Genomic DNA, 134,999 nt, shown 5'->3' on the forward strand with positions numbered 1-134,999 from the left:
CATGGTGGATGCAAGTTCCCCACCCCTGGGATAGAGCACTGGACCCGGAATCAGGAAGACTCAGCTTCCTGAGTTCAAATCTGGCATCAGACATTTACTTGCTGTGTGACTCTTGGCTAGTCACTTAACCTTGTTTGCCTTAGTTCCTCATCTGTAAAATGAACTGGAGAAGCAAATGGCAAACCATTCTAGTATCTTTGCCAAGAAAACCCCAAATTGGATCACGAAGAGTCAGACACAAGTGAAACGACTGAACAACAGCAACAACAATCTGGAGAAAAGATGATACCATGGAAACGTGGCAACTTATTTGAGGTATTTGAAGGTCTGCCACATGGAAAGGGGATGAACCTTGTTTTGCTTGGTACTAGATGGCTGAATTTGGAACAATGGGCAAAAATTGCAAAGATGCAAATTTAGACAAAACACTGGGAAAAAAACTTGCCAGCAATTAGAGCTCTCTGAAAGTAGAGTCTGATGGCTTGGGAGGTAGTGGATTACAACTCTCCCTTACATCATCACCATCATTGTCATTGTGTAGTTGTTGCTTGCCTTGATCATCAATGTTATTACATTGTTGACATTTACATAGCTCTTTAAGGTTTATAAAGTGCTTCATATTCACTATCTTTTGGTCTCTATAATAACCCTGTGATGTAGGTACTATTTTCCTGTTTTTCCCTATGAGGACGCTTGAGAGAAGTTGTAGCTTGCTTGGGGTCTCACAGCCAATAGGTGTCAGAGGTAAGTATCTTGAGGTCTTCTAGCAAAGTTTGACTAGCCACTTGTGGAATATTTTTTAGAACAAGAGTTCTCTCTCTCTTTTGATTTCATGGACGCCTTTGGCAGCCTGGTGAAGCCTATGGAATCCCTTCTCAGAAATATGTTTTTATATGCTTAACAAAAATTTTAAAAGGTTAATGAAAAAGTAAGGATCAACAGATATATATATATATATTTTTAAGGATCACACACCCAAGATCAAAAACCTCTGTTGTTGAGGTAATTATTGTTCAGGTATGGTTGGAATAGTTGGTCTTTTAGATCTCTTTTAATTCTGAGATGCTATTATGATGTGACAAACTTCCCAGGTAGCATACACAGTGTAACAGAAATGTCACATCTGGCTATTAAAAGAAGATAGAGCTTTGTGAATTACAATGAGGTCACCTAGTAGCAATGAATGAGACAAATTTCCTTAACACAAAGCAATTATTTCTTCTACAGAACAGACTTCATCACCATTGTTAAGAGTCTCCAATCACAGGTACGCTTTCCTCTCTTAGAACTAAAACTTAATTCCTTTAGTTTAGGATATGTTGCTTAAAAAAAGCTTTTGGTTGATTTTTAAAGAAACAGACAGGAATTTCTTATTGGAAAACCTTATTTGGTTTGGTAAGCTACCTCTTCAAATATAGAAATCTTTTAGTTCTCAGCACTGTCTCTCCCTCTTGGGGGAAAAAAAAAGATGATTCAATATGGCTTGAGCCATATGGGAAAGTCATGCCAGTGCTAATTCCACATTTCCTGATTTAGAAAGCAATCAATGATCATTCTGGTTATTGTTTGCATTTCTTAACTAATCAAAGTCTTTTTTTTTTTAGCTGTGACTCTCTTTTGTGCCACTCCAATGTGGTATAAGAAAGAACGCATGTATTGTTTTCTGTGTTCTGAAACACTTCAGCTATGAAAACCAGAAGTGAACAATTTACAAGGCTGGGAACATCTGCTCTCTGTCTAGAATGGAGAAGTGCACTTGTATGACGAATAGGAACACTTCATCATCTATGTATAGCTAGATAATGTTCTCAAAAGAGTTGCCTGAGGAAGGAACTAGTGTAGGGAGAAGTTGATGTTCAGCCAGAGAAAGGCTGTTGTTATATATGTCCACACAGACAGGCATAGAGAATCTTACAGATTTACCAAATTAACACAAACCTGTCCCAAAGCTGCTGTTAAGAAAACAATTTGTTACAGAGTGAGACTACTAATTGGTGAATTCTCCTCTTCAATTAAAGTCTGAACACAAAGTGCATTGGGAATTGACCAAAATCTTTCCAGAAATTATAGAAGCAGCAACCCCTCCTTTTTTTCTCCCAGATCTAATTAGATTTTTCCCTCTTTCCTTTAGCCTCAAAACACCTCTCTTATTTGACTTTTGATCACCTTCATACCCAATAAATATATTTATTCTTATAAGATTCACCTTTTATTTCTTCTTCCTCATCTTCAATATACTGCTCCTGATTTTTAAAGCTAAAGCTATCAGTTCTGCGGGTTGGAAGTGGGGAAATGATAAAATATCATTGAGAAATAAAACAAAGGGAAAGAAAACATTTAATCTGCACCATCAAGTCTGATTTGAGAAGTTGAGGTTGAACTGGTTCTTATCAATTTAGTTTTTAAAATTTTTCCCCAATTAACAAGCATTTTTCTTTCCCTATTGCCTCAGTTCTCCCCACTTAAAAGAAAAAAGAGAGAAAACATTCCTAGTAACAAGTATGCATAATCAATCAAACAAATTCCTGTTCTGTCCATGACCAAAAAGTCATGTATCACTCTATAAACCGAGTTCAGGATTCAGGATTCAGTGTTCTCTGTCAGGAGATGGGTAACATTCTTTTTTAGCTTTCATTTTCTCCTAGTTGTGATGGGTAGCATTCTTGTTCTTATTAATTTAGAATGGAATTCCTTTGGTCTTATACAGCTTGGCAAAGCAAAGAGACAATGCAATATAGATGAAAGCTCTTTGAACCTCAGAGACAAAGGCCTGAGTTTGAGTTCCACCTTTTGCTGTGTAACTTGGGGGCAAATCAAGGCCCAAAAAAGGAGAATATTGATGAGCTCCTAGGCCGGATTACTCTTTCTGAACCTATGTTTCCTCATCTTTAAAATGGGGGGCATTGGTCTTCCATTATGTACTTTACAGGGTAAGATGAAATAAAGTATATAAGAATACTTTGTGTACGCAAGTATCAGGTATTAGTCTTCCAGGGGAACCTACTTTTTTCCATCTTTTCTTCTTAATCTCAACCATTATTTGGTATTGCTGTTTAGTCATTTTCAGTTGTGTCCAACTTTTCATGACCCCATTGAAATTTTCTTGGCAGAGATACTGAAGTGATTTGCCATTTCCTTCTCCACCTCATTTTACAGATGAGGAACTGAGGCAAACAGGTTTAAGTGACTTGTCCAGGGTCAAACATCTAGTAAGTGTCTGTATTTGAACTCATGAAGATGAGTCTTCCTGATTCTGAGCCCAGTGCACCATCCACTGTACCATCTAGCTGCCGTTATTTGGTTACAAGTTTACGTTATTAATTCAGGGACTTCTTGGCAAGGACATCCTTGTGCTGCTGGTCTTCAAACACGATAACCTCCTCCTCTTCTGGGATATCTATGCCCCTCTGGAACCATCTTGGAGCCTTCCCACCAGTCCATTCACCTTGACAGAACAGATGTCCTACTCCAACTTCACCATGTTCATCCCAATACTTGACATTATTAAGCTTCACTTCTTGGCCTTCTCAGTTTACTGTGTATGTTTACTATAGTAGGACTCTGATGCCTCATCATGGGGTAAAGGTGACCCTGGGTTCTCAGGATCAGTGGAGTACAAGCTATAGCAGATTCTGCCAAGTAAGGAGGTTATAAATTTGGGCCCATTGTTGGATCATATGTCAGTTATCTGAGGATCAGTTTGATTATATTCAAAGAAGCTACTCACAAACTAACAAAGTTTACCACAGGGGGATATATTTTTCAGCCACAGAAAATCATGACAGTCTAAGTCATGAAGGGGTGGTAACCTGTATTGATCGAAGAAATGCCCACACTGACTATATTATAGATCCTTGAAGTACTGAACTATTAAATCATATGCTTTTTTTTTATCATATCCTTTTGGGAAGGAAAGAGGTGTTTCCACCTATCGATATCCCACAACTAGGGATTAGCTTTTTCTTAAGTGGAATCTGAATGATCACTTATTGGTATAGTTGTGAAGGAAGGGGTGTCAGGCATAGTTTGGACTAGATGTCTTCTGAGGCCCCAATATCAAAATTCTGTGGATTTGTCATTGATTATGACTTTTGAATATGGCTTGAATTTTCCTGGACTCACAAATTCTGATGAATTCTTACTACACCTATCCCTACCATCTTCACCTCCATCTTCATTGTTTAGTTGTTGTCGCCCTCATCATAATCATCATCACCATCATTGCTGACTTTTATATGGTGCTTTAAGGTTTGCAAAGTTCTTTGCATATGTTATCTAATTTGATCCTTACCACAAACCTGTGAGGTAGGTGTTATTATCCCCTTTTTATGGAAGAAGACACTGAGGCTCAGAGCAGTTGTGACTTGCCCACAGTTACACAACTAGGTTTCTGAGCTATGATTTAAACCCAGTTCTCTTTCAGTATCTTTCCAACATACCATGGGGCCACTCAAATTATTTTATTCATTTTCCACCCATTGATGAAGATTTCATTGCTTTATTCAAAGAACAGATGGTATCTGAAATTATGACTTGGGCAATATTACAGCTGCTCAAGGATTGTATTTCAGTGTTTGTGTGGGTTATGTTCAGAATACAGTTTGTAAAAGCTTAAGATAAATTCTTGGAACTCAGATAATACCTCTGTGACTATTAAAAGAAGCTAGAGCTTTGGGGTTTACAGTGAGGTCTCCTAGCAACAATAAATGAGACAGTTCTCCTGAACACAGAGCACATATTTCTCCATTGGACAGATTGTCACAATAAGAATGTTTTCACTTGTAAAAAAAATGCAGAGTTAAAAATAAAGAAACACATTTTGCAATGAGGTAACCCAGCATCATTTGCTTATTTCCTGTCTTTTAGGAAAATTGATAATAATCAAAACAATTGAGAATGCCTCATCCTGCTGTTAATGTTTCTTGTGTGGTTGTAAAAGAACTTGGTTGAAACTGGGTGGTATTTTTGACTTATGAAAATGGGCACAAGTGTTCCTAAGAGCAAAGGAGTGAAAACAGGTTAGGGAAATTGAAAGTAGGATTATTCATAGTGTAGGTAATTCCAAGTGTGGAAACTTCCTCCGCTGATGTAGAGCAGCAACTCATGTGTAACTTACATAGTTTTAGTTATCTGGAATACTGTCAGATTAAGTGACAGATATTATGTGTCATAGGGCAGCTAAGTGGTGCAGCAGATAGAGTGCTGGGTCTGGAGTCAGGAAGACCTGAGTTCAAATCTAGTCTCAGATACTCACTAGCTGTGTGACCTTGCGCAAGTCACTCAGTTTCCTTTTCTATAAAATGAGCTGGAGAAGGAAATGGTAAACCACTCCAGTATCTTTGTCAAGAAGACCCCAAATGGGGTCACAAAGAGTAGGACATGACTGAAATGACTGAACAAGTATGTGTCAGAATCAGAATTTGAACCCAGATACTCCTGGTTCCAGGGTTCAAGATCATTAAAGAAACACAGCTTTCTTGACTGATGATAATGGAGGCAGTTGGATGTAGAGAAGCTACTGGGGATGAATTACTCCCAAAAGATGACCAAAGGCTGCTTTTTCCTGCTTTGATATTGCAAAAGAGCCATGATTTCCTCAATGTGGGTACTCTTATCATTTACATGATTCAACACCATTCTTTCCTTTCCCATCATGTGCCATTCAAGTCCATGTTGTTGGAGCTAGGTGGTTCAGTGGATAGAGTGCTGGGCCTGGAGTCAGGAAGAACCAAGTTCAAAGGTAGCCTAAGACACTTACTAGCTATGCAGCCTTGAGCAAGTCAAGTATCCTCTCTCTGTCTCAGTTTCCTCAACTGTAAAACAGAGGCATTAATAGCACCTACCTCCCAGGGTTGTTGTGAGGATCAAATGAGATAATAATTATAAAGTGCTTAGCACAGTGCCTCGTGCATAGTGAGGCCTATACAAATGTTTGCTACTGCAACGTACCATTAATCTTCTATAGAGTATCAGTCCTGGAGGCCTATCTCTTGTTTCTGGGGTTTTTTTTTTTGCTTTTTGGTGAGGCAATTGGTTTTAAGTGACTTACCCAGGGTCACATAGCTAGCAAATGTCAAGTGTCTGAGGCCGGATTTGAACTCAGATCCTTCTGATCCTTCTGATTCCAAGACCAGAGCTCTATCCACTGCACCGCCTAGCTCCCTCCTTTCTCTCCTTTCTGTACCTTGAAGATACAAATGTATGACTTGGGTTGTCAATGAGTCAAGTCAACAAGCATTTATTAAGGACCTACTACGTGTCAGGCACTGGGGAATACAAAGAAAGGCAACAAACAAAACAAAACTCTAAAAAAACCCCCTAAAAACCTGTCTCTCCATTGTGTCTTGTTGTTAATGTGACCCTTCATAACCTGACTCCAGTCTACCTTTCTAGGATTATTAGACATCCCCTTCAAGCACTCTATGGTACAGACAAATTGACTTTTTTGCAGTTCATTTTGCATAACACTCCACCTCCTGTGTCTGTGCCTTAGAACTGGTCCCTCTCCACCTGTCTTTCTAGTCCCACTCTGTACCTAAAATGTGCTTTCTCCACACCACCATATCAGAGAATTCCTAGTTTCTTTCTAAGTTCAGCTCTAATTTCATCTCTTACATGATGGTTTTAAAAACTGATTTCATCCTAAGGAGACCTGACCCCAAAGGAATTTTGGTCAGAATTCTCTCTATTTTTCTGGCCCATTGTCCTAATCTCAGAGTAGCTCTGAGGAAATCTCTAAATGAAAGGTTAATATGGCTTATGTCTAAGGCATTTTCAAAAAATGTGTAACAGTATCATTTCTTAAAAAAAAAAAGGATTCAATATACAACACAGTTTTTATTTTTTAATCAGTAAAAATCTGCCTTTTCCCCCCACCTCCCTCCCCTTTCCCCCTTGAGAAATAAAGAAAAGCAAATCCCATTACAAACATGTACAGTCCATCAAAACAAATTTCCATATTGACTATGTCGAAATTTTTTTTTTTTTTGGTCTCCTTCTGCACTCTGAGTGCTTTACTTCTCTATCAGGAGGGGAGTAGCATGTATTATCACTAGTTCTCTAGAATTGTGGTTGGTCATGACACAACTGATCAGAGTTCCTAATTCTTTCAAAGTCTGCCTTTACCAAATTTATAGAAATTGTTATCCTGGTTCTAATCCCTCTATTTTCCACCAATTCATGCAAGTCATCTCAGGTTTCTCTGAAATCTTGCACTTCATCATTTCATATAACAGTGGTATTCCATCACGTTTGTATACCACAACTTATTTATCCATTCCCCAATTTATGGGCACCTCCTCAGATTCCCATTCTTTGCCACCTCAAAAAACAACAAACTATAAACATTTTTGCATATTTTTAGAATTTGTTTTGTTTAGGATTAATTCCTCCCTTAATCGACCTTCCTCCAATTCCCCCTTCCTGACATCTACTTTTTCCCTCTTCCCTGCTGAATGAAATAAATTTCTGTACTCAATTCTCATTCTCTCTCTCTCTTTTCTTCCTTCCTCTAACCAGTTCAGACGAGAGTGAGATTAAACTGTCAGTTGTTTCTTCAACCCCTCATTCTTGTTTGTATGTCTATTTCTGTACACTAATTATGTGAGATAATCTCCCTTTTCTTTTTTTTATTCCCTTTCTCTTTATTCCCTTTCCCCTTTTTTTCTATTCATCTCTTAAGATCATTAAGGAATGACAAAGTGACTTCCAACCCTCTATGATCACTGATGATACTAGGGCTCAGAGGGGTGTATCATCTCTGAACATGAGACTTTAAGCAGTTTATGTTTATTTAGTCAATTGTCATTGTTCATTCTTGTTAACCATTTATGTTTTTCTTCACTCTTGTGTTTGAACTTCAAAATTACTACATAGCTCTCATCTTTTCATCAAGAGTGCTTGGAAGTCCTCTATTTCATTAAAGATTCGTTTTTTTTTCCCTTGTAGCATTATACTCAGTTTTGTAGGGAAAGTTATTTTTGGATGTAAGACCATATCCTTTGCCTTCTGGAATATCATGTTCCAAATTCTCCACCCCTTTATAGTGGTAGCTGCTAAATTGAATTTGATCCTTCTTGACTGTGACTCCTTGGTACTTGAATTCTTTCTTTCTGGTTGCTTATAGTTTTGTCTTAGGCTTTTTTTTCTAAATCTGTGAATTCTGGATTTTGGCTATGATATTCCTGGGAATTTTCATTTTTGGGTTTCTTTCAGGAAGTGACCAATAGATTTTTTTCTATTTCTATTCAGATTTTAAGATATCTGGAAAGTTTTCTTTTATTTCTTGAAATACATCTAAGCTTTTTTTTGGGGTTGTAGTGATGGTGAGGAAGAAAATGCTCATGGCTTTCAGGTAGTCTCTTAACTCTTAATTTTTTTCTCCTCAATTTTTCAATTTTCTCCTCAATTTGTTTTCCAAGTTACCTTTACATTTTCTCCATTTTCCCCAGTATTTTAACTTTGTTTTATCATTTTTATTGTTTCATGGAGTCATTGTCTTCTATTTGTTACATTCTGTCTTTTAAAAATATAGATATTTATTGTTTATTTACTTTAAACATTCTTTTTTTTCATTTTGAGTTCCAAATTTTTCTTTTCCTCTCTCCTCCCCCACTCACTGAGAAGGCAAGCAATATAATATCAATTATACATGTGAAGTCATGCAAAATATTTCCATATTAGCAAAAAAATTCCATATTGCAAAAAAAGCAAGAAAAACAAAAGTGAGAAAACTATATTTGCACTAAGAGTTCATCAGTTCTCTCTCTGGAGATAGATAACATTTTTCCTCATGAGTCCTTTGGTATTGTCTTAGATCATTGTATTGATCACAATAGCTGTCTTTCACAGTTGATCATTAAAATATTGCTGTTACTGTATACAATGATTTCCTAATTTTGCTCACTTTACTTAGCATCAGTCTATATAGGTCTTCTCATGTTTTTCTGAAACCACCCTCTTGTCATTTCTTATAGCACAATAGTATTCCATCACAATCATGTCCCACAACTTGTTCAGCCATTCCCCAATTGATGGGCATCCCCTCAATTTCTAATTCTTTGCCACCACAAAAAGACTTGATATAAGTATTCTTGTGTATAAAGATCCTTTTCCTTTGATTTCTTTAGGGTACAGATCTAGTAGTAGTATTGCTTGGGTCAAAGGGTATGCACAGTTTTTAGTTTTTGGGACATAATTCCAAATTGTTCTCCAGAATGTTTGGACTAGTCCACAACTCCACCAGTGATTCATTAGTGTACTTATTTTCCCTCATCCTTTCCAGCATTTGTCATTTCTTATGGGTGTGAAGTGATACTTCTGAGTTATTTTAATTTGCCTTTCTCTAATCAATAGTGATTTAGAGCATTTTTTTATATTACTATAGATAGCTTTGATTTTTTCTTCTGAAAACTGCCTGTTCATATCCCCTGAGAATTTTTTCAATTGGGGAATTGTTCTTATTTTTTTATAAATTTAACTCAGTTCCCTATATATTTGGGAAAAGAGGCCTTTATCAGAGAAACTTGCTGTAAAATTTTTTTAATATTACTTCATTGTCTGTGGTACCTTTTATCAAAATATAGTTTTTCTGATTATCTCTTTTAATTTGGTCTATTTTTGCTTTGTCTGAGATCATGATTGCTAGCCCTTCCTTTTTTACTTAAGCTGAAGCATAATAGAGTCTGCTCCATCTCCTTTTTTTTTTTTAAACTGTGTATGTCTTTCTATTTCAGGTGTTTTTTGTAAACATCATATTGTTGGATTCCAGTTTCTAAACCATTCTGCTATTCACTTCCATTTTATAGGTGAGCTTATGCTATTCATAGTTATGATTACTAACTGTGTTTTCCCCTCCATCCTAGTCTTCTTTTTGTCTTCTCTCTTTTTGTCCTATTCCTCATCAAAAGTCTATTTTCCTGGAGCAGCTAGGTGGTGCAGTGGGTAGAACACTGGCCCTGGAGTCAGGAGGACCTGAGTTCAAATCCGAACTCAGACACAACACTTACTAGCTGTGTGACTCTGGGCAAAGTCACTTAAACCCCAATTGCCTCACCAGAAAAAAAAGTCTTTTACTTCTGACTATTGCCTCCCTTAACCTGCCCTTCCTTTTATGATCTTTCCTTTCTCTTATTCCCTTCTCCTCCTATTTCCCTGTTGGGTAAGGTAGATTTCTATATCCAACTGAATGTGTGTATGTGTATTCCTTCTTTGAACCAATTCTGGTGAAAATGAGATTCAAGCATTGCCTGCCATTTCTCCCCTCCCATTTTCTTCTCTACTGTAAAAGCTCTTCCTTGAGCACCTCTTTTATGTGAGATAATTTCCCCCATTCTACCTCTACCTTCCCCCTTCTCCCAGTGCATCCCTCCTTTTCATCTCTTAATTTTTTTTGAGATCATCTCAACTTAATTGACTCATACCTGTGCCTTCTATCTATGTAGACTGCTTCTAACTTCCCGAATGATGGTAAAGTTCTTACAGAATTATATGTATCATCTTCCCATTTAGAATGCAAACAGCTTAACCTTATTGAGTCTCTTATGTTTTCTTTTTCATGTTTACCTTTCTCTTGAGCCTTGTGATTAAATGTCAAATTTTCCATTTATTTCTAGTCTTTTCATCAGAAATGCTTGAAAATCCTCTATTTCATTAGGTATCCATTTCCCCCCTGGAAGAATTATGTTCATTTTTTTTCTGGGTAGGCTATTCTTGGTTGTAATCCTGGCTCCTTTGTCTTCCAGAATGTCATATGCCCAGTCCCTAGGCTTCTTTAATGTGAAAGCTGCTTAATCTTGTATGATCCTGACTGTGACTCCATATTTGAATTATTTCTTTCTGGCTACTTACAATTTTTTCTCCTTGATCTGTAAGCTCTGGATTTGGCTATAACATTCCTGGGAGTTTTCATTTTGGGTTCTCTTTCAGGAGGTGATTGGTAGCTTCTTTCTATTTCTATTTTGCCTCCTGGATCTAAGATATTGGGGCAGTTTTCCATTATAATTTCTCAAAGTAGGATGTCTAGGCTCTTTTTTAAAATCATGGATTTCAAATAGTCTAATAATTTTTATAGTCTGTCTCCTTGATCTATTTTCCAGGTCAGTTTTTTTTTTCTGATGACATATTTCACATTTTCTTCAATTTTTTTCATTCTTTTGACTTTGTTTTATTGTTTCTTGATGTCTCATAGAATCATTAACTAATTCATTCACTAATCCAATTTTAATTTTTAAGAAGTTCTTTACTTGGTGAATTTTTGTGCTTCCTTTACCATTAGTCAAATTCTGTTTTTTAAAGTGTAATTTTCTTTAATAGTTTTGTGTCTTTTTAAAGATATTAACTATCTTTTCATAATTTTTTTGAATCACTCATTTTTTCCCCAATTTTCCTCTGCTACTCTTATCTCTTTCTTTAACTCTTCCAGGGATTCTTGCTGGAATTGTGTTCAATTAGCATTTTTCTTTGAGGCATTGGTTCTATGGATTTTCATATTGTTGTCTTTTTCTGAGTTTATATCTTGGTCTTCCCAACCACCATAGTAGATTTTGATGGTCTGTTTTTGTTGTTTGCTCAGTTTTCTGACTTATTTCTTGACTTTGAACTATATGTTAAAATTGGGCTCTGCTCACTTGGGGTGGGAAGGCACTGTTCCAAGATTCAGGCTTTTTTGTGCTGCTGTTTTCAGAGTTAGTTCTGGTGGTCTGCAAGTATTTGGTGCTTCTAAGGTGGTGTGGTGACTGCTTTCCTGATCTGTGTTCTGGTTTTTACCCAGGAACTGTGTGACCAAGTCCCTCTTCTGAAGCCTGAACTGCTAGTGCTTCTCTCTGCCTTATGACCTGCCACAAATACTCCTCTCTGCCCTGGAACTACAACCCAGAACTGTTTATGGGCAATCGAGTTGCCAATCAGTGCCAGTTATGCCCAGTTCCAGCAAAGGGTCCCCTGTAATCTCTTTCCAACCAGTTGTCTGACCCTCTTATCTTCTCTGGGCTGACAGCTCCTGAAGCTGCTGCTGTCACAGCTACCTCCAAGGCTTGCCACCTGTGCTGCAATGTGTGAGCCCTGGGCCAGCCTCCACTCCAGCTGTAGCAGACATCTCTTGCTGACCTGAGTTGTCGTAGGTTGGGAAAATGTCTAAACCTGACCTTTTGTTGGCTCTGCCACTCCAATATTCATTTTGAGTTTTTTTTTTAAGTTGTTTGAAGGGGAACATGGAAGAGTTTGTCTAGGTTGCTGCCTCTAATATGCCTTATTGGTCCATTCTAATATTCAGGGAGTTTGTTTCTTGGGCAAACTTTCTACCTCTTATACCAACCTGTTAATTCCCTTTCCAATTCTTTCTTCCATAGGTCACATTTCTTTTCCAATTTTTTCCCACAAGCACTCTCATTCTCATTTATAAAAACATTTAAAAATATTTTAAAACTTTTGCTTCTTCTCTTCTAGCAATTCTAATTCAATTTGTGCCCAAGCTGTGTTTATCTCTGCGGCGTAGGTTGTAGATGTTTTGAAGTCATTATCTTCCTCTGGGGTGGTGTCTTGAGCATCCCTGCCACCATAATAGCTCATTATGGTGGGATTCTTTTTGTTTGTTTGTTTGTTTTCAATTGCATTATCCATGATTTCTCTTGGAGTCTATCTGCATATGGACATTTTTTTCTCTTTTAAGTCCATCACCATTTCTTTCTGCATTTCTACTGAAATTTATGCTGATCATAATTCAACAAGTTTATCAACTTAAGCCTGAATGACTATGGATTCTCCACAACATTCCCCCATCCCCAGTGAATTCTCATTCTGCCTCTGTAATGCCTAAATAAAAATCAGTTCCTGTTTTACTATTTCATACTAGGCATACACATGCAGAGATGAATATGTGGTGAGTTTCCTCTCACTAGAGATTTTTAAGACAAGGCTAGATGATTTTGTTGAGTATGTTGCATATGTGATTCTACGCAGTTCTTGTTTGGACTAGATGGCAATTCTAAATTCTTCTCCAACTCTGAGATTCTATGATATAGCACAACCAGTGTGAGCTGGGGCAGCTAGGTGGTGCAGTAGATAGAGTGCAAGGATTGGAGTCAAGACAACTCACCTTTCTGAGTTCAAATCTGACCTCAGACACTTACTAGCTATATGACCCCAGACAAGTCACTTAACCCTGTTTGCTTCAGTTTCGTCATCTGTAAAATGATCTGGGGAAGGACATGACATTTCAGTATGTCTGTCAAGAAAACCCCAAATGGGGTCATGAAGAGTTGGACACAATTGAACAACAACAACATTATGAGCCAGTGAAAAGCTATTTGGCTTATATGGTCCCAGCTATTCTTCTACCCTTTTCATTCCCTTACTGGATTGGCACAACTGAGGTTAAGTTTCCTAATTTCCTGTTTCTCATTTGGTAATTTAGAAAGTGCCTTTACTGTACTAGTCCTATAGATAACAGGGCAGTCTCTCATTTGTATCATACTGGCCCTGTGTCAAATAATACCCACATTCGAGCCCTGAAGAATTCCACACCATTTGACTGCACTGTGCACTGCCCAGTGCAAGAATGGGGGTCACACAATGAATTTGCTAACAGTTGTCCTCCACCTCCCCTTGTGAGTAGCAATAAAATTTGTTAAAGCTATTTCTGTGGGCACTGACACTATTCATCTGAATTTCCTAGCACTATGATGATATATGACTTCAAAGAAACCACTTGCCTGAGAGAATACCCTGGGAAGGGAAGCCTCTCAGATAAATAGACACTCAGTTTTTGCCCCCAGCATGACTAATTTTATTCAACTCTTTTAAATTTATGCTTGTCTTCTAGGATTTGTAATAAAATTCTCATGTTATAAGGAAGACCTCCTTTTGCAAAGATGTAGGTGTTTCTCAAAATTAATCATTTACCTTTTGTGATATTCCTCTGGGTCCTAAACAGCATCCTGATTATGATTACCTAGAATAAGGACAGACAAGAAGACTTCTCTCCAGCAGACTTTCTAAGATTTGTCTTATATCCTAGGGTTTCTTCTTTTTAGTTAGCTGCTACATCCAAATCAATTGTGAAAAGTTGTCCTTGTCTTAGGGAAAGCCATGCCATCCCTCCTAAATTCTCGTGACCTATTATACTTCACTTGATGCTTCAATTAAAGATTACTACTGGAGTTTACTGTAACCTCTTGATCAGTTAGCATCTTGCTCACATCCTTCAGACAGAGAATGAGATAATATCTGTAAAGTACTGAGCACAGTGCCTGGAACATAGTGGGTACTGTACAAATACTTATTCCCTTTTCTCCCTCCTAATACAGAATAAAAAAAGAGAGAAAGAAAAAAAACATTTAGCAAAACCAACCAACACATCAGCTGAGTCTGATAGTATATGCAATGTTCATATCCATTTTCTCATCTCTCCTTTGGGGCCAGACTTAGTCATTACGATTACATGACATTCAGTTTCATTTTAAAAAAAGTTCTTTCCATTTACATTGTCATAAAAATGTATATTGTTTTTCTGATCCTGATTGATTCATATAAATATTCTCACTCTTCTTTGAATTTTCATATTCAGTACTCCTTATAGCACAGAATGTCCTCATCTCCTCCCGTTAGCTTCCCTGGCTTCCTTCAAGACTCAGCTATAAAATCATCTTTTATAAGAAACCTTTCCTGATCCCCTTTACTACTAGTTTCTTCCCTCTGTTGATTATCTACAATTGATCCTGTCTATAGCATGTTTATATATAGTTATTGCAAACTGTTTCTTTCGTTCATTAGAATGTCAGCTCCTTGAGGGAAAGGACTGTCTTTTGCCTTTCTTTGTAATCCCGGCACTTAGCACAGTGCCTAACACATAGGTGCTTCATAAATTCTAGTTGACGAACTGAATATATTCCATTACATCTATTATAATATCTTTTAAACTTCATTTCTACCTTTCTGCCCAAAGAATCTTACCACAAAGTGGAGGCATTCCCCCTTACCACATATTTACATCAAACTTCAAGATTACCATAGGACTGTATATATTTTATAACAAGTCCTAAACCCCACACACCTCTTTTTGGAGCCTGATTTCCATTTATCTCTTACAAACAGAATCAGACAGTCTCTGAATTGGGAGGCACCATGGAGGCCACCTAGACCAACCTAAACTTGAAAAGAATTCTCTTCTTATAGCATCATAGATCATAAAATCATAGATGTGGAGCTGGAGGACCTTTAGAGGCTATATAGACTTATTCTGTCATTTTGCAGATACAGAAACAGACATCCAGAGAAATTAAATTATTTGCTCAAGGTCACATAGGTAGTATGTGAGAGAGGCTGGATTAGAATCCAGGTTCTCTGATTCCAAATCCAATACTCTTGATATGCTGCCTCTATTACATTAATCGATCAATGAACAAGCCTGATATTTATATCTATCTATATCTATCTCAGGCACTGTGCTAAGTATCAGGGATACAATGACAAAGCACAGAACAATTCTATTCTCAATGGACTTACATTGTATTGGGGGAGATAACATGTACATATATAAGTATTTACCAAATGAATATATATGTGTGTTATGTATCTATACTTTCTATATTTTATGTATATTTAAAATATTTTTGGTTATACACAATATGTGGATCTATGTATATACACATGTATATGTGTACACATATTCATGTATACACATATGGTATATACACATATATGCATGTATGCATACATACACACATACAGACATGCCAAAAAATACAAGGTAGTTAAGTTTAAAGTAGTTAGGGAGAGAGGGCACTAGTAATTCAGGAAATGAGGAAAGACTTCTTGCAGAAGGTAGTGCTTGAGCTGCATCTTGAAGAAAGTGAGAGATTCTATAATGTGGAGGTGAAGAGGAAGTATATTCCAAGCATGGGGGATGGCCAATGAAAAGACCTACTGACTAGTGCTGTTTCTCAAACATACTGTGCTATCCTGCCTGTGCTATCATGCCTCCATATTTTTTTTAGAACATCTCCTATTCCTAGAACATATTCCCCATACATGTCCACCTTTTGAAATCCTCCTCTTCCTTCAAGGGCCAACTACAATGCCACTACCTCCATGAAGCCTTCCCTGATGTCACCCACTGAGAGTGATTATCTATCTTTTGCTTACAAAACTTGAGTCTTCTTGCCATCAGTCTTTTCCAGAGCCTCTTTCTCCTTCACTGCATAGCAATTCTCCTTTCGTAGGGTTAGTGCACAGTAATCCTAGGTATCAGACATCAATCATTAGAAAGTGACCACATTCTTCTGACACTACTGTTAGAGAGAAAATAACAATACTTATAATTCCCTTTAAGCCACAGAATGTGCTATCAACCTTCATATCATTGCACTCAAACTAGGGTCCTCGTCAAGGCTTATCTTCCTCACCTAATTTCTCTGTCCTCCCCCCCCAACCAATTTAATCCCTGCACTGGCATAAGGACCGACATGAGCCAAGGTCTGGAGGCAATTAAGTGCTGTGTATATATGGGCAATGATCAGAGAGTAGCCTGGGTTGGCTGGAGCAAAGAATATGGGGAGAAGGATATAAAGGAAGCTGAAAAAGTAAGTTAGTAGCAAATGGTGAAGAGCCATTATTGCCAGGTTCAGTGCTTGGCACTGTAAGTGTTTAGCAAATGCTTTTTCACTCGTGCATTTGTTTGTTTACTCATTCATTCATAGGAGATTGAACTTTACTTAGTAGGGAACAGGGCATCAATGAACACACTTAAAGCAAATCTGTGCATTTGATTCAATTCAACTTTTCAAAAAAAGTGTCTTTTGCACACAGCACTGTGTTAAGCGAAAATTTACTTTGTTGCTGTACTCAAGGAATTTACAATCGAAAAGCAGGGATAAGTCATTCACAAATAAATATGATACTATGTAGAAAAGAGATAATTACTAACTATGGATGTAAAGAAGGTGCTTTAAGGAGATCTGAGGAAGGAAAGGTCACTTGCAGTTGTGGGAAGGCTTCACTGAGGTAATAGCATGCTTGCTGGCCTTGGAAGGAAGAAGAGGAATGTGCTTCAGGACAGGAGATGTCTTGCATAAACACAGAGGAAGGATTGTGAAGGATGTTTGGAAAAATGCAACTAGTACAGTTTGTCTGAAATATGCAGTATATAAAATGGTATAGTATAAAATAAAGACAAAAAAGTAGGTCAGAGCCAGACTGTGATTGTGTTTTATTCAATAGAAAGTGGGGAGTAACTGAAGATTTTTGAGAATGGAAATGACATAGAACTCTTCTTTAGGAATATCAATTTGATAAGACTATCATTTGGAAGATGGATTAAAGAGGGGAGAGTCCTGTTAGGAGGCTATTAGATTAGTCCAAGTGTGAGATTCTAAACTAGAGTAGTGACAGTATTCATGGGGGATACAGGGAAAGATGGAAGAGAGAACATAGACACAGAATTGACAGTATTGGGCACCCGTTTGGATGTGGGGAAGAGAGGAGAGGGAAGAAAAAGAGTAGAGGTAAAAATGGAACTTTGGTTTTGGGTTCTTGGGAGTTTAGTAGTGTTTCATTTGGAATATTATTGGGAGAAGGGGCAGATTTCATTGGCAAGTGGAATTTCATTTTTAGCACATCTTGTTTATGCTGTCAGTTGGGACATCCTGAAAGCAGGTGGAAATTTAAGACTGGAGCTAAGGGGAGAGAAGGGAATTGAATGTTTAGTCTGAGGAGACATTTGCAGAAAGATGATTTTTAAAGTCACAGAGATGTGTGCTTTATCATTCCGGGACTGCACATTGGTGGATAGTTTGGAAATCAAAGGGAGAAGAAGAACCAACAAGAGATTGAGAAGGATGACACTCAGCAGTGAGAGAACCAGGATAGAGCAGCATCATGGAAGCCACAGGAGGAAAGAATGTCAAAAGGAGGGATAGCCAAAAGTGTCAAGTGCTACAAAAAGGTCGGTAGGAACAAAAGCTGAGAAAAGGCCATTGAATTTAGTAATTAAGAGGTCATTGATGACCTTGTATACAGTCATTTTAGTAGAGTGCAGGAGACAGACTAGAAAGAGTCATAGGAATGAGTGACGAGAAAGCACTATAGTAAAGAATATAGATTCTTTTTTTTCTAGAAGTTTAACAGCAAAGAGAAGAAGCATACTACAATAGCTTAAGGGTTTCCTGAGTTAAGGGAGGGCTTTTTGTTCATTATTTATTTATTAATAAGGGAGACTTAAACATGTGGGTAAACAGCGGGGAAAGAGTCAGTAAAGAAGAAGAAACTAAAAATGAGAGAGAGATGGAATATTCAAAGAATTAAGATATTGGAAGAGACAGGAGGGGAATGGGATGAAAGACATAAGTGAAGGGGGTTCATTTTCACAAGGAGGAGGAGGTTCATTTCATCTTCTGCAATTGGAGAGGAGGAGCAAGAATGGGCAAGAACACAGAGAAGCTTGGAAGAAGTAGCAGATGAAGGAAATCAAGACCTGTCACCTCAATATTCTTGGTAGAGTACAAGACAACTTATCTTCTGAGATGTGACATAGAGATAGGACTCTGAGAAAAGAAAAGGTCTGGAACAGCAAGTGTGGGGAGTATGGTAGGGAGACAATCAGATATGAATGAAAATGACTTGTGCTGAGGATCCAGTAAAAGGTAAGTAACATGAATAAGCAGCTGACTAGGTCAGCAAAATTTAGTGACTTGCAGGTGGGAGCAGAGAAAAGTGATTCATAGAGATTAATATCATAGGCACAGCAGAGGGACAAGGGCGACAAGGCCCTAAGGGGCAAGAAAGCACTTTATTAAAGTGGCTGATTATAAAGCAGGTCAAGACTAAAGGCAGGAAGTGAAGGTAGAACTGAGGTGAAGGCTTTCTTTTTGAGGGTCATAAATTGGCATTTATTACTTACGTTGAAGAACAGGTTGTGAAGGGGGTGGGGGCACATTCATAACAGAGTCCAAGGTGGAGCCCTAGGGGAGGGGGAAGAAGGGAGGAGACGGGGAGATGAGAGCCTCTGTGTCTGCTCTAAACAGGGTTGATCCCGATCTCTGAGCCTTGGTCCAGGGCACACAATGAAGCACATGATAAGATGAGGTTCCAGGGGCTACGGGAAACATCAAGGGGTGGTCAGAGCAACACGTCCAACCCGAGGTGGGGGCTGGCATTCTCCTTGGATCAGCAACACCGCTTCCTTTTAGGAATTGAAGCATAGTGATAAGTTCCATCCCACTTATTTCAGCTCTTATGAAACATTCTTGTAGTCAAAGTCTTTGTGCTAAAGAATTCTTTCCTCTCCTCTCTAACTTCTTGTACTTTGTTTCTGGTTTCTTTGAATATGCATCCCACTTGTAAGCTGCCTGCTCAAGAGCTGCTACTTGCTCCTCAGTTAAAGTGGTCTGATCCAGATAAGGCTGAAGTGCTGCAGATTTATGGTTTGAGTCCTTTAGGTTTCTACTTATGTTTACTGCAATATCTTTCATTTCTGGATACTTCAAGCTAGTCAGTTTGTTCATATTTTCCAGAAGTTTATAGTCTTCACTGGTGGCTATCAGCTCGCCTGTTAGGTACATGGCCATTTTGGAGAACAGGTCCTGGCACAGCCCTGTGATGTCTGCCTCGGCGGGCTCTGTGGCCTCCTCGGCTATTTCCACCATGGCATCATCTAGGCCAAGGAAGAGAAGAAGAAGAAAGGATGGAGGGAAGGATGGGAATGGGGGAAGGGAAGGAAAGGGGGGAAGGAGAGAGGGAAGGGGAGAAAAAAGGAAGGGTGAAGAGTCAGAGAAAGAGATAAGGGGAGGGGGCCTGAGGTGAAAGACTTGAAGAAGATCCAGGGACTGGAGTATATGAGAAGGCCGCTGGAGTGGGTTCAGCAGGAGTGAGTCAGAGAACAGGCAAGACAAGAGACTGTGTCCAGAGCTGTATTGAGGATGTTAGTAAGGACTGGGATGGAGAGGGAGATTGTGAGCCATGTGCTGAAGTCTTAGGAAGGGGAGTTTGTATCCTATCAAAAATTGGGCTGACAGGTGCAAGTAATTAAATAATAATAATAATAAACATTTACATAATACTTTAAAGTTTGTAAACCACTTTACATATATCATTTGATCCTCACAGCAAGCCTGAGAGATAGGTGCTATTATTATCTCAAATTTACAGACGAGGTTAATAAGTCAGAGAGGTCAAGTGACTTACTCAGAGTTATATAACTGGAAAGTGTCTGAGGCAGGATTTGAACAAGGATTCTTCATCTGGGGTCTACAGACCCCTAAGGAAATAGGTGAATAGATTTCATAGTGTCTGTGAACTTGGATGGGGGAAAAATTACAACTTTATTTTCACTGACCTCTTAACTGAAAATTTCACATTAATTTCCAATGTGCATGTAGATAGCAAATAATATTCTGAGACTGGGTCAATAGACTTCAGCAGACTTCTAATGACACAAAAAAGATAAGAAGTCCTGACCTAGAAGTTGGGCACCATTATCATTGTACTTCCATCTTACATGGTCCTAAGAGTATTAGATGAGCTGGTGTACATAAAATACCTTTTAAATTTTGAAACTACAGTATATGTATAGCGGTCAGTTATTAATACTTTTTTTTTTTTACTTTGCTCTGTTGTATTCATATGACTCAGTGGAATGCCTGGTGTGGAAGGCAAGGCAGAGGTGAGCAAAAGGCTAGCAGTTGGATCAATGAGGAAGCAGATGAGGCCAGCATATATTCAACATTCCCTAAATCCCAGTGCAAGTGTTATATTCATAACAAGGAATGGGAGAGTAGTGCCAGGAGTAGGGAGACAGGAAGGAGAACACACAGCAAACAGATGGTGCCTTGGTTATTTGTAGTGTTGCATGCTGACCACACCTAATCATTCCCATTCCAGATGTAGAATGATAACATTAATACCTATGGTTTCTGTAATGTCTTTCCTGCAGAGAGGAACTTGTATATTTTCAAGTATACTATCTCATTTATCTTCAAATACATAATTAATATTATTACTAAAACAGTTTTGCAGAGGGGGGTAGAGATAAGAGTAACCTTCTATGTAGTATAGAAGGGCACTTGTGATTTTCCATGCTTTACAGGATTGAAATGAAATGAATCACAGAGGTAAAGCAGCTTGCCTTGGGGCATATAGACAGTGGTGGGAAATCTGGCTCATGAGAAAATTCAGTAAAACATAACCTTAAATAGATTTGCACAATGCTAAAATATAACTAAAGGGGTCAATTTCAACACAGTATGTAACTACAAAAATTTAAAAAACAACTTAAGTGCTTATTTCAAACTTTGGAATAATATATACCAATAAAATCTATTCAATTAAAGTGAGACTTTTAAAAAACCTTTTTTTAATAGGTTCTTTTTTGCGTAGCTTTCACTTTCTGATAATTACCATTCCCCACAAAACTCCCTTCTAACAGATAAATACAAAACAAAGCAAAACAAAACAAATGAACACTTTGGCTGCCTCTAGAAAGTGTGTGCCTTATTCTGTACCAGTTCTCTGAAGTTCTCATTGGTCACTGTAATAGAGTTCCCAGGTCTTTCCAGTACTGTTTTCCTGTACACGATTTGGTCATCATGTAAATTGTTCTCCTGGTTCTGTTCATTTGTCTCTGCATAAAAGTCTTAGAGTTTTTCTTCAAATTCTTGCTATTTATCATTTTTATAGGGCAGTAGTATTCCATTACCTTCCCAAACTACAGTTTGTTCAGCATCCATAATCAAAGATTTTCCTTTTTTATAAAACAATCTTATTTTTTATTGACATCTTCTGTTTTTACATCACCTTCATTTCCAAATACACCCACCCTTTCTTCTACAAGTGAACCATCCCTTGTAACAAATATTTTTAAAGTAAAAAGAGTCCAAAAAAATGCAATTTGACAAAACCAAGCAATCCATAAGAGTCAAAAGGGATAATATATTTTAATATACTTTCTGTATGTTAAGAAGGCATACTTATGTGACCAAATTCAGGAACCATAGTGAGGAAGCACCTTTGAGAGTCAGTGGAGAGAGAAAAGAAGTGATTTTGACATTGGACTATACTATAGACCACCTGTGCAGAAAGAAGAACTACATAAGGAGTTTGGGAAACATCACAAGCCTGGCACAGAGACACAGAGATATAGTAGTGATGGGTAACTTCAATTTATTCAGATATCTGCTGGACCTCTAGAGCAGTAATAACGTCTTGACTTGCCCTATTTGTAATTTCATCCTTCAAAAGGTGGAGGAACCAATAAGGAGAAAGTCTATTCTGGACCTGAATCTCAATAGCAGAGAATAATTGGTTGCTGGAGTAGAAATAATAGGAACCTTTGGGAGAAGTGACCACTTACACCTCCAGTTTGTGATAGAGAAGAGGAAATGCAGGTACAGTATGACATATACCTTAGATTTTGGGAAAGCATATTTCTAAGAGTTCAGAGGGAAGAAAAGTAGAATTCTATGGGCTAAAATTCTACAGAGGAAGTCAGCTTAGGAGGGATAGGAGATGCTCAAGAATTAAATTCTCAAGACAGAAAGGGAAGCAATTCCAATTAGCAGGGGAAAATGAGATATGTCTAAAGAGACCAATGTGGATACACAGGCAATTTACCAACAATTTACATTTTTAAATGGAATATACAGGAGATGGAAGCAAGGCCAGGTAACAGAGAATGAATGTGAGTATAGCACAGTCCATAGTAAAAACAATATCAGGAGTGCTAAAGCTCAAAATCATCTGAGGTGGTAAGGGCTAAGGAGAAAAATGATTTTTTAAAGCTTATTTAGAGAAGAAAAAAAAGAAGACCAAAGAAAGGATCGGTGCTTTTGCATGGCATAGATACAGGGGTGTGCTGGAGTGATTACTGATTGTTAAATTTTAATTTACCCCTTAGAAATAAGTAAGCACTTCAAAGCAGGGCTTGAATTATTGTTTTGTTAATTGTGTAGGCTTAAGTGATGGTGAAAATATTGATAATGTAGATAAACCTTAAAAGTATGTTATGAGTATATCCCCCAGTCACCCCCCCATCCAAGCTGGTTGTTAAATATTTACCAGCATACCCCTGCATAGATGGGATGATAGTAACTGATAACAGACAGAAGGAATAGCTACTCAAATCTTATTTTGCCTATATATCCTCTGTCAAGGAAAATGACCTTTGTACTGGAATTATCAGAACAAAAAATGACTTGAGTATCAAATGGTTGATTAGAGAGATTATGGAAAATAGAGTTGCCACAGTTTTGGAGAAGGGTAAAATATTGTCCCTATTTTCAAAAAGGAGAAGAAAACAGAATATGGAAAACTATGGGCCAGTGAGCTTAACTGTGATTCTTTGGAAAGTTTTACAAGAGATCAATAAAAGGAGTTGATGAATATCTAGAAAGGGCAACAGATTACAGATACATTGTGGCTTCATCAAGAAATTATCATTTGAGTCATTTCATTGACTACTATAAATACCTAAATTAACTATAAAAGAAATATGAAGGAAGATGCTATCTGCTTCCAGAGAAAGAACTGATAAATAGAAATATGTATAGAATGATTTTACATATACATATCCATATTTGTGCCATCTCTAGGGTGAGTGGGGGGGAGGGAAAAATTTACATGATAACTTTATTATATATTTAAAAGGAGTAGCAAGTTATACATAATAAATTTGCAGTTTCATGAGCAATCATCTTTTTTTATTCTGTTATATAAATGCTTGTCTTATTCCATAAATTAAAAAATAAATTCAATTTTTAAAAAGTATCATTTTAAACTGACCTTATTTCACTTTTTTTGACAGGATTACTCAATTAATACAATAGAGGAATGTTGTGGATGTAGTTAACCTGGATTTTTTCAAGGCTTCTAATAAATTATATCACAGTATTCTTTTGGAGAAGATGGAGAGATGTGGACTAAATGATAAGACAATTAGATTCATTCAGAACTGTTTGGATGCTTAGACTCAGAGTACTTTTTTTTTTATTTTGAGTTACCAACAATCACTTCCATAAGCTTTTGAGTTTTAAATTTTTCTCCCCTCCCTCCCTTCCTCCCTCCCTTAATGGTGTGCAATCTGATATAGGCTATACATATACATTCCTATTAAACATATTTTCACATTAGTCATGTTGTAAGGAAGAATTAGAACTAATAGGAGGAACCACCAGAAAGAGGAAACAAAACAAAACAGAAGGAAAAAAAAGAGCAAATAGTATGCTTCGATCTGCATTCCAACTCCATAGTTCTTTCTTTGGATGTGGATAGCATTTTCCATCATGAGACTTTTGGAGATATCTTAGATCCTTGCATTGCTGAGAAGGACTAAGTTAGTCATCGCACAGCATGGCTGTTACTGTGTACAACATTCTCCTGGTTCTGCTCACTTCACTCAGCATCAGTGCATACAAGTCTTTCCAGATTTTTCTGAAGTCTGCTTGCTCATCATTTCTTATAGCCCAATAGTATTCCATTGCATTCATGTACCACAACTTGTTCAGCCATTCCTCTGTTGATGGGCATCCCCTCGATTTCCAGTTCTTTGCCACCACAAAAAGAACTGCTATAAATATTTTTGTACATGTGGGTCCTTTTCAAAGAGTACTTGTTTAAGGATTAATGACATCATCAGTCAGTCAGTCAATAAGCATTTATTAAGTTCTTGATATGGTCCAGGTACTGTGCTCAGTGTTGAGAGAGAAAGAAAGGCCAAAAAAAACAAACCAAAAACAAACAAAACCCAAACAAACCAAATCAAACCGAACAAAAACCAGTACCTGCCTTCAAAGAAAGTATTCTAATGGGGAAAGACTATGCTTGTAACTAGCTCATAGGAGGGATGGCCTATTTGTTGAGTATGTTACAGTAGGGAATTCTTTTCTTGTGTGTATTGACCTACAAGGATGCTGAGATATCTTCCACTGCTCAGATTCTGTGGTCTGTATCTCATAGGCTATATAATATTCTATACCCGTAGTCCTTCTTCTCTGCAAAGAAGGGAGGAAGAGAGCACCCACTTCTCTTCCATTTCTTTCCTACTACAAAAATTTCTACTATAAATTAACCGATGGTCCTCTAAAAGAGTGATTCATTTAGTTATTCAAAAATCATTTGTTAAATGCCATCTAGGCACAAATCAAATGAGATAATATTTATTGAAAATGCTTAGTGTCATTCCTGGCACACAGCATTACCTAATAAAAAAGCTTATTCCCTTCTCCTCCTTTTAACCTGCAGGAAATGTGCCCCCCTCCACCCAAAAAAAAGAAAGAAACAAAGAGAAAAAGAAAAAGGAAAAAAAAAGACAAAACTGTCCCTTCTTCCAAGGAGCTCAATTTGGGGGAAACAATTTTTGTCAAACTCTCTTTAGAGTTATGGAGTATGTGTGAGTTTCTCTCATAGACAGAATATACACAAGGTAATGGGGGAGAGGAGGCACAAGTAATTAGAGGGATCAGGGTAGTCATTGAGTAGAAGAAAACACTTGACTTGAGTCTGAAAACACCCAGATGTACACTATAATACACATTTCACAAAATGCAGACCAGTAAGCAACACGTACCTGTGTCTGAGAGTGTTCTCAGTGCCATAAAAGGCACAGTGTATTTATAAACAAAAGAAAATATGTCAAGTGATATTTGGCAGCTGTGAAGCAAAAGGCCTAAAAAGGTATGTAAGATATTCTAATGTTAATGTTATGACACAGTTGTAGACTTTCCATCCCTTCAGCTGTGATATATAATTCAAAAGCACTTTACCAAATATTTAATATCTGCTGTGTGCAGACTCTTGTGCTGGGTGCTATAGTGTGAGTAATACACAGTCCCTGCCCTCATGAAGCTGATAGTCTAATTGGAGATATGGTACATATACAAATAATTTAACTTCTTAATAACATCAGAAAGTTAGTAAGCATTTATTAGCACCTACTATGTGCTGGGGGAAGACATGCAGACAAAAAAAAAATCCAACCCCAAAATAGAGCATGAGAAATATATCAGCTATAAATATGGTGCTCTCCAAGAAAGGGCTTCCAACAGTTAATTGTTAACAGCTTATAAACATTGGAGAGAGAGCAAAGGACGATATATTTATATCCATTGATTTTTCTCTGTTATAATCCATAATGCACAATGTTTTTCTTGCATAGTGAGCAAAGGCCATTTTCTTTTTCTAAATTTAGTATATAAATCTAAGTGCCAACCTTATAATTGACTCGTACCTAGACATATGAGGGAAAAGAAAATAGAAGGAAAAAAAAGAAAAATAAGAATGAGCATTATCAAGGAGGGAAGGAGACAAGCATTTATTAAGCACCTACTATGTGCCAGGCATCATGCTAAGCATTTTACAGATATCTCATTCGAATCTCACAACAACTCGGGGAGGTAGGAGCTATTGATTATCCCCATTTTACTGTTGAGGAAATGAGGTGGACAGAGGTTAAGTGACTTGCCCAGTATTTGGGCAAATTACCTAACTGAATTTGAACTCATCTTCCAGACTCCCAGCTTAGTGCTCTATGCACTGTACCACCTAGCTGCCTCAATGTCAATTATCAATGACAATGTTCAAGACCATTGTTAACATAACACCAGAGGACACTCTGCACTTTGTGTAATGGGTCCTTCAGACTAGGCCTCTACGGATTTAAGGTACTCTGTAAGTCAGTGGTTACTTATGAACCCCATCAATATGTGTACCTTTATTAGTCAGTTATTGGACACAATTAGTTCAAAGCAGAGGCATTTAATGAAATAGTATTGAAATAAAAGTAACAATAAAACTTTTCCCCTAAAAACTTGGAATGCATTATCCTACAAATACATGTGTCATTAGTGGGAAGAGCAGATTCATGTAGAGAGAACATGTAGACATATACATAAGGGATGTGTTAGGAGGGAATATTCATGGGAAAAGTTCATGTGATATGTAGGCAAGGTGACCATGCCCAAAACATACATGTGGAGCAGAAACTTATGCTTCTGATTATGTAGGGCCTCTGACATTTTTAAAACACAACCTCATGCTACTTTTATTGGGCCTATTTGTGTCTGCTGGACCACTGCTGTTCTAGACATATGGTTTCTTGCAGGCAGGGTTATGCTATTTATGTGGCTGAGGAATCTCTTTTTGCTTCCACCTTTTAGATTCAGCAGAGGTCCTTGATTATAGCATTATACTCTCCTCAAAACAAGAGTGAACTCTACCATGATCTTTCAGTTTAAAGTCCTAAGACTTTTTATGTCACTTTTAGAAAATGATATAACCCGAGTCAAGGATCAGCAAAAATTCTTCCTGGGTGTGTATGGTGTCGGGGAGGAAAGTGGGGATGCAAGCTTCTTTGTCCTTTCCCTTATGGTGTATTTCACAATCTTGGCTGGAATTCTCCAAATCTTCAGAAGGAGATTCTTTGTCCCAAGAACCAAGTTCAGAAGAATTTAAACAAGACCACCCCTAGCTAAAAACCTAGTGCCCCTTAGGCTCAGATTTACTTTTTGAACTGAATTTCCTGGACACTGGTCTTACGCCCTTGTAGGAGACCTCACCTCACTCTAACTTAAAGTAGAAATTCCATAAATCTTTTGATTTTGATCTATGATGGCTAAAGAGGCCATCTCCAGTCCATAAAGTGTGGTACTATGCCACAGGTATACAAATGAGGTTATGAGATTAGGCTAGATGACTTATAAGCTTTCTTCCAGCTCCAAATTTATGAAGCAATGAGATTTTGATCTGTTGGTACTTCAACCTAAAGAAGTGACTCTAATGTTTATAAGTTCAGTCACGGGGACAGACTGGTAGGGGAGCATCAGAATAACAGCAAGGCATTTTGGCACCTCTTAATTATTTCTTTTTTTAATTTTTAGGCAATTGGGGTTAAGTGACTTGCCCAGGATCACACAGCTAGTGTCAAGTGTTTGGAATAAGGCCAGATTTGAACTCAGGTCCTGTGCTCTATCCACTGTGCCACCTAGCTGCCTGTTACCTCTTAATTCTTACTGCCTTGGTTACTCTATGTAGGGCTAGCCCTTGGTGCTGGTAGATGCTGCCTGAGCATCTGCTCCCATATGTGATAAATAGTAGTGAGTTTTATTAATAGTGCACTGTGTGTGTGTGTGTGTGTGTGTGTGTGTGTGTGTGTATAGGGTGGAATCACCAAGGGTCTGCAAGGTGGGAGTGTTGGGGGGAAGCGGTACAAAGTGAGGAATGAAACCTTAGGAGTCATAAGTATCTCATCTCAGCACTGAGTATATTGTTGGAGGGGCACAGGGTGGTGATGTCACTTCTATAGTTGGCTTCTCTTGAATTCTCATGGGAAAAGCCAAACACATCTGAGAAAGCATTAAGCCTCTGTCTTTATGCTGTTCTTAAGTGCAGGGGAATAACTCTCTCATCACAGGAATGTGTTTTAGAAGAGTGGTATGTAAAAATGAATCCTTATAGATAAAATCATTTTTTAAATGGGCACTTGAGTCAGACTGAATAATGAGGCAAAAACTAGAACCAAGCCATGCAAATCATCTAAATAGACAGAATCAAGATATTATTTTATAATTTAACTGACAAACAGAAATTTTGTCAAAAACAAGCCAAACCATCTTCATCCCCTTCCAAAAAACAAAAAAGGTCAAACAAAACTGAGTAAGTGTGTTTTGGGAGTAGCTGGATGGCACAGTAGACAGAATGCAGAAACTAGATTAAGGAAGATTAGAGTCCAAATCCAGCCCTAGACATTTACTAGCTATGTGATCCTGGGAAAGTCACTTAATTTGTCTGCCTCAGTTTCCTCATCTATAAAATAGGGATAATGATAGTGCCTTCCTCTCAGGGTTGTTGTGAGGATCAAATGAAATGGCTCATAAAAGTCCTTTGTAAACCTTGAAGTACCATAGAAATGCAGGCTATTATTGTTAGGGTTTCTAAAGCTTGATTTAATCAGACCTCCACTAAAGTCCTCCTCTGATGTCTTATCATGGCCTCATTATGAGTTCCAAAAGGCTATGCCTTTTCCAACCCAGAAAAGCTTTTAGTGGGGGCTTAATGATGGTCTGAGGGTCTCTATTCTGAGGACCAGCCTAGCTAAGTTTGGCCAGGGCTATCACCAGCTTGGCCACAGAGTGATGAAGCTTAAGGACACTATCACTTATGAAGGTCATCTACTTGAGGTGTTGAGGGACCATGATTTACAATTAGTGAAGGGAGTGAGTGCCTACACTCACAAAATCACAGGGCTGGGAATATTTGAAGTATGGGGTGTCCCAAGCTTAAAACTACAAAAAAGTAAGACTTTCGGATCACCCAATAGAAAGTCAGAACAAAACAAGAGCAACAAGACATTCCCTGAACCAAACTGACAGACATTTCATTCCATTCAAATGCACTAGTGTGCATTTAAAGGAATGCTTTAAAGGAACCAGCTACTGAATCCTTTTGTAAAGTCCTATTCTAATTTTTTGTTTAGCAGATTCAGATTTGTCTATAAGATTTTCTTAGAGAAGGACACATCTGCTCTTACAATGGGTTTTCCCAATTGTTCCCAATTGTAACCTTTTCTTCAAAAATATATTTATTAAGGGATCATCCTGCATAGTGAAAAATGTCAACTTTGTGAATTAGGAGTAAGTGGAAACCCCAAAATGGCCAATACTAATGAAAACTCACTTAATTACTATGTTTTATGAACATAGATTTAGAGAGGAAAGGATCATTTAATTCAATCTCCTCATCTGTAAGATGAGGAAACTGAGACCTAGAAAGTCAAATGACTTGTCCAAGATTTCAAAAGTAGTTTGGGGTTTTAACCCTGATTCTTTGATTCCATAGCTAGCATTCATTCTACTCTACCAGGGGTCCTTAACCCTTAAAGGATCTGTAGATAGATTTTAATGATTCTGTGATCTTGGATGGTTTAAAAAAATCTTTATTTTGATTAACCTCTAAATGAAATTTAACATTATCTTCAACTAAGAATGCAGGCAGCAAAAATGATTCTGATAAGGGGTGCATTAATTTCAATATATTGTCAAAGGAGTTCATTAAAGAAAAAAAGTTAAGAACACTTGCGTGAATGTTTCATCTCATTTCCTTGTTCTGGGCCCTTCTAATATTTCCCTAGACCTCTTCAGTGCTTCGGGCTCATGTTTACATTGGGCACTTACTCCAATCTGCCTATAGAGCCAGATCTAGAAACTTTCTGTTTCTCACACTTTGAAATGCCCCCTTCAGACTGCATGAAAAGATACAGCATCAGCTGTGAGAAACAAGAGGCCAGAGAATTAACAGCTCAAGGTGTTGTCTTAGACACTTATGAGCTGACATTTGAGCCCTGATTTTGGCATGGCCAAGTCTTTTAGAGGGAATGGAATTACGAGTTGTGTCAAACTCTATATTTAGGAAGAACAACTGTAAGCAATGACAGGAATTCTCTTTTAACACTTTACTTCCAAACAGAGTTCTACGCCAGCCTGGAGTGGCTCTCAGTGCCGGCTGGGACACAAAGCACTTGAGTTATTTCAGCCACATGAAGAGAACCAGAAAGAGGATCACAGCTTACTGAAGACAGTATCTCCTTCCCAGCCTCCAGGAAGCACTGCACTCACTCACCTGACTGCTTGGATTTTTTTTTTCTTATGCACTAAATAAATAAATAAACCAGGTAAGCTAAAGGAGTTGGCTGTGGAAACTGGGCTTTCTTCTAGGACGAATTCCTTCATAAATGACTCTGAAGTGCTTACTCCTTTCACAGTTTTGTGTGCTGGTTGGCAGGGAACAGGGGCAGCTGATTTGTGAGTTGATTGTACATTGCAATGGCTTTTGATTTTTTTTTTTTTTAGTTTGTTTGGCTACAAGGGATGCTGAGCTGAAAGCTCCTCTCTGACTCAGGGAAACAAACTAACAAAAAAAAAGCCGAAGTATTGGAATGCAATAAGTGTGACCTGAAAATGTGCTGTAAATTTGGGACGTATTAAAGTTGGCAAGCTGCTGCAAACAGATTTGGGTCTCATTCCTAGGAAGCTATGATGCTTAATCAGGAGTGTGGCGGTTTGAGGAAACTTACAGTGTTATTGCTTTTGCCTGACTATAATGCAAAGTAATAGCCATATGTTGTTAAACCTTTTCAATTTCAGAAGTGTTTTCAATGTTTTGCTTCCCCTTCTGAATGCCAGGCTCTGTTTAAGTGGTATAGCTCCTGTCTAAGTCTTCTACACACAAGTCAGTGCTCTATAGTCATCTGTCCATGACCCTGTTGTGGTAATAGTGTGCATCTATATACAGTATGGGTAAGAGGGTAGCATTTACTATCTTTTTTTTTCTGTTGGCACCAAATTATGGAACATGGAGAGGATAAGGGTATCTTTCCTCCCTCCCTCCCTTCCTCCCTCCTTCCCTTAGCGTATTTAAGGCAAATTGAATAAGGAGTCAGTCAGTCCAGACAGCTGCACATCTTTCTACACCCTTCTCAGGAATTATATTTAACTGCCAGACAGAAGATAATTCCCTGTGGGTTTTAAATTTGCCTCTATATTTGACCTTTTCATAAAAATCTCTCCAAACATTGCCTATTTCTTTATGATTCCTTCCAAAGTAATTAGCAACTATTCACCTGGATGGCGTGATTTTACTAGGAAGTAAAGCAGTTTGATTTAAAAGTAGAATGTTAAATGCCTCCCACCTGAAACATAGGGCTTGCACTATTTCCAGTTAAATGACTAAGCGTAAAATCCATGAAAGGTTAATGCTAATGTGTGGAGTAGCCAATAGACAGACTTCATCTTTTCACCTTAGGTTGGGAAGGGTGTCTAGTTTAGTAAGTTGTTTCTGAAAGTCAAAAATCAATAGATAACTTTTTGGTTGTATAGTTTCCAGATTTTAGCAGAATATCAAGAACAAAAGGATATAGTCACATTCTGCTTCAAAGAACAGGATTCCAACTTGAGTTAAAGGGCTTTATAAGACCTTGGGATGTGGTATGAGTAAATCTGTTTGTGGTATAACTTTGGCAAATGGTTGGAAAATGTGGTAGAAAGATGAAGCAGCATTCAGTACAGTAATGGAGGTGAACCATGGGACAGGGAAGCAGCCAAGAAATATTGTCTATTTTTACTCATTGGTCTGCTTTTGCCCTGATTTCTCTGGAAGTAAATGAGGACAGCAGGAACAGCCGCTGAGAGATTTACACAAATGTGTCATTCATATACCGTCTCTTAGGAGCTAGGGTAGGAATCTGACCAACTTCCTGTAGACATTCAATATAGCTCAGGTATGTGTCGCAGAGAGATTTATATGTAGTCTGAACTGTGTAGGAGGCATGACCTCAGCGACATGCATCTATAATGCTCAGAGGTACACAGAAAGACAAGCCAAAACACTAGTGAACACAGAAGATTTAGGAGATGCTTATTATAGACCAAAATAAGGTATTAGTTGAGATAATATAATGAAAAAAATAGTAAAAATAGTTTCATGGTTCTCCATGAACTGGATTTTTTCACTTTTTAAGCAGTTGGTGTAGGGTTAAATGAAATCATAGTGTTTGTTCGAATTGGAAGCAGAATTAAGGATCATCTAGTGCAACTACATCCCCTCATTTTATAGATGAGAAAATTGGGGATCAGAGAATTGAAGTAACTCACCCAAGGTAGAATTGTAACTTAAATCGAGGTCCTCTGATGTCATATCCGGTGGTCTTTCCTTTCTTAAATGCTTATTCTCATCTAGACATATATTCATTGCATAACCATGTGTATGTGTCTGTCTGTCTATCGATCTATCTATTCTCTATCTCTCTGTCTCTCTGTGTCTCTCTCTGTCTCTGTCTCTGTCTCTCTCTCTGTGTCTTTGTCTCCGTGTCTCTGTTTCTGTTTCTCTGTCTCTGAGTCTGTCTGTGTGTCTGTCTGAGGGAGAGCCCTTCTCTCTGGTGCAGATCTGTGAGTTCATCTCTGTGAGGGACTTCTTGTGTGGAAACATCTTCTATTGTTACAGCTTGTCCATAACTGTGTCTGGGTTATGGAGAGGCTAAATGACTTGCCCAGGCTCATACAGCTAGTATGCCAGAGTAAGGACTAGAACTTAGGTATTTTTCACTTCATGTTCAGTCCTTGTAGTCTAAGAAGCAGTCTAATGAAATTTGGATATGGACATCACCAGCCTGAGCTGGGATAGAGTGCCAGGCCTGGAGTCAAGAAGACTCATCTTCCAGAGTACAAATCCAGCCTCAGACATTTACTATCTGTATGACCCTGGGCAAGTCACTTAACACTGTTTGCCTCAGTTTCTTCATCTGTGAAATGAGCTGGAGAAGGAAATGGCAAATCACTCCACTATCTTTGCCAAGAAAACCCCAAATGGGGTCACAAAGAGTCTAACATGACTGAAAGTGATTGAATAACAACAAATCACCAGCTTGGCCACAGGGTAATGAAACCTTTGAATACAGCCACTTGTACAAAGACCATCTATTACATCATGCCTCATAACTTTATTCAAAACTTAAACATTCACTATTAGTAATAGAATAATAATAATAGCTGGGATCTGTATAGTGTTTTAAGGTTTATAATGCACTTTACAAATATTATCTCATTTGATCCTCACAACATCTCTGGAAGGTAGGTGCTATTATTATCTCCATTTTACAGATAAGGAAACTGAAGCAGGCAGAGGTTAAATGACCTATACAGGGTCACACAACTGGTAAGAATCAAAGGTGGGATTTGAACTCCAGTTCTAGTGCTCTAGACATTTTGCCACTTAGCTGCCTCTAATATTTAGTCTATGTTCTAATATTGTTATAAGATTATATATAATACTTTTGAATGTTCTTTTGGAATTTTTTTTATTTGTTTAATTTATAATTTTAACTAGAAAGACAGAGTACCTTTTTCTGAATACATTTAGGATCCATTAGGGGATTGTGGATTTGTAGGACTTTAAATAGCTTTTGAGGATAGAAGTATTAAAACTTCACAGCACTATAGTTTTCCTTTGAGAATTCCATTGTGTGTCCTAGATCCAATGATCAGTACCATTAAAAAACTAGATTCCTACCATCTTCCCCACCAATCCCAGAAATTATTTTATATGTACTTCAAATATATAAACATACATACATACAAATATATGTGTGCATGTGTATATATAAGCTATATATCTACTCTATATATACATCTCTATACATAGCTATCTATCTATAGACATATATACATACAAACATATATTTGTATTTACTTATCTGTGTATGTGTTTCCCTTGTGAACTCCTTAGAGCTAGGGGTAATTTTATTTTTGACTTTGTATCCAAGTATGATGCTTGGCTCAGGTAGGCACTTAATGAGTACTTGTTGATTTAAATTCAAACAAGAAAAGTAAAAATGGTGGCATCCAGTCAAGCTATATGCAATATAGCAAACACACTCTCACGTCTCCTGTTTCATCATTACTTTTAAAATTTGGAAATGGGCTAATAGGAATAAAAAAATGCAAAATATCAATTTGCTACTGCCCAAAGGTGCACAAAGGAAGCTTGTATCCAGACAACATCAAGTTAGCCAATGGGAAAGTGAAAAGGGTCAATGGTTCATCTGTTTTGTCTTCATAACATCAAACACCTGCAGTTTTGAGGGCAAAAATGATTAACAGCATTTCTTCTTTTGATTGCTTGTTTCATGTAGACACATGACAACATAAACATGTTTCCCAGGTCCCTTTCTTATATATTTTACCTCCCACAATGTTCACAGGTGCCAATATCCATGCTATTAAGGTTATTCTGTTACTAACTATGAACAAGACTGAAAAAATCACCTTGTGTTTGCATTTATAATCATTTTGATTGTTATTAAGATAGTGTCAACTTTAATTGTTGTTAGGCAGTGGGACACTCTGAAGATGGACCCACCAGGGCACTGAAATTTTGACCTGTGGAAAATTTTAACACATGAACTCCCTCTGAGGCAGCATAGCAACTACACTTAGTTACCAACTAATAGTTTAGCACCTAGGTAGCAAGTATAATTGCTTTAAATTGGACTACCAGATCACATTATTAATAATATCTATCTATGGCCACTATTATAATTACTTCCCCCTTCCACTCAATTGAATTTGTCTTACTTCTTTAAAATAGATTTTTTAATATCTTTGTTATTACATCACTTAGATTTCCCCCTGTATTGATCCTTCCTACCCCCATCAGCCTTGTAACAAAGATTTTTTTTAAAGAAAAAGAGAAGAAAAAAAATTAAATTAAATTAATCAATACATAAAAACCCCCCAAACTTTATATGCAATGTCCTGCACCTGTGAACTCCCTACCTCCCCTCCTCCCCATCTTTACAAAGGACCAGGGTAAGGTGTTTTCTAGTTCTTATTCTTTATAATATTGCAACATTAATTTATAAAACTTTTGTAGTTCTTTCCATTGTTACAGTCATTGTACCCATTGTTTTTCTGGATCTGCTTGCTTCATTTTGCATCAATTCATGCAAGTCTTTCCATGCATCTCTGTATTCCTCATGTTTATTTTTTTTTTCTTTCAGTAGGGTAATGGTTCATTACATTCACATGCAACAATTTGTTGAGCAATTTCCTAAACAGTGGGCATCTACTCTGTTTCCAATTCTTTTCCATAATAAAAGATGCCACTGTAAATATTTTGGCAAATATGAGACCTTTCATTTTGTTAATGTCCTTGGGTGTGGACATTTTAGTCACTTTATTTGAATAATTCCAAATTGCTTTCTAGAATGATTACACTAAATCATAACTCCACCAGCAATACATCAGTGTACTGTCTTCCTACAACCCCTCCAACATTGACTACTCCCATCTTTTGTCATCTTTGTCATTTGTTTCAATTACTTCTTGCACTATTTTCACCCCATGAACCCCATGGAGCTTGATTTGAGAACCCTTCCACAGAGTCCAAAATTATGAATTAGTTTTGACCAGAATAATCTATTGATTCAAGGAATTCTTTATTTTAAAAAGTCAAATTCTGGGTAAATTTCAAACATTGTTTTGGTGTTGCACAGAAAAAAAAACCCAACCAATTAATAGAATACTTAACTTCTAATTGCTTCTATCAACACTACAAAGAAGAAATGACTAATGAAGGCTAGAAGATTCCAATTCCCTATTCAGGCCAGAAGACAAGAATTTTTCTTTCTATCCCCTAGACTGAGAAAAACAGAAAGGACAAGCTCTTCCTTGATCCAACACAATAGGCAAATATTTATTGGCCATGAGGCATACAAACTCAGATTTCCTGCATTTAAATATTGACTTGTGTCTATAATTTTTTGAAATTAATTTTAAATTTTGAAATATTTTGAAATAAATTTTAAATTAAATTTAAATTTTAAAAGACTTATGGATGCCTAGTTTTCCCAAAAACGATGCTTGCCTTTTACATTCCTCCCTTGCAACAAAGAAAAATAGCTAAGCAGAAACAACTAATATAGCAACCACATGTCAGCATGTGTAAGATTAACTCTTTTAGTCATTCCCTTATCTCCATTGAGAGGAGAGAAGTGTTTTTCATCTTCTGTCTTCTGGGACCAAGACTAATCATTGCATTCAGTCCAAGTTCTCTCTTAGGGTTGTTTTCTTTTATAGCATCATGGTCTTTGTATATATGCTGTTTTCCTGGTCCTGCTTTCTTCTTTCTGAATCAGTTCATGCAAATCTTCCCACATTTCTCTGAATTCCTCTTATCAGCCATTTCTTAAAGTTCAATATTATTTCATTACATTCAGATGACAGAGTTTATATGGCCAGTTTCCAATATATTGGCACCCACTTTGAAGCTTTTTGCTAACACAAAAAGTGCTGATGTGACTGTTTTAGTAAATGTGTGATTTTTTCCCCCTCTGTCCTTGACTGCCTTGGGGCATATGCCCAGTAATGAGATTGCTGGATCAATGACTCTGAAGTATTGAGTGACTTTTCTCACATTATTACAAATTGTTTTCCAGAACATTTGGACCAAGTTAGGATAGTTATATTTATATGAACTTTATTATCTACAATGTAGATGATACAGTGGGTTTTGAGGAAGTGTTTAGGAGAGGCGAGATACTCATAAGGGGCTTAAATTCTGAACTCAAGCAGACCCAGATTCAGTCCTGGGACAGCCTGACTCATTGTACCTCCACTACAGCGTGTCAGCGAAAAGCTCTTAAAAAGAGCTTAGGGGGCAGCTAGGTGGCACAGTGGATGGAGTACCGGCCCTGAAGTCAGGAGGACCTGAGTTCAAATCCGGCCTCAGACCAAACACTTGGCACTTACTAGCTGTGTGACCCTGGGCAAGTCACTTACTCCCAATTACCTTAAAAAAAAAAGAGAGAGCTTAGGTATGGTTTCATATTCAGGATTTTCCCTAAAGGGGATTAACAGGGTCCTTTCTCAGAAGGTATTCACTGTATAAAGTAGTAGAAAGCAGGTATTGAATCAACATTTATTTCTTCCACCTCAAAAGAAATGCTTAAAACACAAAAGACTCATAAGCATGCATTAACAACCACTTAAAATGAACTATAACCCATTACCTCTATCATACTCCCATGAGGTAGGAAAGGCTCCCAGGAGACCTGTGGGACCGCACTTGTGGGATTTCACTTTTGCTTTAGTCTGCAGTATTTGAAAAAACAACCCAAGGTCCAGTTATTTTGGTCAGTCAGAGCATGGCTCATTCCCCAGACAGTGGTCATCTTCTCTTTCAGGAAAGGTATATATTCAAGTCTCTCTTCCCACTGGTCAACTAGCAACCAGTTCAAGCCTCTGAATCTCTTGTACTCATGAGGCATCACTGAGGCTGGAAACAGCTATCTCTTAGGATTGTTATTTAGTGACCTGTGCTCAGAGAAAGAAACATAAACCAAGAATCCAGGCTTGGGCTAACTTAGGCAAGCACATATTCCCACTGTTCAATGTGTGTCTTCCACTGCTGCTGCTATGGAGAGGGATGGGAGAAAAATCTCCTCCCCACACCATCCCTTTTAGAAATCCAAAGGTAAGCTGGCAGAGTCTCAGGGGACACACTTGAATGAGAGTAAGAGAGACAGAGGCAGAGGTTGTCCTCTCCTCTTAAAGCCTCTGGCTTTTTCTGGCTCATTCACCAATTGGTTTTGGCACTTTGTGCCCCGGGTACCAAGAGACCAACCAGTAACCATTAGTCATGTAGGTCCTTTATCAACAGGCCAGGGCACACGAAGTACTCCAAAGGGCCCAGGACCCTGGCCCATCTGTATACATGCTCTATGGGATAGCTACTACTACAGATAAATTAAATTCAAGAAACATTTGTGAACCTCCCACTATTAAGGTTACAAAGAGTGTTCCAGGGATACAAAATGAAAATCCAAGCCACCTCAGACTATATAACCTTGGGAAAGTCACTTCTCCCTGGGTCTGAGATTCCTCATCTATAAAATGAAGAGATTCGACTAGATGGTGTCTGATGGCCCTTCCAGCTTTAGATTTATAGTACTCTTAAGATCCTATGATGTCCACAAGCATTTAACAACCTACAATGTGCAAGATGCTGTGCCAGACACTCAGGATTCAAAGATAAAATGACCAACAGTTCCTGCCCTGGAAGTGCTAAGAAGGGGGGATAAAAGCTAAGAAGGGAGGTTTAAAACATGCAGGCAAATCACTTGAATATAAATTAGAATGTGATCACTATGACAAGGAATATTAGAAAGAGTACTGGCTCTGAATTAAGAAACTATATAAATGTATATGTATAAATCTCAGCTCTGTACTTTACTGTGTGACCTTAGGCAAGTTACTTCAACTCTAAGGGCCTAAAAATGAGGGAGTTGGACTATATGACCCCAAAGACCCTTATCCAGTTCTAAATCCTAAGTGCTTAATCAGAGAAGAGAAAAGATGGAGAAGGAGGGAGCCGGAGTATTGGGAAGATTTCCTTCAGAAAGTAGCGCCTGAGCGGAGATTTAAAGGAAGATTTCAATGAGTGGAGATACTGAAATTATTTCACTTGGTTTCGTAGCAACCCTTTGAGGGTGTTGGAGGTCAGTATTATTAACCTCATTTTATAGACGAGGAAACAGAGACTCTGAAACTAAGTGACCTTCCCCAAAATGATGCATTTATTTATTTGTTTATCTTAGAAAAGGCATAGCAAGCACAATAGTTACAAAGAATTTCCCTTCAAAACCTGGGGTATGTTTTCTCACAAATACACACAGAGTCTATGTGGGGAGGGTTAACATAGACAAAGTTGTTGTTATTCAGTCATTCAGTCATGTCTAACTCTTTATGACCCCATGGATCCAGCACTGTCTTCCTTTATCTCCCCAAGTCTGTCCAAGCTTATTTTAGTTGTTTCCATGACCCTATCTATACATCTTATCCTCTGCTATCCCCTTTTCCTTTTGCCTTCAATATTTCCCAACATCTGAGTCTTTTCCAGTACAATGGGATTAAGGCACATATGGAGAGAACATGTGTGTAGAAAATTCACACGTCTTTATGAGCAGAGCCTCGATGTTCTATTCTTCTCCAGGGGAACCTCATGAATTTTGCTTCAGAGTGTGGTATCAGTGATGCTCCATTGTTCAGGGGGGCTGGCTTCTTGCAAGGCATGGCATTCCTTCTGGATGGGAAGCTCATCTTGTTGGGGAGGTTGGATGGCCAATCTGCTGTTTGTGCCAAGTAGGTCACTTGGCTGCTGAATTGGCTTCTCGCTAAACTTGGCTGCTACCTGACTGAACCAGGCGGGTCATTCAGCTACTAGGTTCTTCTCAGGGGGTGTGCTGTACAGGTCAATCCTCTGGACTCTCTAGGTTCCCTCTTTGATAGATAGCTACAAACTTCATCCCTTCCAGACTCTAACTTGACTAGGTGTTATGGTACTCTTTTCAGTTGAAGTGTTACAGTGCTCTTTTCAGCAAAGGCAAAGGGTCTTAAACTTAGAATTGGCAGAAGCCTTTTCCTAGAATCTTGATTCTGAGGTTTGCCACCTTCAGGCAGGAAGTGGAAGAGAGATAGCCTCTCTGATCTGACATTTCTTCCTGGTTCAGAGGGAGCTTCCTCAAGTGAGTGACTCTACCTTTATCTATTCTTCAATTAACATTTTTTTTTCAATTGGCAAGCACTTTTTTCCCCCTCTTTCTTTGCTCACCCCTTTCCCACATGACATAGTTATTAAGGGCATAAGTAGACTCTAAAACTATCTTACTGTAAACCCAGTGCTCTTTCCCAGCACCCTGTGGACTGGAGTGGAGAAAGACCTATACAAAGAAAGAACTTTCCAGATCTCAGAGATTTGAACAAATGATGTAACATTATTCAATTCAATTGAGATGCTACAAGGCATAGTAAGAAAGATATTGGACTTGAAGGCAGGAGGCCTGAGTTTGGCTATTTGGCATCAGGCAATTACTAGCTGTGTGCCTCCAAGCAAGCCACATAACCTCTCAACCTCAATTTTATCATTTGTAAAATGAAGATTATTATACTCACACTATCCATCTCACAGGATTATGAGGGTAATGTTTTCAAAACCTTGAATGACATTCAAATATGAGATTATTACCATATCCTTTAGGAATAATTTCTCGGGGGCAGCTAGGTGGCGCAGTGGATGGAGCACCGGCCCTGAAGTCAAGAGTACCTGAGTTCAAATCTGGCCTCGGACCAAATACTTGACACTTACTAGCTGTGTGACCCTATGTAAGTCACTTAACCCCAATTGCCTTAAAAAAAAAAGAATAATTTCTCATTGAAAGGAAAGAAACAATGTTTGTCAAAATCCCAAAAGAATCAACCAACATTTGTTGAGGATCTCAGTTTCTTCAACTGTAAAATTAAAGGTATAGATTAGACAATCTCTAGGGTATCTTCTGGCACTAAAGCCCATGAGTTCCTATGTATTATGTGTGAGGTCCTGTGGTGAGTATTATGGTAAACACAAAGAAACAAGTAAGATACAGAGTCTAGTACTCAAGGAGATGTCAATCCAATAGATAATGAGACACACAAAATTCAAAAACACACAAGCATTTTCTTAAGTGGGCAAATCACTTAACCAGACCTCAGATTCCTCATCTATAAAATCAGGGGTTTGGACTAGTTGGCCACTGAGGTCCGTTCCAATTATAGATCTTGTTGTTTAGTTGCTTCAGTTGCATCTGACTCTTTGTGACCTTATTTGGGGTTTTCTTGGCAAAGGTGCTGGAGTGGTTTACCATTTCCTTCTCCAGCTCATTTTACAGATGAAGAAACTGAAGCAAACAAGGTTAAATAACTTGCGCAGGATCACACAGCTAGTTAGTGTGTGAGGCTGGATTTGAACTCAGGTCCTCCTGAGTCTAGTGTTGGCACTTTATCTGCTGTGCCACCTAGCTGCCCATTACGATCTTATGATCCAAATAAGCATTTAATAAGCACCTACGATGTACAGGGCATTGTACTAGACATCGAGGACACAGAAATAAAATGACAAAACCTCAAAAAGCTCACAATCTAATGGGGGTGGGTGAGTAGAGCAAGCACATAGAGTTATAACTAGTAATACAGAGCAGCACAAGAGTGCAAAAGAGATGGTTTAGACGACAAGCACCAGAGAAGTTCAGAGGAGTGTTTCTCTAGGTCACCTTCCTCATCTACAAAGTTCAATTTTAAGTGGAAAGCTTGCCACAGCAATGGATAATAATGGAGGGTCAATGCCCATAATGGGGTATTTCTTTGCTCTTCTTACATGGGTGGTATGGGGCAAGGAGATGATAGCACCTTTTATGTTTCTGATTGCCTTTCATTAACATTAGGTGCAAAGGATATCATCATTTCTTTCCATGAATGATTTATCAGGAAAGCTCAGGTGTTCCCTCTCCTTTGGTATTTGAAAGGGGAATAGCTAGTAACTTTGAAAACTGAGACTGAAAGGATATATGACTAGTGAAAGGTATGACTGTCTGGTAGAATCATAAGTTAAATTCTAATTTATCAAGGCAGAGAATCTGAGTGCTTCAGGCTCTAACATTTTCTTACTTGTTTTTCAGGGATAAGACTTCTTGAATATGTCGAAACAGCCAGCTTCCAATGTCAGGGCCATTCAGGTAAGCAACGATATTTATATTTTAGTAACAACTGTGGGATCTTCTTCTTGTCCACTTGATGAAGTATGTATATATATATATATATATACATATTGTTGTTGTTGGTTTTGTTCATTGCAGTCAGAATAGTTAATCATTAACTCCAAGAAGAGAAGGAAGTTCTCTTGGAGTTATGTGCACAAATGAAGAATAAGAAGATATTTTTACTTCATTTTTCTAAATAAAAAAACAAAAATGGATTTATGAATGAGAATTAAAATACTTTTTTTCTTCTTCTAAATTCTGATGGAAAAAAAGTCTGCCATTCATTTTCATGTTTCCATTAATTGATCTGGGTTAGAAGTACTTTTGTCTTGAAGGAAAGTGTTCCTGAGGATTTTGTGTGTCCTATGGTATTTTCCTGTCTCATCTACTTAAGCTTTCTTTCCTTTTCATTCTCTCATATTTAGTCTCCACTTGGCCAGACTGACCTAGCTTGCCCCCCAAAAGGAAGGTATATGCATTTTGAAATGAAGTAAAAGAAAAAATTTTTAATATTGCTTGAACAGTCATCAATTTGATTTGTTAATTCTCTTAAGGACCCTAAGACACCCTTCAACTTTCCATTCCTTCTATTAGATTCATTGCCAAGCAACATCCTGACTCTAGCTTTGGTCCTTATCAACTTCTGCTGTTAAAAATGGAGACAATCTCTTTCCCAGTAGGGAATAGTTACAATTTTTCTTCTAGGTTTATTTGAATACAATAATGCTTTAAAGAGTTTCATTTTAATTTTAGTTCTGACACTTTATCATATCAAAACTAGAGTGAGAAGCCATGGAGCCTGCTCTTGAGTGATACAGATATGGGGGGGTTGCCATGGAGTCACTTGGCTATGGAGAAATCCTATCACAGGATGTGGTGGGAACTGTGAGGGAACACACTGCACTTTATCAGTCATGACTAATGCAGATCTTTGAATTAATGGAGCTCTTAATTAATGGAGCAAGATGTCCAGCATGTCCTGGATAAGTTGTGGTGAACAAAAGCCCTAGGATGGGCCTCACTAATTGGCAAGAATGCCATTTTGTGTGGTCTTTTTGTGAAACCAGATGAACTTTTGTCTCATGGAGTAGGACATATCCTAGTTTCTTGTGTGCTTGGCAGAAATGACTAGAGTCCTAGGCCTATGCATTCTGCATTCTGCCTATGCAGAACATTCTCTGTTCTTGGTTCAGTGACTGACATTTATTTCGTGTGTCTTCTTGTGGTGGATAGAATGCTAGACTTGGAATCAGAGAGACCAGAATTTGAAGGCTACCTCTGATGCTTAGTAGCTGTATAATCATGGAAAAATGAGGATGGGTAGGGGAATTAAATCAGGTAGGATGATATAGTGCCCTGAGTGATGTATTTCCTGACAGTCAGGAGGATTTGGGCTTAATTCTAGCCTCTAATACTTATTGGCTGTGTGTCCATGAACCAGTCCCATGACCTCTCTGACCTCCATCTCCTCATCTATAAGATGGGTACAATAATATAATTTTCCTCCTAGGCACTTTGTGAGGCTCAGCAAATTAGGTATATTATGAACTTCAAAGATCTTTACCATCTATCACTATCTAATGACACCTTATAGGTCATACTATCTCATAGAACTGGCAATGTGCTAAAATGAACTTTGCTGTTGTCCTATTGTATGTCATAAATACATTGACAATTTGTGAGGTTGTTTATTTTTCTCCTTTGACCTATTCCACTTCCTTATTTTTTTAGGAAAAAAAACAACCTTGCTTTTTTTCCTTAATTTTCCTTGCTTTATGCTCTCTCTTAATTTTTTATTTAAAATGTACTAATATTAGCCCTAATAACTTTGTAGATGTAGAAATATGTCAGCATCAGCTTAAAAAGAAACTATTAAACCATCTTAATAATGTTTGTTCTGCTAAAAACCAAATTGAACCAACCAACTGAAAAACCAAAAATGTCCATGCTACCAACAATTCCTTTCTTTGGATGGGGTATGACTTCAAAGGAGTGTTTCTCTATGCTCTATGTTACATGAAAGGAATGTCTAATCTGAACAGAGCCTAAACTCTATGCTCTCAAGTGAACTGATTTAATACACCTTCAAAGAGGAAGAGATTTACACTTTTTTTACTTAAGGAGTAGGATTTACTGCTATTTGAAATCTCTTAGCACCATAGATGATAAAGTGAAAGGAATTTCAGAGACTATATAACCCAAACCCATTATTTTAAAAAATGGGAATTCACAGAGGTTATGTTACTCTTGTAAGGTCACATAGATTCTGGGTCAGAACTGGGATCTGAACTCAGATCCTGCTCCAGAGCCACTCATTCTTCTGCTGTACCATGTCTTTGAGTAGCTGATGTCATTTGGGGGGTATTAAAAAGTGTCATATTGAATTAAAACAATTAGCAATATCTAGCACCTTAAAGTTTGCAAAGCACATCTCATTTGATCCTGTCAAGAGCCCTGGGAGGTAGATGTGATCATAATCCCCATTTTGCAGAAGAGGAAACAGGATGAAAAGTGGGTTGATGACCTGCCTATAATCAGATGGTGAATAAGTGTCAGAGGTGAGATTTTAAGTCAGGTCTTCCTGATTCTAAGTCCGACACTCTATCCACTATCTCACTTAGCTGCCTAAAATAACTTAATGTAAAAAAAAAAAGATTGCAAAGGAAAAGAGAATTTTGAAAAAGACTCTTACTAATCATAAAGGCTGAAAATTTCCTATCAGTGTATGTTAATCCAAAGCACATGCTTCAATTCTAACTGAGGTCCTGGGAATTAGCTGTCAAGGATGGAGCTCCCTCACTAGAGTGAGTTTTGGTTGAAGGACTGAAGTAATTTGCCCCTTACATTCCACATTTTTCTCTTTTCTGTCAGCATCTCATCTGTCATATCTGGATCAAATTGATTCAACTAATCCACACTGAACTATCTGTTCAGGTGTTAGAGAAATAGGATTACTGCACCCTTCTTGGGTTGATGAAATAGAGCCAAAAGCCATCACAGTAATGTCCAACATGATCTTGCTTTCTTTCCATCTGGCTTCATTCACTCGGTGAAACTTCGTGGTGAGAAACTAGAGCTTGGTGATTCTCTGCCCACCTGTAGAGGAGGTGAGCCATGGTCCACCATTCATTCATCACATCCACTTTTAATCAGGGGAAAGCATTGAGCCCCATAACAATGTTCCTTCTTGTCTGGATGAATAAAATCTCAGTCAGTTCAGTAGATGCACAGATCAAAAGGATTTTAGGTCATGGTCACCTTTTTCACAGACTTTTGTTCTGTTGAATTTCTGGCTATTTCCTAGGGCAAGATGTCCAAATGCAGGTTCTTCAATTGCTGACATGAACATAGAGGAAATCAAGAGGATATCAGGGTGCACTGGATTTGATATCTGCAATTAAAGAATTTGACATGAGAGGTTGTGATGAAAGCTAGAACTGCTGTGACATCTAATCCTATCAACAATCTGCATGGTAACAGTTCCTTAATGAGACTAAATGTTAAGCAGCTCCTTGGCACCATCTCCCATGCTTTTTGCTTTTCAGAAAGTGCTCTCTATTTGGGAAGCCATGATGATCATTTCCATCTTTTAAGCTCATTTTTTAAAAAAATCCCATCCAAAGCTGAACTGAGGGTGGCTTTTCTTTTTTGGTCCAAGTTATAATCACAGCATCCTTTGTTCCTAAATTAAGCTTAAGAGCTTTTTGTAAGCAACTCTAAGGCTTTCTTCAGATTAGACATTCCATTCATGTAACATTCCTCACTCTTGGTTCAAAGGGCAAGGATGCAAAAATGGCTCTTGATAGTTTAAGTGAAAGTAGACAAAAACTAGGTGCCAATGCAGAGATATGCACTATTCTGTTATTTGAAAGGGGATGCTTCCCATGCTATGAAGTGTAATGGATACAGAGAACTTCCATAAATGTGGTGCCTTTCATCATCAGAACCTCTTGGAAGACAGGAAACAAGAATGATTGACTTTGTTTCAAAGAGGGGCAAAAAGAAGCACAGAGGGATTAGTTCTAAGTCTCATGGAGAACCAAGGCATTGCAAATAGAAAATCCAGGTCCTTTGAATGCCAGGTAGTTCTTCATTGACTAAATCATTGTGTTGAGATGAAACAAAACCTTCCTCTTTTGAAGCACTGAAAATTATTATTACTATTTTTTAAATTCCTTAGTCATCAACTTGTGGTCTCATGAAATTGAGAGAGGCTTTCCATTAGTACCTTTAGAGAGTGGTGTTAGTCAGTACCCGGATCCAACCCTGGGCAAAATTGTGATGTAAACAAACTTTTCTCTCTTTTTAGCATTTTTTCTCTCCCAATCTCTCAAAGTTCTCATAGGCCCATTGGGGAGAAAAGCAAATTATTCGCACTAAGATTTTTATCAACTTAAGGATTTGTAAACTTCCAGGAGTAGATTTATTTAAAAGTCATAGAGAGGGCAATCTTTGATACAAAATAATACTTAATATCCTCACTTGTAAAATAAAGATTTTGATGGGAAAATATCAAATGTCCCTTCCAGTCACATCACTGACTCTCTGAATTTCTGTTAGTGAACTTTAAGCAACATTGAGGAAGATAGTTGCAGGTGAGAGAGATTTAAAAAAAACACCTTAATTCAGACCATCAACTTACAACTATGTGTAATAATAATAATAGCTAGCATTTTAGGTCTTCAAAGAGCTTCATACATTATTTTATTTGGTCCTTGTAATAACCCTGTGAGGTAGGTACTATTATTACCCCAATTTTACAAATGAGGAAACTGAAGCTCACAAAGTTTCACAGCTAGTAAACGTCTGAGGCAGGATCTGAGCAGTTTCCTTCCTTTCCTTTCCTTTCCTTTCTTTTTTTCTTTGTTCCATCCTTTTAATGCTTTAGTGTATACTCCTAAATATATATTTACTTATAATTTACAAAGAATTATTAAGAAACTCTCATTTTTAAATAACCTATCAAGAAAACTCATATCTTTTCAGAAACTTTTTGAAGGAAACTCCCGTTGTCTTAGCAATAAATTATAAAACATCATCAGTTGTTAATGAAATGACAGAATAAGTCTGGTAAGAGAAGAGGATAATTTGGAGAAACAGACTACCATACTTCAACATACAGCAATGTGGCATTGTTCCCACTCATCACAGCTAGAGTTAGCAAAGGCTATATAGGAATATATAGTATCATACATGTATATATATATAGATATAGGTATAGATAGATAGATAGATAGATAGATAGATAGATAGATAGATAGATAGATAGATAGATAGATAGATAGTATTAGGAATACTAATCTTGGCAGGGGCTTCTGGGAGGGGGTTGAGGATCTTTGAAAACTACAAAGACATCGATGGAAAATAATCTAAAAACAAATGTGCAATGGGAGAAACCTTGAAAGTGGTAAGTGCTAGCCAGCTCCTGGAGGAAGAGAAGGAAGGAAAAAGTAGAAGAGTGGGGAGGGAAGGGTGTGAGGCTGAGAGAAAGGGGGTTTATGTCAAGCAATGGCAAATAAGAACCAACTGTGTTCAATGGCAACACCCCAAGTCCAACAGAGTTGGGAAAGACACCTTATTCCATTGAATGCAATGAAGGTTACTGACTATATAGGGGAATAGCATTTCTGGAATCCTCACTATCCAAAAGATAGGGCCAAATAGGAGGCCATGCAGAGAGCAATACAAATAATTAAGAGAGTGAAGGAATTGGCTTACAAGAACTTCATTTTTACTCCTGTCCATCTGTTGAGATCAATTGTAGGATCAGTTTCACATCAGATGGGTTGCCTATTAGGGAACTTAACCCAGTTCTGGCAGAGGACAAGCCTAGAGATCTAATCGATCTTTTCCATCCCCAACTTCTAGGATGTAAATAGCAATACCTCGCTTGGAAAAGTGATGAGCTATGCCAGCTGAGGCAGGAGGGTTTTTTGAAATGTCTGGCAGAGGTAACTACAGAACAGGAAAAGGAAAAGGAAAAGGAAAAGGAAAAGGGGAGGATGATGAGAGTTTGTTCAATTGCATTAAGAAAAAGGCTGATTTCCTTTGTGTTTGTTCAGAACTGCTGTTATAATAATGAGTCTACATGACTACAGAGGAGCTCCTTGGCCAGTTTTATAACTATTTATAATCAGTGACCTTGGTTGATTTTTTTTTTGTTTTGGGGTACCTTGTTGTGTTTAGAAAATTAGCTCATTATTCTGTAATAAAAGAGGTAAAATACCTTGTGTCCAATTTACAGATGGGAAAATGAAGTCACCAAGAGAACTTTTTTGCTTGTGTGGTTACACCGCAAGTTAATGGATATATGTACACACATTTATATACCCATACGAATACATATATACATACAGCATAAATTAAAGTAAATAAATACAAATATATACAAAAAAGTTAAATCCAAGATATTTTGAGAAGGAGGGCACCAACTATTGGTGGGGGAGGGGAGTATCAGAGAGACTTCAGGGAGAAGGTGGTGCTTGATCTGGGTTTTGAAGAAAGATAGGGATTCAATAAGATGGCAGTGAGGAGGATGTGGATTCCAGGGGAAAAACCAGGACAAATGCATGAAGATGGGAGATAGAGTATTATGTGTGATGAACAGTGAGAACACTTTGGCTGGGTTACAAAATGTGGGAAGGAGAGTATTATACAACAAGGCTGAAAAGATAGTTTGAGCCAAGTTGTGAAGGGTTTTACTAACTCATCAGAGGAGTAAGGAAGTGACATAGAGTTATACATAAGGAAAATCACTGGCGGGCTGAAGTGGAGAGAGTACAATTAGGTTGAGTTCAGTTGTTTTTCAGTTGTGTCTGACTCTTTGTTACGCCTTTTGGGGTTTTCTTGGTAAAGATACAGGAGTGGCTTGCCATTTCCTTCTCCAGCTCATTTTACAGATGAGGAAACTGAAGCAAACAGGGTTAAGTGACTTGCCCAGTGTAATATAGCTAATAAGTGTCTGAGGCTGGATTTGAATTCAGGAAGATGAGTCTTCCTGATTCCAAGCCCAATACTCTATCCACTCTGCCACCTAGCTGCCCACACCAATTAAAAGGCCATTGCAATAACCTATGCAAGAGGTCGTAAGGGCCTGAACTAAGAAGATAGTCTCCTTAGATAGGTTGAGAAGGATGAGGCCCAAAAAAAGTACACATGATTTGGCAATTAAGAGATCAACTGACAACTTTTGAGAGCTGTTTCTGTTGAATTATGAGCCCCAAAGCCAGATTACAAGGGGCTGAGAAATCAGCAAGAGTGGAGTGGAGTAAGGAAGCGAGGAGACAGTGAATTCTTTTCTAGGAATTTGGTTGAGAAAGTTAGCAGGGATATGAGATAACAGCTTGAGGGGGCGGTAAGGTCTAGTTATCTGAGAACTTATGGCTTGTAACTATGTTACTGTATATCATGTTATCTAAATACTGAATTCTGAAATTTTTAATTCAGTGCCTGTGATCACTCAGAATTCTCTAGGTAGCATTTGTGTTAAAAACATTTTGGCATAGTTTCTTTAAGTGTTAAGCTCCCTGAAAAACAAACTATTCATGTAACTATCTCAACATCTTTCAGACTAGTCTTTACTAATTTTCTGCCTTTAGCCCATATAGTTTTATGAACTTATGTTGAAGACCCTTCTCAAAATATAGATCTGTATAAAAAGTTTGGACAAAATATAGATCTGTATAAAAAGTTTGGACATGGACATCAAAGTCATCTTTTATATATATATATATATATATATATATATATATATTATATGGCAAGATATATGCTACTTATGCAGATAAGAAAACTGAGACCAAGAGAGGTGAGGTAATGTGCCCAAAGTAAGTTACTGGCAGAGATGGAACTCTCACACAGATCTTCTGATTCCCAATTCCCATATTTCCACTATCTCCATTTCCCTCACATGTGATGAAAGCTTGAGCAGCCAATTTACACTGGGGATACTGCCTCCCCCTCTAACCCCAAGTCAGTCTTAGGGCATGATAATTTGGTCACATGAAATCCTATGGAAATGGGTCCATACTGTTTCATTGAATATGTCGCACTAGTAACCCCTTTTATTTATCTGTACCCTGTGGCTCAGGACCTGAGGAAGGTTCTGGGCTCACAGTGACCCTGGCCTATCCTGGGGGGTACTAATACCAAAAAGTGTGTCTGTTTCTCTGGCTGTATCCCTAGCCTGAATTGAAATGGGGAAATTTCTAAAACAAAGATTAGGCATGGATCATGAATAGGGTAAATTAGTTAGTCAATAAACATTTATTAAGTGCCTATTATGTGTCAGGTACTGTGCTACATGCTGGGGATACAAATGTGAAAAAAAGACAGCCTTTGACTTTATAATCTATTGGGGAAAGATAGCATGCAAAAGGAAGCTGAAAAGTGGGAGGGGCTCCTCAAATTTGGGCAATAGGGTACCTTTCCACAAAGGTAGTCAGTGTATCAGGTATAGGAAAGTTTAAAACAAAAGTCCACCACAGAAGACACAAGGTGGAAAGGACTCAGGGATAAAGAGCAACATAAGAAACATAAAACACTCAATTTTTTTCTCTGTTTCCCCCCACCCCTGGGAAGGTAAAGACTTTTTGTGTAACTTCTAAATAGATATTTCCCATTCCCCTCAGACCTGTGCTATCTATGAAACCCATAACAATTACCATGGAGGGCTGGCAAGGTCTAGATCTTCTGACCAGCCGGCATTATTTTTTTTTAGCTCTCCGGATACAGGGCAATCCTGGCAATGGTCCTTCTCTCCTCTGAGAAATGTGCTGTTATGGAAAATTTCCTCCCTCTGGTCAACTGACACCTGGGCGCTAAACTTAGGAATTCTTACCCCACAAGATAACTGTCAAGGCTGGAATAAGTGCCATTTATCTTGTTTGCTCTTTGCTGACCTAGACTCAGAAAAGGAAATGAAAGACAGGAAAAGCACCTGGGAATTGAGTGTTCTAGAAACTCCCATCCAATACAACTCTGGGGAAGTTCTTATTGAACATGCGTCTGCTGTAAGGCACCACCGTTCCTTCAGCTGGTGGTGGTGAGGAGGAGGCAGAGGAGGGAAGAGACATCCTTTCCCCATCCCCTTGCTGAAAGGCTAAGGGATAGAAATTTTGTGATAAGGGAAAAAAGAGAAAAAGATGGAAACATTTCTCCTAGCTCTTATAGACTGTGGTTCAGAGAGGTTACTTTAACAAATCTATCCCCACCCAGGGCTAAGGAACCTGTGACTTCAAGGCCACATATGGCCCTCTAGGTCCTCAAGTGTGGCCCTTTGACTGAATAGCCCCAGACTCTCAGTTAGCAATCTTTGATGCAGCCTTAGTCACTAGGGACCGATCAGAGGAGTTCACTGTGACTTCCCAACAAGGCTCATGCTTCTCAGTCTGTCCACATTCTATAATTTCATCAAGTGGATTGGGGTACCCACCAAATTGATTAGGGGTTCTCTTGATCACTATTCCACACTCTAAGTATACAGGAAGTATGCTTCTTTAGATTTTATTAGTTATGAAAAAAATGTCAACATGTTAACTCACTTATCTCTTTGGAAGTCATGCACATATCAGGAATTAATAAATGTGCTGCAGTGGGGATGACCTCACTTCAGTTAGTTAACCTCTGAGCAAATAATATTTTTCCAGTTTAGTTCCCATTTGGAACTTCTCCTCCACCCATTTGAATTCAATCTAGGTGCCTCCATGAATAGAATTCTGGGTCTGGAGTCAGGAAGACCTGAGTTCAAATCCAGACTCAGGAACTTACTAGCTACAGGACTCTGGACAACTTTCTTAGTCTCTGTCTGCCTCAGTTTCCTCAACTGTAAAATGTAGATAATATTAGCACCTACTGTCAGGGTTGTTGTGAGGATCAAATGAGATAATATTTGTAAAGCACTTAGCACAGTGATTGGCACATAGTAGGTACTTAATAAATGCTTGTTTACCTTCCTTCTTTCCAAGACTGATTCATATTTGATATACACACCTGAAATTCCTAAGGATTGATTCTCAGTATCTTCTCTTTTGGTTTGAAGACTTCTGTGCTCTTACCAAATATTTGCTCATGTACTTGGTAGGTATTCCTCTTACAAAGGAGCTGTATTCTGTGGAAACAGCTTAGCATCCTTCCTAATCAGTGAGGTAAGAGCGATCCATGATTACTAAATATAAATATATATATATATATATATAATTTTTCCATAACATAAATGTGGGAATTCGTAACTACTATGATCACATATTTAGAGGTAGAAGGGACCTTAGAGGTCATTTTGTCTGGCTGCCTTCCCCCAACTCTGACTCCCATTTTATAGCAGAGGAAACTAAAGTCCATAGATATTAAATGATTTGCCCAAGGTCAGCGACAGAGCAGGAATTGGAATCCAGGTCCTTTTATCACATACCCATCATTCTTTGCAATGCTGCCTCGTTCTCTTTCAGGGGACATAAAACTTGAAGGTATTCTTGTTCAGTGTTGGTAAACATCAGGTTCTCAATTACTTATGTAATCTAGATTAAAAACTACAGCAGGTTGTTTATTCCACTTTTTTTTGTGGGTAGAAATAAACATTGCCCTCAGGATGGTGAATACATGTTTTAAAAATTACAATAACACCTAGCAGTTTCTTCTTTTAGGTACTCTTACCTCTGTTTATAAAATTAGAGTTGTAGGTGTCAAGCATTTCCTGCCATTATTTACAGTGTTCACACCAATGAATTTCATATTCTTAAGGAAATCAACTGTTTTCAAGAACCTACAAATACAAATAATTGCTATGAAACCCACAAACCGTTCTTATCTGTTCAGTAAGGCAAGTCTCCTAAGGGCCTCTACTAGGTAAGACTTCATAAGGTGAATGTGACTAAAATATACTTGAGTGTAATAAAATAGCAATTCTTGCAGAAGTATACCAAAATGCATAGTTTTGCACATAATAGCCTTTTCTGAAAGCATGACTTAGTTTGCTTTGGTCATATGTGTCCTGATTCTGTTTATGTGAAAAATACAACTTTTACTTTTTTCTGATGTATTTAGTATTTATGTTTAATTTTGCATTATTGAAGAAACAGGTCATAGAATTTGGGGCCTAATTAATAATTTATTCCAACTGATGGGTAAAATAAAGCCCAGAGAGGTTAAATTTCTTCCTTAATGTTCTACAGCAAATCTTGACTGGATTCAAGGTATCCTGGCTCTAGTATGTTTTTGCACTACTAAAAGCTGCGTCTTTAGATTTTTTTTTTTGCCCTTTTGATCTTTTGATATTTATGGTCTCTTTCATGTGGTCACTCTCTCCACTGGTACAGATAGCAATCCATTTATGTCTTCTCATTCTTTGAAATTCTTGTCCATATTTAGAAGGGGCAGCTAGGTGGCACAATAGATAGAGTGCTTGAAGTGGCTTGAAGTCAAGAAGACTTATCTTCTTGAGTTCAAATCTGGCCTCAGATACTTAGTAGCTGTGTGACCCTGGGCAAGTCACTTAACTCTGCTTCAATTCCTTATCTATACAATGAGCTGGAGAAAGAAATGGCAAACCACTCTAGTCTCTTTACCAAGAAAACCCCAAATGGGGTCATGAAGAGTTAGATACAACTGAACAACAACAACAATTTTTTCCCCCAGAAATCTTCTGTAGAGACAGTCTCTCCAACATGCTAGTGGTATTCCTCCAGGTCTTTTGATATTTCATGTGTAGCAATGAAATACTTGTCTTATTTATGTGTTATTCCTTCCTTTTCCTTAAGAACTGACCCACCTTCTTTTCCAATCACTCATGATTTTTTTTATGGCTTTTATCACATACAAGTCATCATTAATGATCAGCTATCACCTACTTACATCTACCACCCATCTTTCAATTGCCCTAAAGGTTACTTAGGATTTTGATTATTCTGAGATCATATTGGTCCATGATTCACATCTATACAAATTCATCAAGAAAACATTCCTGTTAAATAAATCTGAATTTGCTATAATGAGAAGTTCGGAACTATTAAAAATGGTGCGCAATTTCCCAAATGTGCTATGTTCTACTCTTCTTATCCAATGTAGCCCCCACCTCATTATCCACCTTGAATGTCTACAACCAAGATTTATGTGCTAATGCACTGCCAGTGGACTGCCCATCCAACTACATGCCTTAACGTGGGCAGTATGCATCAAAGTGGCACAGTAGCTATGGGCCTAAAGTGAGGAAGAACTGAGTTCAAATCTGGCTTCAGACACTTACTAGCTGTGTGACCCTGGGCTGTGTGACCTACACCTCTGCCTGCCTCACTTTCCTTGTCTTTAAATTGGGGATAATATTAACAATCTACCAAGGTTGTTATGAGGATAAAATGAGAATATTTGTAAAGTGTTTTGCAAATCTTAGAGTGCAATGTAAACACTAGCTATTATACCTATTCCTCATCCTCTTAGTTTATCTGCCTGATCTCTTTTCAGTAGTTATAGGTCTCATTGAGTCAACCCTATAATGCTTCTGGACTTGATGCAAGCAATCTGTATTGTACTGATGGAAGAATCTGGAGAACATTGTCTATTAAAAGGATCCCTCTTCTATTTTCACCCAGTCTAGGATGTTCTCCAAGACACTGGGAATCACCTTGGGTTTTGTGCATTGATTGATCTTCTATGGAAGGGCTGTAAGAAGACATGGACAAAAACCACATAGGACTGATAGGTTATAATTTACACTATTGGAGGGTGTACTTTGTATTGTCAAAAACATTGAAGTGGGGACAGCTAGATGGAGCAGTGGATAGAGCACTGGCTCTGGAGTCAGGAGGACCTGAGTTCAAATCCAGCCTCAGATACTTGATACTTACTACCTGTGTGACCCTGGGCAAGTCACTTAACCCCAACTGTCTTGCAAAAACAAACAAATAAAAAAATTGAAGTGGTAGAATATTGATCTATCAGTTCATTCAGTTTGAGAAAAGAGGTAAAACTTTCAAAAACTTGTTTCAAAAAGTGTCATTAGCATGTGATTCCAAGAAGTAACGTTCTGGGTCTTTTAAATTCCTCCCTTCATTGATCTTTCACATGTATATCTTTTAACTTCTCATCTAATGAGTCTGAACCTTAAAAATTCTATCCAAAAGTTCTTTTTTTCCCTCTCAAAGCTTTTATTCACTTTTCTTGGGGGGGTGGTAAGGGTATACACTCTGTGAAATTAAACTGTATATTCTAATATAATCATCTAATACGTAACGTAAGTGCTAGGAAATTTTCTTTACTCTCTTTGCTCAGGAAACAATCTTTATATATATCATTAAAGAGAACTCATAAGCTAACCAAACCAATGACCATTGACATCGAAAACTCCCATGACCTATGATATATAAAGATATTTTTATGTTGCCTTTCAAATATTTCATTTACTTGAGAAATAGAAAATGGAGTAGTGCATAGAATATTGTACATGGAGTCATAGAATCAGATTTGGAGCTGAGTGAGTCCTTAGAGGCCATCAAGTTCAAGTATCTCACTTTACAGATGAGGAAATTGAGGCACAGAGAGGTTAGAAGAATTGAGCTCAAATATTTTCTCTGACATTAGCTGGGTGCCCATTAGCAAATAAATAACTTAACCTCTCTAAAATTCATTTTCTCTGTCTGTAAAATGGGGATATGGTATCACTTAAAAGGGCATTGTGAAGCTCAAATGAAATATTTCCTTCAAATCCAAACTATTAGGTTTCAAATGGAGGATCACCAGGTCTTACCATCTGCCCTGCCACTGGGTCCTAAGATCCTGTGGGGTCCTATTATTTGCTCTGCCACTATAACTTCTAGACCCTTACACACTGTCATAGGACTTGTTGATGGACTTGTTGATGGACTTTTACAATCCCTCGGTTTTGCCTTCCACTCCACACTGAACTTAGTCCTTTTGGGCCTTTCCATATGCCCCGCAGCTGAATTCCCTTATTTTTGCCATTTCTGCCTATTAGAATATGTGCTTCTTGAGTACAAGGTCTATCTCACTTTTCCCTTTTTGTATTCCAAGGGCTTACTAGAGTGCTTGGCACATCCTCAACCTTTAATAAATGCTTTATCATTCATTCATTCATAAGTGGCTCTATAAAATGCATAGTGTCTTAACATTTTTCCTAAGGAGTTTTAAAATTTAGGGTGCTTAAGTTTAATATCATAATCCTAGAATGTTGTTGATTAGTATAATTACTATATTAAATCATCTGAATGATATACAGCAGCCTTGATTCCCCAGTCTGCTGCCCTTCTCAATCACTACCCCAAATGACTACATAATGCAGAGTAAAGACTCATTTATATGCTGGTAATGTCTGTGAACTTTTATAGAATGAGGATATGGAAAGAGACTGTCTAGTCTAGCTAAATCTGCCTTACACTGCAGAGAAAAGCCTTGGGCAAATGTGGAGGTATGGAAGAGATTCCAATCAGGCTACAGAGGATGCTTGCCTCTCTGTGCTTAGGGAATATGCATTCCCATCATGGACAGAAAAGAGTAGAACAGGAAAGAGCTATGTATTCCAAGAAATGACAACCATTATTGTCTTCAGTTCATACTCCATAATCCTGAAGGGTAGAACCACTGGGTAGTAATGAGGTTGACTATAAATAACTTTGGCCTGACATGCTGATAGTTCTGTTACAACAAACACAAGAGGGTGTCACCCTTCCTTTGAAAATTCAATACCTGTATTCATTCTCCCCAGCCCCTTCCCCTCTCTAGGAGTCTGCTGAGCAGCAAGATGTCTTTCAGGGAATTCACTACAGGCTCATTATTTTCCTGTGGCCAATCTCTCAGTGTTTTTCTCTCACAGGCGAATATCAACATCCCGATGGGAGCCTTTCGGCCAGGAGCAGGACAGCCTCCCAAAAGAAAAGAATTTACTCCTGAAACAGATGAGGTAAGGGAAAGTGAAGAAAAGCATGGGCTGAGATGCTGTTTTGAGAGCGCCATCTCTTGCCACTAGAGGGCAGCAGAGGCCAGGAGCTTGGCTATGGAGTCCCAGCTCATTCTGGGCCTGGGACAGAATGAGAGAACAATCTAATCTGGAGACAGCTCCTCCATTCATGTCCTCAATATATTCAGTAGAATGGCTTTTTTCTAGTCCCCGGCTTAATTAGTTTTGAGCCTGTTTTCCTGTGCAATTGTACGTCAATGCTTAGTTCAATGCTTTGTATGACAAAAAGATTCCTTAAATATTTGTTGATTGATTTGTGGGCTGGTTCACGGGGGGATGTGGGGAGAGAGCTTGGAGGTTCATTTTGGTTTTTATAATGATATTCAATCAATTTGCTGCATTTGCTTCAGTTTGGAGGTTTGTATCTATCTGAGTGGGATGGTCTTAAGGTAGCTTTTTAGGTGTACCCAAGTTGAGTGGGTGGGGCATATAGTAAGCAAACAAAATTGTGTGGGAGCATTAAACAAAAAAAAAATTAAGTGTGTTAAGTAAAAATTTTCCTTTCCAAAACAACAACAACAACAACAACAACAGTAACACTTTTGCAATGAGCTTTCCCAGATAATCCTCCCTGTGCCTTTCCCCCCACTTCCTCTTCTTTACCAAGAAATTACTCAGCTAAAATGGAGGTCAGAGTATAAAGGCTAATAATGAAGCCAAGATGAAGGTTCTTTGTTTCCTTTTAAATGCTTATTTCTTTCCCTCTGTGTAACATCCTTGATGAAATTGGGACAGTTTGTTTTTAAAGAAATAATAATTTAAAATCTTTAGAAGCATTTGCTACAATAAGGCAAAGGAAATGGAATCTAATAGGGCCCATAGGGCAGAGCAGATAGGTATTAAAATTTTTTTTTAAAGGTTGTTTTAATTCCTGGACCAAGTGGCTTGATGTTGAACACCAAATACCAAATCTGTGGTTTCTAATAAAACTTTATTCTCTGTGTCCAATCTTTTCCCTATGAACATTCTTGAAGTGGCTTTAAGTTCTAGTGCCAAAGAGAAATAAGCAATTTAGAAGAAGCAGTCGGAGGATTTTATTTCCATGGCCGCAGGCCCACTCCTCTCCATTTCTTCCATTTCCAGGCCCAGGGTTCCCAATGCTAACTAGACATTTGAACTGGTGCAGATAGATAGATAGATAGATAGATAGATAGATGGATAGATGGATGGATAAGCCATTTATTAATGGCTTACTTATAAATACTTAGTATTTGCCATGTACTATGTCAGCTGCTGGGAATATAAAAATAAAAATTCACATTCTCAAAGAGTTTACATTCTAACAGGGGAAGGCACAACATAAAGAGTAGCTGGAAAAGAGGAAAGAGAGAAGGGTGCCCGTATCACAATTTGTATGGAATGTCTCAACCTAATCTGCTTTTGTGAATATATTTGTTCCTCTGAACTACTGCACCGACTGTCATTACCGATGGTGCTTCTGACCTCAGGCCGTGAGACTGGGGCACCGAAGCCTCCTCATTACTCACATGTGTGGTCACCCTAGTTGCCTGGGGAAGTGTGAAATTCAAAGTCTTCCATCAGATGACTGGAGAGTCAAGACAACATAGTTTTCAGGGGCATATGGAATAGTTTCTTCCCTTTTAGGAATCCCTTTGACCTGATAGAAGAGAGGAAGGTTAATTTTCAATGGCAAATCTTGGTTGCTGTTAAATCCCTCCACAAAACAGTCATCACTGTCATTGTGTACAAGATGAACTAGGACAATATTTCATGGGAACAGGCTGGTTCACCTTCTAATTTAACTATGAAGATGAAAGGCTGATTCAAAAGAAAAAAAAAGCTAGTTACTTGTAAGAATAAGAAGAAACTATTCTAAGGTAAAGATCATAATGAAAAGAATAAATACTGGGGCATCAGTTTAAAAGATAGCTCAGTGGGGTGTGACAGACTTGGTTTTCTTGGTATGCTTTAATTCAATCTCTTGGCTAAAAATTCCAAGAGTAACAAGTAGGGTTATACCACACTAGGGCATTGCCCAACTTAGGAACACTTGGACCATGGCTGAAAATCTTTCCCTGATCATTTACTTATGAGCAATTTTATAGGCATTTTAATGACCTGTATGGTGATATCACTCCAGAATCCCTTTCAGTAGTCGTGGAAATAACCTTCTTTAAGGGTTCATTTCTGTGGCCTTTGTTGTCCTGACAACTCTAGGGACCTACATGAAGGAATTTCAGACATTAGAAACAGCACACGGAGACTACAAATGTGTTCCCCACTCACTCTACTTTCCTTCCTCCCTTTATAGAGCCACATTATGAGAAGGCATACAATAAAATGCTAATAGAGCTGCCTTCTTTGAGTTTACAATTCATTTTGATTTTATGCAATATCCATCCAGAGATCAGATCATACTCACAAAGCACAAATAAGATTAATTGTAACAATGAAAACCAAAGATAGACTATTCAGTGGTCTGTTGAGCACCCACAGAGGACAAAGATGGGACGCCAGGCATCGTTTGCATTTATCATGTAAAAATTTCAAAGCAAACTCTCCAAATACCATGCTTAGGTACATAGTGAAAGTGACCTTTTCCATTTGATGGAAGGAAAGTGGTATTATTATCCTTTCATTACTACACAGAGTCACTAACAGAGAAAGACACAGAATCCATCAATTCTTAATCCACTGAGGTTATCCATTAACTAATATGGCTTTGTCTATGACCCTTAATCTCTCAGGCTCCTAGAAAAGAGATAGGGTTGCATGAGATGGTGGAGGTATGAGCATAACCTGGAAGTTTCTTTAGAAGCCTACATTACATGCAATAGAAGTATCTCCCTCTGTTTGCTGTTGTGATTCTATATTACATCATAGGAACAAAGCAGCATTTGCCCTAAAGTCAGAGAACCTGGGATCAAGTCCTACCTGTGATACTCCTTGTATCATCTTAGACAAGTCATTTACCCTCCTAGAGATTCAGTATCTTTTTGTAAAATTATTAGGTTGTATTAGATTAAAGTTCTCAACCTAGGGTAAATGAACTTCTTTTAAAGATATTTTGATAACTGTATTTCAATATAATTAGTTTCCTTTAGAATCCTAGGTATTTCATTTATTTAAAACATTATCATTTTAAATATTAATTAATCAAATTTAATTAATTAATTTAATTGTAATTCAAAACATTATTATTTATTTAAAATATTTATTGTTTATTTAAAACATTCTAAGAAAGGATCCATGGGCCTCACCAGTTTGTGTATCATGCATGATACACAAAATGGTTAAGAACCCTTGGATTAGACAATTCCTTCTAACACTATGAGACATTTAGTTCATTAACTGCTTATTTTGCCTTTATGATGATAAGCAGTTGTTTTTGATTAATTTTGTCAAGAGATTGATGACCTGATTGTTCTCACTAAATTTACTGAAATGATTGTGAATCAGACTTTGTTTTGCTCTGCCACATTTTCACAAAAATTCTCTCTCTTGGTTCTTTTTTTTTTTTTGGTGAGACAATTGGGGTTAAGTGACTTGCCCAGAGTCACGCAGCTAGTGAGTGTTTTGTGTCTAAGGCCAGATTTGAACTCAGGTGCTCCTGACTCCAGGACCAGTACTCTATCCATGCGCCACCTAGCTGCTCCATGTTACTTGGTTCTTGCTGGAACAATTGATATCTTTCCTAAAACAACTGTCTTCATTAGATGTTTAGGGAAGTATTTTGACATTAGTGATTGTGATTTTACCCTCATTTTATCTTTCTCTGATAGTTTTGGCACATCCTAAAAGTGGAAAGTTCATTTAATGTCCATACAAAAACATTTCCCAGTTGCAAAAACCAGTATGCAGACCTGTGTAGTGGCTTTACATCTTTGGGCTTCAGTTTCCTCCCATGTAAAGTTGAAGAAGTAACTTTGGGGCAGAGGCAGCAAGTTTCTTGGAAAGAACATTGGACTTGGAATCAGGAGACTTAGACTTGAATTCCTGCTCAAAAACTCATTCTTTGTATGTTGATGGGCAAGTCACCTAATAGTTCTAAGCCTCAGTTTCCTTATCTGTAAAATGGGGTTAATAATATTTGCCTACTTCACAGGGTTGTGAGGAATGTGCTTTATAAACTTTAACATATGATCTAAATGTGATATGTTTTTTCCTAGAATGAGCCTAAGTGCTCTTCACGTAGTAGGAATTATAAATTTATTGAATTGTATTGGATTTTAAAGTCCTTACCGTATGCTAAAAGTGTATGATTCTGTGAATGCTTTATAATGAAAGATTGCACCATGCTTTGTTATGGACAGGAATATCCTGAAAGCTTTGAAGAGCATAAAGTATTTTTCCAGTCACTGTACTCCTTTTTGACTGGGAGACCAATGGTTATGGTGACTTTGGAGAGGGAGGTGGAATGTGCCCTGTGGGGCTACATTTCATCCTCTTTGTTAGTTTGAAACTCTCATGGCTGGCCAGCTGCCACAGCTGTGATAAGGTGGGGTAGGGTGGAAGAGAGAGCTATGTTTCCAATGTTCCAAATTCCATGTGTTTCAGAACACATTTTCCTTTAGAAGTAACATTATAAAGAATAGTTAGGTCTCAGTGGCATCATGGACTTGGTTGGATACTGTGAGCTTGAATGGGAACCTAATTTTCATTTATGGCTTGGTAACTATGGTAAAAATGTAGTCTAAAGCTCTCCAAACCAACGTATAAATGGCTGTTAGTTGTCTATCTGTCAGGGAGTGCTGTGCAGTTGGGTGCTCAAATGTATCTCAGCTCTATCACTTATTACATGGCATGAGCATGGACAAGTTATTTAAACTTCCTGGTAGAACTGAGATTTAAACCTAGATATAATCTCTGCATCCAGTACCCTCTTTCTGGAGCAGATCAATATCCATACTTGGATGGCAGAATAAATAGATGAGAACAATTTGTTCCAGTGGTTAAGAAGGCAACTGAAGCAGGTGGTGTGGAGTGCTTAGAGGGTCAGATATTGAAGATACCAAGGTCATCCACTGAATCCTGGGCCATCACCAATTGTCCCGACTGTTGTCTTGCCATTGGACTGTGATGACTCTTGGAAAAAAGAGTAAGGCTTATGACTTTGTGCAACTTTGCCTCACTTAAATACAATTCAAGCTCAAGTCAAGACAGGATGTCATTGGTCCTCTTTGAAAATGAAGACTGAAGAACTTGGTCTGAGCCAGATTTGAACCCAAGAAGATGGATCTTTCTGACTTCAGGCCCAGCACTCTATCCATTGTGTCATCTGTGAGAGTAGCACAGTTGCTGATTGAAAAGGAAAGGGTTTGTGGTTTCCCTCTTTAATTTTAATTTTTTTTTTAGGCAATTGGGGTGAAGTGACTTGCCCAGGGTCACACAGCTAGTAAGTCCCTCTTTAATTTTTAAACCAAACAACTCATCCTACTTTCAACTGCCTTATTTACAAATTAGAAATTAATAAAATAAACACACCTGTTAGTTAAAATTCTATGAAGAAGACTTTTAACTGGGAGGGAATTAAGAGTTAAAAAATTGGTTGTATCAACCGAACTAAATACCACAGGGAGTAACTGCTCCCTGTAGGAAGATTGTTATTGTTCAGTTGTTTCAGTCCTATCTTACTCTTCATGATCTCATTTGAGATTTTCTTGGCAAAAATACTGGAGTGGTTTGCCATTTCATTCTCTGGCTCATTTTTTACAGATGAGGAACTGAGACAAATAGGATTAAGTGACTCACCCAGGGTCACATAGCTAGTAGTGTCGGAGGCCATATTTGAACTCAACAAAAATAAGTCTTTCTGACTCTAGGCCCCGCACTCTATTCATTGCTCCACCTAGCTGCCCCTATTATACTAGTAGTAGAGATATCCTGTAATTCACAGGTGACGAAATTCAAGAAAGAGCCAACAATAAAACCCATGGTCATGTCTATAAGTGAATGCACAATGTGTGAATAATAAGTAAGATAAACTAGAGGTCCCTAAAATAAAGAGGCAATTTTGTACTTATAGGTATCACCAAAACTTGAGTGAGATGGCTCAGAGGTGTGCTGAAGCCAGTTAGAACCATTTTGAGAAAGCTGATTGGATCTCTGTTCCCCCTACTGTTAATGACCTAGTTCCATAATAGCCAGAACAGAAGTACCAAACATTTCCTCCCAACATCTGGGGCAATCTCTTCAGTATACCAGTTCTGTCCTTAGGGAGAGTGGGTTTGAACTTAGCACAGTTTCTCCATAGGTTTGATCCTACCAGATTCAAAATGGGCCCGTCTCCTAACCATGGGCAGGATTCCAAAAGTCATCCTTTGGGGTACTGATAATGGACTATCTGATCTCTAAACTCAGAACAGACTCTGTTCCTAGATCTCCTGGTAGCTTGATCTTCTGACCTTTAGAAACTTACAAGGAAATAGTCATCTCTAATCTTCACTTAAAAGCAAGAAAGAATAGACACAACAAAGACAGAAGCAATAGCAAGGCAATGCACTCTCAATTTCATGCCCTCTACTGGTGAGAATCACCCAAAGGGATTCAGCAGTTCATGCACATCCTCCAGTGTTAAATATTCTAGAAACAGCCCCCAGTAAGAACATTGCCCTTACTGACTAGGGTCTTTTAAATTGCCATTTAAATTTAGATTGGCTGTATAGTCAACCTGCATCTGGTAGACCAGAAACATTTACAAAATATGTATATTTTTCAAAATCTGTGTGGGGATTTATAAGCCAAACCTTCTGAGCATACTTGAGCTCATTGGGCTGATGGGTCAGTTCCTCATTACACCCTCATAACACTTTCATTCTTCAAAAAGTGGAGGAAGCAACAAGGGGAGCTGCTGTTCTGAACTTGATTTTGACTAATAAAGAGGAAATAAAAGTTGAAATAAAAATGATGGGAATGGTGGAGAAAGGTGACTGCTTCACGTTAGAATTTTTTGTTGAGGGAGAGGAAAACTGAGAATAATCTGACATCAACCCTAGATTTTGGGAAAGCAGACTTCAAAGACTTTAAAACAAAGGGGTTAGATTTCAGAGGTGAAGCCAGCTCAAGAAGAATGGGAAGCTCTCAAGAATGAATCATTTTTTAAAGAAATTATTTTTATTCTGAACTTAACGAATGCTGGCTAAAATGATCATCTTCATATACAAAATTAAACCAGAAAAGAAAATTGTACATGAAACCACAAATCTCTATTATGCAGTTTGATTTTCCTTTTAAGAATATAATAAATCCAGTATGCAATTTCCAAAGATGTCCTGCTTGTCTGTGCTGCCTTTTGGCCCTCTTTCTGGTGTCTTTTGTGCATTTAAAAATGTTTCAACAGCCATCTTGTTTTCCTTTTTCCTTTTGACGTCTCTGCAGCTAGTTCTCCTCTCCTCTCCAACCCCTCTGGTTGGAAAAAATCCTGTAACAAATGCGAAAAATCAAGCAAAACAAATTCCCATCTTAGCTGTGTCCAGAAATTTATGTCTGATTCTTCTAAATGAAAGGAGGTAATATGTTTCACCGCTGGTTGTCTGGAATCATCATTGGTTATTTCATTAAACAGAGTTTAAGGAATAAAGTTCTAAAGGCAAAAGAGGGAAAAATTCCATTGAAGTAGAAAAGAGGAATTGTCTAAAGAGACTGATGTGGATGGATGCCAAGGAATTCATTGACCAATTTGGAGTTGAAAGACAAGGTTGGAGATAGAAACAAGGATAGGTAATGGAAAATGACTATAGAAGAATGTCAGAGTGCATAAAGGCTAACAATGAATGCTCTGGACAAAAGAGGTTTTTTTTTCTATTCTAAGGAAAGAGAAGAGGATTAAAGAAGAGATAGGCTGCTGTTCATGTGGATAGGACTATGATAACAGATGACAGATAGAAGAGAAAATTACTCAACTACTGTTTTACTTATTTTCTTTTCTGGGGAGAATAATCTTTGCATTAGAAAGGACAGAACAAAATGGCTACTAGACTATTTAAATTCAAGATAAATAAGCATATAGTAAGAGAATACTTAGCTGCTGTCAATGAATTTAAATCATCAGGTTAAAGATATCCCAGGATGCTGAACCAGCCAATGTGATAGCTGAGGTGCTAGCAGAAATCTTTGAAAGATCATGGAGAATGAGAGTGGTATTGATCTAGAGAGGGAAAATGTCTCAGCTTTCAAGAAAAGGAAGGGAATGGCATTTAGAAACTATAGGTCAATCAATCTATAGACATTTATTAAGAATCCACTATGTGCCAGGCACTGTGTTAAGTGCTAGGTTGACGAGCTTAGCTTCAATTCTTGGACATATTCTAGGATGTGTTACTAAGGGTGTAGTTTATGACCATATACAAGAGGCAACAAGAACATGTTATATCAGACCAACTTCACTGTATTTTTTTAAGGGTTATAATACTGGTAGAGCAGGAGAATGCTGTAGATATGATCTACTTTGACTTTAGCAAAACTTTTGACAGATACAGGTGGATATAAAATGGGTTAAATGGCTACCCAAAGAATTGCCATTAATAGATTCATGTTGAGGGAGGTATCTTGTAGAGTGCTTAAAGTATTTCTTTTTGACCTCAAGCCTTCCAACATTTTTATCTGGGTCATGGATGAAGTCATAGCATGTGGATTAAATATGCAGATGACACAAAACATTGAGGTAAAGAAAGATCTAGGAATCTAAGTGGGTCACTTCCAGAAGGTTTAGAGGAGTATAGCCAGGATATAGAGAGGACTCAAGGCCATGACATAGGACAAATGGTTGAAGGGACTGCAGATTTTTAGCTGGGAGAAAAGACTTCAAGTACTTGAAAAACTGTCAGGTGGAAGAAAGGTTATGCTTGTTCTTTGTTGTTCAGTCATCTCAGTTGTGTCTGACTCTTTGTGACCCCATTTGGGATTTTCTTGGCAGAAATACTGGAATAGTTTGTCATTTCTTTCTCCAGCTCATTTTACAAATGAGGAAACTGAGGTGAACAGGGTTAAGTGACTTGCCCAGGGTCACACAACTAGCAAGTGTCTGAGGCCAGATTTGAATTCAGGAAGATGAGTTTTCTTGCCTCTAAGCCTGGTGCTCTATCCATTGTATCACCTAGCTGCCCATACTTGTTCTACTTGGCCCCAAAAGGAAGAACTAAGAATAGTAGACAGAAGATGAAGAGAGACTGTTTTATGTTTGATGGAAGAAAACACTTCCTAATAATTAGAATTATCCAAAAGGGTAACCAAGAGCCTTGGGAGGTAATGGCTTCCCACCTCACTAAAGGTCTTCATTTGAAGCCTGAATGACTACTTCATGACTAGCCTTGCAAGGGATTTTGTAGATGAAATTCTCTGGCAGGAATTATTTGTATTAGGTTGCCTCTGAGGTCCTTATAATGTTGAACTTCTCTATCACCATAAGTCTATAAAAAGAGACCATCTGCCAATTTCTTGCCCCAAAACAAAGCGAGATTTTAAAATTCAGATAAATCAAAAAAGTTAATACACAATGCTATTTTTTTAAAAGATGAAGCCTTGTTAAATAAACAATGCTCCCACCCTTATAGCACACCATTTGGATGCCTAAATTGAAAAATACCTTTATTTTTTATCACATGCATCTTCATCTATTGAAAAAAAAACTCTATATCTTGCCAAAGAAGAATACGATACACTAAGATTTAAATTCCTTGGAAGAAAAGTCCCATTCAGATCTTAGATACTACTCTCATCATCATTTTTATTCTTTGTAAGTCCACATAACAGCTCTTTGCACATATAAATATAAATGCACACATTACTTTTGTGTATAACGTTTGCAAATATATCATGGTGGGATGTTACAGTGATACAGAATGTGATTTTACCCAGGAGCTTAACAGGTTAAATTGGAAGCATTTTTCTTTGCTTTCCATTTCCTTACTAAAACTTACCCCTCTTGAAACTGTTGAAACAGTTTCAAAGAAGGAAGCATCATTCATGTCAACACTGTACATATTAAAATCCATCTTTACAGCCTGTTAAACATTCTTTTAAAGAAAGTCCCAGTAGAATTTTCTAGAGTGCCAGTTTCAGCAAATGGTTTTTAAACTTCTCCATTCTTGTTTATAAATGTACGTACAAGGGGAGGAAGTATAGTCCTGTGGCTCAGAGTTTATATATGAGACAGCAATTATTTTCAGATGTGTGCTGTAGGTGTAGATGGTATTGTGTTATTTTGCTTTTGTGTGAGAGTAATGAATATGCTTGCTGGAGCAGCACCAAGAGAATCAAAGGCAACAAATGAAAGAAAATGCCATTAACCCTTAAGTACCTCAATACTTTATTTTTTCACTTAGCTTGTGAATTAGCCCCAATAAAGGGGCACCAATGCACCCTACTCTTGATCTGAATTACATTAGGGCCATTCACTGTAGCAATTTTAATGAAGGCTATTTGTGTGAATTCTAGGCATTTTAAAGGAGAAAGAGAATTAATCAATTTCTTCTACCTGTTTTACTTCCTACATTTGGCATCAAAGGTCTGTCCAAACAGGTGATCATGTAATAAATCAGAGTCCATGCAGGGAGTAGAAAAGTAGAAAACCTATGCAGAAGACTCAGGTGTCCAAATGAGATTTATTAAAGGATGTTCTGTACAGCTGGTAGAGGCCACAGGCTGGAGATAAGAGAGGTTGCAAATCTCTGGGTCTGTGTTCACACTGGGGTGGTAGCATGGCCTTCCACCAGACTGGAAGAATAGAGACATGGCAGCTCCTCTAAACATGATTTTCTTGCCTTCCCTTTTTGTATAGGAAAAGTTTCATTGCCACAACATGTTAGGGATGCTCCCTCACTTTTCAGGGGCACCAGGATGGTGATTGATAGAGTTATTTGTTATATCTGCTTCTAGCTCTATACTTTGGGATTTTTGAGATTGCAATTAGTTGATGGGGCAAGGGAAGGAGAAAGAGAAGTTGGGGGAAGAATCTGATTCATCCCATGGCTAATTTGGGGCCTGTATGCTTTTTGTGGCCTTGGTTAGACCTCAGAGAAACTCTGAGCAAGTAGTCATAGGCTCCTACAAAGAACAAAGGTGCAAAAGTTTACTCCTGGCTTGAATTTCCTTTTTCAAAAATTATTCTCATTTTGAATTAAAAAAAAAAATCCCTCTACTTCTGCCCTTCTCCTATGGGCATTTCTCCATATAGAATAGGACAGAAAAAGAAAGTTGTATATGACTTTGCAGATGCCAGTTACACATAGCTTGCTTTTCTTTTTAACCTGGCCTGAATTTATGATTTAACTCTTAATTCTCCTGAACCAGTCTCAAGACATTGCAGGAGTTGAGTTCTTAACATGGGTTCTGTGAGCTTAATTTTTTAAAATTAATTGTATTTCAACATAATTGCTTTCCTTTGTAATCCTATATATTTTATTTTACACATTTAAAAACATTACTCTGAGAAGGGGACCATAGGTTTCATCAGATTACCAAAGGGGCCCATGACATAAAAAAGAACTGAGCACCCCTGCTTTTTGAATCATTCTAAGATGCTTTAAAACCTGAAACAGGTTAGTATTGACTCATGAAATTTTTTTTTTATATGTACATAGATCTGTTATGTGAACAGTAGCTAATATTTCAATGGGGATATTTTCCCCCAAGGAATTTAGAGAATGTTCTTAGTTGACGAGATGCCTCAGAGTTCTGTTTCAATTGATAAAGTTGTATGTGATGGAAAATAATTGAATTTTTAAAATTTAGGCCTCTGAACAGTGTTATATAAAGGTGAGTGTTATTTACTCAAGTTACATTGGGGTGTCTTGCATCTATGATATGGGACAGCAGATAATTGCTCAGAGCTAGAATGGCCTCTTACACAGCATTCAAGCCAGTCTAACCCTAATATTAGATTGTGGACTCCTTGAGAGAAAGAATTTTTTTTGTGTTTTTGTTTGGTAGCCCCAGCACTTAGCACAGTGCCTGGCACCTGGTAGATACTTACTAAATGGTAGTTGATTAGTTGACTGATTTAAAAGCACTTCCTAATCTGAACTTCAATGTGTGAATCTAAAGATGAATTTTCCAAAGCCATATCCAGAAACTAATCACTTTAAGTGTTAAACAATACACATTTATAACATTTTATGGATACATATTTGCTGCTTATGACTTGTAGATTAACACTGTCAATTCTGTTTGTTTATTTATAATCTCAAAACTATGTTAATCTGTATCACTTCCAAACTTTAGTGCAAATTTCCCAAAGACAACATTTTGCTAAGTCCATACTCTCAAGACTTCTTTGCATCTACTGCATTCTATGGATTCTGTGTCTCAATATTAACAGATGCTTTTTGAACAACTACTGTATACAAGGTATTGGGAAGAGATGCCTACAGGGGATGAGACGTAGTCCCTATTTTCAAGAAGCTTAGCAAAGAAAAGACATGAAAAGTTAAAAAAAAAAAGAATGAAATACCAACATAAAGAAAAAAAGGTGCTTGAGGGACAAGATACATAGGTACATAGAAAATGAGTTCTCTGAGTTCAGAAGGCAATAAGTTCATTATAGACTGGAGTTGCCTGGGATGGATTCATAGAAGAGGTGGTGGGATTTAAAGTCATTGAATGCCAGAGGTAGAAGAGATCTTAAAGGCTGTCTAGTTCAACCCTGTCATTTTATTGAAGAGGAAACTGAGCTTCTTAGTGGTAAAGTGACTTATTCAAGATCACACAGTTTAGTAAGTGACTGAGCTGGAACTCTAGACTAGGTTTCCTGATTCCTGGTCGTAGCTTCTTTCTGCTCTGCCATCCTGCCTTCAAGTCTGGTTACTGCTCAAGAAATGCTTTGCTAATCCTCAGGAAGTTAGTTAGTCCATAAAGGGAGGCCAAATCATACTGTGAAGTTAATTTCAATTACCCACATGAGATTTTTGTTGTTGTTGAGTCGTTTCAGTCATATTTGACTCTTTGTGACCCCATTTGGGGGTTTCTTGGCAAAGATACAGGAGTGGTTTGCCATTTCCTTCTCCAGCTTATTTTACAGATGAAGAAACTGAGGTAAACAGAGTTTAAGTGACTTGCCCAGTGGAACACAGCTAGGATGTATCTGAGGCCAGATTTGAACTCAGGGAGATGAGTCTTCCTGACTCCAGGCCCAGTGTTCTACGTGAGACTTTATATCCAATTAATGGCAAATTAATGGTAAAAAACAACAATAACAAAAAAATAAACAAACAAAAAAACTAAAAAAACTGAACTTGCTTGTATCACAGTCAAAGGGCCAATATAAGTTTCCAATGACATTGATATGCAAACACTTTACTACAAGTTGATTAGAACAACTTCACATGTTATCCTGTCATATTAAGTCTTTCAAAGGAAATAACATTACTTACAGGATTCTAGGATGTAGAGCTGGAAAGGACTTTAGAGACCATCTATTTTAACTCTCTCATGAGTTAAACTGATGAGGAAACTGAAGTCCAGGAAAATGATGCGACTTGTCCTTTCACTTTTAATAACAGCATCAATAGAATTTATTCTTACTAGGTGTTTTTGATGGGCAAATTCAGTTGCAAGGGGGAACACAGAGAACAATTTGACCATCTATTTAGCCATGACATGAAAGGGAATTACCTGTCTTCCATAGAAGCCAGACCATGCCAAAACAGGGGTTGAAGGAGAAGTGATTCTCTAGGTGAGAACTGAGGGGGTGATAGGCTGGGACAAGGTATGGGTCATAATGTGGAGTGGTGTGGGCTGGAAAAGGACCATAAGGCAGGGCATAGGAACAATGATCACCATGGTGATGAAATTCACCAACCCCCAGGAATGTTGGCGTCTTGGGGCAGAGTTTCAGTTTCCCTGTGTTAGTTACAGATCTGTAATTCACAATGACATTTTTTCCCCCTTCACACTTGTTTATTAAATATTGCACAGGAAGCCCTCAAGAACTTCATGTTCATTAGGTCCATCAGTTGGACTGTTTGCTTCAATATTTTACAATAGGTATTATGAGGTGGGAAATGACAAAAAGTGTGGTACAGTTAGAGATCATCTCAGGAGTAATATGAACTGTACTGCATTTAATCTATAATAAATGCACAGAGAATTTTTGAATTAATCTCATTCTATATGAAAGGGTATAATTGTGCAGACAATGCAGTCTTTGAGTGTTTTGCACAACCTCCCCTTCCCCCCTCCCCCAGGAAAATAGCAGGAACAATTGACTTGCCCAGAGGTGATGGTCTCAAGATGCAAAAACAGATATATTTTTGTATGTGGTCACTTTGAGGATTCATTTTGCTTAATTGTGCATTCTCTCTCTCTCTCTCTCTCTCTCTCTCTCTCTTTCTCTCTCCATCCCTCCATCTGTCTCTCTGTCTCTGTCTTCATCCCTCTCTCTTTTTTGCATCAATATTGATAACTCCCCAGACACCCCACTCCAACTGAGAGAGACAAAGACAGAGAGAGACAGAGAGACTGGGAGACAGAGAGACAGAGACAGAAAAAGCCATTGAAGTTTTTATTTAATTTAAGAGGGAACACAAGGAAGGTCTAAAAAAAGTATATATAAGCAAGACGGTTTTCAAAGTAATGTGTGGGTCTTATATACTTAAAAAATTTGACATGAAATGGAGATTTGTAATTACCAATGCAGTCCTTTTTTTGTGTTATTCTGTGTAAATAGAGGTGAACATTTTTTTGTGTTCAAAATAATTTTTTTTTAAAAGAGCAATGGATTTGGAGTCTGAAGGTATGGGACTGGAGTCCAGGTTCTGACAATTACTGTGTGATCTGGGATGAGTCCCTTCACCTCTGGACACCCAGTTTCCATATCCGCAAAATGAGAGAGTTTTACTGGGTGATCTATAATAGTCTGTGATCCTTCTGGGTAGTGTAGCAGTGACCAGAGGAAGAATCTTGACTCTCTCTTAACTCCAGTGACTTTTTTTCTCCCTTTTTGTTCAGAGCCTTCCTCCTAACACAGAAGAAGGTACAGAGAAGAAGGTACCTCCAGGAGCAAAGAAACTGCCAGGACCTGCAGTTAACCTATCAGAGATCCAGAATGTAAAAAGTGAACTGAAATATGTCCCTAAAGCTGAGCAGTAGTCAAAAAGAAAGGTGAGTATTTTCTTAATTTCCAAAAACTTTGGTAAAATGTGTTTTTTTTAAAAGTCACGTGGGTGGTACTTGGAATTCCAGAGGATTTTTGGGGTGTGTGTGGGGTGGGTGGGAAAGGACAGGTACTTCTGTCAGGTATTGATTGGTATGATGGAGCCCAGCCACTTTTCCTTCAACTCCGTATATATGGTGCAAAGGTATTCATGTGTGCAGACACAAACATTGGCTTAGGTATTGGCTACATTTTCCTTTCTTCTTAAAAATATGTTTTATTAATGCTTTTTATCTTTCCACAGTCATTTCCAAACCCATCCCTTCAGACTGAACCCTCTCTCACGACAAAGAAAAACAATCAAAAGCATCCTTTACAGAAAGCTTATCTGACAATATATGCAATATTCTATCTTAGTATTTTATTTTATTTTTAATAGTATTTTCCTTTTTTCCCAATTACATGTAAAAACAATTTTTTAACATTCCTTTTTAAGTGACTTCTTTTTTTTTAAATTTTATTTTTAATTTGTGGAATAAAACAAGGATCCTAGTTAGTCCTACTATCAAGGATGTCCATGATCACTATTACTGTTCAATATTGTGCTAGAAATTCTAGCTATAGGAATAAGACAAGAAAAAGGAATTCAGAGAATACCACCTCTCTGCTATGAGAGAAAAGGTATGTTTCATTTCTTTTCATAGGGACCTTTACTGGTTTTTCCATTACTCAGGATTCAACTTCCTATCACTAATCTTTTCACTTATGTTGTTGAGGTCATTTTTCTCTTGGACCTGCCTTCCCTTGTGTCACAGATCAAAAAGGAAAGAAATAAAAGGCAGTCTAGCAAAGTCATCTAACACATTGACCAGGTTTGATAGTATATACAATATTCTGTACCTATAGTTCCCAACTCTACAATGAATGGAGGGAAGTATATTTTCTCAGCTCTTCTTTGTGTCCACTTTTATTCATTATAATTATATAGCATTCAGTTTTCTTTTAATGTTCTTTCCATTTACATTGCTTTGGTCATTGTGTATGTTGTTTAATTGGTTCTGTTTATTATTTCACACAAATCTTCTTATGTTTCTCTGAATTCTTAACATTTGTAATTTCATACCACACAATAATATTCCATACCACAATATTTTTCAGTCATTCCTCACTCAGTGGGGGCCTATTTTGTTTCTCAATTTTTATTCCCACAAAGAATTCAACTATGAATATGCCTTGCTGTAGTCACTTTTCTTACATAATTTCAAAAGGAAATAACGAGGTTGGACTGCTTCAAAGCTCCACCAATTGTCATCAGTGTGCCTATGTTCCCAAAGACTCTCCAACATTGACTATTCCCATTTATTTTTTCAACTTTGCTAGTTCGCATAGTGTGAAGTGATATGTTAGAATTGTTCTAATTTTCATTTCTCTATTAGTGATTAGGAATGTGTTCTCATGTGTTCATCTATAGTTTGAATTTCTCCTTTTGCCTGGCTACCTTTTTCATATTCCTGACATACTGATGAGCTTTGGAAGCCTCCATTCTTATGATTCCACATCTAGTTTTGGAAAGAGGAGAAAAAGAGAGAGAGAGAGAGAGGGAGAGAGACAGACAGAGAGACAGAGAAAGAGAGAGATAGAGAGACAGAAACAGAGACACAGAGAGAGAACGCATGGGAAGGGGACTTAAAAAGATTTCCTCCCCCCCTCACTTTTTTTCTTATGCTGGGAAGACAAAGAATGACAATCTCATATTTCCATTTTTCTACCCGAAAGCTGAGGATTGGAGTTGTAACTAGAATACAGAAGGTGATGACAGCCCTCTGATTACTTCAGCAACTTAGATATACCTGAACTTAGCAACTATTTAGCAAGAATAGTCAAAATAAGAAGCTAGAATATAGAGAATATGCTTCCTATCCCTAGAGATACCCATCCCGGGTGAGCTATTCCTTGGCTCTGCTCCACTCTGCTTCCAGGATCCCCCAGCAGCAATGTCTCCAGCAGTGATCTCATGGAGTCCTGAGGTCTCTGCCTCTCTGTTAGAGGGCAGTGTCCCAGAGGACTCTTCCTTAGGAGAGTAATATATCAGGGAAAAAGAATGACAGATATTCACACACAGACCAATTCTCCAAAACAGTTCCCTTGGCTAGCTTAGTCAGAGTCATAGGAACCTAGAATCAGAGCCCAGTCCCAGTTTATAGAGTCAGGATCCCCTCAGAGAACTTAGAATATGAACAGATGAAACACCAAGATCACAGATTGTGATTCTCTTTTCATTTTGGTTTAAATCCGCACAACAGTAATCTCCTGCCTGGGGCTCCATCCAGTACTCCATCTGTGGATCAACCTCCCATGGACTTGAATGGGAATTCAGCCAGCAGGAGGAGCATTAGGCTCAAATCATTCCTCTTTTCCTTTGGACATGTGGGTTAAATTCTCTCTTTGTCTGAAATTTGAAGCAAAACCATTTCTGACCCCGATGGCATTACTTCCTCTGCTCCCCAGTAGACCAAACTAATGAGAATCAGTCAGGTCACAATAAGAGAGGGCTACACTGGGTTAATAAGAGAGGAATTTGTTCATTGAGTTAGAAAGAATCCCTCTCCTTCTGCTCCTAGAAATGACACACATTGGCTTAACCTTCCTCGCTAATATTAGTGAAGAACTTGCTAGTTATATAAATAGAGGAATAAGATGTGGAATGCCAAGGGTCCTGAAGTGAATTCACCATCTATTGGGAACAGAATCGGAACAAACATTCTGTTCTGACAGCATAGCTCAACCTGGCTTCAAGGAAGCCAAGTTATTTGGGTCACACCTAAACTGACTTAACTGGTACATTTGAAAATATCCTCCTGAAACTCACTCTTTTTAGCCTAGAGAAAGAGAAAAACTGTTTTATGTAAAATAAAAAAGCAGGTTCTGATTTTTAGCATACTTAAAGAAACAAAAGAGTGAAAACAAAATGTAGTGGACCAGTAACTGCTGAAAGAATTTCAGGGATTTTGATGTAAATTATGTACATTCAGAGGGACTTAGCTGGAAACATGTTGCAACATAATTTACTTTTATGGCATAACTGAGCAAACTGATATTTTATTATTCTTATTCAATTCTTCTTTTATGCATCATGCCAACTGAGGTAAAAGCTTCCAATGTGGTTGTTAAGAAACTTCAGCACTTCCTTGTAGGAAAGCTCAGAGAAAGGAAATCAACTTTTTATGGTCTTTATTAATATGATTATCAAAGAAGGTAACTTTGATGCATGAATTTCTTTGAAAAAAACCAAAACCGAAACTCTCTGAACTTTAACAAACACCCAATAAAACGACCACTTCCACAAATACGATAGGATAGAATGAGAGGATTGTAGGTAAAACTGAGAATTGGGGGTGGGGTGTAGAGTTTGCTTTTTCCCTAAGCATATAGTAAATTTAACACGTAACTTTCAAAATTGTCCTATTTGTGGTTCCTTCTGGCCTTTTTTTTTGGTTTTCTTTTCATATGAGGGGAGGGGAGGGAACCCTATGTTTAACCCCTACTTATTTTTCCCCTCAATTATAAAACCAAAACAGAAAAAGAAAGCCCCAAACCATAACAATTGTACATAATCAAGTAAAACAAATTTCCTCATTGGTTGGGCATATGAATTTCTAATGCTATCTTTAGTGAGTTTGCTTTCATTAAATCTACATTGTCCTAGAATTGTTAGAATTGTTCTAATTTTCATTTCTCTATTAGTGATTAGTGTAACCTCATCTCTGGTTCCAGAAGGAGTTTAGTTGGAAGGTCCTAAAGCATGTGTAGAATTAGCTTAAGGAAGAATCTAGTATGGTGATTAGTTGGCATGGTCAAGAAAGTTGATTCATTACTCTAGGATAAAAGATTAAAGGGAAAACTTCCAGCTCAGCAAAACATTCATAAAGGTATCAGGTTCCAAAACTAAAACCACTTTTTTATTACTCAGAAAAAGTGCCTCTAAAGTCAAGATTTGGATCATGTTTTTTTTTTCTTTAAAATTCTAATTCTGTAAAGCACTAGTATAGCTTTTTATGTTGTTTTATTCTTCCATAAAAACTCAAAGGTACATTGAAAGTCTTATCTGCCAGAAAATCTATATTAATTACTCTAAGTCAGGGGTAGAACTGGAATATGTTGGGCCAATATATGATGAAGACCAAAGAACTGATATTACTGCTGCCTGGGACTGGTAGGACTATAATAACTGATGGCAGATAAGGTAGTGCTGCTCATTCCTTATTTTGCTTTATTTTTCTCTACCAAGGAAAATAATATTAATGGGTATCATATTTCTTGCCTTCTCAATGGGTGAGAGAGGGGTTAGAGAAAGGGAGAGAATTTGGGACTGAAAATAAAGAATTTAAAAAACAATGATTTTTATATTGGAAGGGATCAAACAAATATGACTAATGATAGTAGAGATAGGTAAGGAGAGAGTAAGACAGCATCTAGTAAGACTTGATGAGTCTAAATCATTGGTATAAATGAAATTCAGACTCAGGTGTTGAAAGGGCTAGTAGATGGGTGTGTTAAGTGACTGTCAATAATCTTTGAAGGATCATGGAGAATGGAAGAGATTCCAGAGGAATGGAAAAGAACCAGTTATGTCCTAATTATTTTTTAAAAGGAAAAGTCTGCAAACTATAGGCCAATTAGCATAACTCAAATTTTAAGCAAAATTCTTGAGCATATTATTATTGTTATATATGAGTAATGAACAGCAAGAAAAGGAAGAATTGATCACAAAGAGCCATGTATTACATCAGTCTAATTTTATTTCCTTTCTTTGACAGGGTTACTAAGCTAGTAGACGAGAGGAATTTTATAGATATAGTTTACCTAGATTTTTGCAAAGCATTCGATAGAGTTTTCCATGTTATTTTTGTTTAGAAACAAAATGGAGGGCAGCTAGGTGGCGCAGTGGATAGAGCACCGCCCCTGAAGTCAGGAGGACCTGAATTCAAATCCGGCCTCGGACCAGACACTTGACACTTACTAGCTGTGCGACCCTGGGCAAGTCGCCTAACCCCAACTGCCTAAAAATGAAAAAAAGAAAAAAAAAGAAAAAATAAATAAAAAAAGAAACAAAATGGAGAGGTATGAGCTAGATAATAGTTTAATTAGGTGGATTTGGAAGTAGTTGAATGGCCACATCTAAAATGGATTCATTAATTGTTTAATGTGAATTTGGAAGGAGGTATACAGTGGCTCAGGGATTTGTACTATAAATTATTTTTTATGAATTATTTAAAGACAAATGATTTTTCTTATTAAATTTGCAGTTGACATAGAATATTACAACAAATCTAACAATATGAAATTTAATGGAGATAGGAAGGAAGGAAATAAGCATTTATTAATCACCTACCATGTGTTAAGCATTGTGTTAAGCTTTCCAAAAGTGGAGTCAGCTGCCTTGGTAGTAGGTTTCCCTTATCAAAGGTCTTTAAACAAAGGTTGGAAGATGGTCTACTTCTTGGTTGTATTGGAGTGGGGATTCTTTTTTTAGGCATAAATTGAGCCCAATAACTGCAGAAGTCTCTTTCAAATCTGAAATTCAAAGGTCCTGTGAGCTGGATTGGTAGGAAAAAAGACATCCAAGAAATGAGTGTATGTATATATGTGTGTGTGGGGGCAGGTTTTCTCTTTTTTTTTACACCAATCCTTTCATTTTTTGCTCTATTTTTACATATTTTTCCCCTGCTTAAAATTCTTAGAAGAGTGAAGAAAGGATCAAAGGAACCAGAGTCAGGAAGGCACATAACATATTCAATTGATGACTGGTTGCCCAATCTAACTGGGGTAAAGGGGATTTCTATGGAAATAGTGTGAGAGAAGGACATAAAGTTAGATTATGAAATTGAAGAGTTTCTAATTTCTTAGCAGAATCCATAACTTCTAGTTTCACAATTTGGTCCCAAAGTAGGACACACTGACCTTGACTGTGAATTTTATGGGTTCCACAGAACCAGAATATGGAGGATATGTTTAGCTGCTCCATCCAGGGGGAAATCACTTTGGCCTCATAGTAAAATCATTATGCATCACTGTAGAAGCCCTTAACAATCAATCAGTTAGCAAGCATTTATCAAATACCTACCATATGCTAGGGGCTAGGAATGTAAAGACAAAAATGAAACAGTCTCTGCCCGTACATTCTATCAAGTCAACTGGATCCTTCTAGACTCTCCGAATCCTTTAGGGTAAGGGCAAGTTACATATGAAATTATACTAGGATCTAGCAAGGGCTAAGTGCATTCTTGTGATGACAAATAAGTTCAAAATTTTGCCACTTAGTTCATTGATCCTTCTTTTATTTCTTTGCAAATTGGAGAAAGAAAAATGCTAGAAAATAGTTCAAAGATTTTGGGGATTTGGATTGTGCTCCATAGAGGAGGAAAAAAAGAGAAAGTATGAAAAACTTTGAGAAAATTGTTCTGCAAGGATTCAGCTGAATTTATATGAATGGATAGCTTTTCTTTCAGGATAAGACATATTTACAGACCAGTAATTCAGAGGAATGTCATCTTTGACTGAAGAAGGCATGAGACATTCATTACTTTAAAACTTTAAGTGTTATGCATCATTATCATTGTTGCTAAATTCAAGATATGATTTTAATAGAGTTGGCAGAAGGGCAGAGTGATACATGAAATAAAGTACTTCTAGCAAATGATCTAACTTTATGAGAAAGTCTAATACAGCTATTACACTTTTTAAAAATATTTTTAACATTCTTTCTTTTTTAAATTTTGAGTTCTAAATTTTCTCCTTCCATTTTAACTCTCCCCCACCCACTATGAAGGTAAGCAAAATAATATCAATTAATTGTATATGTGAAATGATGCAAAATACATTTCCATGTTAGCCATACCCCTCAAAATAAAGAAAGTAAGAAAATTATACTTCATTTTTCACTCTGAGTTCATCGTTTTTCTGGTGGACAGCAGTTTTTCATCATGCATTATTTGGAATTGTCTCAGATCATCATATTGATCAGAGTGACCAAATTTTTTACAGTTGATCATCATTATAACATTTCTGTTACTTTGCACAATGAACTCCCAGTTTTTCTCACTTCATTTGCATCAGCTCATATAGGTCTTGCCATGTTTTATTTATTTTTTCTTTCTGAAACCACCCCCCTCACCATTTTTTATAGAACAATACTTCTCCTTCATGGTCATATATAACAACTTGTTCACCCATTCCCCAATTGATGATCATCCCCTTGATTTCCAATTCTTTACCACCACAAAAAGAGCTACTATAAATATTTTTCTATGTATACGTCCTTTTCCTTTGTCTTTGATCTCTTTGGGGTATAGATCTAATAGTAGTATTGCTGGGTCAATAGTCCTTTCTTCATAGTGACAAATTGTTCCCCAGAATGGCTGGACCAGATCACAACCCCACCAAGAGTTCATTAGTGTATCTATTTTTTACTTATCCTCTTCAGCATTTGTCATTTCTGATAGGTGTGAGGTGGTATCTCAGAGTTATTTTAATTTACATTTTTTTTATTCAACAGTGATTTAGAGAACCTTTTCATGTGACTATAGGTATCTCTGATTTCTTCTGAAAATTGCCTGTTCATATCCTTTGACCATTTATCAATTGTGGAATGGTTCTTATTTTTATAAATTTGACTCACTTCCCTATGAATTTGAGAAATGAGGCCTTTATCAGAGAAACTTGTTGCAAAAATGTTACTTCATTATCTATGGTACCTTTTAGCAAAATGTAGTTCCCCTGATTATCTCTTTTAATTAGGTCTGTTTTTACTGTTGCTTTGTCTAAGATTGCTACCTTTGGCTTTTTGACTTCAGCTGAAGCATAAGAGATTCTGCTCCAGCCCTTTATTTTAACACCATGTGGGTCTTTCTGTTTCAAATGTGTCTCACGTAAATAATGTGTTGTTGGATTCTGATTTCTAATCCATTCTGCTATCTGTTTCCATTTTATGGGTGAGCTCATCTCATTCACATTCACAGTTACGACTACTCACTGTGTATTTTACTGCACTCTATTTGTTTCTGTTTATCTGTCTCTCTTTTTATCCTGTGCCTCCTAAAAAGTCTGTTTTGCTTCTGATCACTTCCTCACTTAATCCCTCTCTTTTATCATCCCTTTCCCTCCCCTTTCTCTTCCCCTCTTCCCCTCTGATTTCCTTGTTGGTTAAGATAGATTTCTATATTTAATTGAGTGAGTGTATATTATGTGTGTGTATGTATAGATATATACATACATATATTTATTTATATACATACATACACACATATATGTATATGTATTTCAACCTCAGTTCAAACATTGCCCACCACCCTCTCATTTTTCTCTCTACTGTAAAAGCTCTTCCTTGCATGCCTCTTTTATGTGAGATAATTTCCCTCATTCTACATTTACCTTTCCCCTTCTTTCAGGGCATCCCTTTTTCTTACCCCTTCATTTTTTGAGAGCATCCCAAAATAAAACCCATACTCATGCCCTCTATCTATGTTGACTAATTTTAAGTGTTCTAATAAAGATGAATTCTAGGTGTTACAGTAATCATCTTCCCATATAAGAATGTAAACAGTTTAACTTTATTGAGTCTCTTGTGATTATTCTTTCATGTTTACCTTTTTATGCTTTCCTTGAGTCTTGTGTTTGAATGTCAGATTTTCTATTCAGCTGTGGTTTTTTCATCAGGAATGCTTGAAAGTCCTCTATTTCATTAAATATTTATATTTCCCCTGAAGGATTATACTCAGTTTTGCTGGGTAGGTTATTTTTGGCTGCAACCTAAGTATCTTTGACTTCTGGAATATCATATTCTAAGTCCTCCACTCTTTTAACATGGAAGCTGCTAAATCTTGTGTAATCCTGATTTCCATGATATTTGAATTGCTTCTTTCTGACTGCTTGAAATATTTTCTCTTTGACCTGGAATCTCTAAAATGTGGATATAATACTCTTGGGAGTTTTCATTTTGAGATCTCTTTCAGGTGGCAATTGGTGAATTTTTTCGATTTCTATTTTACCCTCTGGATCTAAGGTATTGTGACAGCTTTCTTTTATAATTTCTTGAAATATGATGTGTAGTGTCTTTTTTAAATCATGATTTTCAAGTAGTCCAATGACTTTATTTCTCCTTGATCTATTATCCAGGTCAATTGTTTTTCTAATGAGGTATTTCACATTTCTTTTGACTTTCTTTTATTGTTTTTTAATGTTTAATGGAATCATTAGCTTCCACTTACTCAGTTCTAATTTTTAAGGAATTATTTTCTTCAGTGAGCTTTTATACCTCTTTTTTCCATTTGGGTTATTTTGCTTTTTAAGGAGTTCTTTTATTGCTCCTTTCCCCAAGCCATTATTTCTTTTTTCATAGTTTTCTTGTCTCACTTTCATTTATTTTCCCCAAATTTTTCCTCTACTACTTTTATCACTATCTTTAATTCTTCCAGGAATTCTTGTTGGACTTGGGTCCAATCAGCATTTTTCTTTGAGGTGTTCTTTGTAGTTACTTTCACGTTGTTGTCTTCTGAGTTTATGTCTTGGTCTTCCCTGCCACTGTAGTAGTTTTTTATGGTCCAGTTCTTCTCTTTTTTATGTTTGTTCATTTTTCCAAAATATTTCTTGACTTTGAACTTTATATTATAGTTGGGCTCTGCTCACCTTGGGGTAGAAAGGCACTACCCTAAGCTTTAGGCTTTTTCATGCTGCTAATTCTAGGGGTTTACAAGATTTTGGTGTTTTCAAAGTTGTGTGATCCAGAGAGAGGTGTGGTCAGTGCTTTTCTGGTCTTCACTCTGGTCTTTACCAAGGAATGAGCCCTGCTCCCTTACATCCACAAGCACTACCCCTTCTCTTGGCCATGGAATGGTGACCAGGTCCCCTTCTATCCTGCAACTCAAAGAGCTAATCCTTCTCTCTGCCTTGGAACTAGGACCAGGGCCCCTGTTCACTTGTGACAGATCACAAGCACTCCTCTCTACCCTGCAAGTGTGATCCAGAGCTGCTTATGAGCAATAAAGTTGCCAATCAGCATTAACTGCAGCCAGTGCCAGCAAAGAGTCCTCTGTAATCTCTTTTTGACCCCCTTGTCATCTGGGCTGAGAGCTTCTGAAGCCGCTGCTGCTGCTGCTATCTGGCCACTTCCAAGGCTTACTATTGGTGCTCCTGCTATGCTTGGGGCCAGCTCCCACCCCAGTATCACAGACCCCTCCTGTCAACCTCCTAAGTTGTCTTAGTCTGGAAAAATTTCTTCTTTTGTTGGCTCTGTTGCTCTATAATTTAAATTGAGTTATTTTAAAGTTGTTCAGAAGGGAATATTGGGATAGTTCAGCTGGGTTGTTGCCTGTACTCTGCCATCTTGGCTCTGCCTCCTCTAATATAACTATTACCAAAAAACCCCACAATGCCACAGGAAGCAACACATTCTACAAATGTGCCTTTGAGTTCAAAAATGAGTTTGCAAATAATTTAGTCCAGGAGGGGAATTATTATTATTTTTGGCTAGGCAATGGGGTTAAGTGACTTGCCCAGGGTCATACAGCTACTAAGTGTCAAGTGTCTGAGGCTGGATTTGAACTCAGGTCTTCCTGACTCCAGGGCTGGTGCTCTATCCACTGTACCACCTAGCTGCCCTCAGGAGGGGAATTATTACAGCTAATTGTTGCAGGGGGAAAAATAATGCTTCATTTCCATATAACATTTCAGCAATTTGACTATTACATGATTCCCTTCTTTTACCACAGAGGATTTCCTATGCACAGATTCCTTCTGAACTTGTATGCTGATTTACTCAGTTTTCTATCTGACTACGAAAAATCCAAGGCTCTTCTTAACTGATATACAGAGTGAAAATATTTACAATGCAAGGTCATCCTGGATTTGTTTTTATATTTCACCTTAAGTGAATGTCTTCCATTTCATTAAGTCCCAAGGTGATCTCCAGACCACTTACCATTTTAAAACTTAAACATTATTAAGTACTTTCAGAATGCTTTATTTTCTTCCAGGAGAAAAAAAAATGTAACCCATTTCTATAAAAAATAAAACCAACACCTTATGTTGATTGTGAATGACAACAACAACAACAATAATTAATAGCTACTGTTTATGTGCCAGGCACTGTGCTAAGCACTTTACAATGATTATCTCATTTGATCCTCACAACAAATCTGGGACATAGGTACTATTATTATCCCCATTTTCCAGTTGTGGAAACTGAGGCAAAAAGAAGTTAAGGTGCTCACTGAAGGTCACATCGCTAGTAAGTGTCTGAGGCCAGATTCAGACTTAGGTCTTCCTGACTCCAGGCCCAGTGCCCTATCCACTGTGCCACCTAGCTTCACATATATAATCATAGAAATGGCTTTGTAACATCTGGGAGACTCCCCCTTCTCTACCTCACCTATGAACTCCTAGTAAGCTTTTTCAGTTTCTATGTACTTTGTGGATAAGAGTACTCTCCTTTTACTTGTCAGTCAGAGGATATGGTTCATAATAGAGTTATTTAATAAAATAATAATGAAATATCAATAGAATATCTCATATCTATACCCATATAACTTGAGCTAATTCTCCATGTCCTCATTTTTAACTCTGTAAGAATCTATGCTTCAAGTGTGTTTCTTGTTAACAATATATTTTTGGATTCTGCTTTCTAATATATTCTGCTATCTATTGTCTTCTCTTTTATGAGTGAGTTCATGCTATTCATGTTTAGTCATAATTGTTAATTGTGAATGTCTTTCCATTGTATTCTTATACTTTTTGCACTCTTTGTCATCTTTGTGACTCTTCCTTTTCTAACTCTTCTTTCCTTCTAAAACCTCTCTCTTCTCTTTCTTTATGCCTTCTAGTTTTCCTGTTGAGTTTAATGTATCATTACAATTATATATGTGTATATGTTAATGAATATTCAACCTTCCTTTTCCCTATTCAGATAAGAGGCAGATTCAAGTGATGCTCACTGTTTCCATTCATTCCTCCACATTTACAAACTTCTTTTTATATAACTTAATCATTAGATGTAGAAAGTTCAACTCCCCTTCTTTCATATTTCTTCCCTAATATATTGCTTTTTCTATTCTTTTATTCCCTCTCTTAAAGACCTTTAAAACAACACAATTCCTAGTCTCTCTGTCCATCTTACTTAATACTTTTTTGCTATCCTTGAAGACATTAAGATTTTGAAGGAACATTTGTCTCTTCTTCTGCTAAAATGTACATTCAGCATTGTTTAAACCCTTATGGTTGATCAAATATATTTACCTTTTCAGATTTATCTTGACTCTTATGTTTGAAAATCAAAGTTTCTACTCAGTCTATTTTTACTAGGAATACTTGAAAGTCCTCTATTCCACTAAAGATCCTTTTTCCCCCCATAGATTATACTTAGTATTACAAGTATTACTTACTTGTATTACCTAGTATTATACCTAGTATTGCATAGATTATACTTAGTATTACAAGTTATTCTTGGTTTTAATCCTTTAATCTTTTGCTTTTTGGAATATCATATTCTACAGTTTTCTCTTTCTTATAGTAGTTGCTGCTACAACTTTTGTGATCTTGACTGTAATTCTTTAGTATAACATTTGAATTCTTTTTGTCTGGTTCTTTGAATAATTTTTTTACTTGACCATGAAAACTCTCTATTTGGGCCATGCCATTAGTGAGAGTTTTAATTTGAAGTTTCTTTCAAGAGGTCATAAATGGATTATTTATGTTTTTACTTTTCTATTTGGTTCTAAAAGATCTAGGCTGTTTCTTATGACAGTCAGGCTTTTCCCCTGGGCGCTTGTTTTGCATAGTAGAGATTTTTAATTTTCTTCTATATTTTCTTTTTTCTGTTTTTTTAAAAAAACTATTTTTTAACATTTTTTTTTAAAATTTTGAATTCCAGATTTTCTCCCTCCCTCCCACACCTCCCACACCCACTGAGAAGGCAAACAATATAATATCAATTATCCACGTGAAATCATGTAAAACATTTTCATATTAGTCAAATTAAAAAAAAAACAAAAGAAAATTATACTTCAATTTGCACTCAGAGTTCATCAGCTCTTTATCTGGAAGTGGATAGCATTTTTTCATCATGAGTCCTTCGGAATTGTCTTGGATCATTGTATTGATCAGAGTAGTAAAGTCTTTCACAGTTGATCATCATTATAACACTGCCATTACCATGTACAACGATCTCTTAGCTCTTCTCATTTCACTTTGCATCAGTTTATATAGGTCTTGACATATTTTTTTTTCCTGAAACCACCCCCTTATCATTTTAATAGCACACTATTACTCCATCACAATCATATGCCACATTTTGTTCAGCCATCCCCCAACTGATGGACATCTCCTCAATTTCCAATTCTTTACCACTACAAAAAGAGCTGCAATAAATATATTTGTTCAAATAGGTCTTTTCCCTTTTCCTTTGACTTCTTTGGGGCACATACCTAGTAGTGGTATTGCTGGATCAAAGGGTATGCATGGTTTTATAGTCCTTTGGGTACAATTCCAAATTATTCTCCAGAATGGTTGGACCAGTTCACTACTCCACCAACAGTTCTCAATGTACTTATTTTTCCTCATCCCTTTCATCATTTGTCATTTCTGATAGGTGTGAGGTAGTACCACAGAGTTGTTTTAATTTGCCTTTCTCTAACTGATAGTAATTTAGAGCATTTTTTTATATGCCTATAGATAACTGATTTTTTTTCTGAAAAGTACTTGTTCGTATCCTTTGACCATTTGTTAATTGTGGAATGGCTCTTATTTTTTATGAATTTGACTCAGTTTAATACTCAGTATATATTTGAGTATGTATATATTTAATACTCAGTATATATTTATAAGTACCAGGAATATAAGGAGAAGCAAAAGATAGTTCCTGTCATCAAGGAGTTCACAGTCCAACGGGGGAGATAACAAATAAACAAATATATATATATATATGTATATATATATATATAAATTATATACAGGATAGATAGTAAATAATTAAAAGAGGTCATTTCATTATTGATGAAATGATCATCCATAATTCTAGAAGACTGATGATGAAACATGCTATCTACCTCCTGAGAGAGAGATGATGGATTTAGGGTACATGAGAGAATTTGTTTTGCATGACTATATGTATTTGATACAAGGAATTTGTTTTCCTTCCCTTTTTTTTTCAATGGGGTGAGGGTAGGTGGGAGGGAGAGAAATTAGATTCCTGTTAATTATGTATGATGTGTTTGCACTTTTAGATGAAGCTACTGTATTGTTAGTTTTACGTGGTTGTTTTACTTTATTGTAAAAGAACTCATGAGGTGGGAGCAATCTGGAAATGTCTGTAATGTAAAAACAAAAAAGAAAACCCTCAATAAACTTTAGGGGAAAAATTCACCTTACATGTTTCCTTTAAAAAGATTACAGCAAGTTTCTCAGATAGAGGCTTAATTTCTTCTATATATTCAAACTTTTGATTTTATGCTTATATTTCTTATTTTCTTATGAAGTCATTGATTTCTATGTGATTTACTCTAGCTTTCAGACAATCCATTACTTCTGTAAGATTTTCTACTGTCTTTTAAAAAAATTAATATTTATTTATTTTTAGTATTCATTAAAAAAAATCTGAATGAATTCTCTTCCTCCCTCCCACCCCTCCTGCCCAATGTAAAGGCAAGACATATGATGAATTATACGTACAAAATCATGCAAAATATGTTTTCATGTTAGCCATGTTGCCAACACACACACACACACACACACACACACACACACACACACACACAGAAGGAAAAACTATGCTCCAATATGCATCCAAGCTTCATCGGTTCTTCTCTGGAGGTGGATAGTATTTTCATCATAAGTCCTTCAGAACTGTCTTGGACCACTGTATTGATAAGAATAGCTAAGTCAGTCACAGTTGATCATCCTACAATATTGCTGTTACTGCATACAATGTCCTCCTGGTTCTGCTCGCTTCACTTTACTTTGCATCAGTCCATGTAAGTGTTCTCAGGTTTTTCTGAAACCATCTTGTTCATAATTTCTTACAGCACAATAGTATTTCATAACAATCATATACCACAACTTGTTCAGTCATTCCCCAACTGATGATCATTGCCTTGATTTCCAATTCTTTTTTTGTTTTTTTTGTTGAGGCAATTGGAGTTAAGAAGCTTGGCCAGGGTCACACAGCTAGTAAGTATCAAGTGTCTGGTCTGAGATGGGATTTGAACTCGGGTCCTCCTGACTCCAGGATTGTGCTCTATCCACTGTGCTATCTAGCTGCCCTTTGCTTTCCAATTCTTTACCACCACAAAAAGAGCTACTATAGACATTTTTGTACATTTAAGTCCTTTCCTCTTTTTTTTGATTTCTATGGAATACAGATTTGGTAGTGGCATTGCTGGGTCAAAGGTTATGCACAGTTTAATAGCCCTTTGGTCATAGTTCCAAATTGCTCTCCAGAATGGTTGGATCATCTACTTTCTTCTTTAGGTCACATATTATTTTCCAATTCTTTCCTTCAAAGCCATGAGAGTATTTCACTTATATTTCCATTTTTTAAAAAATCTCTTGCTTCATTTCTTTCAGGTAGTCTTGCAGTCTTTACGACCATACCATTTTTTCCTCCACTGAGGCTCTGCTTGTAGTTCTGTAGAGTCATTTACTCCTTTTGGTTCTACTTTCTTGAGATCCTCTTGATCCACAATGTCTCTTGATAGTGTTTGATGTCTTCTTTTATATAGTCTTATCTTCAACCTCAGTTTCCTGATTTGAGTTTTTCTCCCACAGTGACAGGCTCGGCTCACTTTTATATTCTTGGATGAGGTTCTCAGGCCCTTTTTGGTCCCAACCTAAATTTTGGAAGATTCTGCCATTGGTTTTCACTTTTCTTGATGTGTCTGTGCTCAGAGCACTGCTAAGCTCCAGTGACCTTGGTCAGAGATGTGTAGTTTCCTGTCCTCAGCTTGGGTATTTCTGTGAACTTCTGTTCTTATTTTCCATTCCATTCCCTTTTATACCTGCTTTCATGTGCTATTTGAGGCTCCTAACTCTTTAATCTATGTTTGTGTTGGGTTTCCTCATGGCACACTTCTTCTTGAGGCATTTGACTTTTTTTGTTTTATTCAGTCCTAGGCTTGATGAAAGAAATAGCTATTGTTTCTCCTTGAATTTCTTCATCGTTATTCCAGCTGGTGCCCTTTTAGATCATTGCTGGCATATATGTCAGACAGCTAGGTTCTTCTACAACCTTTCACACCTCCGTCTTAGCCAGAAGTTTCTTGGCTGTATTTTCATGTTTAATACTTCACTTGGGCCTATTCCCATATGTAAAACAGCAAGATCAAAAGATTGCCTAATACGGTCATAGGAACAGATAGGAAATTATGCAAAAATGAGGTGGGGGGGATGGTGTCAGTTTTGCAACTTGTAGCAAAAAATTTAAATTTCCATTCTTTCCTTAAATGTGGAGCAGGATAAATGGCAAAGGAAAAAAAAACAGTGAAAACTTTTCCCTACTATGTAAAGACTCTTTTATAGATGATCCCTACATTGTGAAGCTTTATTGCTTAATCAACAACTGGCTAACAAAAGTATTTTTAAGTAGAACTAGGGAGGAAATCTTACCTTTAAACCCACCATAAAGTACATAATAGAATGGCAGAGGTAGAGCAAGACAGAGATCCTCTAATACAGCCTTTTCATTTTACAGATAAGAAAACTGAGGCCCAAAGGTATCGAGTGAGTTGTTCAAGGGAGGTATCCTATATCCTAGTCCAGTTGTCTTCTCAGTACATTATTTCAATATTGGTGTTGGTATTTATTTGAACTCTAGTGAGGTTTACTATTTAACTCTGTTTCATAAGTCAAACACTGGAGATCTATGACACCAAAGGTGAAAAGCTAACAGCTCACATAATTTGGAAGTTTACCCTTTCCTCTCTTAGGTAGTTAGCATACTTGCATAAATTACAGTCAATTAATTTGACAGATAATGTGAAATGTCATCTCTCTGACATGTAATCAGGTTAAGTCATTTTGCATCATCTTTTTCTTATTTTTTCACAAGCTTTCCCTCCCCTCCATGGATAGTGAGGTCAGCTATTTGGCTTACACAGATCTAAACTCAGAAACCATTGCCTGGAAATTTCCACTCTTACTGTACTGGGCAATTTTTGTCACCAACTTTGAAATATGTGATGCTTTGACCTGATTCTAGGAACTGTGTTCTCTCTTTTTGAATAGAATGCCTTCATGCTGGAATATGCTGCTGTCTAGTTGAGGATAATTTTCCTCTGGCTTTAGAATGGTCTCTTTTATTGCTGCCACTTACTGGGTCAGGGTTTCAATGGATTCACCAGGTCTAACCACTTTAAGATTTCATCCATTTTTTTTCTTTCTGGAAGAAGCCCTTGTTCCAGAAACTACTGCAGCCAGTGCAGACATTAAAAAAATGAAAGTAGGAAAGGAAGAAAAGTGGGAAGGAAGGAAGGAAGGGAGAAAGGAAAAAAAGAAAGAAAGAAAGACAAACTCTTTAGGCTAAAAAAGAAAAGGCTTAGTTAGTCATGGCAAAGGGCAGTAAACATACTTGCTGTATTCCTCTTTCAATCAATAAACTAGCATAAATGGCATTGTATTAAAGTACATATTTATAAGATCTCATGTTTTATTTCCTAGCAAGAAACCTGGATTGGCAATAGAGCATTTTGTGAGTATACATGAAAGCACAGAATAAAAAAAGTCCATCAGCAATTCTGATGAAACACAGAGATAAGTAAGAAATATAATTATAAAGAAACTTTTTAGATTCAGGTTTTGAATATGATGTTACAGAATCCAATATCCAAAGGGAAGATCATTAGGTATAAATATGAAAGCATAGAAAGGTTTTATATAATCTTCCATGGAAACCCTCAAAAATCCAAATTACAATTTTCTGAAGTCCAAGTACAGTTGATACTCTTGTTTATAATTCACGTGGGCTTAGATGCTTAGAGGATTTCCCCATCCAAGATCATTCTTCAGGGTTTCAATTGTACCTAATGGGTTAATGCTGGGATAGAATTCATGATTTATTGAAAGCTTTCTTTCCCTTTTAAATTTAAGATGTTTTCCATGATTCTCAGAGAAACTAAACCAATTGGTTTTATTGGAAAGGTATTTATGGGAAGAGTATTAGTATAGTCATATTGTTCAACACTTGGGGCAGCTAGGTGGCACAGTGGATTGAGTGCCAGCCCTGGAGGTAAGGAGGACCCAAGTTCAAATCTGGTCTCAAACCACTCCAGTATCTTTGCCAAGAAACCCTAGAAGGGGTCACAAAGAGTCAGACATGACTGAAACGACAAAACAACAATCTAACAAGACCTTATTGAAATAGGAATTAGGCACACTTAAATGAAATACTCCTATCAGCCTATAAATCACAAACATTGCTTGAATACTCACCAAGAATTATTTTTGAGCTCCAGTACTCTGCCTCACATATAATGATTTCCCCCCATTAACAGCTTTTTGATATGTCCTTTTACCTTAAAAGTTCCAAAATGCAGTAAACAGTCCAGAAATCATTTAAAATTACTTCAGATCTCCCAATACTAAGCCTTATTTCAGATGAGTTCTCTCTAGTTAGAGTAGTCTGGGTTTAATAAGGATCCCCTATTTTTTATGTAACCCACCTTTTATAGGAAGCCTTTCCTGTTGTCCCCAGCTGCTAATGGTTTTCCCTTACAGATCAGCTTCCATTCTCTCTCTCTCTCTCTCTCTCTCTCTCTCTCTCTCTCTCTCTCTCTCTCCCCCTTCCCTCCCTCCTTCCCTCTCTCTCTCTTCCTGTTGTTTACATATTGTCATTCCCATCACACTATTAGCATTTTTGCCTTTCTCTTATCCCTAGTACTTATCAAATTAAAAGCTTAATAAATGATTGTTAACTGATTGACTAAATGTATGTATGTATAAGGGAAGTGAAGAGAAAGAAGGATCAGCAGAGGGAGACAGATGGAGATAGAGGCAGAAAGAACAGATCACAAATAGATCTGAGCCTACGCCACAGAAATGGAGCCTACACATGCTCCATTTTTGCATAAACTAAACATATTGAACCCAACGCTGTATGAAACCTGGATTCACCAGACAGGTGAAGAGTAGTCCAGGATCTTTGTTTTATTGCCCTGCCCCCTGCCCTATCCTCTTCTACTTGGATTTTTTCTCTCTCTCCCCTCTCACACTGAGCACAGCCCACTCAAATTGCTGAGTGGTTGAATCACACAGCCTGCAATCAGGCAGGAAGCCATTGCATCGTGACAGCCCCGCTTGTCTCAGCTTCCTCCACATTCTGTGGTCCGTGGGCAAGAGGAGGATTCATGAGGGGAAAATCAGGAGTCTGGAACTTAAATTAAAATTCCTTACCTAAATACCCAATTATTAGCTGTGCCCTTTCTTCAAAACCACTGGCTTGGGCCCCAGGCATATTAATTCACTTGTAAGAGTATTATGCAAATAAGGTCCGTATTGCTGGATCCATCCTGAGTGGCTCAATTAGCCCACCCAGAAGGAAAAGCAAAAAACAAACAAACAAACAAAAAATAACAACAACAACAAAAAGAACATTAAGCTGCTAAAAACTACTGTTCTGGACCTATGTGTTGCTGGTTACAGAGAACCCTGGGTTTGAGAGTTTTGATGACTTGGAGCAATTTATCCTTACAATTGGAAAGAAAAAATCCTGAAGTATGTCCTGCTAACAGATGGCCAGGGGCATCGATATATAGGAAGAACAGAAAAAGAGGCAGTATAACTTTGTCTTTCAAAAGTCTTTTCTTGCAAAACGACATGTGAACAGTGAATAAACTTATTTGACTGCACCCAATTTTGGATATGATGGAGATGGTAGTTGCCCTTTCTGTACAGAAGGACCAATTAATTCAGGAAATTTATCAGATAGATCTATTAAGTTTAAAATAGACCAAAAAATTCTCATTCATTCATACTTGATTAATTTGGTATTTGCAATGATTTAGAGAGAGACTGGAATGACTTTACCTCGACTGAGCAAACATATTCTTTGAGGTACAAATTAACAGTGTAAACAATAGAGAATAGAACAGAAGAGACAGAACAGAGTAGAGCAGAAACAGAATATTAGATGTGGAAGGGACCTTCCATCCCCACTGCTATAACTCCATCTTATAAAAGAGAAAACTGAGACCAGAGAAGTAAATTGCCCTATCTGAAGTCATGCAGCAAAATGCTTAGTACAAATTGTTTTCAAGGCCTCACCAAACACTGTAGACACATCAACATTATTAGACATATCCATTATTAGGCCCACATTTAGACACAAATAAATATGTAACCAAAGCTTGAGTGGGGAGGGGGAGTTTGCATCCTGCTGTGTAAGGGCAGCTAGGTGGCATAGTGGATAGAGCACTAGATAGATCTGGTCTCAGACACTTACTAGCTATGTGAACCTGGGCAAGTCACTTAACCCTGTTTGCCTCAGTTTCCTCATCTGTAAAATGAGCTGAGAAGGAAATGGCAAATTACTCCAGGTATCTTTGCCAAGAAAACCCCAAATGAGGTCACGAACAGTCGGACACAACTGAAAAACAACCTATCAAGTATGTAGGAGGGAGATAAAACTCCTGACTGGCAGAAAGAATGCTGTATGCTAGTTCTTCATATCATATTAATGGATTTAATTGATTTGTTTCTAGAGACATTTTTGTGAGAGATACATGGAGAGTGAAGCTACAAACATGCTAATTATTCATCGTTTGTATTTATCCATTAAGGTTCCCTGAAGATACCTACTAAAAACACAAGTTTGATTTGAATTTATTTTCAAATTCAAATTCAAAAAACATTAAAGCCTCCTACATGCAAGGGACCAAGGATGTAAAGATTAAAAAAGCAACCATCAAAAACCATTAACCTTCTAAAAAGTTAGCCAACATACTGGGGGAGGGAAGGAGGCAGAATGCCATCCAAACACAGATAAGTAAAGACAAGGTAATTTTAGAAAAGAGAGAGTTTACTTTCAACTTTAGAAAAGACTCAAGCAGAAGATAGTATTTGAACTGATTCTTAAAAGAAGCTAAGGATTCCACAGTAAGGCAAAGGTGAGGAGGGAGAGTATTCCAGGCATGAAGAACAGTCCTGTTCAAAGGTACAGAGATAGGGAATGGCATGTAGAGCTCAGTGGAGGGTGTGGAAGGAAGTTACATGAAATAAGTCCCCCAAAGCTTGTGGGAGACAAATTGTGAGGGCCTCTAAATGCCAGCAATTTGAATTTAATCCTAGGGGCAATAGGGAGCCACTAAAGGTTTTTGCAGGGAGCAACACAGTCAGACCTGAGAAATTTTAATTTGGCAGCTATATGGAGGGTAGATTGGAGAAGAGAGAGACTAGAAGAAAATCATTTAGGACACTACTGAACTCATGATATGTGATGAAGGCTGAAATTGAGGTGGTAGTTGTGTGAGTGAAGATAAGGGGATAGATGCAGGAAATATCATAGAGCCAGACTCAAAAAGATGTGGCAACTGATTGGCTATAAGGTATGAAATGAAGTGAAGAATCAAGATTGACTATGACTTTTGTTACTTGAACAAAATAAAATGCTTCATTTTCTTTAAACTTATCTCAATACCTCAATGGACCTGTGACATCTGCTTCAAGAGCTCTCTCCACTGGTACAACTCACAAGCCATGCCTGTCTAAACATCTCACGTGCCTCTTGTCCATGCCTTTCCATAAATATCCCACAGGGATATTAAAAACATATATGTGTGTGTGTGTGTGTGTGTGGTTGTATTTTATATATGAATGTATATGAGGATAATAATAGCATGTCCTTCATTGGGTCATTCTGAAGATAAAATGAGATAATATGTGTAAAGTGCTTAAAAACTTCAAGTTATTATTATAGTCTCCTTGATTTGTCCAAGATGTTTTTTGCTTGACTGATCCTTGAGGGAATTCATAACGTGTTATCTATCTATCTGTCTGTCTGTCCATCTGTCCATCTGTCTGTCTGTCTACATTTTTATCTGAATTTCTTTGCTCAAGTTCCCTTTTCTTACCTATTTCATTGGTAATAAGAAAAATAATAACAAAATAATCCATTTCATTTTGGCTAGTATGACTTTTCAATGTCCTTTTTCAGAAGTGCCCAAATTATAGTCCATATCAAATGTGCTGAAAGAATCCATGGTGGTCTTAGATTATTGTAGACCCAGGTCCCATGATAAAAGTACTTGACTTGAGGTTATGAGTGATCTGTCCAATGTTGTAGACCAAGTACTGGAACTCTAAAAAGAGCAACAGCTCTACACATTTACCCAAAGAATATGAGAAACCTCATTGAGCATGGAAAGGCTTATTAATTTTCAGTGCCTGAAATGATTCTGTTACAGCCCTTTCAAACATGTAAGAAGGAGGATTTCCAGGCTGATGGTTTTCCATTTAATAGGCACAGGGGTGCTGAATAAAGTGCAGGCATTTTTTTCCCCAGAAGGAGGCAGTCAAGCTCCATGTGGCTTTCAGAATGTTCATTGAATTCCAGCCTTAAAGCACTTAGCAGTGGAGAAGATAAAATTATAACCACTTTGTTTCAAAGCCTTTTTGGTTTGTTTTGAAAATTTCAAGGTATTTCTCTCCCCCAAGCCTCCCGCCACATTTTCCTTGTGTTTTTGACCAGCAACTCCCTCTGAATTTTTATATTCTTCTCTAACTCCTTTATGAGGAAAAAAATTAAGTTTTTTCATTTCCCCAACTTGTAAGTAGAAATAGATCAACACACTCTGCATAGGGCTCAGTTTAGCTTTCTTTGTTACCTTGACTACCAGAGTTTCAATTCCGTAGCATCACAAGATGAAATGTCTCTGTACACTTTGACATTGACACACACACACATATGTATATATACAGCTCAGAAGTACCCTCAGTTTTTGATGTGTATTTTGTCATGTCACTTGCCTCACTCAAATCCTCTTTCCAAGTATTGTTACTTTGGAAAGCATCATTTTTATCCCACTTTTACAGATTCTGACATTTCAATTCAAGTTAATAAACATTTATTAAGCACCTACCATATGCCAGACAGTGTTCATTAAATGATAGGAGAGCTCAAAGAACAAAGCAGATATCTGCAGTCTTGTCATGCGTCTATCAATGAAAGGACACTTGTTTGTTGTGGTTTTTAAATCACAAGCTAAATTGTCACTTTAAGAAATTTAATGACAATGCCTTATGTGTTTTATACTTTTAGATCCATGATTTCATTTGATCTTCCAAAACCCCTTGTAATATAAATGAAATAAGAATTTTTATTGTCATTTGATAAGTAAAGAAGTTGAGACACTGAGAGTCCAAGTGGCTTTCCCAAGCAAGAAGAGGTTTGATATTTTTCCTATGTAGTTGAATATGTTCCACTTTCCAAAGTGGGAAAAATCATTGGCTGAATCTAATTAATTCTAATAATTCTAATATAATATATATAATATAATAATAAATAATAAAAATGATAAATAAATAAATCTAATAAATCTAATTCAATTCACATATGTAACACTAGGCATACTTCTTCTTAAACTGAAAATCAGGACCCACTATCTGCAACAGGTTCCCAACAAGAGGACTGATTATAAGCAGCTATGGTGCTTTGATAGAGAAGGTAAACAAACCCCACTATACCTATAATGAAAAAAAGCATTAGATTTCTTAGTGAATGAAAAAGAAAACCTAATTCTTTGATCACGGTTATAGAAAAATAACCAACCTGGCTCTAACTGACCTTATTTATTTACTGATTAAATAGACATTCTAGGCTCACATGGCCAAACAAGATGGAGGACTAGACATCTTTTCTGATGCTCACAACCTTTCATATCTCTCCAAAACAGAAATTTTGTACCAAAAATGAAGCACTTTCGACAGTCTTCATGATCTACAATGTCAAGAACCCAAAATAAGATTAAAAAATCTCATGAATTAATGCCTCCCTTGTAGTCACTCACCACTCCCTACCCCCCTGCCCACCATGCTACTGGTAGCAAAGCTGAACCATCTTGTAACAAAATGTAACCTTGCATCCTGATTCCCCTCCGTCTTTCCAGTGCCATCGAGATCTGAGCTCCAAACTGCATAAATTTGCTGAGGCCTCAATAGTTAGTAATGTGGCAGTACTCAGTGCTTCAAAAGATCTCTATAGGAGGGCAGAAGAACAGAGGGAAAGGTGTAGGACACATGTCTGGTCTTGAAGTAGAATTCAACCTCCCTACCTGACTTCCCTCTCCCAGAGCCTCAGAGATCCAAACTCTAAATGATAGAAATCATCTCAGTCTTCAGACTTTGAGATCCAGCCCCAGAGAAACCATCATCAAAGGGGAGGGAGTCAGAAAGTGAGCAAAAAGGGAAAATAAGGAGAAAAAAGCTGGTATTACCAAAGATCTCAGAAGGAAGAAAACTCAAAAACTTTGAGCATAAGCAGATAAATCAACATATATAAATATTGCAAAAGGAAAATGATTCAGTACTTGAAGAGACATTGGACCCTGTGGAATTTGAGAAGAATATGAACCACAACGCGTTGCTTCTGAGTGCTTTTGAAAGAAAAATGAGAATCTTGAGAGCATAATTTATGGCCTTCACAGCAATAATTGGCAGAATAGAAAAACTTGAATCTGCAATGGAACTCTCACCATAGAAGCAAAAATGAGGGCAATTGACTGGGAATATAGATACACAGAAAAGAAGTATAATCTAAAAAAGAGAAGTAAAAAGCAATAATATTCAAAGAAAACATGCTCTGTATTCAAATAAAACATATTGATCTCAAAGATACGTTGTGTAGAGATAGCCTAAGGATCATGAGTGTCCCAGAAGAACATTACAAGTCATTAAACCTGAACACCATAATGCAAGAAATAATACAAAACTTCCCCAAACTTTTGAAAACTGGAAATGAAATACAAATTGAAAGAATGAATAGATTGCCTCCAGAAAAAAACAAACAAATAAATAAACAAACCCAAAATTCATGGCAGCAAACTCCAGACAATTAGTGGCTAAATTGAACAATTCAATGAAAAAACAACAAATTCTGCAAGTAATCAGGAAAAGTCCTTCAAAGACAAAGGAAAGGAAATTCAAAAAATGAAAGATTATTTTGCATCTACTGGAAAATTCAGGAGGGAATGTAATATTGTGTCCCAAATAACAATGGAGCCCAGGAGGCATCCCAGTGTGACCTACTCTGAAAATATGAGCTGAACCACACATCAGGAGTGCTATCCTTTGATTTGGCAGATAATACTCAAAGGAGCATGGAGACACCCACTGTATGATCTGACTACTAAGTGATTCATAGGGTAATATTGAGCCTTGGATAAGGGGGATAGAGGTAATGGACCATGTTGACATGTTACCAGAATGACACTATTTGTAAAGTCTTCCTGTCTAGGGGTATCATTCTCCTGAGCACATCAAGCCTGCGTTCCTACACTTTCTGATTGCTCTCTGCCATCCTATAAACAGTCTAGAAATGTTTATTATCTGTTTTAGCCTCATTCATATCCTCCAAATGTTATTACAGATTCAATTCAATTTAATAAATATTCATCAGGCACTGATTTTGTGCCAGGCACAGTGCTAGTTACAGGGATACAAAATGGAAATTAGCACATTTCTTGTCCTCAAGAAAATTGCAATCTATTTGTACATTGTGTATGTGTTTTTTAATCATCTAAGAAATCTGATTTAAATGATCCAATTAGTTTCCCACTTTCATGCCTGGTAATTTTAATCCCAACCCTCTCACCCCAATTTCAAGACCCGAAAGGGGCCTCGCATTAAAGCATAGAGGCATCTAATCAGTGTAGACTCCCACTTTCTAATAAGCATGTAACTTAATAGCAGGTGTTTTCAGTACTTTCTAAATTTTGATGCCATGAAATAAAACTCCAGTTGCCCTGCCTTAGTTATATCTGTTTGTGTTTATTTTCTATTATTTCACCTTTGTGTCTGTGTCCTATGAAAGGATAAAGTGTTTATTATGCACTTCCTGTGTGTAAAACACTATTCTAAGTGTTGGAGGTACAAGTAGAAAAGTAAGTCAGTCCCTGTTCTCAAGGAGTTAGCCCATGTGGAAGGATTCAGCTGCAAGTTAGATGGAAAAATTCCATGGTCCAAAGCAGATGACAATGCTTCTTCTCTTAATGTTGTTTCCATGGATAAAGTGACATTGGTTTCTGATGCTGAGCCACCTGAAAGTACTAAGGACTTTTGTGGCAAGAACTTTTTTTCTGGGTCTTTAGTATCTGTGGCTATATCACTTGCAGGAACAGTTGTTGTTGAGTTGTTTTCAATTGTGTCCGACTCTTTGTGACCCCAGTTGGGGTTTTCTTGACAAAGATACTCGGGTGGTTTGCCATTTCCTTCTCCAGCTCATTTTATAGATGAGGAAACTGAGGCAAACAGGGTTAAGTGACTTGCTCAAGGTTAGACAACTAGTAAACAACAGAGGCCAGATTTGAACTCAGGTCTTCCTGACTCTAGACCGGCACTCGATCCACTGAGCCACCTAGCTGCACAATAGGATGCCAGATTGCACCTCCACAGGGGTTGCTTCCCAGGATGACTGCTGCAGACGTGTGGCTGGAAGCATTGATATTCCTAAGGCTGTCAAGTTCAAGGTCCTGAACTGTCTCCATCAGGGCCCAAGGGGATGTGGTGGTCTAGGTGGTGATGGGCAGCACATGCTGCCTTCTGTCCCTCCCTCAGGGTGCCTTGCTCCTTCAGACAGGTTGGTTTGTCTGCCTCATGAGTGGCAGTTGGTTGGCAGTTGATGGGGATGGCTGGCTCCTCCACAGTAGTTGCTTCTCTGGATGATGCCTGTGAGGGCAGGGCTAGAAGTGGGATTGGTGGTCAGGGGGAGGGGTGGGGTGGGCTGTGTAGCCACTCCCAAGGCTGCTGTGCTTCTGTGACTCAGTCTTTTTAGTCATGTCCAACTCTTCCTTTGGGGTTTTCTTGGCAAAGATTTGGTCATTGGTTAGCAGTTGCTGGTGGTGGTGATGAAGAAGGTGGTACCCTTGTCCACAGTGATTTCTCCCCCCAACAATGGCTACGGGAGGAAGGGGAGCAGATTCTATGGTTTGGGAGACATTGCTATTCACAAGACTCTTGGAATCAGGATTTTGTGCTTTCTCCATCAGGGGCAGAAGGGAGGCGGTGTGTAAGGTAGTGGTGAGTTTGGTTCAACTTGCCTGACATAGGCGCCCTTCTCTCCCTCATGGGGCCTGGATATTTCGTAGACTGGCTTGCTTGATATCCCCTTCCTAAACTGTAAGCTTCATATTAAGAAGTTAATAAATAGTTACTGAATGAATGAATGAGGCTTAAATAGAAATAATATTTGTGAAAACACTTGTGTTTTTCCTACAAGTTGTGTTAAAACTTAATCTGCAGGAGTATTAGGTACAGTGCCATGAACTCTGGGTGCTCAATATTTGATTAGGAGTCAGTGGAATCACTTCCACAATCTCAGTCACAATTTTTACAAAACAGCTTTTTGCTTAGTTTCAGACAGGTGGTTAAACAAAAGATTGGGTTCTGTGAACTTTATTCTAGCATAATTACTTTGAATTTCAACATAGTGGGGCTGGAGCTAAAAAGAGAAACTGTGTTTTCTCTCTGTTCAAATTAAAGAGGAGCTAGGACTTTGGAATGGCAAGGCATCTGAATGATTGATTGGAAGTAAGTTTTGAAGAAGAGATAGGCCTTGTATTTGCTCTCAAATATTATGACATCAGGAACAAGGCAAATTTCCTAGTAAGTAAGAATTACACAGTTTGGTTCTCCAGGGAGAAAGTTCAATTCTATTCTAACTAGATTACCCCTAAATTCAGGCAACTGCAGAATGTTGGATTATCAAAGATCATGAGGATTAGATGATTTCCAATATAAATGGAAGTTTTAAGTCGTTCAAGGTTTCAGAACTGTCAGGTAAGAAGTTAAGAGGTATCATGGCACAGTATACTATGCTGTGGAGTCAGAGGGCCTCAGTTCAAATTTCACTTTTGATGACAGCATGTGACTTTGGGCAAGTCACTTAACTTTCTTGAGCCTTGGGTTCCTCATCTGTAAAATGAAGGAATTGGCCCAGAGAGCCTCTCAGGTCTCTTCCAGCTATAGCTCTAGGATGTCCCTGGATCTCAGTTTTCTCATCCATAGAAAGAGGTGGTTGGAATAGATGACCTTTAAAGTCCCTCCCTGCAGAAAATACATGGCATCCCAAAAGTCTTAGTGTGATTTTAATAGCTTAAAACTGCATTAAGACTTTTGGGACACCATGTATATGCTGTTTGCCTTATTCTCTTAATGGAATAACTACACCCAAGCCATCTTTTTTTTTTCTTTTGATTGGTGTCCTAATAAGTCACGCTCAGACTTAACTCTGCACCTATTGAGACAGCCTACTAAGAAAGGCCTGAACAGAACCATCTCACTCAGCACTTTCTCACATTAACTGGACTTAAATAGTTCCACCCTGGAGATGTTTTCTCTTTAACTATGTATACAAAACTCCTTTTATCATATGAGAAAAATGTCTGAGTGAAAGGTTTAGACTGAAAATCAGCCAAGGATTTCTGGTAAGAGTGAAAGCTTTGCTACAGATATGCAAATATACCTCCCTATGGTGACCCAGTGATGAACCAAATGCTATGGGGCAGCCGTGATCTGGGGTGGGATGTGGGATGTGGGACTGAGAAAGGGCTGATTAGGTGATACAACTCCCTTATTTTACTCATGAGGAAATAGGCCTAGAAATTTATTTCAGGTTCCCTACCCCTGGAGACCACCTGCTGGCTGGGATGCTTCTATACTTACATTCCTCCAAGCAACTGAGATAGTAAGAGTATAACTGAACTTCAAAAATACCTGAAAAAGGGGCTTTTTTCAAATACCACTAGGCAGATACTGTGTATTCTAGAATTCTGTTCCTCCTCTTTGCTGTTTCCTGGTTTCCCTGGCTTCCGTCAAATCTCAGCTAAAATCTCACCTACTTGTTTACATGTTGTCTTCCTCCATTAGACTATGAGTTCCTTGAAGGCAGGAACTAATATTTTTTGTCATTTCTTTGCATCCCCAGCTCTCAGCACAGGGTCTGGCACATAGTAGATACTTAATAAATGTTTGTTTACTTGATTTGACTTGTGTACATATACAGAGACAGCTAGGTGACATAGTCCCTAAATCTTTCTCAGCCTCAGTTTTCTCACTTTAAAATGGGGATAATAATAGCACCTGCCTTACTGGGTTGTTACGAGGCTCAAATGAGATAATACAGGTAAGACCCTTGGCAAACCTTAAAGCCTGTATAAATGCTAGCTCCCATAATCCTGTTATGTTGTTGCTGAGGCTAAAATGGATTCTATCCAGATGAATTCAGATCCATTACTGTTCTACTCCTCTCCATCCCACTGTTTGTGGCTTTCTTGATCCCTTAGAAAAACCTGAAGGCATCAGTGAAAGTGAAATTGAGCAAGACCAAATCCCTGCTGTGGTCTTCAGGCTTCTGTAACCTCAAATAAACTAGAACCACCCAGACTGGAGTCACTCCCTGAAAGATTCACTACCTCAAGTCAAACAGGCTTTTAAGCACGAATTGCCAAAACAATAAAATGATTTCACTGACTCTTTTCTGTTCAGGGTCATGTTTGAAGCAGAATTCATCTGAGAGAAGGAGCCTGGGGAGAGACCTCTTGTGTATCAGAGGTAGCCTTTCAGTTAACTGAAGAACAATAAGGCCTTTTGCTCTGATTAGCACAATCAGTCAGAAAGCACAACTTCCTCCATGCCTAGTTTTCTTGGCGGAAAGAGAATAGACTACTTCTTCCTCTGCGTCGGCAGAAATGTTTTTCAAATTAATCCAATTAACCAAATATTTGAACATATGCTATGTTCAAGTCAGTATGCTGGGTGTTGTATGACCGCTATTGGTAAACTTTATTTGTAGAAGGTTAAGTCATCAAAAACAGTTAGATATTTAGCTAGGTGACCTTGGACAAGTCATTTTTAAAGACTTCCTTGGACTTTAGTTTCCTTTTCTGTAAAATGACGAGTATAGTCCATATGACCTCTTAGATATCTTCCAGATCTAGATCTATTATGATTTTTCCCTCAAAAATCCCATTTTTCACACACATCAACCAATTAAGACACTACAAAAGAGATTTTGTGTCTCCATTTGATTTAAAACCTAATTTCCTGGAGGTCCCAAAGCACTGTAGAATGTTGGATAAGAATTCAATGTGAACTTGTCCAGATTTCCTGGAAGTCCAGGCTCACCTTTTATTCACTGATAGTTTGTGGGGCCAACAGGGCTTTTATTCTGGCATAAATTTAAAATCTGAACCCAAAGTAGCATTGTGCTGGTAAATGCTTAAAAGCATTCTCTCTAGAAGGAAAAAAAAAATCCCTTAACTGAATTATTAACATTTTCTCCACCACTTTCTTCAGTCTACACTCTTCCCAGATCAATATTATTGTGATGGTAAATTGAGTCATCTTTTGTCTCATTTCTTACCTGGCCCTTAGCTATTGAATGGGTGTTGCCTCAGAAAACTGAACCCTGGGAAAGACCTTCATTTAGAAAGGCCAACATCACCTACTGCATCCCTGGCCATTAGTTGGTCATCTTGACTTTTCTCTTGCCACTGGACTTTGATGACTCTGGAGAAGAGAGTGAGGCTGATGACTTTGCTCAGCTCTGCCTCACCTACATCCAGTTTACATGAAAGTCAAGACACAACCCTCATGATGTCGTTGGTCCTCTTTAAGAATGGACAAGCAACAGCAACAGTACCACCAGAGGTATCAAACACAGGCTGGCTGACTTGACTTACCACAATCTCAAGCATAGTTCAAACTAGATTAAAATGTAATTGGGAAATGTTTAACAAAAAAGAAATAAAAGTACCGTAGAACATAGATAATGTGAATATGTGTTTTTCTAAGTCAATATGTGGCCTGCATGCATTTTTATGTATGGCTTAGGGTTTAGTGGCTGCTGTTTCCATTTGAGGTTGATTTCACTGATCTAACTAGACAATCAACAAAGCAATCAATCAAGCTTTGATTTGTAGCATTTGCAGATTTCTAAGGTATAAATGTTGACATTGAAAAATTTAACAATTATAGCCCATTTTTGAGTTGGCCCTAACATACTCTTGCCTTTACCCTTTATTAATTTCATGAGTGCCATTGAGAGGGTTGGACTCTGTTCTCCAAGGTTCCTTCTCATTTTATGAATTCCTTTATGAATCTCTGTGAGAAGCTGTATTAGTATGGGAGCACACTGGATTTAGAATCAGAGGATCCAGATTAAAATCTAACCCCATTTCAGGTTGCTGAAGGAAAAGACCCTTGGAAGAAGACATTATAAAAGGATCTGGGTATCTCCCTCACATCCTTGTCCCCAGCTTGCTACACTAGAGACTTTGGGAAGCTTCTTGGGTTAGATCTAGAACTCACTCTTGCTTGAGTTGAGTTACCTTGCTTCCAATGGGAGATCTCCTTCACTCTGTATTGTCTGGTATACATTTTTCTATGTTTGCTTTCTCTGATTTCTGTTTTGCTATTGGATTGGATAAATGATTTTCTTCAATAAAAAATTCTATTTGTGATATTTACTATTTATGTGACCTTGGGAAAGTCATTTTACTTATTTGAGCCTCGGTTTCCACATGTCAAAATAAAGGGATTGAACTCTATATCTTCTAAAATTGTTTCTAGCTCTAAAATCTATGAACTTTGACTCTGAGACAGAGCAAGGGTCATTTGGGAAGGATTTAGGACTTGCTTAAAGTTCTATGAGCGGACAAAGGAATTTCGACTAACTCTCATGACTTTCTGCTGTAAAGAAAGGCTGGAAAAATTTCTCAGCCCACAGAAATGATCACCAGCCCTTGCCAGACTGAAGGTGAAAGAGCACTGAACTTGGAATCAGGAAACTTGCATTTGTATATCTCTTAAACTCTTTGAATCTCAGTTTCTTCATCTATAAAATGGGAATAATCATATTTTTTCTTCTGGTGATGGAGAAAGAACAGCTAGCCTTTTTCTTTCTTTCTTCTTTTGGTAAATAGTATTTTATTTCCAATTACATGTGAAGATAGATTTCAACATTCATTTTTTTTGTAAGATTTTGAGTTTTAATTTTTTTCTCCCTTTCTCCCTTCTATCCCCCCTTTCCAAGACAGCAAGCAATCTGATATGGAATACATGTACAATCACGGAAACATATTTCCATGTTAGTCATGTGGAAGAAACAGAACAAAAGGGAAAAAAACAACAAGAAAGTGAAAATAATATTCTTTGATCTGCATTCAGACTCCATAGTTCTTTCTCTGATTGTAGATAGCATTTCCCATTATGAGTCTTTTGGAATTGTCTTGGATCATTGTGTTGCTGAGAAGAACTAAGTCTATCATAGTTAATCATTGCATAATGGTGCTGTTACTATGTACAATGTTCTCCTGGTTCTGCTCACTTCACTCAGCAGCAGTTCATGTAAGTCTTCCCAGGTTTTTGAGAAATCCACCTGCTCATCATTTCTTATAGCACAATAGTTATTCCATTACATTTTTATATCATAACTTGTTCAGCCATTACTCAATTGATGGGCATCCCCTCAATTTCCAATTTTTGCCACCACAAAAAGAGCTGCTATAAATATTTTTGTACATGTGGGTCCTTTTCCCTTTTTTACGTCTTTGAGATACAAAGCTAGTAATGGTATTGCTGGATCAAAAGGTATGCACAATTTGGTTGCCCTTTAGGCATAGAAGAATAGCTAGTCTTACCTTATCTCTCCCGGACACACCCAAACCAAATCTCCAGGGTGCTTTGATGGGCTGGGGGCAGGATTCTCTCCTCCACACCTAAATTATTCTCTTAATGTTGTGTCACAAATGAAATTAAGGTAAACTGAGGCATAAAATTTTGAGCACTTTCAATTTATTGGTAAGGCTAGCCATTACCAATTTAATGGTTCTTTCAGCTCCTCAGTCAGCTAAAAGACCACAATGTAGAGCTTACCAGCCTTCATTTATTTTTGGGAAGTACAAGAGAACAAAGAACAAGACTCATCACAGGAAAACAATATGATTGGATGGAAGACTGGAATGAAGGACTAGCAAAAACCCCTTTCCATCTTGTTGCTATGGAAAGCTCATTGGTGGTGTTTACCTCCATGGCTAGTTAGTGTCACAGCAATAGCAAAGACACCTAGCCTTACTTGAAGGACAATCATGATGCAGAGATAACAAACCAGACTTCTTGACATTCACCTGCATCCTTCAAGGACAACAAATTTCTTCTAATTATATAAGGGCAGCTAAAGGTACAGAGATAACATTTCTTTCAATTAAAGTGATTTATAGGGAAATTTAACCTGTTAAACTTAACTCAGAGAAGAAAACTGAACTTCTGGACTCACGAACTTCTGAACTTAACTCAGAGACAAAGATATGTGGGTGAGGCAGTTATAGAATAGGATCAATTACAGAATGGAATCAAATATAAACTACAAAATTGGTATTTGATTTTCGCAGCTGCAATGGTATATTGGGGTTAAGTATTAAGGTCCTCTTTTCCTCCATTTTGTTTAATTTTATTAATGATAAAACTGTGTTGATGTGTAAATGTTGGATTGTTTATCTTGAGGGAGGAGAGGACATAGATAGATAGGTAGATAGATATATAGCCAGAGTCAGCAGGTACATTACCTTTCACTCCAGTCTTATACATGTGTGGATATAGCACCCAGCTTGGAGTCAGGAAGACTCATCTTCCTGAGCTTTCTAGACTTATAACCCTGGCAAGCCATTTAACCCTGTTTGCCTCAGTTTCCTCATCTATAAAATGAGCTGGAGAAGGAAATGGCAAACCACTTATTATCTTTATCAAGAAAACCCCAAATGGGGTCACAAAGAGTCAGACACAACTAAAAATGACTGAACAACAACAACATATCACTTCTCTGTTGAACTCTAGTCTTGCTTTATAAACTGCCTGCTGAGCATCTATACTTGCATGCCGTAGTTATGTGGGCATAAGTACTCTTTCTACCACATTGAGTCCCACAAGTCTATGATGAGACTCAGTAAGTCCTAAGTGGATCCCCTCCTCTTCCCCACACATAACTCCTCTTCTTCTAAATTTCTCTAGTGCATCTTCTTTTTTTCTTTTACCAAGTGAAATTTTAACATTAATTTTTAACATGGCAAAGAGGCAAACTACAGAACAGCAAACCTTCACTCTAAATAACTAGCTATGATTCCTCTATGTCTTAACTTCAATGTTTAGAAGCATGTTCCTCCTCATTCTTTGGTGCAGTTAGGAAATATTCTACTCCGACAGCTAATAAAAATGCTCTAAAACCCCATTTGAATCCTCTTGTGGAAGCAGCCCACAAAGTAGCAGATTTTCCATAATGACCCATGTATCTCCAAGCTTCATTGCAGCCCCATGGATCCCTGAGACCTTGCTTAGCCAACCTCTCCTGGACTAGTTGTAGTGGTGTTCCTTCTATCTTCCACTGTTTGTAATCAGGGAGTTCAATTTTTCCATGACCATGTCCATGTGCCATGCCTGACAGGAATCTTGACCTCCTGGGAACACTGGAATTCTAGTGCATCTTCTACATATCTGCCCAAATCAATGCTTATTGATGAATTAACATGGCTTAGTTCTGTAGAGGTCACTCAAAAACCCTTAGTGGTAGGGGCAACTAGGTGGCACAGTAAATAGGGCTTTGGCCTTGAAGTCAGGAGGACCTGAGTTCAAATCCAGTCTCAGACACATAACATTTACTAGCTGTGTGACCTTGGGCAAGTCACAACCCTGATTGCCTCACCAAAAAGAAAAAAAAACCTTTAGTGGCTCTCCATTGCCTTTAGGACAAAATACAAATTCTTCAGCCTAGCATTTAATGTCCTACGTAGTTTGGCTCCTACTTACCTTTCCAGCCTTACTTCAAAATACTCCCTTTCACATACTTTATGTTCCCACTAAAGTGAACTGCTAGCTTGACAATCTATCTCTTGTCTCTGAGCATTTGCAGAAGCTACCTTCCGTGATGACGAAAAAGGACTAGATAAGTCAATTGATGCAAAAATTTGCTTGGTTCTTCAAATTATCGTTAAATTTTGGTCCCTCTAGTTTTAAAATCCTCCCATTTTTTTTCTCTTTCAGAATCCACATCTTATCAAGACTTAGTTTTGCTATCAACTCTTCTATGGACCTTCTCTAATCCCCTCAATTGTTGTTTCTTCTCTCTCCTTTAATTTCTTGTTTTCTTATTTCTATACACATTATGTCCTCACAGTAGAATGTAAGTCCCTTGAGGGAAGGTACAATTTTTTTTTCTTTGTGTCCACAAATATAATGCCACGAGCTTTGTAGGAAGAAGACACATAATAAATATTCGGAATGGAATAAACATTTGAACACTTCATTGTTGAATTGAATTGGATTTGTATATTCAATGTGTATGGTATATTTCATCAGTTCATTTTAAGAAAAGCAGTGTGCTGTAGAGAAAAGAGATCTTCTGGGAATCAGGAGCCCAGGTTGTTTTACTAATTAATTGCTTGACTTCATATAATTTACTTCTCTCTGGACCTCAGTTTATAAAATGAGAGGATTGAATTATATTACTCTTAAAATTCCTTCCAGCTCTAAATCCTATGAGAATGGATGCTGAATTCTGTAGGAATGATTCAGTGGGTAAATTGTGGAACATGTGGGGGCAAAAATCAAGACAACCTGAGTTTGTTTCTTTTGTCTTGTTAGCTGGTTACTAGGAGTTTGGCCAAGTCTTTATTTCAATTATATTTGAATTTAGAGTTTTGGTCTAGTCTTTACCTTTCCAGTTTTCTCACACCTCACTCCCCTCTTCTGCAGTCCAGTGATATTGGCCTTTTTGATGTTTTTCCCACATGACACTCCAGTCATTTCCTCTGAATGCCTCCATGCCTGGAATTCTCTCCCTCTTCATCTTTACCCACCAGACTTCCCTGGCTTCCTTTAAGTCTCATTAAAATCCCTCCATCTTTAAGAAGCTTTTCCTGATCTTCAGTATCAGTGCCTTCTCTTTGGGATTATCTCTAATTTATCTTGTGTATGTATCTTATTTTTACATAGTTGGTTTCATAGTGTTTCCTCCATTAGACTATGAACAACTTGAGAGCAGTGACTTTCTTTTTGCCTTTCCTTGTATCCTCAGTACTTAACACAGTGCCTGGCATGTAGTAGTTACTTAATAAACACTTGTTGACTTGACTAGCCTAGTGGCTTTCCAACTAGGTTCCATGAAACTGACAAGTTTCACAAGTCATTTCTAGGCCTTTCCTTGAAAAAATGGTCCTTGTGGGTGTGTTTCAGGGTGGGTATGCTGAGAATTGATGTTCTAGCACATAAATATGAAACTGAAGGTTTCTTCATATAATAATCATAATACATATAATATATAATAATAAATATAATAATAATTTCTTCAATAAGAAACAGGCTCAAAAAGTTTGAAAATTTCGTATTGGTTGGACAGAACAGAAAAGTTATGAGTACAGTGCTAAATTTCATGCCTAGACCTAAAGATACAATCTTCTTCCAGCCATGGGCAGGAAGTAAGGTTTGCCTGGGTGTGCTTTCATACTCCTTCCTCAGCAGCATTGGAGGCCAAGGGCAATGCTTATCATGGCATTGGATGGCATACTTGGACCACAGTCTACACGTGCCTATGATTACAACAAATAGCTTTGCAAGGAAGATTTCTCTAAAGCAAAATGACTGTCAAACCCAGGTACTGCTCTACATCTTTGGGGGAGGGGGAAGGGAGGGTCCTACCTAGTAAAACAAAATGATCTTTTTGCTTCAAGTTCATTGCAAAAGTATAGTAGATAGTCATAGAATGATATCAATGAAGGGAACCTGCCAAGAATTGGTTGGGAGGGGCAAGAGATTGCAAAATTCCCTTCATTGCTCTCAGTGCTACAGAATACCTGGGGAGAGGAATGATTCCAATTTGTCCATGTTATTTGGAAGTAAGCAGATTACTGGTAACTATATATGGTAAAATGTAGTGGATGTGAGGGGCCACTAGGTGGCTCAGTGGATAGAGTGCTGGGCCTGGAGTCAGATTCATCTTTGTGAGTTCAAATCTGGCCTCAGACACTTACTAGCTTTGTGACCCTGGGAAAGTCACTGAAACATGTTTGCTTCAGCTCAATAAAGTGAGCTGGAGAAGAAAATGGCAAACCACTCCAGTATCTTGGTCAGGAAAACTCAAAGAGTCAGACATGACTGAAAATAACTGAACAACAAAGAATAACAAAAGAGGATATGACACCATCCTGGGGTGTAGACAGTGTTAGAGCAAAGTGTCCATGGTCTGTACTTTACTGTCCATTACATGGGGGCATGGAGTCAACAGCAGTGAGGAGCAGGAAGAGAGACTGGAGGCATGGACTGTAGGGATATCAGGGTGCTTGTATAGGATGTCCTTCACTTCTATTGTAGTTGTAGGGGGTGGTTCACAGATACTCCTCTCAGAAAAAATTCCTAGCAGCCCCACACAACATATACCAGTATGAAGTAAAGAATGATGGGGGCTGTAAGATTCCATCTGGAATGGCCACTTTAAATCATGGGACAACTTAGTTTATCTCAGGATTCTTTCTGAAAGAAAGTATAGTGAAAGGGTCACTTAAAAGGACCTTAAAGATCATTCAATGCCTCCCCTTGACCCCATTTAACAGATAAAAGCACTGAGGGCCAGAAAGGTGAACTAACTTTTAAAAGATCATGCCGCCAATAAGTGGCAGTGATGGATCTAGAACTGACCATCTGACATTTTTGTGGTTCAGTTGTGTCTGACTCTTGGTGCCCCCATTTGGGGTTTCCTTGGCAAAGATACTGGAGTGGTTTGCCATTTCCTTCTCCAATTCATTGAGGCAAATGGGGTTAAGTGACTTGCCCAGTGTCACACAGCTAATAAGTGTCTGAAGCTGTATTTGAACTCAGGTCCTACTGACTCCAGGCCTGCTACTGTATCTACTAAGCCACCTAGCTGCTCCTGATATTCGGACATTCATATAATACTTTAAAGTTTGCAAAATGCTTTGCATACAACAGCTCATTGGAGCCTCACAACAACCGGGTAAGTACTATAAGTTTTCTTATGCCCATTTTACAGATGAAGAACTTGAGACTTGGAGAGAGTAAGTAACTTGCTCATGGTCACATGATAAAAATTGTCAGAGGCAGGAATTAAAGTCATGTCTTTCTGACTCCCAAACCTAGCACTTCATTGGCTATATCACAATGGTTTATACCACATTGTATTTAGGATGGCAGAATAATACAGAGTTAGAAGGGACCTTAGAGGTATTCTAATGTACCTGTTCACTCCCAGAAAAAAAGATACTGCCTCACGCAATATCTTTTTTCAGTCAGTCATTTTTCAGTTTTGTCTGACTCTCATTTCCGGTTGTCTTGGCAAAGATACTAGAGTGGTTTGCCATCTCCTTCTCCAGTTCATTTACAGATGAGGAAACTGAGGCAAACAAGATTAAAAGAATTGCCCAGAAGTAAGTAATTACACAGCTAGTAAGGGTATGAGGCCAGATTTGAACTCAGGAATATGAGTCCTCCCAACTCCAGGCTCAGCATTCTATGCACTGTGCCAACATCTTTATCTTCCTTAATGAACTGGGTTGGGGGTGGGAATGGCTTAGAACCATAACTATCTGAAACACATAAGAATATATTCTCTTATTGGGGCTTCATTGTCAGGTTGGGAGAGACACAAACAAATCTCTAGAGATTGGTTCTGGAAGTGGGTCTAGATTTTTTTCAGTAATGGAATAAGAACCATGCTCTTCTACAAGTAACACAAAGATACAAGTCAATGGCTAGCGCTTGGGAATGCAGGATTGGAGTTTAAAACTGGAACTGAAGTGGCCAGAAGCTGGTAGAATGAAGTTCCTTAAGGTAAATTATAACCCAGAGTGATACCCAGAGCCCTGGATTTAGTCAGAAGACCTAGGGTTGGGTCTCAGCTTAGGCAAGTCATGAGACCTCTGGGCCTTTATTTCCTCTTCTGTAAGGGTTGGGCTAGATCCAGGTTCTTAACCTTTTTATGTGACATTGACCCCTTTGGTGTCTGTGGAAGCCTATGGACCTCCTTCTCAGAATAATATTTTTAAATAAATGGAAAGAAATGCTAAATATGAGTTAGAGGTTAGAGAAAATAAAGATAAAAGATAATATAGATGAAAATAAAGATTTTCCCATCTATGTTTCTGGACCCCTGAAGTCTATCTTGGGACGCTCAGGTTAAGAACCCCTGGATTAAATGACCTCTAAGGTCCTTTCCAGTTCCATATTCTATGATGCTATGTTCTCTACCCATGAGAGTTATTAATAGCAGGCACATTTCCCTGGGTTTATTTGTTCAGAGCCCAGATCTTATTCTCCCTATATAATCTTCTCCATGTTCCCCTGAGATGAATGTGATCACTTCCTCAAATTACCTTAGAACACTTTGTCTGGACTTTTCCTTTGCCCCCATTGCATCCCATCTTGTAGCTGAGCCCCTTGCTTGTGACCATCTTAAACTCACTTTGTTGTTATTGAGTCATTTCAGTCCTGTCCATCTCTTCGTGACCCCTTTTGGAGTTTTCTTGGCAAAGATACTGGAGTGGTTTGCCGTTTCCTTCTCCTGCTCATTTTCCACATGAGGAAATTGAGGCAAACGGAGTTAAGTGACTTGCTCAGGGTCATACAGATAGTAAGTCTGAGGCCAGATTTGAACTCAGGAAGATGAGTCTTCTTGACTCCAGGTCCTAGGTACTGTGCCACCCAGCTGCCCCTTAAACCCACTATTAGATTGTTTACTTCCTCAAGGGCAGGAACTATGTTGTTCTTCAACTCCGTCTCTCCCAGACTCTAACACAGGTCCTTGTACACACTAGATCAGGAGTTCTTAACTCTGTATGTGTGTGTGTGTGTGTGTGTGTGTGTGTGTGTATGTGTGTGTGTGATGGGCCCTGTTGGCAGTCCAGTGAAGGTTATGGACATGTTCATAGAATAATGTTTTTAAATGCTTAAAATGAAACATAGGATCATAAAGGAAACAGATTATATTGGAATATCCTTTAAAATGTACAAAAAAAGTTCACAGATCCCAGTTTAGTTGAATTTAGACTTGTGAGTGTTTCCTATTTTGAGAAACAGCTTTTATCCAAACCTGTATTGTCTGCCTGTCCTTTGCTAATTTCCTGGAGCCTTCCAAATGCTCAGTCTTGACCAGTGTGCTCAGCTACTTGGGCTGATACACAGTTCCTGAAAGCAGCACCAGGGGGCATGTGGTCCTTCCTTTCCATTGGCTCTTTTCAAACTCGCCTGTGTTTCTAGGTTTGTGATTTAACACTATCTATGAAATTAACAACTGCAATGTAGAGCTAGCTGAGTGTCTGGTCAAAGTACCTAATGAAAGCAAGGGCACGGAGTGATCCACGTTTCCTAAAATGATGCATGGGAGACTGTGGCAGCAGTGAGTAACACATCTATAAATGGATCATGGCAAGAAATGAACATCACATGCTTTTCAGTCTGGACTAATGAGGAGATATCGACCCAAGGAGAAATATTCAATGCATCCTCTTGTAGTCAGCAAAATGCAGACTTCCCAACTATGGCTTAGACGTTAAAATCGCTGTGTGTTTAAGGTTTTAGTGCATGGGTCAAATGCCATTAGTAGAATACCTCAGACTCCCCCATATGCCTGTACATGCCATCCCAAAACAGAATAGCATGCATGCAAGGATCTGACAGCTGTGGCCCCTGCCGTAAAGCTGCCTTCCTAAAGGGCACATTAGGAAAGAGCTTTCTGCTCAAACGCGCTTGAACTCAAACGACGTGAACAACAAGTGTGACTTACGGGATGGGACAATTTTAGCTCTCCAGTTCATTCCAGTTTCTTCCCTTTCAATGTGATTGGCCAAATCTAGAGCTCTGAGCCTGGCACTGTAAGTCTTTCTTTAGCACATGCGTTGTCTCTTTCAAGGTTGAAATGTTGAGCAGGGGGCAAATGTTGAGCATCATCTCATCCTCTTTGGCACGTGGGGTGAAGGTAGAAGGAATAAGTAAACTATTACAAAAATATGCAAAGATCTCTTGGACACAAAGATGTTTTGAACTTCTCTTGGAGCATTTGAATTGAGAGCAAAGACCATTGCCTCTCTTTCTTGAAGCTATAGCCCATCTTAGTGGTGTTGTTCTGTTGAGTTACAGCTAACAATTTTGACTCCTGGAATAAACTTCACAAATTGTGCAGGGATTGTGGAGATAACTAGGAAGAGGCAGAAGGGAACTCACCTTGGGTAAAGGAAGTGTGCCATTTGTAGCTTCTTATTTTACCTAATTATTTTTATTAATTAGTCACCAATTTCAGTTGTTTCAAAACCTTTTACATTTCATTCCCCTAGGGACAAAGCCCTAGTTGCCCCACACTAGTTATGTATCAATTGTTGTGTTCTGTCGGAATCCAAGTTCACTCAGTAGTCAACTGCATGAAAGTTTTTTACAGTTCTTTGCTGAAACTATCCTGGTACTCCTTGCTTCAACCAGTCATGACATTAAGTCACATGTTCATAGTACATTAAGGTTTACAATAAAACACTTGTCCCTCCACAACCCAATGAGGTAGGTAGTGCATCCTCATTTTTTAGATGAGGCAAGTAAGACTCAGGGAGTTAACAGGAAGGTTAAGGGACTAGCCCATCTGGTCTGTCTGGGCATGACTTTAAAGAGTGGGGACCCCTTGAAGGGCTTCTCTTCTTAGCTCTCTCCTGGTTGTGTATGTAGCAGAATATCTTCCTTTCTAGCACAGACTGGAGTGATAAGGTAGCATCTGTTCAGAAGTTTTCTTGGGAATTATGAAGACAAAAAAGGCATAATAGCTATATTATACATAGAGAGACGCTTGTATGTAGAACATGGCTTGTTTGGACTAAAAAATGTGTGATTTCTGGCAAAATGAAGGCTACAGAAATATGAGGGCTGGAGCTAGTTCCATGGGCAGGATTTCCCCCAAAGGATCGATATTGAAAGTGTCTGTTTCCAGTTGTACAATTGGAATCAATACTGCCAAGATTTTCTTCCTGGAGGTTTTCTGCCTGTGTGCTCAGTTGAGTGCCTGGCACAAACTAGATTCTTAATCAATGTTAGTTGACTTCTTGACTGACAATTTGAACTTAGTCCTTTAGTTTTTGGAGGAGATGGGGTGAGGCATATTGAAACATTTATTTAGCAATCACACTGTATAAGAAACCACACTAAGCACAAAAATAAACAATATAATCCCTGCCCTCGAGTAGCCTACACTCTATTATGAGGCCATATCACACATAGTTTGTTGTTCTTTGCTCCTGTGATTTCATCATTATTGAAACCTCCTGGGAAGGAAAGCCCAATGTAGATGGGCAACTTCTCATGTGTGTGTTTGTGTGTGTGTGTGTGTGTGTGTGTGTGTGTGTGTGTGCAGTTTCTAAGAGTTGAGATGCCAAGTGAATTGCTTAGCATCATACAGTTAGTTTCAGAGGCAGTTCTTAGACTGAGGTCTTTCTGCCTCAGTGACCAGATGTCTGTCCTCTACACCAAGCTTCCTCTAATTTATGTGGTATTTTACATACATGATCTCATTATATCCTCACACTTCCCTATGAGGTAGGTAGTCCAAGAAAGATTCTCCTCATAAGTTTGTAGGATCAGGAATTTTAGACATGAAAGATACCATAGAGCACGGGTGGGGAATCTGAATTTGTTCTGTGAAGTTTGGATTCAGTTAAAGGGCCGCTCTTGAGGACCTAGAGGGCCACATGTGGCCTCAAAGCTGCAGCTTCCCCACTCCTGCCTTAGAAATTCTCTAGTTCAGTGGTTTTTAACCTGGAGTGTGTGAACTATAAAAAATATTGATAACTATATTTCGGTATAATTGGTTTTCTTTATAATCTTACGTCTTCTGTGTTAAAAACATTTTCCTGTGGAGTCTATAGGTTTTACCTAACTGCAAAAGGGGTCCATGACTCCAAAATGATTAACACCTGATCTTGTTCAAGTCTTTTATTTTATGCATGAGATAACTGAGGCTAAAGGGGACATGTGCCCACTATGAGGGCAAGTGACAAAACTGGCATGTGGCCGAGTCAGGACCCTAAACCAAGGTCTCCTAACTTCAAATCTAAGGATATTGTTGCTATATTAGGGAGAAGTATATAAAGCCCTGGGCCCCTTTTCTTTTACTGAGCTTCCATCCATACTTTGCCCAAGGAAACCAAGTATGCAACAGGGTGGCTTGGACACAGTTGGGGTAGTGAGCTTCCTTGTTTACACTTAAACCTCCATCTTGAACAATAGCCCTCAGGAACCTGCTCATTGTCTATGTTCCCATATGACCAGAATCATAATTTGGGGCCTTAATGGTCTCTCTCATTGGTTTTCTTTTCATTCTTCTTCAGTCAGTGACAATTAAAAGGTGAGAAGATATTGAGCATATTATATAGCCTTCTTAGTGTAATCATGACTGAAGAATGAAATTGAGATTAACTTTTTGTAAGCATGACAATCTTAATTTTTTTTGTAATTTAATATTTTTTTCCCAATTACATGTAAAAACAATTTTAACATTCTTTTTTCAAATTTTGAATTACAAATTCTCTCCCTCTCTCCCTTTCCCCTCATTGAGAAGGCAATCAATTTGATGTAGGTTATACATGTGTAGTCATGCAAAACACATTTCCATGTAGGTCATGCTGTGAAAGAAAACAGAGACAAAAAAGCCCCAAAGGAAAATAAAGAAAGTAAAAGGAAAAATATCTTTGATCTGCGTTTAGGCTCCACAAATTCTTTCTTTTTTTTTTTTAGGCAATTGGGGTTAAGTGACTTGCCTAGGGTCACACAGCTAGTAGGTGTCAAGTGTTTGGTCTGAGGTCAGATTTGAACTCAGGTCCTCCTGACTTCAGGGATGGTGCTCTATCCACTGTGCCACCCAGCTGCCCCTCTTTCTTTCTTTTTTTCACAAGGCAATTGGGGTTAAGTGACTTACCCAGGGTCACACAGCTATGTGGGAGTGGATTTTTCTCTAGAGATGGACAGCATCTTTAGCATGACAATCTTTGGAACAGAGAAGCACTCAAGCATCCTCTTGAATTGTGGATGTGGGGAGGACCCCAAAGGAGGGCATCATACTCCATCAGTGGTCATCAAAGTTGCAAGAGGACCCTTTCTGATATTTTTGTCTGGATTACTAAGAAGCATCATTGGCAGAGTGGATAGAAAGCTGGCCTTGCAGCTAGGAAAACCGAGGTTCAAGTTTTGCCTTTGACACATACTGAACATGTGACTCCGGTTAAGCCACAACTTACCTCTTAGTAACTTTTTTTTTTCCCAAACAGTCCTTATCTTATTCCTAAGACACAAGTGAGGACTATCTTTTCTAATTACCCAAATGGAATCCCATTTCACACATTTACTTGTTATGTGTGAGTTTTAAATCATTCCATGTATCTACAATGTATTAAAATACCTGGATAGATGTTGATGGTGCAAACCTTCCCTTTAGAGTTCACTTTGATTATTGGAGTTGAGAAGCTGTTATGTCCTAGGAAAGCTGGAGCTTCATTTCTTCATTGTTTCTACCTGGATTTATTATGAACTTCCTCCTAAAAATAGCTCGTGAAAACTAAAAAGTGATCCTTTGGTTTTTCCTTTTGCAGGGCCTGACTTGAAGACCTAAGGAGAAAAAGAATGGATTCCAATTAACGTAGATCACTAAAATATTTTATATATTTGTATGAAGATTATGAACTTCCTGAATACCAGAGACGCCAGAAGAAACATTCTGTTTATACATTTATATCTTCTCTTTCCTGTTGACTGCCATTCTTAATTTAAAATGTGCTTATGGCACCTGCAGAGAAAAGCATCCAGGCAAAAATCTGTTTGGGGGCAGAGGGGCTGTTTTAAAACAAGTTACAATCTGATGAATGGAAACACAGATTGTTAAATCACATTCATTCTGGTTGGAAGTCATATCAACCATTTCTCATGATATTTTATCAATATTTAAAAAGAATAAAATGAATATTAGTTCTCCCACTTGTATAACTACATCAATAAAACTTTTTATTAGTTAAAATAAATGAAGAATATAAATCAAGACCCAGTTGATCTGGTATACTGTCATGTTGACATACTTTTCAAGGTGAAATAATGGGACAGAAATGTTAGAGAATGGACAATGGACCATGTTTTTGCATTAACCAGGAAGGCCCCAGTTGACTCCCTGATGACCAGACAAAAATGTTAACATTGACCTGAGAACCTGAATATTCAGTTGATAGTTTTTCTAAAAGGAAAGATATTTAGAATGACAATGGGATAATGATTTATTAAGGATCATAGATTTAGAACTAGAAAGAACCTTAGAGGTCATCTAGGATAACCCCTTTCATTTTATAAGTGAGGAGACTGAGGCCAGGAGAAATTATGAGACTTTCTCAAAGTCACATAGCTAGTAAGGGACAGAGGTGGGATTTGAACCCACGTACTCTGACTCCAAATCCAGTTATTTTTCCACTGCAACATTAAGATAGGGCAATCCAAGTTGTCTTTCAGTGGTAGGCTGTAAAATCAGAAATCCTGTAGACCCAGGTCTGCTCAAAGCCCAGCTGGTAGTAGCCAGCTACTCATTGGTAACATTGGACAAGCAGTTAGATATTACAAATTTATTAGTTTATGTGCTCTGACTAATTGGACAAAGTATTGCTATTACCGAAAATTCCAGGTAGGCTGCAGTTGGGTAGTGGTTATAACGTGGACATTAAAGTATACACTTCTTCCAATTGTAAATGGGGTATGGGGTGGTGTCCATGTAGGTTAACATATGTCCACATGAGTCTATCTAGATTTGGCTTTTCATGAATATTTATCTCTAGCGCCTCCTCTACCTACCCTTCTCCAGAGGAGACTGATTCTTACCAGGAGGAGAAGCAGGAGATCAGTATCAGAGGCTGGCCACTACACTTGCCTCAGAGAAAGAGTGCTGGGTTAGAATTAAATCTATCCACACTCTCTCACTCCCCTAAGTATTTAAGTTTAGAGGAAATAATTTCTAGCTTTAAACTGAGCTCCTAATCACAAATCCTGAACAAGGAAGTGGTGCCCCAAGCTATATAATCTGAGGCTTGACTCCCTTCCCACCAAATGCCAGTTCTACAAAGAGCACACACAGCATAAAGCAAATAAGTCCATTTATCCAAGCCCATGACAAATAGAAATCAGAGAAAGTATACAGATGAGAATGCACCATACAATACATAAAATGAATGAGCTCTCCCACCGGGAGCGAGATATCTCAGATCAACCAAGAATCCTAGAATTAGTCAAGGGGAAATTCTCCTTGGAAAGTCTCTAGTGCAGTAAGCTGGGAATAAGAACATGGTTGAGATATGGATCATTCCCACAGTCTTTCTCTCTCTTTAAGGGCCTGAATAGAATCTGGAACTATATGTCTTCTTTCTTTCTCTCTCAAGTTCTTTTCAACTCTGCACCTCATGTAGGCATGGATATTGAATAATCAATCTCCACTAATGAGGAGAGTCTTATGCAAATGGACTTTGAGCCGCAGGTTACACAATAAAACATGGTGTCTACAAATATAAAAATGGAAACTGCAAATGTGGAGGAAATATTATCTTCCCTTATAATTAAGACACTGAGTAAGACTAAGTAATTATTATTTTTTTAGGCTACACCTAGTATTACCCAAAGCAAAAAGTTAATTAATAGAGATGCCTACCAACAGTTATAAGCCCCGGCCACTGTCAAGACAAAAACAGTACCAGGTACTAGGGATGCAAAGATGATGTAGTACATAGTCTCTGACCTCAAGGAATTTATAACCAAGTAAATTATTATTTGTGGCTCCCTCAAAACCTAGCTAACTTGCTGACAGGGGCCAGGCAAATTTCTCATATTGTGGGGAGGCTTCAAAAGGTGAGGCTTCTGGGGTAGAGGGTTTACAAATTAACTTGTCTGTTCCACTTTACATATGGGAAGCTATCACCTTTCTTGGGATGAAGAGTTGTGAATTTGAAAGTCGCTACTCTTCGTTTTCAAATTTTATGTGATTTCAAAAAATTAACGTGAACTTTTAGGAATCTAACATGTATGTAAGACAGTCACTTCATACTTTGTTATAACTACAATGACCAATTTCCAAAGTTGGAAAGAATAACATTGCAAGGAGTGTCTCTAGATAATTCTCTTAATAAACTGGGTTTCATACCCATCAATCCAGCAGTTCATCAACAAGCATTCATTAAATACCTACTGTGTTTGAGGCACTGTGCTAGGTGCGAGGGATATAGATGGTATAAAGAATGAAACGATCCCTACTTTCTCTTCATCAACCCAATTCTTAGTATTTTCAGTATCAGACTTTAAGCTAACTATAAATGTAAAATAATTCTCCATGGACGCTATTATATAGCTTAAGGTTAGTGAAGCAATATCAGTTATGTTTTCATCTTCAATCCAATAAATCCAAACCAAAACTAAAACAGCTTTTATTTCTATTAAATATTCTCACAAAGAGACCTCATCATCTTAAAAAAACCCCACCTTAAATGCCTTGTTCTAGTCATGTTAATTAATTGTTATAATTTCATCAAGGAGCTCCAGTCAGAGTTTATATTATTTAATTGTATTCAAGAATTATATTCTTCAGTTGTATTCTTCAGTTATTATGCATGTGCAGTTTAGGAACTGGATTTCAGTTTAAAGTTATTTAAAAGAATCTCCATCTGTTAACATAAGTGGCCAAGTCAGATTTGCAACATGATACTGACCAGTCATTAGGATAATTTAAATAGGTTTTGTAAGTTGTCTAGTATTTGTGTGTTTTATTTGATTAAAATTCATTTAATAATGAAAGGAGAAGATCTATCACGTCCTATCAGAGGAGTCATATTGAGCTCACATTTCACTCCAAAATGGCCTCTAAAAAATGTACATACCACATGGTACATTAAGATTTTGCCTCCAATTTTATTTTATTTTATTTCTTTTACCTAATTATTTAACCAGTTGCTATGAAGGTCTTGGTAACGTATAGGGAAAAACCCAAAGTTCAAGTGACTGACATTAAATCAAGTGAAAGAGAAATCAGGAATGTTTCTGGTTTGAGAAAGCAAAGTATAACATTGGGCCTTATTTCATATCCCATTTAAAACTATGTTGCACCATAACACCAGATTCTATGCTCAACAATGAACCTTATGTTTTTCAAATAACAGGTATGTCTTAAATAAAAGCTTTCCTTAAAAAAAAAAGAAAGATCCAGATTTAAACTCTACATTATGATAATGGCCAGAGTGAAAAGAAGAGGGTGCGTTGTTGTATAACAGCATGGAAGGTTTGGAAAGACTCCTATACAAAGTTAAAAAAACCCAAACAAACATAGGGATGTGCAAGGCTCAATAGCACTCCTCAATAACAATTTTAGTATTTTTAAAATTCCTTATTATAAATTGCCCCTAATATTCCATGTGTGGCTACCTAGTGCTAAGGAACATATTTAGATGGCCCAATGAGTTGATGTAGTGATTAGGCAGACTTGAGGTAAAATCTTGCCTCAGACATTTACGAACTTTGTCACTGTAGGCAAGTCACTTAACTTCTCTCTGCCTCAGTTTTCTTACCTGTACAATGGGGATAATAATAACGCCTATCTCATAAAGTAGTCATGAGGAACAAATAAAATAATCTTTTAAAGCATTTTGAAAACCTTAAAACACTATTTAAATGTTAGCTAATGTTATTGTTTAATATATTTACTCCAACACTTAATGGGTATCTGTGACAATAAGTACCCATACGCATCTTTCATTTTAATTACCACCTTCAAACAGTTGAAATGAGCATCCATGCATTTCATTCATGTCTTTTTCAGTGAGGTAATTGGTCATGGGTCACCTTGTACAAGTCAGTTGAGGAAATTTGGAGTTGGAAAATGATGAGTTTGAACTACTTGACTTTGGATGGCCCTTCCATCTTTAGATCTATGATGACCGGGAAGATTTCTCCCACACTTCTTGGAATCTCCTAACATTGAATTCCTTCCCTACAAGATTAGTTATGGAGGCCCTAGAACATAAAGAGGATTTTATTCATTTGGATTTAAAGGAAATACAGACTTTAATAATAACTGATTCCCTTAAATTCCAGACTGTGTAATAGCAATACTTTGCTATCTAGCTTTATATAGAAACTGTATTTAAGTTGGTAATTGATCCTCCTTAGAGATTTTACCCTGATATAAAATGTATGAAATTCATGGACCAAAGGAGACTCTTATAGGAAATTACAACGCCTCCTTGCTTGTCATGGAAGAGGATGTAGTTATATGCCTTTTGGGAACCAATAATATATATTTGCCTTCTTCATGAATCACCTGTGCATCTTGGGAGGAGAGAAAGCCCCTTCTGCTCATGAATAGAAAATTGTTTTTCCCCTCTGAGGAAATGACTCAACCTGCTTGGATCCTGTATTGAAGTCATCATGCTGTCCAAATAAATGCATACCCATTATAAAAAAAGATTTAGTGATATAATTAGGTTATAATCACGACAATATTTTTACCTAAAAGTTTTTGTCAAAGTAAGAAAAAATACTTCACTCAAGCTACCATCTCAAAGTCGGAGATATTTTCAGCTTCAAGTCCATCAATACCAGATGGACTCCTTTATCATTATCCAGAATAGAATCTCCCAGTATTTGATTTTTCTAGTTAAAAAAAAATTAGTGGTATCACTGAATAACGGGAATGTGAAATATCAAGTAATTAAATTCTTTAAAAATTATTATTACTATTTCTGTTCCCCAAGCCCTATATTATAGATTCAGGACAAAAAAGACTTTTTCTTTCATCTGAAGACTCAAACAAAGGAGTTGAAATATAATTTCTAATTGTTACTATCCCCTTAGTGGAAAGAGCAAGATTCCCACTGGATGTATAGATTTGAAAGGGGAAAGAAAATTGTGAGAACAGGAAGATTAAACCTAAGTGGCTTCGTAGGATCTGTAGTAGAAATAAAAGCAACAACAACAACAACAACAACAGTATTTATAAAGTGCTTCACAGTTTACAAAGTGCTTAGAATACTTTATCTCATTTGATAGCTTTAGCTTATGTAAGGTTAACCAGGTGTCACAGTGGACAGCGCATTGGACTTGGAGTTAGTAAGACCTGAGTTCAAATCTGGCCTTAGACTTTTAATAGCAGTATGTCTTTAGACAAGTCACTTAACCTTTGTTTGCCTCAGTTTTTTAAACTATAAAATGGTATAATAATAGCACCTACCTCCCAAGGTTGTGAAGATTAAATGAGATAACGTTTGTAAAGTGCTTAGCACAATACCTGAGGCATTGTAGGTGCTATATAAATGCTAGTTATTGTTTTTGTTGTTGTTGTTAAGATTATTACTCCTTAATATTGATTTAGCACCAACAGTGAGCTAGATGAAGACCTTGAGTAGGTGATATTTAGGAATGGCCAATTTTAAATCTTTGCCATCTATCCAAATGATACTAATAGTTCATTTTTGGGGTCCTTGTCTTAGGTTCTTGACAAACACTAACAAACATGGGCACTTGCATAGATGGAGAATAACAGAAAAAGAACATTACATATGAAACTGCAAATATCTATTACATAAAGCTTAGTTTTTAAAACAATAATAATCAACATAGCTTCAAAGCTCTCCTGCTCTCTCTCTCCCTCTGAACTTCCTTTTCTCTTCCTTGCATTAAAAATTCTTTAATTATACTCTTTTCTTTCTTTTTTCCCCCTTTTATGGCATTACTCTTCTTAATTGCACTTTACCCACCAAAATCATCCCACCAATTAAAAAATATATCCCTTAGGTAAAAAAAAAGATAATTGCATATAGTCAAGCAAAATATATCCATTTGTTGACCATGTCAAAAACGTATGTCTCATTCTGCACCTTGAGTTGATTACCTATATTTTGAAGTGGGTGGCACTTTATCATCAGTCCTCTGGAGTCATGATTGCTCATCACATTGATCATAGTTCTCCAAGCATCAAGGTCATTTTTCTTCATTTATTATATAAATTGTTTTCCTGATTCTTCTCACTGTAATGAATGAAAATCCCAAAAGAAAGTTTCTGGTTAATCATCAATTTATTAAAAAGGCTAGCTAATAATCAATAAATTGATGATCATTAGTCTCTCTTGATAACCAAAGGCACCTTATGGAGATACTGAATGCCTCAATATACCTTTAGAAAAGGGAGTGTCCTGACAGGTGAAAATCAACCCTGATTGGTGAATAACTATCGAGAAGGTAGACTTTCAAATGAGGAGGTGGGCTGAAAGCCTTCAGTTCCTCCTGCTAAGAACATGGCTTAATCTATGAGACTCAGCCACCTCTAGCACTCTGGATAAAGGAATCCATCTCTACCCAGACCACTCTGATGGATTTTCTCCTTCATGAGCTTGATTACCTTAAACTCTAATGGGGGGGAGGGGGAGAGATGCAAGGACATAGACTTAACACTTTGGAGCTAGAATTCACCTAGATTAGATTCTGTTTACACTCTAAACAGAAGTAAGTTCTCTTAATTGGGTTGGGCCCTAACCAAGATCTAGGATCATAATCCCAGAGGATTTGGGCAATCTCATTTTTCAGAAATGTCCTTCAGAGACTGGTCCCCAAATAAAGAAATAGAGAGAAAAAGCCTTAATCCTAATAATAAGTGGTTATTAATCTAATAGAAAATAATTTCTGTCATCGCTTCAGTCTTCATTAGTTCATAAAAGTCTCTGAGTAAATTTCTTTCATCATTTTTTCTTGTACCACAATAATCCATTACATTCATATACCCTATTTTTGGGGGGACATTCCACAATTGTTGGGCACTCTTAATTTCCAGTTTTTTGCTACAACAAAAAGTGTTGTCATAAGTATTTTGTACATGTGGCTCTTTTTCCTCTTTCTTTGATCTTTTTGGGGCATATGTTCAGTTATAGTATTGCTTGTTTTAGTGACTTTTTAGGTGTGGTTCTAAATTGCTTTCCAGAATCAATGGACAAGTTTCATAGCTCCACCAACAGAGCAACTGTCTTCCTACAGTAGGAAATCCCCTCCACAATTGCAATTTTTGGTTTTTGTCATCTTAGCCAATTGGATGGATACTAGGAACTTCAGAATTATTTTAATTTTCATTTCTCTATTAGTGACTTGGAACATTTTTTTCCCACGTAGTTGTACATTTCTTGCATTTTTCCTTTTGAGAATTGCCTATTCATCTCCTTTGTTAATTTATCTATTGGGAAATGATTCTTTTCAAATGTATTTGAATGAGATTCCTATATATTTTGGATATCATATAACAGATAAATTGCTATAAACTGCTTCCCCAGTAACTGTTTTCCTTCTAAATTTAACTGCAATGGTTTTTCAATTTTATGTAGTCAAAATTGTACATGTTATCTCCTCTGATCCTCTCAATCCCTCAATTGGCCAGGAGCCTTTGCTCATCTCTTTCCCTGTTCTTCAAATTTGTTTATAATGTGACCTTTTATATCTAGGTCAGGTTTCCTTTTGGAGCTTATTGTGACAATGATATAAAATGTCTAAGTCTAATTCTTTCCAGTGTTCTTTCTAGTTTTCAGTCTATCAGTCAGTCAATAAATGTTGTCACTCATAACACTTACTAACTGTGTGACCCTGGGCAAATCACTTAACCCTACTGCTTAGCCAAAAAAAAAATTAAAAAAATAAAAATTTTGGGGGGCAGCTAGGGGGTGCAGTGGATAGAGCACCAGCCCTGGAGTCAGGAGGACCTGAGTTCAAATCCGGACTCAGACCAATCACCTGACACTTACTAGCTGTGTGGCCCTGGGCAAGTCACTTAACCCCAATTGCCTAAAAAGGAAAAAAAAATAATAAATGTTGTCCCTGCTATGTTGTTCTACATTGCTCTAAATTCTGGGATACAAAGAAAGGCAAAACAATAGTCCCAGACCTTACGGAATTCTGCTTAATGTAGGAGACAACATGCAAACAGCTGTCTCCAAACAAGATATACAGGATAAATTGGAAACCATCAATAGAGGAAAAGCACTAGCATTAAGGGGGATAAAAAAAAGATTCCTGCAGAAGGTGGGATTTTATCTGGAACTTGAAGAAAGCCTGGGGAGCCAGAGAGTGGAGATGAGGAGAGAGAGCATTCCGTGTTAGTGATAATTCCTGGAGTTGGGACGGCACTGAAGATTAGAATGGAAATGATTGCAGGCAGTTTTATTTTATTTTATTTTATTTAGTGGGACAGTTGGGGTTAAATGACTTCCCCAGAGTCACACAGCTAGGAAGTGTTATGTGTTTGAGGCTGGATTTGAACTCAGGTCCTCCTGACTCCAGGGCTGGTGCTCTATCCACTGTGCCCCCTAGCTGCCCCTAGTTTCATATTTTTGCTACGAAACTTTTGACTTGTTGAACCTGAACTCACAATGACTTTTCTGGAGGGATCCTCTCTCAGTACCTGCAGACCCCTAGCTGTCTTTTGTTCTGTAGTACTGGGCTTGGATGAAGGTGCTCACAATTGTTTCTCTGCATTTCTTGTTCATCATCCAGTCTCATTGCCTTTTTACAAGTTTGCTGGAGTATATAGGGGAGGGCTTTTAACCGGACATTTGCCCTTGGTTAACCTTGATCATCCCTGCCCACTCCGAGGCATCTTATTTTGGTTCTTATATGTCTCCTTTGTGTGATTTAAAACACAGACATAATAAAGGCCTACTCCTTTGAGCACCATTAGCTGTGGAATCTTTTCTGTGAAAACCTCTAAGTCCCCGAAGCAGCTGCAACAGACTGGGATAGATTTACTCTTGGATGTACTCTGTGTCCTGCCTTCTCAGCTGTACAAAACCTAGCTAGAACTACCCAAGTTTTTTAGGGACACTCAGGCATCTGCTCTCCCAGAGTTACATAAATCAAGATGATAGACACAACTGGGAAGAAGGGGACTGCTCTAGGTGAGCTGCTCCAAGCTTCTCAGAGGCATCCATTTCCCCACTCTCTCATCTCTAGCCTGTGATTCCCATAAGAATTGAGTTGGCCTTATCAAGATATACTAGAAGGCACTGAAAAGCTGACTTAAATACTCCATTCAGCTCTACTGGATTTGGAGTTCTTATCCTTATTTTTGGTACATAGCACCACCTGAGCCCGTGTATAGCTAGGTGGTCTGGTGGATAGAGTGCAAGATTAGAGTCAGAAAGATGCCTATTCCTGAGTTCAAATCCCCTCAGACACTCACTAGCTATGTAACCCTGGGAAAATTACTTCACTCAGTTTTCTCATATGTAAAATGGGCTGGCAAAGGAAATGGCAAAGCACTCCTTTTTTTTTTTTTTTTTTGCCAAGAAGCCACCAAATGTGGTCAGGAAGAGTCAGACACAACTGAACAATAACAACAACAACAACAACAAAAGCTTCAGTTGAGCCCATGTGACATAGATCATTGCTAACAGATAGAATTGGGATGACAGATAAGAAAAAGCCAAAGAGAACTACAAAGCTTGAACTTAAGTGTCTGGGAAAGTGGTGGTATACTCAGTGAAAATGGAGAACTTAGGGACAATTTTTAAAAATGACAAACTTGGCTTGGGATACACTGAATTTGAGGTGCTAGTGTAATCAACAGGTACAACGACCCAACAGGCAATTTCAAGTGAGAGACTCAAACTCTAGGAAGAAGCAAAAATATAGTTTTGGAATTTGTCTGCATAATTGGCCCTAACTGAAGCCACAGGAAGGGTTGAAGAGCACCAAAAGAGACAGTGTTCGGAGAGAAGGCCGAAGATAGACCCTTGGGGAACACCCACATTTAAGAGGGTAGGAAGATCCTGAGGAGAGCAATGAATAGAGTGCTGGACTTGGAGTTGGGAAGGCCTGAGCTCCAATTTGGTCTTAGACACTTACTTGCTATGTAACCCTGGATAATTCACTAAAATGCTGTTTGTGTCAGTTTCCTCACCTATAAAATGGCAGTAATAATAGCATCTACCTCCCAGGGTTGCTGTGAGCATAAATGAGAAATCTGTAAAGTGCTTTGCAAATTTTGAATCATTATATAAATGTTACTTATTATTGTTGTTAGGAGGAGGAGGAACCAGAACCAGAAACATAGAGGGACTAGTCAGAGGGATACCAGGAGGTTTTAAAGTTCAATATTATGAATGCCATGAGAAAAAGGGGTACATAGAAAAAGGAGACAGTTCTAATGTTAATGAGATGGAGAAGTCAAGAAAAATAAGGCTAGAAAAAGCTCATTGGAATAGTAGCTTGAAGTTGCTGAGAAGGCTACTTTGGTTTGGTATTAAAAAAAAACTTCCTAACTAGAACTGTTGGAAAGTGGAATAGGCTACTTTAGCAAGAAGGTGGATACTGGGAATGTCACATATAGGATTTCTGTTCAGAAATAGTTTAGAATAAAGGAACACTGAGGTCTTTCCTAACTTTTTTGTTGTTGTTTGGTCATTTCAGTTGTGTCTGACTCTTTGTGATCCCATTAGGGATTTCCTTGGCAAAGATGCTGGAGTGGTTTGCCATGTCCTTCTCCAGCTCATTTTACAGATGAGGAAACTGAGGCTAGTAAGTATCTGAGGTTGGATTTGAACTCAGGTCTTCCTGACTCCAGACACTGTGCTCTATCCATTGCGCCACCTAGTTTCTATAATTTCTAGAAAAAAATTACTCTCGAATTTTATAAACAAAAATGATCCATGTTTTAATAATAATAACAATGGTCATAACGAAGATAATAATAATATTTAGCAGGGCAACTAGGTGGCACAGTGGATAGAGCACTGAGCCTGGAGTTGGGAAGATCTGAGGTCAAATCTAGCTTCAGATGCTTACTAGCCGTGTGATCCTGGGCAGGTCACTTAACCTTCTTTGCTTTCGTTTCCTCAGCTATAAAATGAGCTGGAGAAGGACATGGCAAACCACTCCAGCATCTTTGCCAAGGAAATCCCAAATGGGGTCATGAAGAGTCAGACAAGACTGCAATGACCAAACAACAAACAATTTATATAGTGCTTTGAGATCTGCAAAGTGCTTTATGATACTTTGACATTACATTATATACCTAATAATTTATATGCTTATAAAACAATCTGTAACTCTCAGGATTTGCTGTCTACCACAGTGAATAAATAGGACATAACCTGTGACTTTGGGGACCTGACTCTTGAGGCAGGGTACATATATTATTCTTCCATACTTTGCACATCATGGCCATGATGATACCTGGAATTAATGTAGTGCTTTGAAGTTTGTAAAGTGTTTTACAAACATTTTTGAGCCACACAAAACTCTTGTAATGTAGTTATTACTAGTATTATCATTATCATTCTCATTCTACAGGAAAGAAAACTGAACCTTGGAAAGGCCAAATTTCTTACATATGTCAGAAGCTGGCCTTCCTGATTCTGAGTGGTACAGTCCATTCACAACTCAGGGCTTCTGAACTCCATATCCAGCATTTGATTCCCTCTACCACAAAACAGACACGCATTATTTATCTGCTATTCACGGTTGTTGCCAAATTCGATAATGAACATAAAGTGCTTGTACGTGGCAAAGTGCTCTACAATCCAATCACCTACTGGTTGGAGCTCCTTGTCCTAAAGACTAGAAGATTCCTTTCGATCTTTTAAATAGTTATGGTTATGTCTGTTTACTGATTTTTCTTATTGCTTTCCCAACATATTTCCCTTAATGGCAAAGGGGGGAAAATCAACTCTACCACGATACACTGGAATCATAGTGTTTCATTAATTGGATCCCTTGCCATAGATAGACCGAAATGTCGACTGCCTTAATTTCCTTAGAGATCTTGCTTCCACCACAGATTGTCCCATTATCTTCATTGGGCAAACAGAGACACCCTGTATTAATTAGTTTTCTTTTGGCCCAGAAAAGAAAGACAGAGTCTGTTGCTGGTTAGGAAATTAACGATGGGAATTCGGAGTGTGGCCACTGTCAATAGCGCTGGCCACAGAATGCTCAGGCCTCCAATCCTTCCTCCTTCTGAGGCTAGAGAACCCTCCCTCATTATTATCTGTGACAAGCGCATTACACAAGACCTAGATCTGAATGCATTGCTTTTTGGGACTTTGATAATCAAATTATGGGCAAGAAGACAGATTATTTGCTATCACACAGGTTTCTAATCAGTAATTAGACAAACATATGATATCATTTTCTTTGCCAGAGGATGATTATATAACAATCTTTAGCTCTTGGGACTAAGAGCTTTGGTTACCTACCAACCAAAGTGAATAAGCAGTAGGTGACCTGTGGCTTTGGGGACCCAGATCTTGAGGCATTGTACATACTCTGTTCCTGGGGAGATGAGGGATAACATTTTATCTGGGAGAAACATGCTGTATTTTCTGGTAAGCCTTTACATCCACAAGGCTTTAAGTAGCTCAACAGGAGCTCATTTCTGGTCTTGCAATTTAATTTGCATGAATAAAGACTAAAGGTAGGGAAACAACCAGTGGAGGAGATGAGGCAGGTGAGGAAGGAATAGTACCTATCAGACCAATAAGGGACAGGAGGTTGTTAGAAAGAGAGGTTTCAAACCAATATCCCTTAAAGTCGGATGGGGATCTCCCAATACAAGCAAAATAGCTGATTTTTTCCTGCTGAAACTTTCAGGGTCACTCATCAAAATTCTGCTGTTTCAATGTTTGTTTGTCTCAGGGATGAAAATGTATCTGCTGCATGCACAGTTGAGCACTCATCATCTATTTCATTCTGAAGAGATTAGGAGGCCTGAAAGCTTCCAAGTTGTTTTTCTGAAGCCAGACAAGGCCTAGTAGATAATCTGGGCCAACCTGACCTTCTAAATGTCACATAGCCTGGCTCGACATGTGACTGGGAGCCACTAAAGACTGGGTGCATCCCCGTCTGCATACAAATGACTCAGTCAGTCACAGAAGCAGGCGACAGCTTTCTTCTCTCCCTACTTGACCTGGCTACCCAGCTGGGAGGTGTGTGTGTGTGTGTGAAGGAAGAGTAGCACCAGAAAAGGTGAATTCAGTCCTATCATCTGCTGATTATCTAATTTACTTCAAAGTGATATTAAGATGCCAATTTGTTTCCAAGTGGATAATCAAATCCTAACTTGAATTTCTTGAAATCATGTATCGAGAGTGAGAAGGTAGCCTAGAGATCATCACTCTGCACCCTTTCATTTTTACAACTGAGGAACTGAAGTTGCCCAGTGGGGCAATTGAAGGTAGTAAGCCCCATTCTTTTTTTTTTTTTTTAAAGATGTGTACTATTTTAATCTGTTCTCTGCATCTTTTCATATAATCATGTGAGTTTTTTTTTTTTAGGCAATTGGGGTAAGTGACTTGCCCAGGGTCACACAGCTAGTACTTAAGTGTCAAGTGTTTGGTCTGAGGCTAGATTTGAACTCAGGTCCTCCTGACTTCAGGGCTGTACCAAACACTGGCCTTGTTTAACCAAAAGGGCCTGATATCACATTGTATTTTCTATTTGCTGAAGCTGAAGCTGTATCAACACAAAATTGTAAAATTAAAAAAAAATTCACTGAACAATCCAGGTTTTCTGTTCTGTAACTGCTGACATTTATATAGGGATTTAAAGTTTTCAAAATCCTTTATACCAATTACCCCAGTTGATCCTTACAGCAGCCCTATGAAGTAGGTGCTATTGCCATACACATTTGAAAGATGAAGAAACCAAGGCTCAGAGAAGTTATTCAATTTGTCCTTGGTCAAGCAACTAGTGCTCATTAGAAAAAGGATTCAAAAATACTTATGTTTCCCAACTCCAAGACTGACATTCTTTCCAATACATTATACTGCCTAGCCATGTAAAATACCAAATGTCTGGTCTGGCAAATTTTGTGTTTCCACCAAATTAACTGTTCAACCAACTGCATCTATTGGTTGTTTTTGGCATAGTAAAGTGTACTCAAGCCAACACTCTCAGCCAGTTCAATAAAAATTATTGTTAAATTAAGTGAAACATTCTGTTAATCTATATTCTAGTGCTATGAGAAGATAACATCTGGATGAATGCCTGGATTGATTTTGTGCTATAGAAGAAAGAATACTGTATTAGGTATGCTGGGAAGGATCAAGATTTTGTTATTGTTGTTCAGTCATTTCAGTTGTGTCTGAGTCTTCATGACCCCAATTGGCGTTTTCTTGGCAAAGATACTGGAGTGGTTTGCCTTTTCCTTCTCCAGTTCATTTTTCAGATGAGGAAATTGAGGCAAACAGAGTTAAGTGACTTGCCCAGGGTCACACAACTAGCCAGTGTTTGAGGCCAGGTTTGAACTTGAAAAGATGAGTCTTCATGACTTCAAGCCTGGCACTCTATCCACTGTGCCACCCAGCTGCCCTTTGATACCTGGGTGCAAATCTCAGTTCTGACACTAACTGTGTGATCCTTTTTTCCTTCCGTTTATCACTTTTTATTTTATTTTCTTGTTTTAAATTATTTAATTATAGTAACACACTTAGTTTAGAGTATTTCTGGAATATGTTAGGGAAATTAGCAGTAATAATATCATAAGGTGAATACAAATACCAGGTATTTTTGGTTCAGGTAGCTTTTAAAAATTTATTAATTTTTAGTTTTCAACATTCACTTCCATAAGCTTTTGAGTTTTCCATTTTCTTCCCCTCACTCCCCTCTCCCTTTCCCAAGATGACATGCAATTTAATATAGGCTCTACATATACATTCATATTAAACATATTTTCACATTAGTCATACTGTAAAGGAGTATTATTAGAACCAATTGGAGGAACCACTAGAAATAGGAAACAAAACAAAACAACAGAAGAAAAAAAGAGATCAAATAGTATGCTTCCATCTGCATTCAGACTCTTTCATTCAATTCTTTCTCAGGATGTGGACAGTCTTTTTCCATCACGAATCTTCTGGAGTTGTCATAGATCCTTGCATTGCTGAGAAGAGCCAAGTCTATGAAAGTTAGTCATAGCACAATGATGCTGTTACTGTGTACAATCTTCTCCTCATTCTGCTCAGTTCATTCAGCATCAGTTCATATAAGTCTTTTTCTGAAGTCTGCCCACTCATCATTTCTTATAGCACAATAGTATTCCATTATATTCATAACAACTTGTTCAGCCGTTCCCCAATTGATGGGTAATACCCTCAGTTTCTAATTCCTTGACACCACAAAAAGAGCTGCTATAAATATTTTTGTACATGTGGGTTCTTTTTACCATTTTTATGATCTCTTTGTGATATAGACCTAGAAGTGGTATTGCTGGGTCAAAGGGTATGCACTAACTGTGTGATCTTGAGCAAGTCATTTAACTTCCTTGGGCCTTAGTATATTCATCTCTAAAAAGTGGAGGCTGATTAAATCCATGTGTATCTATAGATTTTCATCTATTAAATTGATATTATAGGACTGTTAAGGCACTTTATTATTCTATATATTTAAATACACAAACAAGAGCTATTGTGAGGGACAAATGAAATAACTGGTGTAAGGAGTTTTAAAACAAAGTACATGTAACTCTTAAGATTCTTTCCCAGTTTTTTCTCCACTCACTGCAGCTGTACGTGTACTTAGCTTAGAGATGTGAGGCAAAATGGAAAGTACTGGGATTGGTAGAAGGAAATGGGAATGTTTGGTCTGGGGAAGAGGGGGCCCAGAAGGAACTGATTGCTGCATTTAAATATTTGAATGGTTGACCTATGGACAAGAAATTAGACTTGTGACTTTGTCACTAGAAGGTAGAATGAGGACAAATGGATAGATGTCTCAAAGAGACAAATTTAGGTTTGAGGTCAGGATAAATTTCCCAACAATGAGAGATGTCACAGTTACAACTGTTGTAAGCAGATCAGGGAAGTGGTGGGCTCTCCTTTATTAGAGGTCTTTGACCAGAGGCTGAATGACTACTTGTAGAATATGTTATAGAGAGGATTTCTTTCAGGAATGGTTTGAATTATGTGGCCACTGACATCCCTTCCAACCCTCCATTTCTGTGAGTCTGTAGTCTTGTGAAGTGATTTAGCAAAGGTCACATAACCAGAGTTAATGGCAAAGCTAGTCCCAGAGCACATCTCTTGACTCAGCATTCAGTGCTCTCGAACAGTGACTCTAAAGTTCTGGACATTAACCCTAAGGAATTGTGATCAACCAGTTGGAGGTTGCGAACTTAGGTTGGTCTCCCATCCTCCCCAAAATAGCCAATCATGGGGTTTATGTCCAATACAACCACATCTACCTTCTCTTCCTACACTCTGAGACTTGATGCCTCCTTTTACCATGCAAGTTTCCAACATGCTCTTGTCCCCCATTTCTGAGTCCTGCATCAACCTCTCAGGACAATTAAAAACCAAATCATTATCCAGGCACCCACAGCAGCAGCTACTTGGGTGCCATCAGGAAAATTCCGACCCCCTCCTAGCATCCACAGAAGACCACCTGACTGCAATAGGTAACCCTCTGAGAATTTACTCTGTGCTGGGTCAGTCAGTCTGTAACATTTACTAAGTGTTAACTGTGTGCCAGGCATTGTGGTAATTGCTGGAGATATTTTTTAAAAGGCAAAACCCCACAATTTCCAACCTTGAGTAGCTCACATTTGAATTAGAAAGACAGAATGGAAATAAGTATGTTCCTACAAGGTATATATACATATATATAAATAATCTCACTATATTATCTTTCCCCCAAATAAATAAAATATTGTTTCATCTTAATTTCATGCCTTTTCATTTTTTTTGCTGTTTTACAATGTAGACAATCATTGCAATATGCCCATAATCCATAAATGAGTAAATATACAAGGTATCCCCAAAATCTTAGTGCTTATATAAAGACTTAAATATAGCTTTATGTAAGCTTATATATAAACTTTATAGTTTAAAACTGCACTAAGATTTTTGGGACACTCTTCATGTTTGGGGTGTGTGCTCAAAAATATTTTATCAGTGAGGGTGTGAGATCCAAAAGTTTGGAGACAACTATCCTAGACACTCTAGTGTCTTCCTATGAGCATTCATTTAAAAAGCCAAAACATTAATATCAAAAATGATCATTTCATTTTTTTCTCGCTTGAGTTGTTTAAGCAGTTAATGTTCTTGTTCATTTACTATGCTGGACCCAGTACGTTGATTTTGCCATTGAGTTTTGAGGAATAGGTAATATCCTCTTGTGATTTTGCATCTCTCCAGGAAACCCTGACAAAAGCAAAGTATGCAGATGCTATCAAAGAGCTTTTCTGGGTGAGATCCATTTACAAACTTTTTTTTTTTTTTGCAGTTGCTTAAACATAAGCAAAGGTATTAAGTCTGAAATCAAGATGAAGGTGAATGGCCCGAATCAAAGCTAGCATGCTAAGCTTCAAGCTTTAATTCTACCTATCCAAACAATGAAAACTCTCTTCAGTTTGCTTTAACGCATTGGTGAAAATGTTCTGCTCTTAGTAACAGTAGAATGTATTTTTCTGCTGACCACTGGACTGGCTAAGTTCAGTCCTTTATGGTTTTTGTGTTAGATGCTCATGGAAAGTATTTGTTACATTAAGACTTGTGTAAAAAATGCTGAGGTTCATTTTTTTTTCCTGGGGAGCTTTCTTTCTTTCTTTCTTTCTTTCTTTCTTTCTTTCTTTCTTTCTT

At 37.8% G+C, this 134,999-nt stretch overlaps 2 protein-coding genes across 2 annotated transcripts; one reads left to right on the forward strand and one right to left on the reverse strand.

Annotated features, from left to right (window-relative positions):
• Positions 1-19,244: 19,244 nt before the first annotated feature.
• Positions 19,245-19,640, reverse strand: LOC114046202 (biogenesis of lysosome-related organelles complex 1 subunit 2-like). The gene has a single exon (XM_027866452.1). It carries the CDS (start codon positions 19,635-19,637, stop codon positions 19,245-19,247), a length of 393 nt encoding a protein of 130 aa, XP_027722253.1. The 5' UTR covers positions 19,638-19,640.
• Positions 19,641-30,534: 10,894 nt separating this feature from the next.
• SMPX (small muscle protein X-linked) lies at positions 30,535-117,346 on the forward strand. The gene is made up of 5 exons (XM_027865972.1): positions 30,535-30,646; positions 42,017-42,073; positions 56,916-57,002; positions 71,964-72,116; positions 116,973-117,346. The coding sequence occupies exons 2-4, from the start codon at positions 42,035-42,037 to the stop codon at positions 72,102-72,104; spliced, it is 267 nt and encodes an 88-aa protein (XP_027721773.1). The 5' UTR covers positions 30,535-30,646; positions 42,017-42,034; the 3' UTR covers positions 72,105-72,116; positions 116,973-117,346.
• Positions 117,347-134,999: the final 17,653 nt, after the last annotated feature.

The sequence above is a fragment of the Vombatus ursinus genome, unplaced genomic scaffold (assembly GCF_900497805.2).
Source record: "Vombatus ursinus unplaced genomic scaffold, bare-nosed wombat genome assembly UNPS02001419.1, whole genome shotgun sequence".
In the NCBI taxonomy this organism is placed as follows: Eukaryota; Metazoa; Chordata; class Mammalia; order Diprotodontia; family Vombatidae; genus Vombatus; species Vombatus ursinus.

What these genes read in the sequence shown, in the direction of transcription:
- LOC114046202 (XM_027866452.1), bottom strand. Translation starts at nt 19,637, where the DNA reads ATGGTGGAAATAGCCGAGGAGGCCACAGAGCCCGCCGAGGCAGACATC.
- SMPX (XM_027865972.1), top strand. Translation starts at nt 42,035, where the DNA reads ATGTCGAAACAGCCAGCTTCCAATGTCAGGGCCATTCAG. An exon ending in CCAATGTCAGGGCCATTCAG is followed by an intron (nt 42,074 to 56,915) that starts GTAAGCAACGAT and finishes TTTCTCTCACAG; the next exon opens with GCGAATATCAACATCCCGAT. An exon ending in TTACTCCTGAAACAGATGAG is followed by an intron (nt 57,003 to 71,963) that starts GTAAGGGAAAGT and finishes CTTTTTGTTCAG; the next exon opens with AGCCTTCCTCCTAACACAGA.